At 42.9% G+C, this 144,179-nt stretch overlaps 1 protein-coding gene and 3 long non-coding RNA genes across 12 annotated transcripts; 3 read left to right on the top strand and 1 right to left on the bottom strand.

Moving 5' to 3' along the window:
* Window positions 1-21,498: 21,498 nt before the first annotated feature.
* Window positions 21,499-116,965, bottom strand: LOC117764397 (ephrin type-B receptor 2-like). Of its 9 annotated transcripts, none has more exons than XM_034590112.1 (17): window positions 116,768-116,965; window positions 78,588-78,652; window positions 72,099-72,783; window positions 71,936-71,959; window positions 57,278-57,433; window positions 48,104-48,439; window positions 47,787-47,911; window positions 36,882-37,044; window positions 36,425-36,533; window positions 33,541-33,608; window positions 30,098-30,220; window positions 29,031-29,278; window positions 27,731-27,946; window positions 26,456-26,605; window positions 24,771-24,964; window positions 24,510-24,665; window positions 21,499-22,511 (listed from the first exon to the last, which is right to left on the bottom strand). In XM_034590112.1, the coding sequence occupies exons 1-17, from the start codon at window positions 116,832-116,834 to the stop codon at window positions 22,403-22,405; spliced, it is 2,994 nt and encodes a 997-aa protein (XP_034446003.1). In that variant the 5' UTR covers window positions 116,835-116,965; the 3' UTR covers window positions 21,499-22,402. The 9 variants fall into 9 exon arrangements, with proteins under 9 accessions (XP_034446003.1, XP_034446002.1, XP_034446009.1 ...); XM_034590111.1 differs by having other exon boundaries at window positions 30,098-30,223; XM_034590118.1 differs by lacking the exons at window positions 78,588-78,652; window positions 116,768-116,965 and adding exons at window positions 90,736-90,741; window positions 92,637-92,931 and having other exon boundaries at window positions 30,098-30,223; window positions 72,099-72,325.
* Window positions 24,040-30,769, top strand: LOC117764398. Its single transcript, XR_004614385.1, has 3 exons — window positions 24,040-24,051; window positions 28,252-28,518; window positions 30,759-30,769. It is a non-coding gene; the product is annotated as an uncharacterized LOC117764398 (long non-coding RNA).
* On the top strand, window positions 32,595-55,642 carry LOC117764399. The gene is made up of 3 exons (XR_004614386.1): window positions 32,595-32,695; window positions 40,900-40,904; window positions 55,595-55,642. It is a non-coding gene; the product is annotated as an uncharacterized LOC117764399 (long non-coding RNA).
* A 1,297-nt stretch (window positions 116,966-118,262) lies between the features above and the next one.
* Window positions 118,263-134,365, top strand: LOC117764919. The gene is made up of 3 exons (XR_004614478.1): window positions 118,263-118,472; window positions 126,819-126,821; window positions 134,356-134,365. It is a non-coding gene; the product is annotated as an uncharacterized LOC117764919 (long non-coding RNA).
* The last annotated feature ends 9,814 nt before the right edge of the window (window positions 134,366-144,179 follow it).

Consider the following 144,179-nt stretch of genomic DNA (forward strand, 5'->3'; position numbering starts at 1 on the left):
CTTCCTGGTTCAGTGAAGTTGGCTCTGCTATCAGCGTTATCTTGTCTGCGTGGCCTTGACAGGGCAGACACAGCCTGCATCATGGTTAGCTGTGCTTTCTGGAGTTGTTGATTCTTTTTCTGTGAGTTTTGTCTTTGGTTTCTTTGTGTTGACGTTCAGCATGTTCAGAATGACATCTGACCTCTGTCAAGTGAGCATCCTCAAAACCCGATGCAGGTGTGGCCTGCGTCTGCCCGTAGTGGGGGGAGCAGACCATTCAGGAAGGCCAGATGTGTTTCATAAGCCCCTGGCTCGTTGCCAAGGTTGTCAGGTATGGGGATGCCTCTGTGTTGATTAAACAGGACGGTCAGACATGTGAGGAAATCTCCTACGGTTTTGCCTGGTTGTTGTTTGCACCCCGTTATTTTGGACATGTCAATTTTATTGGGGAAGGCGGTCCTCAGGGCGTTGAGGAGTGTGTTGAGAGCGTTGACGTATGCTGCATTAAACGCATCGTCCCAGTCTGGTGAAGTCAGACGGAGGTCTCCCCCACAGTGCGGACATATCTTTGCAAAGTCAGTGGGGCCTAAAGATGAGGAAGAGGTGGCGTCATCATTCAGTCCTCCCGCTGCCCCGTCTCCATAGACTGGGAGAGTGGTGGGTGGAGTCTGGTCTCTGCACATCATATGGAGGGGGGTTTTGTCGTAGGTGAGGAGGAAGGCAGGCGTCGAGGCGAGGACTGCCACACCCTGTAATGGAGAACACAGAGATCTATATGATTTCTTTTAAACTTTCTCAGTTTCCTTCTTATCAACCTTAGCCATCTGTTTAAATGTTTGTCTTCTGTCCCTACACTCTGCCTCTTTTTCCCACATTTCAAGACACTTTCTTATTATCTTCTGTCTTTCCACATTGCGACCTTGATTTATTTATTTATTTTTTCTCTTTTTTTTTTTGTTGCTTTTTAATTCTTCCTCTTTCTCGAGGAGTTTCTCTCTTAAAAGTTTAATTTTTTTCGACAATGAATGACCTGTTATGAGGAAAAGCAAAGTCTCTGGACCATACTGGAAGAAATGTCACACTTTCCCTTCCGTATCTTGCAACCATAGAGTCCACAATTGGACCCTCTGGGCTTTGAAGTCCCTGATTTCCCTTGTTACCCATCTTTATCAATTAAGTGTATGAAATTGTGCACGTCTACAATTTCCCTTGAACACTCAATTTAAGACGTGGACGTCTCCACGAATCCTTGTTTCTCTTTACGGCAAAAAACAGGAAAAATGCCTTCAACAAGGATGATTGCCACAAAATGGGTCAGATTAACATTAATAATCCACAATAATCCAGAGAGAATGACTAATACACCCGTTCCAAATAAAACCCTTTAAATGTATTATTTCTTATGTTTGATTTTGTATTTGAGAAATCATCTAGACAGTCATGAAAATCAGAATTTCAACATCTCACCAGATATAAGATGACCAAAGAGAGGTCTTTGGATCCCTGTGAAGAAGGTCCGGAACCCCAGTTATTTCGGCCCTCTATTCTCTTCACTGTTGGAGGTAGAGGCAGAAGATTTTTTTCTCCTGGGTGGCCAACCACCGAAGACTTCTTGGGTCCAGACGATCTTTCAAGGGATCCTGTTCGTGACGCCAAGTTTGTGATGGAAATTCATCTTGAGATTTGAAATAATGAAATTCTCAGACTGGAGTTGCCTTTGAGTCTTTATAATAGTAAGCTCTGCAGAGGTTACACAACAAGCACGGGTGCTCAAAATGGAACTGGCCGCAAGTTCACAAAAGCCAGAACTTATACAAAGAGGCGTTTCATAAAACATAATATGAAAAAAGACATGAAAGACATGAGATCATCTGTGTCTGTCCGTCCGCTGTAGCAGTTGGAAGAAAAACATCACCAAATAAGGGCATGCACCCTGTTTATCAAGGTCATAGCAGTGAGACAACGCCAAATAAGGGTTCCATCCTGTCAGGTAGACAGTATCACAGCAGTTAGACACCTGGTCAGTGGGATTTCCAATACCTTAGACACTGGTCAGTGCAATTTTCCACTACACTGTCAACCCCTCCCCCCTCAGTGTTGTTTTACATTGCTGAGGGTTAGCCACCTGCGGAAATGCTCCGCGCTATTTTATAATTTTCCTTGAAAATTAACTGTCTAAATTATATGTTGTAAATACAAGTACGCTGTGCTGCTGTTTTGAGTGTTGATATGTTTTGTAAATGTTGTCGTTTAACTTTCACGTCATACGTTTTACACGATGGCGGCGCGATTTTGTTTAGTAGCGTCGCGGGGATTTCGGCAGCCCTTTGAAGTTAAATTATTTTATTTTGAAGGTTTAAGAACGGAGATGCAGCAGGAGGAGTAAAATGATCACATCAAAGCAATGTGTTTTCTACAGGTATGTGGGCTTTCCTTTTTGAAACCAAATTTTGGATAAGCTGTTTAATAACCCAACCCAAGGCACCTTTCTATTTCATGTCACTTTTGTACTGTGTTTATTACATACTGTTGTTAAAAGTATGAATGAGTGTTGTTTTACATTGCTGAGGGTTTAAGAACGGAGATGCAGCAGGAGGAGTAAAATGATCACAGCAAAGCAATGTGTTTTCTACAGTGAATAAAAAGCTGGAAACCAACCCCCTGAGTCATTCATCCTTGTGGCCAATCCATATCTGTTACACACACATACATTAAAATGCAATTCAATTATATTTGTGTAGCACCAAATTACTACAAACATTATCTCAAGGCACTTCACAAAGTCTTTTAAAGAGAAATACACGTTTACAGGAAAAAAGAATGGCGACATAGAGACAGAAACACACAGAAAGAAACATTGACATCATGTGTTACATCCACACAACCCACTGTAAATGTAGCCATCCAAAAACACCACAAGATAATGGGCCTCATTCACTGACATCAATCAATCAATCTATCAAATTTTATTTGTATAGCCCATATTCACAAATCACAATTTGTCTCATAGGGCTTTAACAAGGTGTGACATCCTCTGCCCTTAACCCTCAACAAGAGTAAGGAAAAAACTACTAAAAAACCCTTTTAACAGGGTAAAAAGAACGTAGAAACCTCAGAGAGAGCCACATGTGAGGGATCCCTCTCCCAGGACGGAGAGAAGTGCAATAGATGCCACATGTAATGGAGAACATTAGAATGATAAGAGTATTTACAGCATTGATTAGAAGAAACAGTTTGTAGCATAATGGACGGTAAATTAATTGATGGATTATTGTCAGTAATGGTCGAGTATCTGAGGAGACATATTGTATATCAAGCAGTCCTGCTGTAATCATAGTCCACGATCAGCAGCCACCATGATCAGGATCCGCCATCACGATCGGATGCCACCATAGTCCACAATCATGATCCACTGCCGCCATCAAGATCCACCATCAGCTGCCACCTCGATCATGGTCCACCACCATTATCAGATGCCACCACGATACAGGATCCGCCATTACTATCACCATTTCTGATTGGCGATCCACCATCATAATCCACGATGTGGATCTGCGAACGATAAGGCATAGGGACCCCAGGGGAAGAAGTCAAATCAGTAACATGTATTGATGAGACATTAATTTCTCTGATATTTCATAAGGAGGGAGAAGAGAAAAGAGGAGCTGGAAAGAGAAGCTCCATGTGTCATGTGTCCCCCGACATTATAGACCTATGTCAGGGACCGAGCAGGAAGATCAGAGAGCCACAGATAGTTTCTTTGAAAAAATTGTATTTAAATTGAGTTTAATGTTGTTTTCATTAACAAAAATGCAAAAAGATAAACTTCACAAATCTTGGGCAAGTAAAAGGTCAATTAACCAAACTAGCCTCCAGTAACAGATGAAGACCAGTTAACAGCACCACAAAAAACTGCCCCTCAACTGACACCGGGGAACATATATCGTGGCTGATCAAGCCACTCAAAACACAAAAGGGGGATAGACTTAGACATACTAACATTGAAAACAAACTACAGCCACAACATAACACCCCGGTATAAGGCCATATAATATTAACTAAGGAAAAATAATAAATATAAATATCAAACAATAGTCAAAGATTAACAACTAAAAATCGAAATAAGGAAACAATGTCCCTCCCCATGATTACAAAAGACATGGTGCAGTCCAATTAGTGCTTAAAGCCATTTAAGGTTGTCTGCTGCTCCTGGGACTCCTTTTGATGAATGGCCATTCATCAAAAGGAGTCCCAGGACGACTCCAGCAGCAACCCCCAGGAACTGATAAGTCAAAGAAAACTTGATTAATTATCACAGAAAAGAAAGATATAAATAAATAAAAGTATGTTGTATGAAACCAAAATCTGTGTCCAGTTATTTAATAAATGAAGTATGTTGTATGAAACCAAAATCTATGTGTCCAGTTATTTATCTGTGATGTGGGTGTGTGTGCAAAGAGAAACAAACTGAGCAAATTAGGAATTAAGAAAGGCTACCACCATGTTACGGAGCTTCAGTGTGTGGTTGCTGGTGCGGCCATCACAACCTATATCAGCATAACTAAGAGAAGGTCTAAGACAAGCCTGGACCAGCTCTAACTATAAGCTTTATCATAAAGGAAGTGTCTGCCTCCCGAACTGAAACTGGGAGATGAGTCCACAGGAGTGGAGCTTGATAGCTGAAAGCTCTGGCTCCTACTCTGCTTTTAGAGACTTTAGGGACGACAAGTAAGCCTGAATTCTGGGAGCGCAGTGCTCTAGTTGGGTGATATGGTACCATGAGCTCTTTACAGGGCCCATATTTTACACCTTTCTGGGATTTAATTTGAGGTATTGGTACCCCTAAGATGATATATCAGTGGTTTAAAGTCGAAAAAACTGCTGCAATGTGTATTTCCATGTCCTCTCTTCTGCCTCTCTCTGGCCCTCCAGACAGAACAGGCTGTTTTCACCTGCCTCATTAATTATTTATGAGCCCCTCCTCTGATTGGCTGACTTTGAGTGACACGCGACCAGGCCTATCACCGGTCTCATTCTGGCGCATTGACGATCTCTCTGGTAAACACAGCTGAAAGTCTGTTTGAAAGTTATGTTTGGATACAGCTATAGAAGACCAGCCACATATTCACAGTCGGTTCAAGTTTTAGCAGGACAGAGTAACTTTGAGGTTACAGTCCCGAGTTTCAATACAGAGTTACAGTACCGAGTTTCAGTACCGAGTAACTGCTGCATGTAGAGCATGCGGTCAGCAGTGTGGAACAGCTATATCCTTGAGGAGTTGCTGTAAGTTGAGAGTCTGTGGGGAAATGAGCCGAGCACACCGACAAGGCACGTCAGAAGAAATAAAGCGTAACCGCTGGTCTTGAATAATATTGTTCTTTGGAGGAATGTACACAGGCACATTTTCTTCCTTGCATCCCTCCACACTGCAGTGTTTCTTCAGTGTTGTTTGTTGGGGTTAGCTTGTGGTAGCTAACAAGCTGCTAATCAGCAACATGTCTGCTTGGTGTCGCGTTCGGTGAGGAGGGGTGGGGGTGGTGGTGGTGGGGGTTAGGAGGCTGGACTGGTACTGGCTGGGTGGGGCTGAGAGAAGAGTGCAATTTCAAGATGACATCATACGGAGAGGTAGTACGAAACGCAACGTTTCAATAACATATTTCTTCGAATGGACTTAGTGAAAAAGTCCTCAGAGTGACTGTTTTCATACTTTGAGGGTACCTACTGACCCTCTTCAAGAAATTACGGATAGTAAAAGTCCAGAAAATGGATTTTGCACAATATGGGCCCTTTAAGGTATGATGGTGCCATATCATTAAGGACCTTGTGTTTAACCGTAAGCCAGTGTAGTGAAGCTAATACAGTAGAAATATGGTCTCTTTTCTTGGTTCTTGAAAGGACACGTGCTGCAGCATTTTGGTCAAGCTGCAGAGTCTAGAACAAATTACTGCTGGAGCCTGATGAGGAATTACAATAATCAAGTCTGGATGAACAAATGTGTGGACAAATTTTTCCGATAGGTATAATTGGGTGTTGTTCGCATAGCAGTGGAAATTTACAGAGGAACTTTGGTGCGCAAAGATGACTCATTAATTTGCACCTGTTGGAAACGACCTGAAAAATAGGATTTAAACCAGTTCAGGGCTGTTCCTTTAATGCCAATTAACTGTTCTAGTCTCTGTAATAAAATTTGATAATCAATAGTGTTGAATGCTGCACTAAGATCTAACAGGACGAGGACAGACACAAACCCTTGATCTGAAGCTATTAGGTCATTAGTGACTTTTACCAGGGCTGTCTCCATACTATGATGAGCTCTAAACCCCCACATGTGCGCAGAAATATTCTTACTCGCCACAAAAAATAAGTGCGTGCGCAAAATCGCCGCCGGATTGATGAGAAGTGCGCACCAGCCAATTTTGTTCTCAATATCATGCGTATGTTTGTGAATCAGAATCATTCTAAATCGACAGGCGCGTGTTCGCTCTCTGTAATTAGCATACTGCCACGCCTCTATTTCTCCTTATAAAGACATGAAGCGAGCGGTGGTGCTGAACAGAGAAGTTGAAGTTCTAAGAGAGAAAAATAATTTCACAGCATAAATTGAAATAATTGTGTCGGAGGTGGAAGCCACAAAAGGAACACTTCTCTGTAGCATGTCCTCTAGAGTGACGATTTAAAAAAAAAAAAATTATGCTGTGTCCTGCACACTGCTGAGCACTAGAGCTGTGAACATTTCTCCATTCTTAGATGCATCGCGACGCAGACGTGGAGTCCGCTGATTAATTATATAACACAGCTGCTTCAGGATCAGGACAGACGCTCATTAAAGGTCCAGTTGTCTTCTGTCTCTGTTGGAGCTTCCTCCTCACTCGCCCTCTGATCTGCGCTCACTTTACACTTTAACAATAAACACCAGCACTGATCAGAAGTTATAAGAACACATACAGGACTGACGTTTACTTTGTGTTTGTTTGATTCGCTGTAGAGTTTATGAGACACATGTTTAAACCTGCTACACAACACAAGACGCGACGCACACAGTCAGGACATCAGGGTTAAAGTTACCGGAACGATCCGGAGTCATGATCCAACATCATAAATAACTAAATACATGTGATCATCAGTTCGTGTTAAGAGGGACAGAGACGAGCAGACACACTCACTCCTGCAGACAGAAGTTCCTCCCGCAGATTACGACGGATGCAGTGTTTTAACTTCTTTGTTGCAGAAGAAGCGACGCCCCGTTTATCCAGGAACATAAATATGAATTCAGCAGGTTTTTATAAAGATCAATTGTAAGTGCTATAATGCTACCTTGTTATTGTTGTACTGTCACTGTTTGTACCCTTTTAAGTGCCCTTGAGTACCTTTTAAAAGCACTATACAAATAAAATGTATTATTATTATTATTAAGTGTGATGATAAATCAGGATTGTAGATCACTCCCAAGTTCCTGACTGTTTCATTGGAAGCAAAGGCATATCGTCAAGCGCAGCTATATTATTAATGTATCTCTAAGGTGTTTAGGGCCAAGTATTAGAACCTCTGTTTTATCTGAGTTTAATAAGAGAAAATTGGGGGTCATCCAGGTTTTTATGTGTTTGAGACATGCTTGGAGTTTAGTTAATTGATCACACTGTTCTGGTTTTATTGACAAGTATAACTGGGTGTCATCCACATAGCAGTGGAAATTTACAGAGTGTGTCCTGATAATGTTTCCTAGTGGAAGCATATATAATGAGAATAAAATTGGGCCGAGCACAGAGCCCTGTGGAACACCATGGTTAACTTTGGTGCGCTCATCATTAATTTGCACAAATTGTAATCGATCTGAAAAATAGGATTAAAACCAGTTTAGGGTGGTTCCTTTAATGCCAATTAACTGTTCTAGTCTCTGTAATAAAAATGTATGGTCAATAGTGTTGAATGCTGCACTAAGATCTAACAGAACGAGGACAGACACAAATCCCTGATCTGAAGCTATCAGCAAATGAAATTGCTACTTAATCAAAGTGACAGAGCAAACTTTCATAATTTGAACCACAGGCCCAAATTCAATAATAACACATGAGAAAATAGTGTTACCTGTAACAACAATGATTGTATTCTGTTTTTCTAAAATTACAAAATATGGTTACATTTTATCTCTCAATGACACGCAGTTACATGATGATAGACTGCTCAAGGTGGAGAATAATTCAGGCCTTAACAAAAAAACCTCCAAGTATTCTATTCAAATCAAAAAGATCAAACTCACAGTACAAGATAAAGGTTTTACCCCTATGTATGAGAGGCCCTATGAGAGATAATTCCTACTTGGTCTCACAAACATATCAGTATACTCTTACACAAACACTACTATACTCTCTTCATGCACCATCATACTCTCTCACACACATTACTATACTCTCTTACATGTACCATAATACTCTCTCACACACACTACTATACTCTCTTGCATGCATTATCATACTTTCTCAGTTTTCTCACACACACTACTGAAGTCTTACACAAATACTATTATACCTTCTGTGAGAGAGTATGATTAAAAAAGGAAGTGAGTTTGACCAAACAGGAAGACAGTTTAAATTCTCATTGCCCGACTTCAAAGCCTGCCCCTGCTCAGACCACTGCTAGCTAAATTGAAGCCACAAGGAGCATTTAAATGAAGCAGCAGCATTTTACTGGGCAACTTAACAGCTTTGTTAGAGCTGCAGGGCGAAAGCCTTGGTTTTTCTATTAATTTACCTTATATTCCAAGGTCAGTCTTTGTTTGTGGAAGTTAATGGTAATGAGGAGGACATTACAATTTTTTTCACTAATACAATGACGTGTGTTCAGAACATCGTAAGGGAAACTGACATTGTGGGACATGACAGCATGATTTTGGAAAGATTATTCTGTGAGTTTAATGGATACACAGTGACAATTTCTTTCTATCGCTCAGTTAGCAAGCAGTTACAAAGGGGTGACAGTCAGAGAGGTTTAGGTGCACTGGAGGCACTGTATTCCTGTTGTGGGCAGAGCTAAATAGAGTTGTCTCATTCCACTTCAGTAACCTCTTCACCATCATTAAAAATGAGGGCTACAGATGAACTCCATGTTTTGTCTGCACTACATCTACTTGCCAAGAGTTCAAAGGGCAGTTGCAAAAATCAGTGAAACCACCATGGATCGTCTACCCAGGGAGGATAAACTACTCTTCAAATATGGCAGAGTGGGGTTCTTAACAATGCTGGAGCTGGTGCCATCCAGGACATTTTTGCAGGACATGATACCTTGGAAATCAATGAAGACACTCATCAACAGTTAGAGACTAAAACAATGTTGTTGTACCAGGAAATTACTTTATTTTAAATGAAGCCATTATGAACAGAATTCGAGAAACAGTAGACCCACTTACTGATGATGGTAACCATGGCATACATTTATTTTTAGGCCTGGTGAATTTTCTGAGTGATCGGCAACGAAGCGCAGATTAAGGGGTTGTCCACGCCAGGAATGATAGCTGAACTATAATTTATAAATGTAGGGTTAGGATTAACCCTAACTAATAAATGTATAGTTTTAAAATTCCTTCAAACTCAAGTGGATGGGGGAGTCCACGCCCCAACTTTAACGACAACTTTCAGAGTAATTTCATGAACGATAGAAACACTGACAGCCAATCAAAATCCATCTAAATTTACAGGGCATTACAGCGGTCTTCTTACCATTTACAGAACGTTATCGCTCATCAGTTTGGATGCTCAACTTAGTTATCACTACAGTTAGACCTTTACTTTTCCAAAACTGTAGATAAATAATTTTGCACACTTAAATGTTCACATTGTCATTCTATATTTTGGTTAATAAATCTAATTCCAAAGGTTAATTGATAAACCCTTTGGATTTTTCATGCTTCAGTCATTGTAATCTTCAATCAAATGGGCAGCTTTATCAAATTATATATCATGATCACACCATTGTGTATCTAAAATTACTGCACTGATGCTGATGTAGTGTGAACCGCCACAGAGCTGTCCTAATCTGTGCTGTCAAACTAAAAGACAGCAAAAAAATTACTATTTAGAAAATGTTGGGATTAAGCCCATTGTCAAACCATGACAACTTTATGCTCCAGTTAAGACAGAAACACTCTGCTTCACATTGTCTTCAACTAGCTTACCGAAAATGGAAGATTAGTTGACGGCCTAATGTACAAAGTGTTTGATTTGAAAATCTTGTGCATGATAAAGTCACTCAATTCCTGACCCTATCGCACCTTTGGTGAAACCAGTTTGTTTCCACATGCCACCAAAAGTTCAAAGCTAAAAAATAACAAACGAGAAAAAATAGAATTACATTTCTAAATCAGTCTGTAGCAATCAAGCCACGAACTATAGCGGGCAACGTCTTAAAATAAACAAGAAAATAACTCACATCCTCAGGAATTTGTTCCTTGAACGCTTCCCTGATCTCTCCAATGACTGTCCTGCAGTCCCATGTTTTTCTCATCTCAAATGCACTCAAAATATAGATACTTTAATGCAACCTTCTTTTGGTCTTGTACTTGCAAACTTTGTCGCATGTGGAATTGAGTAATAATATTACATCCTTATTGGTGGGGCGATTTGGGGATGTAGGCCTAAAAAGAATGCCTTATCAATCGGCTACATTTAGTCATAGGAAACAAATCCACTTCAAATCCATTGTCAAGGAAAGACAATCACACATCATGAGGACAGTTACTCTAAAGAGCCTGGTCTCAATACCAACGCAGTACATTCATACTGTGTTAAAGGACACCTACTATGCTCGTTTTGGGGATTCACAATTTTTATTTGGAGCACTACTTGAAAAGGTTTACAGACCCCAATGTTCAGAAAACATTTTTCTTTATTCTATTCATTTCTGGAGCAGGAGACTCTCACAGCCCCCCCCCCCCCCCCCCCCCCCCCCCCCCGCTCTAGAAAGCCCATTCTGCTCTGATCAGCCAGCAGATTATGAGTTCAGGTACGCTGCAATTATACACAACACTGGCGATTATTTTAAGAATGGGGAACATGTTCTGAATAAGAAAGACTTAATTTAAAGTTATTTGGACACTATTAACACTTGCAGTTTTGTGTTTTGTTACATGTGAATAGAACATATTTATTAAGTGTTGTGAAGGGAGAATGAATATTCTTGTGGTAGTACCACCTTATAAGGCCCATACTGAGCAAAGCATATTAAGATTGTAATTCATGTACAACAACTTCCTTACTTACTTTCAATAAGCAGTAATTAGGAGGTTATTGAGGGAAAACTGTTAGTTAATGGCCTAGTAGTTGTAGAATAAGGTCATGTAGATAAGGCATTAATAAGTGCTTTATAATGACTAATAAAGAGCCAATATGCTACTAATATGCATGCTTATAAGCAACTAGTTAATGGTTAATATGTCTTCCTTAATATAAAGTGTTACCCATAGGACTACTTTTAATATACAATGATCATGCAAGAAACCTCACAAGGGCTGTATATATATTCAAAGTTCACATAAATAACTTCAGGTGATGGGCAGTAGGCTCTGTCTGTCTCTCTCTCTCTCACAAACACACACATTGAGCAAAAATAGATACACACCAGCTAAAAAAATAACCTTCCCATGTCAGACCACTTGTCAAGGATAAAAACAAAAAGTTGATGTATAGTGACATTATAGTAAAAATTCAGTTAAAAACATAGCTACACCTGATGAACCAGGTCTGAATAACCGCCGCATTTCCTCATTGGCCGTATTACAGGGGGTCTCTGTGGATCCAGCATTTCTGACATTGTTGTAATCAATTGTTCAGGAGGTGTGGTGCACCATCTTCCCTCATGGATCTCTTGATTTAGAGGCTGGGCCATGTCAGTGAAACCTAGCTTCATCAAAGATAACCAATCAGGAACTGAGAATTTGTTACTTCCGTTTCAATCCAACTCTCTCACACACACACACTACTATTCTTATTCACATATCATATCATTCTCTCTCACACACACTACTATTTTCATTATGGTACATGTAAGATAGTATGATGGTGCATGTAAGAGAGTATGATGGTGCATGTAAGAGAGTATGGTGGTGTTTGTGAGAGAGTATGAGGGTGCATGTAAGAGAGTATGGTGGTGTTTGTGAGAGAGTATGAGGGTGCATGTAAGAGAGTATGATGGTGTTTGTGAGAGAGTATGATGGTGCATGTAAGAGAGTATGGTGGTGTTTGTGAGAGAGTATGATGGTGCATGTAAGAGAGTATGGTGGTGTTTGTGAGAGAGTATGATGGTGCATGTAAGAGAGTATGATGGTGTTTGTGAGAGAGTATGAGGGTGCATGTAAGAGAGTATGGTGGTGTTTGTGAGAGAGTATGAGGGTGCATGAAAGAGAGTATGATGGTGTTTGTGAGAGAGTATGATGGTGCATGTAAGAGAGTATGGTGGTGTTTGTGAGAGAGTATGAGGGTGCATGTAAGAGAGTATGATGGTGTTTGTGAGAGAGTATGAGGGTGCATGTAAGAGAGTATGATGGTGTTTGTGAGAGAGTATGAGGGTGCATGTAAGAGAGTATGATGGTGTTTGTGAGAGAGTATGAGGGTGCATGTAAGAGAGTATGATGGTGTTTGTGAGAGAGTATGATGGTGCATGAAAGAGAGTATGATGGTACATGTAAGAGAGTATAGTAATGTTTGTGTAAGAGTATACTTGTGTGTGTGAGATTATAATGCTCTGTGTGTGACCAAGTATGAATTATCTCCTGAATTAAAACCCAGATTTTTTTCCTAGAGTTTTTCTTACTCTTGTTGAGGGTAAAGGGCAGGGGTTGTCACAACTTTTCAAGGCTTATGAGACAAATTGTGATTTGCGATTATGGGCTAAACAAATCAACATTTGATTGATTGATTGCACTTTGTTTAAGTCCCCTTTGGTAGCAGTTACATGCAAAAAGGATTGCATTTATTATTATTGTCATTTTGCAGAAGCTTTTATCTAGACCAACTTACAATTATCATCTGAGGGGCTACTAAGGGGCTCAGTATCTTGCCCAAGGACACTTTGGCACGCAGATGGGGAAGACTGAGGATTGAACTGTCGACCTGCTGGTTGGAGGACAACCAGTCGACCCCCTCAGCCGGAGCCATCCAAAACAACCTCTAAAAACACTTTACACCAGCAGTCATATTCACCAATTTGCTAACTGTTATACAGAAATTCTGTATGTTACATACACAGATGCTGTAATTCCGGCAATTTGGTGTTTAGTATCTTGCCCAAGGACATTTCAACATCCATTTAGTGTAAGACCCACTTGACCTCCTGAGCTACCCCTGCCCATTATAGATTCTTTGCTCAGATGTATTCACAACAACAACAAATCCTCAGAGGATTCAGGTGAGGGGGAGTGCAGCAAACAAAGGCAAGATGTAACGTATTAATTCAGCTGTGAAGATCAAGTGTTTTTTTTACAGCACACTGGTGTTGGCTCTTATCACCAAAAGCTCTGTCGACATCTTCCTTGGTTCTACGTCTATTGCTCCACTTTTTCATCCTGAGATGTTTGTTTTGTTTTCTTCTTCATTTTTGCATCTGTCGCATGTTAGAAATGTTATTAACCCCTCCACTCTCTCACGGTGAATCCTGCAGTATATCCTGCAGTAGATTCCCTGCTGTGTTTTCACATCATCAACATTCTGCTGACTTTATACTAGAGGGTCACCTGGTGAAAGCACGCAGAAACTCTGGAGCCTCTCATTCGAACACCTGTGTCCTCAAATACACCTCCTCTGAAGATACTGCGGAGGATCTCCGGAGTTCAGCGCATGTCTGAAAGAGCTTTAGGGACCATAAGCCAATGCCATGCTTGCCCTGTGACTCAGTTCAATCAGATGATAAACTTTATTAAGATCCTGGTAATAAAAAACTAATTCCATTTCACAGTTATTGAGGCCACTGTTTCATTTCAGAGGTCTTGTTTTTGGACTTCATGGCTTGATTTTGTCCTGACATGCAGTGAGAAATGTTGGACCTTATATTTTCAGGTATGTGCTTTTGTTAACTACGCCACAACAAATTGTCACTTGGTGCAGGATTGCTCAAAATGGAATCTGTCGATAAAAGTATAGGAGTGAGATTCCCATCCATTCAAAAGTGGTTGTAAAATGACATCTTCAGCTTCATGGTAAAGGATGGCATCATCTCTACTTCCCTCTTGTGTTCAAAACCTTTATCACAGTCTGAGAACCACAATGTGTGTTAATATGTTAATATGTTTGGGTGTTGAGTGTTTACTTGAAAATCTCAATCTGTGAATATTTAAAGATATATATATATATATATATATATATATTTACATATAATACAATATTTCTCTTGTATTGTGGGGTATTAAAGACTGGTGGTTTTTGAGGGCAGATTTTGTCACTGTGATAGATTTTCAACAGTTCAAAATACAAACATTTTTGCAGGTGTGAGGGTGAGACCATATTCAAAGGTGGCTGTCATCTGACCAACTAGTATTGCATAGGGATGCTATAACTGAAATGATCATATCTCAAGATGGTCTCAAAAATGTTTTAAATTGAAGACTCAGCTTGCTGTGTTTTCATATCTTTCTTTATTTCAAATTTTCCTGCTTTTTTACAAAATAAACCAGCAACAGCATAACAAATAATACAAATTCAAAGGTATGCCATCAAATATACATTTATACAGAAAAACTCAACATATAAAAACAAAAGTCCAAGTGATGGGACTCACAGTGGTAAGGGCTGAGAAGAGAGGTGCATTTGGCTGTGGGTAACCCCCTGTAATCTAACATTGCCCCCCCATGTCCCATGTGCTTTTTGTCTACACAAAGTTAAATTATTTTACAGGTCACCACAGGTCAGACAAAAAGGAAGAGTTTGTAGTAAATATTGCTTTTTTCAATCTAGATTCCCTAATATCTTCAATTAAATTTGGCAATTGGCAAAGACATTTTGCCAGTTTTTGTAGACTTAAGAATAACCTTAACAATAAAAACTGTAAAATAACTGCTCAATAAAATGTTGTTAGCATAGCCCATATTCACAAATCACATTTGCCTCATAGGGCTTAATAATTTGTACAAGGTGGGACATCCTCTGTCCTTATCTCTCGACTAGGATGAGGAATACTACCTCCCCACAAAACAGGAGAAGAAAACGCATAAACATCAGAGAGATTCAGGATGAACAAAAGTGCAATAGGGGGCTGATTTCAATTTGATTGTAGTTTTCTTGTACAAATATTATCTTTTTTTGATATTACAACCCAGTGTGCCATAGTTGGAATTTTTCATATTGCACCAATATTGCCTTGAAGGAATAGTTCAACATTATGAGAAATATGCTTATTTTCTTTCTTTTATTAAGTGCAAAAAACCATTGACCAACCCAGTCACCTACTTAACATTTTGTATCCGCTTTGTGAAATCCACACACAGTTCCAGGCTGAATGATGGAACTATTTCTAGAAGAACAACAGTTACATGCAGTGACTTCCAGAAATAGTTTTGTTAAACTATGGTTAGCAAGTTTGATAATAAAGCTCAGAATACAAACATTTGGGGCCAATGCTGAATTTAAATAAGTTACAAAATTGTACAAGATCATATCAGCAATTTTTCTTGACAAAGACGTTTGAGTATGCAATGTAGCTACTTTTATTTCCTTTTCTTGTTGCCTAAGGGCCAATATATGGGACGACACTGACATTCCTGATATAAGATAATCGCCATCCTGAGACACTGCACAGAAAAACTGGACAGATGGAATTGTTTCAGAGTGTGTAACCCTACTATACTTTTCTGCAAAGGAGGGTAAATGAGATACAACATGTGCATAAGGGAGCTGTAGAGGTTTTGGTGTGTTTTTGAATTTAGGCCGGCCATGTTCCGAACTCCAGCACTGAACTTTACACACATATGAGATTAATATCTGTTCTTGTTTTCTTTGTCACTTTTCTTGGTCACTCTGAGACAGAAAAACAAATTTTCCCATTATGTTGTCAAGAATTTGAAAAATTCCCCACACGTCAGAAATTTAGAAGGGAAATGAGCATCAGAACCAAGTTATCAAGCTCTGTGAGCACTGAGAAGCTGCCACTGTGTAGTTCAAATATGAGCCAGCATTTGGAAACAAATTGAAACACTGAAACATTTACAACAAAATGTGATATTCAGTTTAAACTGTACATAAAGAGGTCATATTCAGGTTAGGTAATCTTCTGTTTGTGAACACAGAGATGTGACAGCCAGTGCTTAAAGCACTGAGTTTGGCTCTTAACTCACATGGTTATTAAATTAAAATGAACAACAATAAGTGGAATGACTGTAACATTGTTATGAGTGAATGTCTCTTTCAGTATCTTCTGTCACTGCTAATAGTTGACAGGTATTTGATCAGGTAATTTCACTTTATATAGCTCTTCACAGCTCTTGCAGTTGTTAGGTGTGAATATTTTTCACAAAAGTGAATATGCAACTTTGTCGTTAAATACTTCATTTCTTTATGTTTCTGCCAGTCAGTTAAGCCCATATTGATGGTAGACATTCACCCAGGCCGAAATAAAGATTACATACAACAACTAGCTACTCTGGAACCACTTTTTCAAGACACCTCATTCTTCAGCTACTCTCACACAATAACAGAATGTTTAATTTAATGGTTGCTTCTAATGTTTTCTGTTTTATTTATTTCTATTAAAAGCAGTGTCCTTTCCACTAAGCCATCATGATTATATGCTCACATGTTGACATTTGCTTTGAAGAACGTAAGAGTGAAAGTACTGAAACCCCTCTGTGATTTTCTCAGAAAGTCTCAATCACAGATCAAATAACAGATGCAGGTATTGCACAGTCTAAATGTGCTGCATGGTCACATGGACAGTACAGTAAGTAGTTATTTTGTGGTTGAAAAACATATAGGACAATTGTTACAATAATGTCACACATACATACATATGTATGTTAAAGTAGTGCAGACTGGTATTGAAAATCTGACTGAACAACATCTATTTAATATCAAAGTTAAAAGCAGGATGTGTAAAAATAATCAGTTGGAAAAGGGATGTGGAAGCACCTTTTTAGGACTGCAGTCATGAAAAATTACACAACAAATCATGTGAGTCCAGGAAGTTTGACCATCCAAATACTACTCAAGATTATACGAGTATGAGAAACTCCAGCTTATGACCTCACTGTGCTCTTGTATGCAACAAGAAAAGGAGTGAGGTAAAAGTGAAAGGCTGAATTAACCCTCCTGTCACTGTTTTCTGCTTTACCTTATTGTATATTAAGCCAGTTTGAGTAACACATGACACAAACAATAATAAAACCTGCATTGTATTTCAAGTGGGAGTTCTGCTTTTGTCTAACTGTCTTAAAAAGTGTGATTCCTGATTTTAAAATAGCATTAAATTTCAAAACAGCTGTCAGCTGGGGGAAATTGACCAACTTGATGGGTGCTATTGGAGGCTATCACAAAATCAGGAGTGCTGTACCCTTTACAAATTGACAACACTTTAACCATTTACAAACAAGAATCAAAGTTCAAAGGTTTTTAGGGCAGAAAGGACTTATGTACAGAACATTAACAGTGAGTGGGTAAACGTGTGCTTTGTGCTGGTGCAGTAGAAGGAAGAGGTTTCATTTGCAAAATGTCCCAATACCAAAAAAGACATCACATGACTGAATAACATTTATAAAAAGCACATTTTTCTTTTATAAAAAGCACATATTTTAAAAACAGCAAAATAGAGCTCTGACAGTTTGGTGTTACTGTGAAGTTTAAAAATCGTGTCCCCATTAGCATCCTCTCCCAAAGTTGTTTGTGAAACTCAGCATCTCAGCTGGATCATTTTAAACCATATAGAGAATATGCACATGGAGAGATAATTAGAGCAGTCGATGGAACCAAACCTCATGATGTTATTATGAACCATAGGGGGATAAACACAGATTTTGAAGGAAATTAAGCCTTTTTGTGATCAGAGGTGCCATGACACAAATTCAAACCCCAACTGAAGCCAGACAGCAGTCTTAAACTTAATCCTCTCCCTTTTCTAAGCAGTTTTACCTTCCCAAACCACAGCACTTAACAGGTTTCAAAATGCTCCTGGCAAACAATAGGATCCTGCCAACTTAAGCATCCGATCAGAAAACACTTGTATTGGTTGTTTTGAAAGGCTGCAACAACTGGTGTAACTTCTTCTTGTGAAAACATAAACATAAAAGGCCTACATACAGCTCCTGTGGTGTCATCCAAGTGTCCGTAAGCCCCGGCATCCAAATTTCGACTTGAAATGGCGTCATTTACACCATTTTTTTAGCATTGAGGCTAAAAACATGTTTTAGTGGAATTTTGGGACATAAGGACACTTGGATGACACCACAGGAGCAGTATGGAGGCATTTTCCGTTTTTTTTTCTGTTGTTTTTTCACGTTTGAAGAATCGATCCCCAGCTACTTCATTTGTATTGGATTTGGCTTCAATGCTGTTTCTCCTGAAAATCCAAAAGTGTTTTGCGGACTCAAACACTTCACCCACCCCTCCATCGGCATAGTGGTGAGTAGACAATGAGTGAATTGTTCATTTGTGGGTGAACTATCCTTTTTATAGGAGCACTATCTAAATTAGCTAAATGCCAAGAGCTATGCTTTATTATTGACTTTATTAAACGTGCATTAGGGTTGGAATCCATTGACGATGGCTGACAGCCATCATGATGTTGAGCCAACATCGTGATGCCCCCTCCCCCGTTTAACACTGACAGAGAGGTGCAGACTTCTGCACACAGACTACAATTACACTGTCTACTATAACGTAGAAAAATACAGTGGAAAGTGGATATAGTGATCACGGATTAAAGTGATCAACTGTTTATATGGGTCAAAAAGCATCAGACAGATCCATTTTCAGCGCTCATTTGGGGTCTTTTCATACATGTTTGGACCATAAAAAAGTAGTTATTACAGTTTTTACCAGCCCTGTCAGTAATTTACTGCTCCTCTCTGTGTCTCTATCATTCTCGCTGCGCACTGACAACCGAATCGAGCCAAACTGAGCGCTCCTTGCCATCTCCTCTGGCTCTCCATACAGTAGATTGTCTAATTTCCAAATTCTGTTGTTTTTACCCAGTCTGTGTTCACACGTGTCCGATCACACCATTTGTGTGTGTGAGTGCATGTGTCGTATGTGTGTGTCAGCGCGCACAAGAGAGTAAGAGAGCGACTAATTTAAGAAAAGTATAGATATTGACATCGCCCAACCCTAACGTGCAGTGAGCGATTCAAAATACAGGTTTTGTTTGGCAGTTTTGTCTCTTATCAGCAAAACCTGATACAAATGCGCACATTAGGTTAGAGCATTAGGTAAGATACAGATAACTGACATGTTTTATCTTTGGTGATAGCATTGATAGTCATTGCAACGTAATTATGTAGAACCTGCAAACCTCCAAACCTCCAAACACTGTAACAACTGAGCCAAGAGGAAACTTTTAACTTTGGGGCACAAGTCGATATTTTCCTAAGATCAGGCAGTATTTAAACCAATAAAGATACTAAATCACTCAAACATAGCTCATAAATCACAGAGTGGTAATGAGACTGTAATAAACACTATTTGGGGGCAGTGTACACCAAAATACACCAATGTATATTGATATGTATGAGGTAACAACTGTATTTATACTGTTATTCTAATTGGTCCTGAAACCTGGAAACGATTTCCAGTTACCATCAAAGCACATCTACAACATTAAGACAGCTTTGATTATAACATAATGTTTTCTTATCCAAACCTTGACTTTAAGATAACTCCTCACAGCTTCACAATAAATATGACAGTGAAATCACAAGACAGTATATGGTCCAATTAACACTAGGGTATGGTCAATATCAGTTGAGGCCCTTTTGTCTTTAGGCTGACAGTAGCTCCTGTTTGTGGTTCTTTCATTTGTCTCAGATGTCTCAGCAGATTCATTCATCCAAAAACTGCAGCTTCTGTTGGCACAGGCATTGGAATATTTGGCGACTTCTTAAAGAGCCCTTTATACAGCAAATCTCTACACTTGCATTATGTACCATAACTAATGAACCCATAATAACCACTGTCTTGGTAACTTTAATGATGCAGTGTGATTGTTTGGTTATTGTTTGTTACTATCTGTGTACAGAAACAAAGCAGAAAACTTTAAAACTGGTTGGACAATGACAATCCATTAACATGCTAGGTAGCTCTGTTACCTTCATCTCCACTGTAGGTCCATGTTAAAAACCTAATATGCTGATTAAATGTTGCAACCACCAATTTGAGCTCATACAAGTGTACTTATAATATAGATACAAAACACACATTTATCAAAAACTGTCAGTAGCATACTCAACTCAAGCACCTACTCTGATGGTGGATGATGACAGTGCAGCCACACAGACGTTTTATGGTTTGTTTCTTTCACATTATAAAAATTAATGAGTGTGTGGGTGAAGTAGTTCCTGTGGATCTATACTATCCACAGGAGTAAGCATATACTTTAGCCAGTAGCAATGACACTACACCATATGCCGAAAGGCAGTGTCCCAGTGTACATTTTATGTCTGCTGTGAATTTTTTATTTCAAAGGTCCCATATTATATAGGTGACATATAATTGGGTGAGAAAGTGAGATTTCCATGTCCTCTGTGATTATAAAGGAACTGTAAGTGATAAAAATAGTGTAAAAATATCAAAACAGTCAATACACAGAGAAACACATACAGTCCATATTCACACACTGTGCCTTAAAACAGGCCATCAGAAGATGTCACCTTTGTTAGCCATGCTCAAGCATCCAACATTTTTTTATTTTTATTGGGCAGGAGAAAGTCTACTATATTTGTATTCATTATTGGACTTTGTGCTCGTTCTCTATTAAGGACTGTTGCTAGGGTTTTGTTTTGTCTTTTCAAAAATCTTTTTAGCTTGTAATACTTTTAGTAGTATTCTTCTTCTGATGATGGATTTTAAATTTCTGGTTTTATCAATTGAATTACAATTGGACTGAAAACCATTTTTTATTATGTCTCAGTTAGTAGACTGCAACCTTGTTTACTCACAGTGAATGGATGATATCCACCTCCTGGAGTCAGAGCTCTGAAATGAGTCAAGGTAAATAATATTTTGCTTCCTTGAAAGTCTTCCGCTTGCTGTCTACAGTTCCTGATCACCCACTTCTCTGGTCTTACACGCTCCCCTGGCTGGCAATGTCACATACACTGGCACTATACCAGCCCACCTGGATGGTCTAGCCACAGAGGAAAGTCATCAGGTCTCCAAGAGTGAGCTGGAGGCAGAGGCAGTAGACTCCACCACTCCTGCAATGCAACACTGGGGACAGTCACGTGTACCCAGGGATTTGCACTGGTACCAGGCTAGAGGCCCTAGTGTATAGCTCTATATCAACTCCAGCTCGAGTGCTTAAGTCTGAATCTGTTTGGCTCATTTCAGAACTTAGTGACCATCTCTATTTGGATTTACTGGTGGGTTTTACAAAGTCACAATAGGCTAAAATGCGTTACCTGTGCTTGGCAACACAAACTGCCCTGCTTTTGAGACGTATGAGAGAGGTGATGTAAACTACATGACATGGATTTTGATACTTAAGACCACAAACTTCAAATAAAACACTGGAAAAGGGTAAAATATGGGACCTTTATGTTTTGACTTTAGGTTAAGGTAAGGTAGATACTCTTTCCCTTAACTTGTTCATTTGTAAATAACTAAATAAGCCGTGGCTCTAACACTGGTTCGTTGCCTCCCAGTCCAAATATAGAAGACCAATATCACTGACAGAGTTAAGAGCCACCAAAATGTGACATTTGTAAATAAATGTGTTCCACTGAAAACGAATGGTGTTACCAGCTTGCATTTTACAATATTCCTTTAGTGGAATTCTAGTGTGTTGTGTTTCACGTTCAATCATTTTCAACAATAAGTCTTATACAAAAGCAAAGTGCAGGGCCAATTTTACAAACTGATTTACCACTGAGTTTGATGTTGGTGGTAGTGAATCCAAGTGTGCTGTGTTACCATTAAACAGAATAAAGATGTCCCATTAAACGGACATGGACAGAGTAGTTTGAAGACTGGGTCTGGATGGCTGTGGTTATGGTGAACAACAACATCAAACCCCCCAAATGACTGAACATCTAACAGCTAAAAGAAAACTACTGAACATCTGTGCTGTGCTGCAGACTGAGGAACCTTCTGTTGAGAGTTTGGAGTGAGCAAGGGTGAAGGTGAGGTTTGATTGAAGCCACAGACTGTGTGCCGGTCATCAGCCCTCCTCAGAGGTTGCAGGAAAATGCAGGGTTAGTGGGTGATGGTTATGTCACAGTAAACAGAGCCTACAGTATGTGGAGTCACACTTCTACAGAAGTGATCTGGTTCATCTGGGCCCTCATGGACTGGATGCTGTTGAGGATCTTTTTCTGGTGCCCAGCTAATGTCACTCCCACTCTGAGGATGTCCCTGAAGAGAAAACATTTGTAAGTTCCACCTCATTATAAAACAGCATAAGACCTCCTTTTTGTGGATGCAGGAATCCAAGTCTAAATGGTAATTTCTGCTTTTTTTATATTATTGTGTTAGCAAAAAGGAAGCAAAGAGCAGCATCTCATGCTTCTAATAGACTACCCTATCACTGTGGCTGTAACTAAACATCCACCCTCCCGGGTGTATGGTTGTGTGTCTGAATGGGTGAATGGCAATAACCTGCCTGTACTGGAAAGTGCTTTGAGTAGTCATCAAGACTAGAAAAGCGCTATATAAATACAGACCATTTACCATCCATCACCTATACTTTTATCTATGCTTATCCTTTCTGGGTGGGAGCTGGAGCCATTCCCAGCTGACTTTGGGTTATAGGCGGGTGTGCCCTGGACAGGTCACCATCGCATTATTATTATTAATAATAATAATAATAATAATAATAATAATAATAATAACTTAGATATCCCATACTGCCATGGACTATAAGTACTATCCTGAGCAATACATAGTGAAGTCTGCACTCTATGCAAACTATTTTGACTTACAGTTGCTGTGTAGTTAGTATTTTCACCTAAAAAGGTGTCAGTATAGAGCACCAAACAAAGATGTCTCTAAACACACCAAAATTATTTTAAAAAATTGGCATATGGTGAATATACATTATTTAAAAACATGTATCTTCCTTCCTATCAATTAATTTGAATTGAGTTATTGTTTGTGGGTAAATGATTAAAATCAAAAAATATTGCAGACGTATTCAATAATTTCACTCAGAAACATATATTATTAAAGATAAAGACACTCTTACTGCTGATTCACTAGGACTTTTCTGTGATGTGTTTCAATGTTCTCTGACTTAAGGACCTGTTCAGACCTGCTATTAACATCCATTCTTAGTGATCCGATCACAGGTGGACAGCTCTAAGTACAGACGTGAACGCACCCAAATGTGTCTTCATTCTGACTTTAGATCACATCACTTCGGCCACATTTGGAGGTGGCCCGGGGCGCATGTGGCAACACTCTTTTAGCATGTGAGCGTGAGTAGATGCAAATGTATCTGCCATAATCTGACCCACTACAGTTTTATAATATACCAAAGTATTTTTACTCTTCTCAATACCCATTTGTTGATTTCGGGCCATCTGGCTACAATGGCCCGAGTGTCGCACCTGAGCGCTTGTGCCACAAAGGACACAGCTCTCACCTCCTGCGCAATATTGGTCAGAGGCATCTTTTCCACTGGTCCCCCATCTGTTTTATTTGCCGAGGTTTTATTATGCAACATAGCAATTTTTTCTTTTGATCTTCTTCTTATGTCCTGCAATCTTCTCTTAATTTCATCAGTTGTTCTTTTTGTTTTACCCACAGCATTTACTTTCTCGCAGATACTCTCCCTTTCTTCGAGTTATAGTAATATTTCTTTGCTGTAACTCAACAACATGTTTGTTTGCCTCTTCCACACCTCCAATTCCATGGCATTACATTCATCTTTGCTCTTGCGGTCACTCTGCTCTCCGTAATGCTCCATGGCGGAAACCAGTAACGCACGCAAAACACTCATTTAAATACTACTGCCTCTACCATGTTTGCACCTGTTATCATTTGTGCAATTATTTATAGTAGATGACTCGCAAAACGCCCACCAACCAAATGTGCAATCTGTTATAATGCAAACGCAATTTAGCACTCTTTATTTGGGATCTTAGTAGATCAGGCCCTTGGTATGCAGATTTGTCTTCATTCACAAAAAGGGTGTACAAGTCAATTTGCACATAGAGAATTGATATTTGAGCACAAATGGTCACAGGAGACACATTTAGGACGCATTGTAAAGAAAGGTGTGAACAGACAAATTTAGAGCTTACCTCTTGTGATCGGACCTCTCAGGATGGATGTTAATACCAGGTCTATATAGGCTCTTTGACCTCTGGCATTTGCATTAGGTAGCTAACTATTCAAACTTATCTAACTTACTCAGTGGTCATTTGAGAGACCAAATCAAAGCTGGTGAATCCTTCGTTGACAAAATTCTCCTTGTACTGGCCCATCTTAATGGCGTCCAGCCACTCATCCACCGTGCTGAAAGACGAGAAGTCTGGAGTGTTGCGATCAAGCAGAGGTAAGTGAACACTGGAAGACAGAAAAATGACAAAACAAGAACATAACAATACCGTGAGAAGGTTGATTTGTGAAAGCCATTCCCAGTGTGAGCGATGAAGGTCCTTACTGCTTTACCTTGATGACAGTGGTGTCATGGCCTTGAGGCTGTTGGGGTTGCGGATCATCTTGTCCAAGGTGCTAACAATCTGGCTGAATTTAGGTCGGTTGTTCCGGTCTTTCTGCCAGCAGTCCAGCATCAACTGATGCAGGGCACTGGGACAATCCATAGGGGGGGGTAACCTGTAGTCCTGCTCTATTGCATTGATAACCTACAACAATTTATGAATACTAATTGTGAGTATCAGAGAATATGACTGGAACATACAAGAACCTGTTTCGGTGCAGACATACACGATAGGAAACATAAGCTTGATGAAATGAAACAAAACCATTATATAAAGCACATAAAGACTACATGCTGTAGTCATTAAAGGGATAGTTCATCCAAAAATGAAAGATAACTCATTATCTACTCACCCCTATGCGAATGGGGGGTGGTTGACGTGTTTAAGTCCACAAAACACTTCTGGAGTATCAGGGGTAAACTTTGTTAGAGCAGAATCCAATACAATTGAAGTAAATGGTGAGTCCTACTTCAGACGTAATAAAACAACAGAAACACCAGAACATGCCTCCATACTGCTTGTGTGGTTTCACCCAAGTGTCCGCAAGCTCCGACATTCATATTCGACTCGAAACGAGGTAATTTATATCCAAGTTTTAAGCATAAATGGCCGCTAATATCTTCCGACGAGGTGCATTCAGGGGTCCTCGGAAATGCTAACGTGCGCTAGCTTAGCCACTTCTGGTGGTCTTTTAGCCTTAAAACACAGTGCAAATGACCTTGTTTCGAGCCGAATATGAAGGTCAGGGCTTGCGGACACCTGGATGACACCACACGAGCAGTATGGATGCATGTTATGTTTATTCTGTTGTTTTATTACGTCTGAAGTTAGGTCACCAATAAGCTACACTGTTTAACCCTGAAACTGCAAAAGTGTTTTGGTGATTCAAACACTTCACCCACCCCCCAATCGGCATAGGGGTCGGTAGATAATTTGTGAATTTTCATTTCTTGGTGAACTATCTCTTTATGCTAGCTAGTCATATCTGCATTCAAGAGCCACTTCGTTTTGTTCACCAAAATGTTACAGCTGTGCTACAATTTACAATGTACAGGGGCAAGAAGACTGTCTCATGAAATAAATACAATAACTTGATAAAAATGTAAATGCGATGGTTGGAGCTGTTTCAGAGTAAACTTTATGATGACAGGACTAGGTTTCCAAATTGCTTGTGTAGTATTTGTTCTCAGCTGGGATCTCTGTACTGGACACAATCAAAAGATTCAGTATTCTCATCCGACACATCTGCACAAAATAGTATTTTACATAATGATGGGCTGTTTTTTCAATAATTAAAGTGACCTAGAATATCTATTATTTAATTTTAATTAATTTAATCTGTTTTCGTTTTCAATTAAGAATCAAACTAGAATTTTCACATATTTATAAGATTTAATTTAATTTTTAATCTAAATTAATTTCAATTTTAATTCAATTTCGATAAATCAATAATTTTACAAAGGAAGTCAATTAATTTATAAATTAAAACAATAAATTCATTTAAATTCCATTAAAATTATTCAATTATTAAAATCATTGGCTTCAACAAAGGAGACAGGCTTATCATCTTTCTATGACAGTTCAGTTATATGTACTAAAATATAAATACTGCTTGTTCTAAAGGGCTTCACTCACATCTTGATTGCTCATGTCCCAGTAGGGCCTTTCTCCATATGACATCACTTCCCACATGACGATACCATAGCTCCAACAATCACTGGAGGAGGTGAACTTTCTGTACTGGATAGCCTCTGGAGCTGTCCACCGAATGGGAATCTTTCCCCCCTGGGATAAGCAAGTGTGGAGGTCAACAGACAGTGTTGTATTTTAACAAAGTCCTTCTATAGAATTTGTCAGATCATTTCAAAATCGCACAGTGCAATCTAACGATGTCTATGAGGAAGTGTCCTTAAAGTATTTGTTTTCATCTGTAGCATGGGCTCAAAATGTTTCGTCATGACACAGAAAGTTGGTTGCTGTTCTAAATCGACAGTTCATGCTCAGACTTCCCCCAAACTCAAATTGCTTGATAAGAGTTCATCACTGAAAAAATGTGTGTGCCAATATATAGTGGGTGTTGTAAAATAGCTCAATAGTACCCCCTATAAGATTTCAACAAAGCATCCCCTGTGGCACGCATTGCCTAGAGTCACAAAAATTGGTAAACTTATGTGTAACAAGCAAACTTACAACAAAGACTCTTGGGGTTATTAGTTAAACCTAACTGGAAGTCAGTCATTTTGAATTAAGTTGTGATGTTTTTGCCACTTCCACACATTGTATTTTAACAAACTCCTCCTACAGCAATTGCTGCTGATGTTAATTACAATGTTACCATATTAACTTTATGCATTAGCCATCAGCTTCAGTTTGGATTCGATGTCGCCTACTCTGGCCACTGGAATGCAATAGACTATAGTCACTGCTGATGCTAACTTCGTGTTTTTTAAACTGAGTCGCCAAAGACCACATTAAATTGGTGCTTCCTTAATCATGGACTTTGACTTAGCACAATGCCCCCTCTGGACAGTCTCATAGCTGCCCTGGGTTCCCGGCTGCTCGGAAGATGCTGAGGCACTGATAGTGGGGGATAAGCTAGTTGGCTATGCGGCAGCTAAAGGGGCCTGGCTAACTACAGCTTAGGTTCCAAGTTGCAGTGCCAAGCTTCCAAATCGCTGCCAATACACTACATTTATATCATGTTCAATTACTATTAAAGCAGGCAGGGGAATAAGTAAACATGCTTTTCATGTGCCTATAGATGGATTAATACCATATTCCACATCCACTGACACAGCTAAATGGACATGACACCTTTCAACTAGTCTGAAAATGAATTTATAAACCTGATGTCATCAATAGATACAGGGTCATCACCAAACCTTATTTTATCTTCTGATGAAGACTTACCAGAGCGCTGGTGTATGTGGGGTCTGAAGTATCATCCTCAAGAAAGCGTGACAAACCAAAATCAGAAACTTTGCACACCAGGTTGCTGTTGACCAGGATGTTCCGGGCTGCTAGATCACGATGGACATAGTTCATGTCACACAGGTACTTCATGCCAGCGGCTATACCACGCAGCATTCCCACCAGCTGGATCACTGTGAACTGCCCGTCATTTTGCTTGAAGAAAAAATGTTTTACTTAGTGTTGAATTGAATAATGCAAATGAATAAACATTACTCACTATTGTATATTGAGTAACAAATGCACTACAAATTAACCACTTGATACTTGTTTGAGATGTGAGCTCCTTGCCTCACCACATGCTCTCTGTAATTCTTATGAAATTATTGTCAATGATTGGTGATGATTTTATTTTCATTGCTGAAATTAACAGTGGGTTATGAAGAATACCAAAATATTCAGCAGTTCAAACTTGTATATTAGGAAATATACTAAGTGTTTACAAGAAACTAGCAGGCCAGTACTGCTAGCTGTGTGTGCATGAGCCCATTGTGTGTCTACGTGCACATGCAGACTGAATTTAGTTGTTGAGACTATAGGCCCTATTTTACACCTGGCACACAGTAGGGCAAAGTGTGACACAAGTATCAGATTGAAACAATTGTCATTTCCCCAACATTTAAACAGCAAATGTGCTTGCGCCCATCTTAAGTGCCAAAGTATGTGTTGGTTAGGCAGGAAAAAAAGTGCTGCTAATAGATGCACTGTATGAATGTGTGTGTGAATGGGTAAATGGCAAACTGTACTGTACACCGCTTTGAGTGGTCATCAAGACTAAAAAAGTGCTATATAAATACAAACCATTTACCATTTAAAATGTCCTGAGGTAACAGGTGCCACCTTGTCCTCATTAACAATGAATGTTTAGAAACTGTGGTGTTTAAGTCAATGTCAATCACAGTTTAGTTTTGGCAGTCCAACCTGCTGATTGCTGGACTCACCCCTCTCCTGGATTCCAAACAACAAAAAGTTCTGCCAGATGACAAGCTGATGAGATTGAACATGATCTCACTGAATAAACTAATGTTAATAGTTTAATTATTCAGCACTTATTGGCACTGCAATATGTAGCAATCGCAGTATAACCCCCATGTCCAATGATCTCCAATGACATTGCCATTAGCAGGGCTTCACACATATACAAAAGAATCTCTCTCTTATGGAAAAAGTGCAATGGATGATTAGATGGCCATCAGTGCCTGTAAGAGAATTTTGTCTTTAATCAGTATGGCTCCTTTACCCTGAGGAAGGAGTCAAGGGATCCATTCTCCATGAACTCAGTAATGATCATCACAGGGCTGCTCTTGGTCACAACCCCCTCTAGATGGATTATGTTGGGATGGTCAAATTGGCCCATGATTGATGCCTCACTTAGAAAGTCCCGCCTCTGGCGTTCAGTGTAGCCCGCCTTTAGTGTCTTAATAGCCACAAGGATCTCTCTCTTCCCAGGCTGACGAAGGTTTCCACTACACACTTCCCCAAACTCTCCTGATAGGAAGACAAGAGGAGTCAGTGTAAAGTTTGTTTAATGATAAAATAAGGCAGCAACAAGTGGGTTTCAGGCTTGAAAGTCACTTCATCTAGTTAAATTCAGTTTAAAGTAAAACATTTACCAGCTTTAAGCTATGTGTACATGGGAAGGGTTCAATTTACAGTTGGGTTTCAATAAAAGTATGGAAATAAGACTTGGAAATATATATATATTTATTAATTGAATGGTCTCTCACTCTCTTCTCTCTCTGTCTCTCGCACGCATGCTGACACACACAACAACACAGACTCAGCTAACGTCTCAGATTCGCTACAGTTTAAACGTTGATTTGTCTGAAATGACATTAACAACACATAATGATAGATACTTTTCTTAAATTAGTAAAATCTATCTTCATAGCTGCGCGCATTCATTCTTTTATTCGCCCCCCACCACCCTGACTCCACTCCGTTCTCTCCCTCTTTCTCTTGCCCTGAAAAGTACACACACACAGTGTGATCGGAACTCAGACAACATATTTAGCTCTGCATCAACACACGTCATGTTTTGCACACAGAGCGGTGAAGTGACATTTAATTACAAGTGGTCCGAACAAAGTTGTGGTTGGTCTTATTGGTCAATATAATCCTGCCCCCAGCCTCTGACGTAAGCAGTTCTTACTTCTAGACCAGCAATGAGTTGGTGCCACTCTAAACCAGTTTTTCTGGCCGAGAACCACTTCTTTGACCGTGGAAACACAGAGAACTGGTTCCAGATTAGGCACTAGCTCCTAATTGGCTGGATTAATTTCCTTTACATGCACTGTTTTCCTTTACCTGCACCAATCACTTGTTCAATCTTCACACAGGAAATGTCAATCTCCTTGGCAAACTCTCTGACTGCTTCATTGGGGTCTTCATATGTGAAGGGGTCAATGTATATCTTCATTCCTGGTGACACTTCAACAGAAAGAACACACAACATCAGTTTACCCCTAGGACCTTCTGGGCATTCAAAGAGGGTCCAAATACATCAGCATTTCAATTGTTATATATATTCAATATTAAATATATTCAAAACTTGGCAACATTTTCTATAAAATTTGCTCCAGAAATGAAAGGTTTACTGTTTACTGAGTTATTTCTGATTTTTTGGACGTTGTCTCTCGACAGAAAAAAGGTCAGAGTGGGCTCACTTACTGTATTGGTTAGGGCCAAGTGGCAACCTAGCATAACGTCACCCATTGGTTTGTGAACTCACGTTTTGAAGCAGAGAGTTTCAAATTTGATCACAACATCTTTACTATTTTGAACCAGGCTGAGGCAGATGTTACCATATTTGGATAAAAGGGAGGAGCTGGGTCTAACCTCTGACCTCCAACTCAAGGAGTATAAACGAGCCCACCTACACCGGCTAGCTTCCATCATCCGAGGTAAAGTTCATGTTTAATAATATGAAAAGCCAGCGGTCACATGTCCACATATTTCAGAGTTGCAGCTGAAGTCTAACATATATTCTAACACTGTGTTCTAACCTCAAAACACGAAGAGACGTCAGAACAGATGTGAGCTGCTACATGAACTGTGATGAATAATGGCTCCTGGACTGTTTGCATCTTTCCTTCATCACCATCATTACAGTCAAACTACACACTGTTTAGTTACTACACACATTTTAAATGTACGAGCAGCTTGTGTTCCTCCAGTCTTTGGACTTTACTCTTATAGTGAACAGACGACTGCATCAAGTGCTGTAAGATTTATATCAAATACTTTTTTATTATTGTTCTTTCTCAATTCTAACATTTCTCCTGTAAATTACACTCACTAAATATTAAGGACTAAAGATTAATCTTCCTACATTGAAGATTATGTTTACCTTGATCCACAACTGTATTTCATTTTTTGTTGGATTATTAATTAATGTAGTTTAATGTGCAATAATCTATGACTCTATTTTACTACTTATGATTCTAAGGAGCACATCTGGTAAAAAGTCACAGCAGCAACATGCACAGTGTTATAATCATACAAAAACCCTTTGATGAACGTGTTGTTGGAGTATGAATTTAATCACAGGCCTTTTATATTTTGGTTTTAATCAAATCAATCATTGATTTATAAGGAAAAGGGTAAATGTGCAAAAACCAGGCAAGTCATCTGTAGTCAATGTAAAATCAGTACAGTTTGATCATAAATATCAGAGTTTAAGTAAATACTTAATCATGTATATCTAATACATATTAGTGTTAACAGCAGTAAACATTTGTTATAGAAGTCACAATTAATCCCGGTGAACTTCAGGTTGTACAGTTCCAGTTGTTTTTACGATTAAGTGCTCTTCATGTCACATTGGTAAACACTTACCTGTGAAGATTGTGACTGCTGAAGTTGATCCATTTACTAATTCTGGATAAATAATTTGTAAGTCATGTTTTAAAAATGTTACTGCCACCTCTAAAAAAAGTAGAAGGTAAGAAACTGAAGCTTAGAATATAGAGAATCAAACACAAAGTTCTGTTGGTCTGTCATCTCAGAAGAAACTGAAGGTGGTTTATCGACATCATCATCACATCTCATTAAAGAATTAAGGATGTTGTTATCCAGTCTCTCTCCTCCACACCCTGAAGAATGGCACCAAATATTCTGCTCCATACATGAGGTCTTCCTTCTGTTGACACCAGTCATCTGATAGTTGGATGAGGTCCAGTTGTTTCACGTCATCATCATCAACTAAACCTTCAGCCCTTCTGCCTCTGGTAGATTCATGGATGATAACAATTTTTTTTAAAAAGCACGTCAGCAGAGAGAGATAGAAAAATAATTTATGAATTAGTTTGTAACAATCAGACTTTATCACATCAGAACTAAATAATCAGATTAAAGTAGAAATTAAGACACTGGCACCAAGAAGTCAAACACACAGCCCAGGATAAATCATAAAACTGAATCTGAAAATCAAATTTAGATAACTTACTGTCTGTTTTTCCTAAACAGTCAGTATAACCTGACAGCTTCACTACATAACTACAAACACACAACTTTTTACCTGATTAAGTTTAGACACAACATGTAAGAAGTTACCTAAACATTATGTTAAACTGAACTATCACCACGTCCTCATGGACTTTTTAAATTTACCTTTTTATCGAGCTTAACTTTAACACCTGGTTAACACAGGTTAGCAGCCCTGAGGTAACTGGTAGGCCCAGCATTGCAAAGCTATCGGCTAACTAGCTAGCTTTGTAAGCATCGTAATTCACATTCACTGGGACCGTAACTAGCATGCTAACAGTTTCCTCTTCTCCAGTCAGAACACCTAGAAACACAGTAACTCTAGAGCATAAAGAACACGTGAAGATAAAGACTGTAAAAGGTTGATAAAACAAAAGTTTACTCACCGAACAAACTGGAGACATCAGCTCCTCTTTGTCTGTTGTTACTGAAGAACAGGCCTTAAACCCTCTCTCTCTCTCTCTCTTTAAGCACTTCCGCATAGGCTTCTTCTTTTAGAACCGGAAGCTACGTTGATCTTTTATATACAGTCTATGGTTAGGATTTCAGTACCGTACAGAAGGTCATTGCAGTGTGAGTTTGTTTAGGAAGTGACAGCTGGATCAACCAATCATTAAATCAATTTTGAAGGCCAGCACTCTTTTCCTTGTAGCGTAACCTAAGCGTAACAGTTACCCTCATAGTAAACTAAACAGTGAAACAAGCATCATGTCCGGTTATGGGAAAGTTGTGGGAATTCATTGCATTACTGCTGGAAGTTAACCAGTTTCTTAGTCCCTGAAAAAGCTTCATGATTTTTCAGGTTTTTAAAGGTCCAGTGTGTAAGATTTAGGTGAAAGGGATCTATTGGCAGAAATTGAATTTAAAATAATCCTAGTGACGTTTTCACTAGATAGGGCCCTTTATATTTAAATACTTTATAAATACATCGGGAGCGGGTCCTCTCTATGGAGGCTGCCATGTTTTTTTTTACAGTAGTCCAAACTGGACAAACTAAACACCTTTTGAGTTTTTATGACAACTGAAGGCTACCACAGGTTCTCTTTCATGTTTGGAAAGGGAGGGTTAGGTGAGGGATATTCAGCTGCAACATGATACCTCACCACTAGATGTCACTAAAGTCTACGCACTGCCTCTTTAAGAAGTAAACCTTTACCATGGCCAGATTACTAATTGGCCGTAACTGTATTCTTAAAAAAAAGTATTATTAAGCATTAGAGTTAAATGGCTGTGACAACATACTTTTGAGAGTAAAAAGTACTTACTGTGTCCACTGTTATAATGCTGGAGTTTGTCTGTATACTCTGATTCTGGTCTGTCTGAACTTCTCCTGCTGTGGACAAACACACAGAGGCTTGCATGACCATGTGATTTGGATGATAAACCAAAGGAAACGTTAATAAAGACCATTAGCACCTACAACCCACAATAGTTTACAACTGATTTTCTCAACACCAAAAGAACACATTGAATATGTTGCCATATGTTTCTGTTACCTTGAAAACTATAGTATATTTCAACATGATCTACTTGTTTAGCCCTGTATTCATCAGTATTTCTATATCATCACATTCCCCCTGTTTAGGCTGTTTTAGCTCTTTGTTTTGTTTTTATAGCACAATTAGTATGTGGTTAAGTTTACTGTTGCTAAGTCTTATCAAACAGTTAGTAGTGAAAATAAATCATCATTAAGTGATGTTTCTTTGACATGGTGTTTTGTAACAATATTATTTCACCTCCAGGGGAATGGCGATGTGACTGCTCTAATACACTTTGATACATTCTGCCTCCAATCCTGCTTAACTGCTGATAAAACTACCCTACAGCAAAACTAAGACATTGCTGATGTAGTGGACTGTAATTCTGATCTCCCAAAACTTCCACCAAAAGGGAAGCATCGTAAAACAACCTGGGAACAAGTCTGGAAGCTAATGCTAATGCCAATGGTAGCAGCACTGGCAACACAACAACCAAAGTTAACCCAAAGCCCACGGACATTGGGCCTCATTTACTAACAATTTACTGCGAATGTTTGACGCATAAATCTGGGATTCATCAATATGTTCGTACCTAAATTTGTTCGTACTCTGCGAACAAATTTAGTGTGTGTGTGTGTGTGTGTGCTCGTTTCTGTCCCTCTTCACATGAACTGATAATCACATGTATTCAGTTATTAATCGATGATGTTAGATCATGTCTCCGGATCGTTCCGTCACTTTAACCTTGATGTCCTGACTGTGCGCGTCACGTTACGTCTCGTGTTGTGTAGCAGGTTTAACATGTGTCTCAAACTCTAAAGTGAATCAAACAAACACAAAGTAAACATCAGCACTGTACGTGTCCTATCAGTCATGGTGTTTAATGTTAAAGAGTAAAGTGAGCTCAGGTCAGAGGAGTGAGGAGGAAGCAGACTCTGACAGAGACACAGACCGGACCTTTAATGTGCTTCTGTCCTGATCCTGAAGCAGCGGTGTTATAATTATTCAGCGAGAGTCCACGTCGGAGTCGCGATGCATCTTAGAGAAATGTCCACAGCTCTAGTGTTCAGCTCTGTGCACGACACAGCGTCTCAGTTATTGCAGCCCAGGCAAAAAATGTTTATTACATCATCACTCTCCGGAGGACACACTACAGAATAGTGTGTATTTTGTGTATTCCACCTCCGACGCCTTCAATTTCTGCTGTTGTGAGATTCTTGTGTTTTTTACCTTTTCGGGCGATCTCTCATAACTTCAACTGTTCAGCACACTGCTCTCTTCTTGACATACGGATGTCCTTATGTCAAGAAGAAATAGAGGCGTGGTGGTATGCTAATTGCAGAGAGTGATACGCGCCTGTCAATTTAGAATGATTCTGATTCACAAACAAAAGCATGGTGTTGAGAACAAAATCGGCTGGGGCGCACGTGTCATGAATCTGGGGTGATTTTGCGCACACACTTATTTTCTGCGGAGAGTAAGAACATTTCTGCGCACATAGTAAATGAGGCCCATTGAGAGGTTCTTGGAAGATAAAAAGCTATGTGAGGCCGACATTGAGTTCACCCCGCTACATTAATCACACCTGCAAATTGTTCATTGTTGTTGATTATTTAAAACAAGCAATTCCTTGCTAGCTGTCGTTTGGTCCTAAGCCAGCTCGGGTTTATCTTTTGTGAAAGAATAAACTCTATTGCACTGAACTTTAATAATCTCCAGTTAATTATTTTTAATACTATTGGGACTCCAGTAATTGTGTAGTTTACGTGTTGGAATAGAAGACTGGATGTAGAATCTGGCCCTGTGCTCCAACAAAACCACCCCATTAATAAGCTGACATCGCAGGAGGCTACATCAAGCACACTGGTACAGCACTCCCAGAATGAGACAGGCCCTAAGACAAATCAAACCAACAAAGCTCCTGGACCTGATGGGGTTACTGGACAGTTCCTGAAATATGTTAGCCTATTATACCCTATTATTATATATAACATAAGACAATTGACAGCATTTTAATAAAGCCTGTTTAACATCTCTCTGGAACAGGCCACTGTCCCATCCTGCCTCAAGTCAGCTACAATCATCTCCATGCGGAAACAGGCAAGTCCTTGAATGACTATCGCCCAATGGCCCTGACACCCATAGTAATGAAGTGCGATGAGAGATCATTCGGTCATACATAAAAAGTTTCATCCCCGCCACCTTGGACCAGCACCACCTGGATCAGCAAGACACATATATACGGATGCTATTTGTTGACTATAGCTCCAAATTCAATACCATCCAACCCAATAAAATTCCTATAACCCTAACTAACCCTGGCATCAAGGTTGATGCCACCATAGGAACTGGCTTCTCCTTTTCACACATGACGACCCCCTTCCCCCCCAACACCACAACCAATATAACTGAATCTGTTGGCTGTATTAACACACAAGGACTGTATCTGTGTTAAGCCCTCTCTCTTAATTAATAATCTGCATCTGACCAATATTCCTCAATGAAATATCTTTCCCAGGCAATTTATCTAATAATTGCACTTCAGCTCTCTAGGTCATTTGTTATTGTGTCTCATGATGCTGTATTTTTGTTCTTTCACTGCCCAAAACATAAAGGAGATTATTAAAAAAACAATATGATCACTTCATGTTGTGCTATATTACAGACTCACCTGTGGCAGACAATGATAAAGACAGAGATGGCAATGATGAAAACCACCCCTGCAGCCGCTGAACCAATTATGAGAGGGAGCTTCTCCTGGATACTGGAGTTATATTCATCTACAGGTCAAAAGACAAAAAATAACGGGAAAAAACAACATTTTACATGCGGATTTCCTCCATGGCATGATTACCAATAATGAGTTTCTCGAAGTGTTTTCTCATTCTTTACTTCCAGGTTTTTTCTCTCCACTGTCACCTCGTGCTTGCTCATGGTTGGAACTGTTGAGTTTCTCTCAATAATATTGTAAGATTTCAACCTGACTATGTAATGTGCCTTCAGATAATAATAATAATAATAATAATAATAATAATAATAATAATAATAATAATAATAATCTACACAAATAAAAATTAATTGATTTGAAATTAATTAAACTGAACTTGAATTATTATTGTCAATCTTACCTTCAGTCATCGTTTGGAAGTGCATTTTGCCACTGAAGCGTCCAAATCCAGCAACAGTCCGAGCTCGAACCTGAAAGATGTAAATAGTTCCAGGCTTCAGGCTTCGTATGAGTGCAGTGTTGGTCTGACTCCTTGTTAGAGATGAGTTCCACTCTGCCTGGTTCTGAAAAACATTCATCACAAATTATAAACCTAAACATAATCAGATGAAATCTGTAAGTAATTGCTGAAAACTATTTAAACTATAAATATAGAGCAGTAATATTGTCTCTATCAAATATGGGAGAAATGTGGAGGAACTGCTTTTGTCATCGGCTCCTTAATCCAAGATGATGCAGCGAACGTTATGTTCAGTATGTTTGTGCGCACTTTTCTGTCTTGTTTTTTGTGTTAACTGTCATGACTATGAACTTATTACTCTTGACTTTGCCTCCTGCATGAGGAGTGGTTTTGGTTTTGGTTTATAGACTCTTGGTTTGTTTTCCCTGTGCCTGTGTTTTCCTTATGTTTTGGATTTGTGTTCTCTGAGTTTTCAGTTTCCTATTTTATTTTATGTCCTATCTCCTGCCCCTGTGTGTTTCACCTGTGTCCAATTACCCCTTCATCCCTGTGTTTATAAGTCTCTGTGCCTCCATTTGTCTTTGTTAGTTCGTTGTCGTTTCTCCTCTATCATCCCTCTGAAGTGAGTGTCTAGTGTCTAGTGGCTGTTAGCCGTTTTGAGTTTATTGAATCTAGTTTTTTCTCTGTAAGAACTTTGCCTTTCATTAAAGTACACTTTTTGTTTTACTACTTTTCTGCTCTGCATTTCTGGGTCCTCCTGTTTCCACTAAACCTGACATTAACACCGTTTTCTGTTGTGATACCCGCAGCTCTTTCACCAGAGAAGAGCTCCTGAACATCAAGGGAACAACTCCAGCGGATTCTTTTCCATAATCTTTGTGTTCATCCATGGAATTATTGGACATTCTGGTTAAAGGTGCCCTCACCATTGCCAACACAGTGAGGGGGAGATTTGCTGGAGCGCTCATGCGTCTCCGCAGACACGGACATCATAGACCTCTCCCAGTAATATTTATCTGCAACATGCATTCACTGAGCAACAAACTGGATGAACTTCAGCTCCTGGTGGCTAGAAACAGAGACCTTTCTTCATCTTCTGTCTTGTGTTTAATGGAGACGTGGCTGTGTGGATCAACACCAGACTCTGCGCTGCAGTTTGAAGGCTTCCAGCTGTTCAGAGCGGACAGCGAGATGGAACTCTCCGGCAATACAAAAGGTGGGGGAATCTGTTTTTATACAAACAGCAGCTGGTGCAACGTAACAGTCATTCAGAAGCACTCTTCTCCTGTTCTGGAATTTTTTTTTTCGTAACTGTAAACCCTTCTACTCCCCCGTGAGCTTGCCTCATTCATTTGGTTGATTTTTACATTACACCGAGTGGAGTGGACATACCGTGACACCTAAGTTAGTATTCTCTGCGATTTTGACAAGGGAAATCTCAGTCACGAACTCCCCAAATGCAAACCGTTTATTGAATGTCCGACCAGAGAGAAGAACACTTTGAATCACCGTTACACGACAGTCAGTGGTGTATATCACGCCAACCCCCAAGCTGCACTGGGACCCTCTGACCACGTTATGGTCCACCTGATTCTCTCAAAATCTGTTGTGAGGACATCTAAGATCTAATCTCTTGGAGATACAAGAGGCCCAGGAGGACCGCTGCCCCCCTGTAATATCCAGGGCAGATGCGTGGAGATCACTTAACCGGATTAACACACACAAGTCACCTGGACCTGATGGCATCCCTGGCCGAGCTCTCAAGGTGTGTGCAGATCAGCTGGTAGATACATTTTCAACCTGTCACTGCTCCAGTCTGTTGTCCCCACATGCTTCAAGGAGAACATCATTGTCCCTGTTCTGAAGAAAAAGAAAACCCTCTGCCTGAACGACTACTGCCCAGTAGCACTCACCTCCACTGACTCAACACCGGTGCCCCCCAGGGCTGCGTGCTCAGTCCTCTCCTGTACTCCCTGTTCATGCATGATTGCGTGGCCACCCACAGCTCCAACACCATAATCAAATTTGCTGATGACACGACCGTTATATGTCGGCAAAACGAAGGAGCTGATCGTGGACTACAGGCAGAGACAAGGTGTAGAACACCCCCCCCCCCCCCCCCCTCTCCATCAATGGGACTACGGTGGAGAGAGTCAGCAATTTCAGGTTCCTCGGGGTTCACATCAGTGATGACCTGACCTGGACCCACCACACAGACTCCATGGCTGGGCTGGGTCCCGTTACAGTTGCGCCTCGAGCCGGCGATGACCATGGAGGAGCGGGAATATCCCGAAGGGTTGCTGGTGACAGAGGCCGGGCCGCAGTGGCTCCGGGCCGAGGTGGAGCATCTCACCCTGGAGCTCCGCGAGACGACCCGCGAGAAGATCCAGGCGGCGGAGTACGGGCTGGCGGTGCTGGAGGAGAAACAGCAGCTGAAGCAGAGGTTCGACGAGCTGGAGACGGAACACGAGACGGTCCGGCAGGAGCGGGACCAGCTGAAGGAGGCCTTTGGACAAGCTTACTCAATCCAAAGGAAGGTGGCAGCAGATGGAGAAAGCATGGAAGAGACTCTGATTCTGGAGTCTGCCAGTAAAGAGGCTGTCTACCAGCAGAAAGTCCTGGAGTTGCAGAATGAACTCCGACAGGCCAAAGCCTCCCTGACCAGTGCACAAGCTGAAAGCGATCGTCTGTCCTCCATTGTCCTGGAGATGAAAGAGAGTTCAGAGCTGGTAGAGCTACAGCGTGGTCAGCAACGTGATGACATCAGAGAGTACAAGGTGTGAGAGGCTCGTCTGCTGCAGGACTACAGCGAGCTGGAAGAGGAGAACATCTCTCTTCAGAAAGAAGTATCTGTGCTTAGACAGAACCAGGTGGAATTCGAAGGTCTAAAGCATGAGCTCCGGCGTCTGGAGGAGGACTCCCAGTGTCTGCACAGCCAGCTGGAGGAAGCCATGCGTCTTAGAGAAATTGCAGAGCGGCAGCTAACAGAGGCCTTAGAGACGATCTAAACCAAGCGCGAGCAGAAGGCCTCCCTGCGCAAGCAGCTCTCCCACTCGATGACCATCGGTGGCTCTGTATACAACAGCTCTTTTAATGTCTCCCTCGACAACCTGAAACTCCACGACGATCCCTCCACCATCAGCGAGCCCGACAACGATGATCTAATCAGAGGCTTCGAGAATGGCTTAATGAAGGCCGGTGAGGGCGACGAAGACAACAGAGCCGCTGTGAACAAGAGAGGAGAGCCCTTCAAGCCGGCTCCCAGCCTGGTAGATGACCTGCTCAGTGAGCTCAACAACTCCGAGATCCAGAAACTGAAACAGCAGCTCAGTCAGGTGGAGCGGGAGAAAATGGCCTTGATAAACTCTCTACAGGAGAACCAGAAGCAGCTGGAACGGGCCTATGGGACTGTGTCCGAGCAAAAGGAAACTGTCAACAAACTGACGGAGAACCTCACCGCCATGAGGAAGCTTCAGGCCAGTAAGGAGCGCCAGTCTGCCTTCGACAGTGAAAAAGACCGGGACAGCCACTACAGAGACTACTACGAGCTGGACATCAACGGGCCTGAGATCCTGCAGTGTAAATACACTGTGTGAACTTTGGCTGTGTCTGAAGCTGGGGGAGCTGAGGCAGGAACTGAAAACGCTTAGAGCAGAATACGAGGAGTGTCGTACTCAGTATGAAGACGAGCGAACGCAGTTGGAGAGTGACGTCCATGACTTGAGGTCAAGTTTAGCGTCCCTTGAGAAGATCAGTCAAGTAGATAAAGCAGAGGTGACTCATCTGGAGAAGGAGCTTAATTTGGTCAGCAAGGCTGCAGGAGAATCACAAGGCGGCCTTAATGTGGCCCAGGATGAGCTAATAGCCTTCAGTGAGGAGCTGGCCAATCTCTACAACCACGTTTGTATGTGCAACAATGAGACCCCTAACCGTGTCATTCTCGACTACTACAAGGAAGGCAAGGTCATGGTGAGACGAGGGAACGAAGGGAAAGAGCACCAGACTTTCGTACTTATCAGCAGGGGCTGGTCACCAAGACTGAGTTTGGAAAGACCGACTCCAGCAGCACCGCAGCTACTACATCTCCGGCCCCAGAGCACCGCCCAGAACCCATGAACATCTACAACCTTGTAGCCATCATTAGCGACCAGATCCTCCACTTGCAGCAGGCAGTGGACCGCACCACAGAGCTGTCGCGCCAGAGACTCGCCAATCTGGAGTTGAGCACAGTGGCGGACAAAGACAAAGAGGCTTGGATGGGAGAGATCCTCAAGCTGAAGTCCCTGCTCAGCACCAAAAGGGAACAGATAGCCACGCTCAGAGCCATTAATGACGCCACAGAACCTACAGGCTGTCCAGTACCCGATCCTTACCTGGCCCTACAGAACCTGAACCCGTCTCACCAGTTTTTCACAGTCATAGACTTAGCCAACGCCTTCTTCTGCCTCCCGCTGGATCCAGACTCACAAGCCATGTTTGCATTTACGTACCAAGGACAACAGTACACTTACTCCAGGATGCCCCAAGGATTCCGAGACAGCCCCGGTATTTTCAATAGGGCTCTCAAACAGGACCTACAAGACATGACCTGGCCAGAGGGCACTATGCTCCTCCAATATGTGGACGACCTGTTACTGGCAGCCCCCAACATCACCACCTGCCTCCAAGCCACGCACGCGTTACTGCGTCAATTGGCGACCTGTGGATACAAGGTCAACAAAGACAAGGTCTAAGTCTGCAGGCGGAACGTCACCTTCTTAGGAAGAATGATCTTGGCCAACAGTGTGATGCTCACCAACTCACAAAGGACCTCCATTCTCAACCATGGACAACCAACAACTGTGCAACAGATGCTGGCCTTTCTAGGCCTCACTGGCTACAGCCGTAACCACGTCCCACGATACGTGGACCTCACACAACCTCTAAGAGACATGGTGGCTGCAGCGGGCAACAGAAACCTCACGGCACCCCTGAAATGGACTGTTGCCGCAGAAGAAGTCTTTACCGCCACCAAACAGGCGCTTGCCCATGCTGCAAGTTCGGCTTCACCTGATTACGATGCAGACTTTCACTTAGATGTTTCCGAAAACAGGAGCGGTGGTGAATGCAGTCCTGTTTCAGAAAAAGGAGGGAACCAGGAATGTGCTGATGTACCACAGTTCCAGGCTGGACTCCATAGAAAGAGGACAAACTGCATGCGCCAGGTACATGGCCGCGCTAACAAAGGCCGTTACAAAGACCAGCCACATTGTTATGTGTCACCCCCTAAAAGTCAACTCGGACCACGGCATCACTGCGTTTCTGAACTCTAAGGCATTTACTTTTTCACCAGCCCGAAAAATCAAAATCTACCAGGCGATCCAACAGCCTCACATCACCTTCGAATCCAAACCCATCAACATGGCTAATGGAATGACATCGGACACACACGCCCCACATAACTGTGATGCCCTCTCCCAAGAAGAGATCAAACTCAGAGAAGATCTCCAATCCGAACCATTAGAACAACCAGATATGACACTGTTCACCGACGGCTGCTGCTACAAAGGAGAACACGGAAACGTGGCCGCCTATGCCGTCGTGGAACAGACACATGAAGGAAAACATACCACTCGAACCTCAGGCAATGGTTGAACCATGGAGCGTCGAAAGATGTAAAAGGCCTATGGAGAGCACACAGCGGACGGTTAGCTGTCCCAGCCAAACTAGCCCAGATACTTCTCAAACAGGCCCATGGACCTACACACATCAGTAAGAAACAGACTCAGAAGAACATGGAAAAGCTCTGGTGGCATCCACACATGGTAGCCCTGGTAGAGAACTTTGTACACGAATGCGATACATGCAATGCACACAACCCTAAAAGACCATACAAATGCCCCATGGGCCGTTTCCCTGTTCCTGATGTGCCATTCAAAGAAATATGCATTGATTTCACAGATATGGGCGCTGACCACCGAGTACAGGGATATAGGTACATGTTAGTAATGGTAGAAAGATACACCAAATGGCTCGAAGCAATACCCTGCCGACGGGAGGACGCTAAAACAGTGATCAAATGGTTAAGAAATGAACTCATACCCAGGTATGGAGTTCCCCGAGTCCTCAGATCAGACAACGGGTCCCACTTCACCAACAAACATCTAGGTACGGTAGAAGCCGCACTAGGGATCATGCATCGATTTGGTTCCGTGTATCACCCCCAGTCGCAAGGATTGGTAGAAAGAGCAAACCAGACATTAAAAAGGAAGATAGCCAAAGCATGTCACAACACCTCACTCACGTGGGTTGAAGCACTGCCCTTGGCGCTCATGTCAATGAGAAGTTCATCCAATGGTGTCACCCATCTATCCCCACATGAGCTTCTCACAGGACGGCCCATGCCAGGGCCTCCTCGAGACCCTGGGTATGGACCCGGGTTGGATGTATGTCAGGAGAAGTGTTTTGTCTGCACAGGTCCAGGCGGCTGCCGGACGTTCTGACGAGACCCCAACGGAGACTCCTGTTCCAGTAAGACCGGGTGATTGGGTTAGGGTCAAAGTTCACAAGAGAAAGTGGCCCGACCCTAGGTGGACAGGACCTTGGGAGGTAACAGAGTGTACCTCACATGCGATCCGAGTAAAATGAAAAAACAGGAGCAATTTGGCACCACCTCACACATTGTGTACCCGCTGACCCACCTTCTCGGTCTTTACGAGAAGTAGCCACTGATTTGGCCGACTCCTCCTCAAAACCTTAAAGTAATACGTTGACCACAAAAGGAGGGTCTATCTGTATGTCTTGTCTTGATTATTTCCAAATATAAGCTTGTATACTCTACTTTAAACTCAGCTACGCACCTCAGCATACACACCATGTATATGTATCAATGGCTACAAGCTGGGCGAAGTTGTTCACACCATGAAATGGTGTGAAAGGAGGGATTTGTGGAGACTGTAATCCATGGCATACAATACACTGTACTTAAACTTGTTTTCATACCTAACCTTTTTAATATTACAGCCTACCTCCCTTAGCTTTATTCAACATCACACATACATGAATGCTCATAAAAAACTGTGACCTACGCCTTAGAAAGAATTCAAGCAGCTACCCCAGGTTCTGAAGGCCAGATAGGAAAGGCGTTGTCTTGTCTGGAAAATGCGCATGCTTACGCACACAGAACATACAGCCGATAAAGCAGGAACACAATGTTCCTTACTCCAATGAACAAAAACACCATATCTGCAAAACTACTGAAGACTCACAAGGCTTCAGCCGGGTCAAGGCTTGTTTGTAAAAAACAAAACCAAACACTGTCAGAATGTGAAGATGAAGGAGGGGCGAAACTGGGAGCGGCTCGTCATCATTCGTGGATTCCAGTGCCAAGAGGCTGGGACCACGCCTGCGCACCAGATAGGGAGAGCCATGTCTAAACCACGGCGACTCCCCCTCGTTATTGACCGAATGAAGTTCTACCTACTATTATAAGTATTGCACCCGCCGTCCGTTCGGCGCGACTCTTGACTACCCCATGCTACTAGATGGCCGAGGCTGTGCATTGAGTGCCCATGGCTATGCTGTACCTTTTCATTGCTTCTAAATAAATACTTGTTGAACCAAACCGAGACCGGTTCTTCTCATACCTTGGGACAAAAGAACACGACACTACCGTCTGGATGAATACACAGAGGCTGTGACTTTATACATCAGTTTCTGTATCCCATCACGTACCAGGGTGAGTTACAAAAATGACAAACCCTGGTTCACAGCCAAACTCAGACAGTCAAGGTTGGTGAAGGAGACGGCATTTAGGACTGGGGAAAGGGACAGGTTTAAAGTGTCCAAGTAAAAGTTTAGCAGGGCGGTGAGAGATGCTAAGGACAGTACTCAGTGAAACTCCAACACTAATTCTCAGCTAAAGACTCTGCTTCCGTCTGGAAAGGACTCCAAATGTCGGTCAGAAAAGTGCAAGTTAAGTCGGGTAGTCTGAAAAGAAAAGAGAGAAAGAAAGGAAACAGAGGGCAGACAACTCTTAAAGGGGACATAGCATGCCCATTTTACCACAAGTTGATATGGTTCCTTGGGGTCTTAATGAAATGTCTGTAACATACTTTGGTCAAAATACCACAAGGATCATTTCAAACAGCACCCTTTTTACCCTGTATAAAACAGCCCTCCACAGAGTGACCTGTTTTGAGTGCCTGTTCCTTTAAATGCTAATGAGCCAGCTCCCCCCTCCCCCCTCTCCCCCCATGATTTTAAACGATATAAATTACATATTTTATATGATATAAATGATCAAATATGCATCCCATACTTTGTATTCCCCTTCTGTTGTCCTGGAGTTTTAATTTTCCCAATCACATAATTAAATGTCCCCCTCTGCCCATCCACTACAAGCACACAAGCAGACAGACACAGAGAGAAAGAGAGGGGTGGGGGTGGGGGGGCTATGAAGACCACCATTTACCCCCGAACCCCGACATTCAACGGGTATAACAACAAGCGGAGAAAGCAGAATCGCGGGCTGACCTTATATATACAGTCTATGGGGCTGACCAGCGCGGAGAAATGCACGTCCCGTGTGAACAGCCAGGCGGCTGCACGCTTGAGAACGGCGCTGCGCTGCCTCGCAGCGGCGCTTCCGTGTCCGGTGTAAACCCGGCGTAACGAGTGGGGGGGCTCTGTGTGTTTGTGCCAGTGTTACAGTAGTGCTGAACACTGCCTCGCAGCCTCCGGTGTAAACCCGGCGTAACGAGTGTGGGGGGTGGGCCAAGGCCATGTAGGGAGACTTCCAGTGCCTTGTTACGACACAAAACCCAGGAAGCTCAATCGAGTCACTCAAGCATGACGTTTCTGACTTAGAGGAACCATAACAAAACGCGCGAGTGTTTTTTTCCCAGAGTTTTTGGGTTGGTAGACATGCCAGATACCCACATTAACGTGTAGAAGCACTAACAAAGTGGAATTTGCATGCTATGTCCCCTTTAACAGATTTCTCTTCACAGAAAGGTGATTACAGGAAACACAAATTCACTGACCAACCTTTCACAATAACGCAACTAAATAAAATAGCTTACTTGCTTTCACACTGGGTGATGATCCACTGCGGAGCTACAGCTGAGTTTATACAGAGGGTTTATATTGAAGATGGACATAAATGTGTGTGTGAGAGAGAGACAGGGTGAGCAAGAGAGAGAGAGACAGGTTGAGCAAGAGAGAGCGAGAGAGAGAGCGAGCACAAGAGAGAAAGAGAGCCTATTGGTCTTCACCTGAAGTTTTTTTTACATTAACCTTTAATATACCTACAGCCTTTCTGAGGTTTCTGATGTGATCACTGTATTTCCTTGTATAAAAGTAGTCCTATGCGCTCAAATAAATACCAGTACTATACGGTACTATACCTTATGAAGCCATGCATTTTCCACTCATGCAAATATTTGACAATAAAAACAAGTGAATGGATTCAGTCAACAGAAACACTGGAGATGAGAGATTACATTCATTCATAAATTCATACTTGATGGAATGAAAGCTGTAAATTAAACATGAAGTTTAAGTTTCTGCAAATTAAAGAGTCTAATGAAGTCTTTGGTTAGTTGTCTTTTGTAATGGAAAATTTTACCATTATACCACACTATATATTATCTGTGCTTATGCATACTATTTCTGCTTGTCTAACTGCCAAGATGACATCAGGGCCACAAATCTTAGACTGTGCTCGTCTCCCCCCAGACCTCGAAGAGGCCTTCAACATGTGTCTGGGTCTTATCTCCTGGGATATTAATATTCACTCAGTTCACCCACTTAGTTCACACACACACACACACACACACACACACACACACACACACACATATGAAATACCTGAATAAATGTTAAATAATGTTATTTTAAGCATGATACTCCAAACAAACCTCATTTAACTATAGTAAAGTAACAGTAGGCAAAAGTCTGAGAAAGGAGAATTGAAATGTGGTGAGATTTCATATTTACTTATACAAAATTTGGTATGTATTGTTCATTAGTGACTATCCCAACAAACACTACAGATTCATTTGTACAGCTGACTCTGTTATTTATAGAAATTTATTTTTAAATATGCATGAGGGACATCATAAATCGAGAGAGGAAGGGGTCCCACAGAGACTGCTTGTGTATAGGGCCCAGAATCTTGTGCTACGCCCCTTCCCACGATGACCAGCCCTCACCCAAGAGCATCACCCATGCCAGCTCAGCAGGGGTCTGTGACTCTCAGCACATGCCCACAACAGTGCCCCCTTCCCCCTCTACCACAGTGTCACCCCTTTCCATCCTGGAGAGGGACGTTAACAAGCTCTTCAGGAGACAGAACCCCCGCAAAGCAGCTGGAGCACTGTGCCGATCAGCTGTCTCCAGTGTTCACAGACATTTTTAACACCTCACTGGAGACATGCCATGTGTCAACCTGCTTCAAATCCTCCACCATCATCCCCATCCCCCAAAAGCGAAGGACCACAGGACTTAATGACTACAGACCTGTCGCCCTGACTTCTGTGGTAATGAAGTCTTTTGAATGCCTTGTTCTGTACGTCTCCAGGACTCTGACGTGTGCAGGTAAGATTGTGGCTGACCCCTTCCAGCCTTGACACAACCGTTTTATCCTGACTGCTGCTGGCCTCATCATAAGGCCTGGGACCCTATCAATGAACTGCACTGATGTCCCTGCCTGTGACACTTTAACTTCCCGTGGCAAATAACGGACTAACTGTACATATTGAACAATTTTTTACATTTAATTTATGTTTCCTATTTTTATATTTATACTTCCTTGTATGTGTAAACCTGCTTGGCAATAAAACCTGATTATGAATACTGTTGTACCTTCTCATAGTACTGCAGTTCATAGTCCAGGATAACTCCATTGGGCTGATCAGGCTGAGACCAGGACAGTGTGATACTATTAGGAGTTCTGCTGACCTGGTGGATAATGGACACTGCTGATGGTGCTGAGGAAAAAGTAGGGCAGTGTTAGAGGCAGTTGAGAAGTACTGATGGGCAGACAAGCTGATGGGCAGTGAAGCTGAAACAGATACTGAAATTGGAACTTAGAGTTTTAGATCTACTTATGATCACTAATCAAATCATTAAGAAGTCAATTAAGTAAAGTTATCCTGTGCAAAATAATGGCTTAGCCTCACCAGCCTGGTTGGTGGTGATGTTGACAAATGTGTACTGTGGTGAATATGGACTCTGGTCAGACACTCCATTGACAGCTTGTATTTCAAAGGTGTACTGGGTATGAGCCAGGAGGTCGCTGATGTGGACACGGGTGTCGGTCAGTCCCAGCTGGCGTGGGACAAACTGTACGTTGTCTCCACAGCGGGTGCAGCCGCCTCGTCCACTGCCACAGCTCTTACATATGATGTTGTAGACCACATCTTCTCGGCCACCAGCCTCCTGTGGTTGGCTCCACTCCAGCCTCAGAGAGGTCTCATTGACTATGGAGATGACGTTTTGTGGAGCTGATGGGACAGCTGGAAGAGAAAGAAAAGCAAAAAAAAAACTTATACTAATGTAATTTACTATAGTAATAGTTAGGTCTCTACTTCCCCTATCTAGAACCACGTGGCAACCAAGCGTGATGTCATCCATTGGTTTGTGAACTTTCGTTTTGAAGCCGAGAGTTTAGAATTTGATCAGTGCCAACTTGACGATTTGTCGCCAGGCTGAGCCGGACTTTACCATATTTGGACAGAAAAGGAAGAGCTGGGTCTGACCTCTGACCTCTCAACTCGAGGACTGTAAACACACCCACCTACACCGGCCACTGACCACAACGAGCTCCGGACTGCGCTGAGAACTAGCTGCTAACACAGTTGGCTTCATCATCTGAGGTAAAGTTCATGTTTAATAATCTGAAAAGCCAGTTATGCACATGTCCACATATTTCAGAGCAGTAATGAGTTGTAGCTGATGTTAGTGTGTGAGCTAACGTTAAATAGTGTTGTGTAAAATATTTTCTAACACTGTTTTTAATCTGCAGAACATGAAGAGAAGTTAGAACAGATGTTAGCTGCTACATGAACTGTGATGGATAATGGCTCCTGGACTGTTTGCATCTTTCCTCCATCACCATCATTACAGTCAAACCACACACTGTTAAACATTTTATATACAAGACCAGCTTGTGATCCTCTGGGCTTTGGACTTTACTCTTATAGTGAACAGACGACTGCATCAAGTGCTATAAGATTTACACTACTTTACTATTGTGCTCTCTCAATTCTAACATTTCTACTCTAAATTATACTTTCTGAATTCTAAGCACTAGAGATTAATCTTCCTACATTGAAGATCATGTTTACCTTGATCCACAACTGTATTCCATTTTTTGTTGGATTATAAATTAATTCATGTAGTTTAATGTGATATAAAGTTGGGTGATGTAAAACTCTACTGTAAAGAGTGGTCATCAAGACTAGAAAAGTGCCATATAAATACAGACCATTTAACGTGTTGTTGGAATTTGAAATTAATCACAGGCCTTTTACATTTTGGTTTTAATCAAATCAATCATTGATAGTTAAGATATGAGTTAATACTTTCCTTATGTGTCTTATGCCAACATTTTATGACAATTAGAACATTAATTCATCAAAATGTCCTGTTTGATTTATTATAAGGAAGAAAAGGGTAAATGTGCAAAAAACAGGCAAGTCATCTGTAGTCAATGGGAAAAGTACTCAGTTCAGTTTAATCATAAATATCAGAGGTTAAGTAAACACTTAAGAGTTTGTATATCTAATACATACTTTTAAAGCGTTAAGCAGTAAATATTTGTTATAGAAGTCACAATTAATCCCGGTGAACTTCAGGTTGTACAGTTCCAGCTGTTTACAATTGAGGACTCTTCATGTCACATTGGTAAACACTTACCTGTGAAGGTTGTGACTGCTGAGGTTGATTCATTTACTAATTGTGGATAAATTATTTGTGTTATGTTTTAAAAATGTTACTACCATCTCTAAAAACAGCAGAAATTAAGTAAAAGGTAAGAAACACAAAGTTCTGTTGGTCTGTCATCTCAGAAGAAACTGAAGGTGGTTTATCGACATCATCATCACATCTCATTAAAGAATTAAGGATGTTGTTATCCAGTCTCTCTCCTCCACACCCTGAAGAATGGCATCAGATATTCTGCTCCATACATGAGGTCTTCCTTCTGTTGACACCAGTCATCTGATAGTTGGATGAGGTCCAGTTGTTTCACGTATTCATCATCAACTAAACCTTCAGTCCTTCTGCCTCTGGTAGATTCATGGATGATTAAAAAAAACATACAAAAGCACGTCGGTAGAGAGAAATAGAATTAATGAATTAGTTGGTAACAATCAGACATTAGCACATCAGAATTGAATAATCAGATTAAAGTAGAAATAAAGACCAAGAACCAAGAAATCAAACAACCACAGCCCAGGAGAAATCATAAAACTTAATGTAACCATAAAAATCTAATGTAGGTAACTTTTCCTACACAGTCTGTATAATCTGACAGCGTCACTACAAAGCTACATAGATTTACACACAAATTTGTACCTTATTAACTTTAGACATACAGCAGGTCATCAGGAAAGTTAATGCTACAGTTTAACCACATGTAAGAAGTTACTTAAACACAAGGCCGTAGTCATGAAGTGAACATTGGGGGGGGACCAAAATCTCGCAACTCATTATTAACACACAAGATGAATTTGTATGTATTTTCTTATTTAAAACAATCTTTAATACTGTATTGTAAGTCTAATGTGTGCTTGGTAATATCAACATTTTATGTATTTTATATAACTTGATATATTATTATTTATATTTTTTTAAATACAATTACATAAGACAGCAAACACATTAAGGCCCGCAATGTTTAATATTTTATTGTATTCTTTTTTTTAACAATGAACAGAAATATATGCATTGCTATAGATCTATGAATACAAGTACAGTTATTAGCTAAAGGTTTAGAAAATTGGTTTTGATTGATCCTACACTAACCTTTTCTTAGAAAGCAACTGCAAACCAGCACAAGTGTCAGGGTTTCATATTTTCCTGTGCGTAGTTTCCACCATGCCCAAGGTGTTTTCAGTTATTTTGTATCTCCTCCTGTTTCATGTTTTCACACTCCGTGTTCTGTTTCGTGTTTTATTTTGTAGTCTCTGTTGCTTGTGTTTTCTTTCTTCACTTCCTGTCTGTGATTGTCTGCACCAGTCCTCATGTGTTACACCTGTGTCGAATTGCCCCTGCCTTCCCTGTGTGTCTGTATTTAAGCCTCGGTTCTTCCCTTTGTCCTTGTCGGATCGTCGTCGTATGTCTCTTGTCGCATGTGTTCTCGTGTCTACCCGCATACCCGTCCTAATCTCCTGTCCTGTCCTCCTGTCCGGATCTCCTGCCCTGCTATCCTTGTACTTCGGTATCCCGTGTCTCCTGAGCCTCTGCACCTCTGCACCCCCCGTGTAAGCTTCCTGTATTTTCTCCCTTTGTGCTCCCAGTTTGTTTGTTAAAGACTCGTTTCCTTTGTATTAAAATTACACATTAAGTTTAAACTCTGCGTCTGGGTCCAACTGCCCCCCACACCCTGACAGAACGATCCGACCAAAGATATGGACCCAGCAGAGTTTAGTTTTTTTCACGAACAAGTTTATTATTTGGATTGTCTGGTGGACAAGCTGGGTTCACCGGGCACCCAGCACCAAGCAGAGACCCTGGAGGAGATCTCTATTGTGGAGGCATGGCTGAGAGACCGCCCTTGGGTGAGCCATTTCGTCCCGTACCTCGTGGAGGTGAGGGACAGACTTCAAGAATTCCTCAACCCTCCAGTCCCATCCTCAAACCCGTACGTGGGAAGCCGCCTGGCTCGGGGAGGACCCCGCAGCCTCCAGAAAGCTTCTGCTGTGGGTGGCAGATGTCGGAGCAGGAACCCCCCTCCTCTCTGGCCTGTTCACAGGCACCACCCTCCAGCCCCATCCACAAACCCGTACGTGGGAAGCCGCCTGGCGTTTGGAGGACCCCGCAGCCTTAGGGAGAAAGTCTCTGCTGGGGGTGGCAGACGTCGGAGAGGGGGCGCCCACAACAGGAACCCCTCACCTCCAGTCCTGGCTGAGCCACAGCTTTCCCCTGTCCTGGCTGAGCCACAGCCTTCCCCTGTCCTGGCTGGGCCGCAGCCGTCCCCCGTCCTGGCTGGGCCGCAGTTCCCTCCTGTTCCGCGCCGGAGGGTCCCGGCTGACGTCACTCCTGTTCCGACGTCGGGGATCCTCGCAGCGTCTCCTTCAGTTCCTGTCCCGCGCCGGAGGGTCCCGGCTGACGTCACTCCTGTTCCGACGTCGGGGGTCCTCGCGGCATATACTCCAGTTCCTGTTACGCGCCGGAGGGTCCCGGCTGACGTCACTGCTGTTCCGACGTCGGGGATCCTCGCAGCGTCTCTTCCAGTTCCTGTCTCGCGCCGGAGGGTTCCGGCTGACGTCACTCCTGTTCCGACGTCGGGGATCCTCGCAGCGTCTCCTTCAGTTCCTGTCCCGCGCCGGAGGGTCCCGGCTGACGTCACTGCTGTTCCGACGTCAGGGATCCTCGCACCGTCTCCTCCAGTCCCTGTCCCGCGCCGGAGAATCCCGGCTGACGTCACTCCTGTTCCGACGTCGGGGATCCTCGCAGCGTCTCTTCCAGTTCCTGTCCCGCGCCGGAGGGTCCCGGCTGACGTCACTCCTGTTCCGACGTCGGGGGTCCTCGCGGCATATACTCCAGTTCCTGTTACGCGCCGGAGGGTCCCGGCTGACGTCACTGCTGTTCCGACGTCGGGGATCCTCGCAGCGTCTCTTCCAGTTCCTGTCCCGCGCAGGAGGGTCCCGGCTGACGTCACTCCTGTTCCGACGTCGGGGGTCCTCGCGGAATATACTCCAGTTCCTGTCCCGCGCCGGAGGGTCCCGACTGACGTCACTCCTGTTCCGACGTCGGGGGTCCTCGCGGAATATACTCCAGTTCCTGTCCCGCGCCGGAGGGTCCCGACTGACGTCACTCCTGTTCCGACGTCGGGGATCCTCGCAGCGTCTCCTTCAGTTCCTGTCCCGCGCCGGAGGGTCCCGGCTGACGTCACTGCTGTTCCGACGTCAGGGATCCTCGCAGCGTCTCCTCCAGTCCCTGTCCCGCGCCGGAGAATCCCGGCTGACGGGGATCCTCGCAGCGTCTCCTTCAGTTCCTGTCCCGCGCCGGAGGGTCCCGACTGACGTCACTTCTGTTCCGACATCAGGGATCCTCGCAGCGTCTCCTCCAGTCCCTGTCCCGCGCCGGAGAATCCCGGCTGACGTCACTCCTGTTCCGACGTCAGGGATCCTCGCAGCGTCTCTTCCAGTTCCTGTCCCGCGCCGGAGAATCCCGACTGACGTCACTCCTGTTCCGACGTCAGGGATCCTCGCAGCGTCTCCTCCAGTCCCTGTCCCGCGCCGGAGAATCCCGGCTGACGTCACTCCTGTTCCGACGTCAGGGATCCTCGCAGCGTCTCTTCCAGTTCCTGTCCAGCGCCGAAGAATCCCGGCTGACGTCACTCCTGTTCCGACGTCGGGGGTCCTCGCAGTGCTTCAAGTTCCTGTTCTGCGTCGGACGGTCCCGGCAGACGCCACTCCTGTTCCGGCTTTGGGGGTCCCGACAGCAACCACGCCAGTCCCAGTTACTGTTCTGCGCTGGACGGTCCAGGCAGACGCCACTCCTGTTCCGGCGTCGGGGGTCCCGGCAGCTGCGACTCTGGTTCCTGCCCCACGTCCAGGGCTGAGGTCTGCGCCCCTTCATGTTTCGGGACAGCTGCAGAAGCGGCGGTCATCTCCTGAGCTCCCGTGCTCCGTCCCTGACCGGCCTCCGGGTCGTCCTCCTGAGCCCCTGTACTCTGTTCCTGATCGGCCAAGGTGCCGTCCTCCTGAGCCCCTGTACTCTGTTCCTGATCGGCCACGGTGCCGTCCTCCTGAGCCCCTGTACTCTGTCCCTGAGCGGCCAAGGTGCCGTCCTCCTGAGCCCCTGTACTCTGTTCCTGATCGGCCAAGGTGCCGTCCTCCTGAGCCCCTGTACTCTGTTCCTGATCGGCCACGGTGCCGTCCTCCTGAGCCCCTGTACTCTGTTCCTGATCGGCCACGGTGCCGTCCTCCTGAGCCCCTGTACTCTGTTCCTGATCGGCCACGGTGCCGTCCCCCTGAGCCCTTCTCTGTTCCTGAGAGGCCATGGTGCCGCCCGCCGGAATCTTTGTTCTCGGTCCCTGATCGGCCACCGCGCCGCCCGCCCGAGACTCTGTTCTCTGCCCCTGACCGGCCTCCGCGCCGCCCGCCCGAGCCCCGGTGCTCTGTCCAGGAATCCCTCCTCCGGATCCCCCCTCCTCCCTCCCGTCTAAGTGCTAGTTTTGGGCCGTCTAGAATTCGGCCCTTGAGGGGGGGTACTGTCAGGGTTTCATATTTTCCTGTGCGTAGTTTCCACCATGCCCAAGGTGTTTTCAGTTATTTTGTATCTCCTCCTGTTTCATGTTTTCACACTCCGTGTTCTGTTTCGTGTTTTATTTTGTAGTCTCTGTTGCTTGTGTTTTCTTTCTTCACTTCCTGTCTGTGATTGTCTGCACCAGTCCTCATGTGTTACACCTGTGTCGAATTGCCCCTGCCTTCCCTGTGTGTCTGTATTTAAGCCTCGGTTCTTCCCTTTGTCCTTGTCGGATCGTCGTCGTATGTCTCTTGTCGCATGTGTTCTCGTGTCTACCCGCATACCCGTCCTAATCTCCTGTCCTGTCCTCCTGTCCGGATCTCCTGCCCTGCTATCCTTGTACTTCGGTATCCCGTGTCTCCTGAGCCTCTGCACCTCTGCACCCCCCGTGTAAGCTTCCTGTATTTTCTCCCTTTGTGCTCCCAGTTTGTTTGTTAAAGACTCGTTTCCTTTGTATTAAAATTACACTTTAAGTTTAAACTCTGCGTCTGGGTCCAACTGCCCCCCACACCCTGACAACAAGCACCAGCCTGGAACTGGAACCTGGTTCGCGTTGGTGGAAAAGAGATATTGGACAAACCACATGCACAACTACATGAAAGAGTACATGAGCTGCACTACACCGTAATTCCTTAATCGCTCCGGCGGTGATTTTTTGCTTGTCGTCATAGCATAACAGTTTTATTACTATTATTCATCGGCCAGTTTACAATTCAGTTTATTGGGGGGGACAATTTGACCATATTTATGCCTAAACATTATGTTAAACTCAAATATCACCACATCCTCATGGACTTTTTAAATGTACCTTTTTATCGAGCTTAATTTAAACAACTGGTTAACACAGGTTAACAGCCCTGCTTTTTAATTAAGCTTAATTTTAACACCTGATTAACACAGGTTAGCAGCCCTGAGGGAACTGGTAGGCCCAGCATTGCAAAGCTATTAGCAAACTAGCTAGCTTGGTTAGCATCGTAAATCACATTCACTACGACAGTAACTAGCATGCTAACAGTTTCCTCTTCTCCGGTCAGAACACATAGAAACACACAGTTATTTTTGTGGAGTGTAGTGAACACATAATGATAAAGACTGTAAAGCATAAAGAAAACAAAAGTTTACTCACCGAACAAACTGGATATCAGCTCCTCTGGGTCTGTTGTTACTCATTCAGTCTATGGTTGTTACTGAAGAACAGGCCTTAAACACGGTGAACTCAAAACTAATAATCGAATAAAAAGCAATAGGGTCCTCGCACAGTGAGTGCTCGGGCCCTAATTAAAACAAACTAACAGTAAAAGTATTTGAGTAAAAACCTTCTCCAGAGACTGACACACATTTAGTTTTTTTTTCTCCTTGGCCTCTCGAGGCATGACACAATGAACAAAAATTTTGTTTTGTAAATGAAGGGAGCTGGCCATCATGAACACCATTGTTGTTAAGGATGGTGCAGCCAGAAGAGAGATGAGGGCAGAATCCACAATAGATAACAAACATTAAAATGTAGCAGTTAGGTAAACATTATATCAAACAATACTACAAATGTGGGAGGACCTTGTCTTTTCCATTTTCTATATTTATTGTGCAATGCCCCTAAAGGCAAGGTAAAATACTGCATGTTTTCAACCTGCACACCTTTTGTGACTGCAAATATTTACTCTTTGTCTCTGTGTGTCAGTAAACCCTGATGAAGGAATAAGCTGATACCCGTTAGTTTATTTTAAAGCTCCAATTTCATTTAAATAAAGGCCTTTTACATTTTTCAAACCACTTTGAGTGCCTGGACCTGGATTCTTCATGCCATTCTTTTTTGGACATAAGTTCTCCTCAAAATAGTTTTTTTAATATGTATTCCCTTCCATGAGCACCAGTGGTTTGAGGGACACCAGTAACGCTCCTGCCACCTCTTTCTTTTATCTTTAGGTATTGTTTGCAACTGAGTGTAAGATGGAAGTAAAGACAGGCAGATGAATCCTAAATCAACATCAACACCAGTTTGTCCTCACCACTGTTCATACTCTTTGGCTAGTGATCGAGTGATTTGTACTTCAGTATAGTACTTGAGTAAATACACCTAGTTACTCTCCACCACTGATTATGTCATTGCTTTATTTGAGCACAGTGTGTGTGCGTGTGTGTGTGTGTGTGTGTGTGCGCGTGTGTGTCTATGTGTTTCTATGTGTGTCAGTGCAGAGAGGGAGAGAGGAAGATGGACAGGGAGAAAAAGCAGAAAAAGAGCAGGAGCAGGAAGAACCCGATGACAAAGTGGACGCAGTCAAGACCCAGAGTTAAAAAGCCAGGACAGACTCTGTTTGACCCATATTTCTAACAGTGGACTCCATAGTGATTTCCTACAACTAAGTCACTAATAGGTATTTTGTAACATAACTAACTGAAGGTCCTCTCCAAAACAGATGTGTTGAAATCTGCTGTTGTTTATTCTGAACAATGAGCAATTGTGCAATTGACCTCACCACCAATTTAATAAGGCGGCTTCTGATGGTAATATTGTATGAAACGACGAATACTTCTACATTCCATGCATTCCATTTATTACTTTCTTAAATAATTTGTGGTGTAAAATTAATCTTTCATACTAATTATTTATCAAATGTATTACCATCACAAATTAAATAATTTTACATAGAAATATATTAAAGTATTAAGTGTAATCAAGTAGATTTTGTGATTTAGCAAAGGTTTAAACACTGTGAGGTACTGCAAGCCACTGTATGCATGTCACATTCTCATTAGGGGCTTAGTACCCTTTGAGATCTGACCCTAGAAATGCTCCTATTAAATTATATGAGTTGCTGTTCACAGCTGGTTCACTGCAAACCATATATGTGATGTCATGACAGTTGGTATATACATACTAGTACAGGGCATCTGCGGAGGGTCAGAGTCAGAGCGGTAGAAGTTGTTGCGGCAGACACAGTTAGTTGCTCCCTCGCTTGTGGTTCGACTGTTAATGGGGCACTGCAGACATTTTTGGTCTCCCTGTGAGGCCTTAAAGAAACCTGATGCACAAGCTGCAAGGGGGATAAACAGCCGATACAGGGAACATAGTGAAAATAGAAAAAAAGAGACAGAAAAAAGATTAGGCTTAGGAACAAATCCAATGGTACACCTAAAAACAGGTTCATGTCAAATCAATCCACAATGGTATTATGACTTCATTTCGCTTTTTGATTACATTGGTTATTGACTGTTTCAATGTGATAACCTTCAGTTTACTAGTAGTCAGATTATAAAATCCTCTCATAACTCTCATATCGCATATGTTTAGTCATGATAGCCCAAATGTCTGAATCTCATAAAGATCAGTGCATTGAAGTGACATGTACTGGGACGCCCTCAGATCCTCAGTTCTGTTGTCCACAGGGTCAAGAAACATGTCGTCATGAATGTGGAGCAGAGGCAAGATTAACAAGACAAGAAAGACAGAACAGGAGAAAGCAGGAAAGCATTATTTTTTTCAACATATCTTGATACCAATTCTATGCCACTGTGACTTTGAATGTAAATGGTAAATGGTCTGTATTTATATAGCGCTTTTCTAGTCTTGATGGCCACTCAAAGCGCTTTACAGTACAGTTTTGCCATTCATCCATTCACACATTCATACAGTGCATCTATGGGCAGCACTTATGTGATGATAAATACAGCACAACAATTACTGTAGAGTTGGATTTACTCCAGCACAATATTAAAACACAGAATGTCATATGGTGCGGTTAAAATGTATTGCAATGGATTGTAGTACTTTAGATCGTAAATAACTTATAACTGAAATGTATATAGGTGTACAAAATCTAAGTCCAAAGTCATACAGGTAACTCTTAATTAACTGCAGGTGTGAATGGTTGTTTGTCTGTATATGTTGGCCCTGTGATACTGGTGACCTGTCCAAGGTGTACCTGGCTTTCACGACCAGGTCAATTAGCACAATAAACATTTATTTTGAAAGAAAAACTGGCCTGGATGGCTGGTTACCGGCCAGACAGCGAGCCAAACAACCAGTGAACTACGGTTCGGAGCCGAGATACTGTCCAAAGGAAGGTGACACTGGGGGCTCATCCGGGATTATTTCAAAAAGAAGCAAAGGAAAAGTTTGGAGCGGAGTAACGGAGGACATGGTGATGTTCAGAGGTAATGCTGATGCCGTGAGCCCATCCACCAGCATGAATCTGTTCCTGGTGGATATTAAAGAGACTGCCCGAGCTAACGTGGCCTTTTTTAACCAGGCGAACAGTGGATACGCCGGACATGGCTACAGCACTAACCCCTTCGTGACTAGCATGGAGCTAACGCCGGCCGCCCACCATTACTGTGCCCACAGACAGTGATTTTATGAGTGTTTTTCAGTGAAATTGTGACTGTTTAATGAACATGGCATCCACCCCAGTGAAAGCTGTGCATAACAGATAATAACCCGACTCGGCCAGCTAACCCTATTCATTTCAACGGACTATAGTCACTGTATGTCAGCACACCCGACCTATGCATCGCGCCATGTCACCTTTCACCCCATGTATATCTAGACATGCAACACAGTATTATGGATTACAAGCTCAACCCAGCTCAGCCGCACACTGTGGAGCAGCACCGCGACGGAGCGTGGAATTTGACCGGTGTGAATATGGCCAGCCTGGCATGAGGAGGGCTCAGTCTGAACCGCGCAGCTGCCCAGCGCATGCAGCGTGCCAGGGTGATTATATTGACACTAGCGATGATGACGATGATCATTATGGAAAGACAGAGAGAATTCCCACATTACCCCGAAGCCAGTTTGATGGGACGGGCTCATGGAAACATTTCCCTTAAAAGTTGTGCAAAGGCAAACCACTGGTCAGAAAAGAATATGGCTGTTCAGGTCAGATTCAACCTGACCAGCGACGCAGGTGCCATCATCAAGCACCCCAGATCGGCTCGATGGAATTATCAGCGGTTTATGAATGAGATTGAGGCTGCCTACGGGACATGCAGCCATCGGCATCGAACTGAGAGACAGGATGAGAGGACCAGGTGAGTCCCTGCATATTCTTACAGATGATATCTACGAGAAAGTTTATATCGTGTATGCTGACCGTAGAGAGTCGGAGCAGGACAGCATCAGCATGAGATCTTCACTAATGCTCTGGCTGACACCGAGTTAGTTCAAAAGCTACTGGAGTAGAAGCATCGCACCCTGGCTACAGCCTACGAGATAGCCCACAGGTGTGAAACAACCAGACGGGCAGCCAGAGCTGTCACACAGCTAAAGGAGCCAGGTCTTCGGAATGCTGCAGAACAGAGACCCAGGGCAGCTATGGTGCATGAGAGCGCCAGTGTTTCAGCTTTTAAAGAGCTAGTGGAAGTGGCTGATCAATCAATCAATCAATCAATCAATCAATACAATTTTATTTGTATAGCCCATATTCACAAATCACAATTTGTCTCATAGGGCTTTAACAAGGTGTGACATCCTCTGCCCTTAACCCTCAACAAGAGTAAGGAAAAACTACTAAAAAACCCTTTTAACAGGGTAAAAAGAACGTAGAAACCTCAGAGAGAGCTACATGTGAGGGATCCCTCTCCCAGGACGGACAGAAGTGCAATAGATGTCACATGTAAAGGAGAACATCAGAAAGATAAGGGTATTTGCAGCGTTGATTAGAATAAACACTTTGTAGCATAACTGAAGGTCAATGAATTGATTAGATTATTGTCGAGGGTTAGTGGTGGTCGAGTAACTGAGGAAAAATATTGTATATCAAGCAGTCTTGTTGTAATCATAGTCTATGGTCAGCAGCCACCACGATCATGATCTACCATCAAGATCGGATGCCACTATAGTCCACAGTCATTGTCCACTGCCGCCATTAGGATCCACCATCAGCTGCCACCTCGATCGTGGTCCACCACCATTATCAGATGCCAACACGATACAGGATCCGCCATTATTATCACAATCAGCCAGCTAGATACAGGATCCGCCATTATTATCACGATCAGCCAGCACGATACAGAATCCGCCATACGGATACACCATTATGATCATGATCTCTGATACGCGATCCACCATCATATTATTAAGGGCCTTGAAGGTGAGGAGGATAATTTTAAATTCTATTCTAGATTTAACCGGAAGCCAGTGTAGTGAAGCTAATACAGGAGAAATGTGGTCTCTTTTCTTGGTTCTTGTCAGGACACGTGCTGCAGCAATTTGGACAAGCTGCAGAGTCTTTAACGACTTACTGCTGGAGCCTGATAATAAGGAATTACAATAATCAAGTCTGGAAGTAACAAAGGCGTGGACTAGTTTTTCTGCATCTTTTTGAGAAAGGACATGTCTGATTTTTTAGATGTTACGCAAGTGAAAAAAGGCGGTCCTAGAACAAAGTGAGAACAAAAGGACAAATCGGGATCGAAGATCACTCCCAAGTTCCTGACTGTTTCATTGGAAGCAAGGGCAATGATGTCCAGAGCAGCTATATCATTAGATAATGTATCTCTAAGGTGTTTAGGGCCAAGTTTTAGAACCTCTGTTTTATCTGAGTTTAATAAGAGAAAATTGGGGGTCATCCAGGTTTTTATGTCCTTGAGACATGCTTGGTGTTTAGTTAATTGATAACACTGTTCTGGTTTTATTGACAAGTATAACTGGGTGTCATCCGCATAGCAGTGGAATTTACAGTGTGTCCTGATAATGTTTTCTAGTGGAAGCATATATAATGAGAATAAAATTGGGCCGAGCACAGAGCCCTGTGGAACACCGCGGTTAACTTTGGTGCGCACAGATGACTCATCATTCATTTGCACAAATTGGAATCGATCTGAAAGATATGATTTAAACCAGTTTAGGGCGGTTCCTTTAATGCTTATTAACTGTTGTAGTCTCTGTAATAAAATTTGATGGTCAATAGTGTTGAATGCTGCACTAAGATCTAACAGAACGAGGACAGACACAAATCCCTGATCTGAAGCTATTAGAAGGTCATTAGTGACTTTTGCCAAGGCTGTCTCCGTGCTGTGATTGGCTCTAAACCCCGACTAAAAGTCTTCATATACATTACTTTCCTGGAGAAACTCACACAGCTGATTGGCTACAACTTTTTCAAGGATTTTAGACAGGAAGGGGAGGTTGGTTTACAACAGTGATTCTCAACTGGTGGGTCCCACTTTTGGGTCGCGGACCCTTTTTCAGTGGGTCGCGGGCCTTTGCCTGGGCAAAAAAAAATTATAAGAAAAAAATCCTGTGCTTTTATTTTGAAGGGGATTGTTTACGCAGTGGAGTGCCGTCTATTCACACTCCTTAATAGTGCAGTGTTGGTTGTCATAGATCAGTGAGTCAGTATTCTCAGCTAAAGCTACATAATTTGAGTCTTTTTGAAACTACTTCTCAGTAGTTGGACTTTTTTATTTCATGTTAGTGCATGAAAGCACTGTTGTGTCTGTTAAAAAAGGCTGAAGTTACTGAATTGTTATGTATGTTGTATTACCTTGTGTCCTTAAGATGCACTTTTTGATTTTTAAATAAAATGCAGCTAATTGAGTGTAAAAGGGAATATTTCCCTCTCTAGCATCGCCACCTGCTGGTCGTTTTGGTTTGTCATTAAACTTGTTTTTTTGTGTTGGCATACTGTGATATTCTGTACTATCTCAGGTTCAAACTGCACCATCTTTTCATTAAATAAATTTGAGAAGTTGAAAATTTTCCCTCGATTTGGGTCGCGGCTTGTCATTGAGGGGTGATGGTGGGTCCCGAAGCCAGACCATTTGAGAACCGCTGGTTTAGAACATGAGATTATTTTGGTCAGCTGATCAAAGGTGATCAGAGAGAAGCTGTCTAAATAATTGGTAAGATTCTCAGCTGTTTCTGAGATTTCTATTCTTGATAGGGTATTAGTGCCGACTGAGGGCAGGATATGGTTAATTTTATTTCGAATAGTTAGAATTTTATCATTAAAGAAGGTCATAAAGATATTGCTATTTAGGGATCGAGGAATACTGGGTTCGGTGGAGGCGTGACTCTCTGTCAGCCTGGCTACAGTGCTGAAGAGAAACCTGGGGTTTTTATTTTCTTCTATTAATTTGGAGTAGTAGGCAGCTCTTGCTTTGTGGAGGGCCTTCTTATATGCTTTAACACTATTTTTCCAGGCTAGGTGATTTTCAACACGGTTGCTGGAGCGCCACTTCCTTTCTAGTTTTCTTGATGCTTGTTTTAATTCATGTGTCTTGGAATTATACCATGGAGCTAATTTACAATGTTTTACACGTTTCTTTTTTAGAGGCGCTATTGAGTCTAATGTTAATCGTAATGACTTTACAGAGCTATCGACAAGATGGTCAATCTCAGTGGAGCTAGGGTTTTTAAAGAATTCTTTGGTTATATCGACGGATAATACGGGTTTAAATGTAATTGGAATTATTTCCTTAAATTTAGCTACAGCACTATCAGGTAGACATCTAGAAAAGGAGTTTTTTATTAGTGGTATATATTCTGATAATGAAAAATCAAAGGTTATTAAATTATGGTCTGATAGAATCAGATTACGTGGAAGTACTATTAGATGTTCAATTTTGACACCGTATGATAATACAAGGTCAAGTGTGTGGTTACAACAATGAGTAGGTAGGTGTACACACTGACTGAAATCAATTGAGTCTAGTACTGAAATAAATGCTACACTAAGGCTATCATTATTATCAACATGAATATTAAAGTCACCGACAATAATAATTTTATCGGTCTTTAGGACTAGGTTTGATAAAAACTCAGGGAATTCCTTCAAAATTTCAGAATAAGCCCCAGGAGCACGGTAAACTACAGCAAATAGGATTGGCTGTTGGTGTTTCTTTGATTGGTGTGGAAGACTAAGAACAAGACTTTCAAATGAGTTGTAGCTTAGTTTAGGTTTAGGATTAATTCATAGACTGGAGTTAAAAATAGCAGCAACTCCACCTCCTCGGCCAAATTCTCGGGGGACGTGTGAATTTACATGACTGGGGGGAGTAGATTCATTTAGACTGACATATTCATCGGGATGCAGCCAGGTCTCAGTGAGGGACAATAAATCTATTTTTTGATCTGAGACTAGTTCATTTACTAAAATAGCCTTTGATGATAGTGATCTTATGTTTAAAAGTCCACATTTAAAAGTCTTTGTTTGTTGAGTTGTTGCAGAGGTTGTGTTAATTTTTATTAGTTTTTTGTGTAGAATTCTCCCTCTGTTATTGTTTGATTTAAATAATTTAATGGGACGGTGGAAAGACACAGTCTCTATGGAGTTGTGGTTGTGTGACTGATCCACAGGGGGCGCAGAGAAGTGTTTAGCACTGCAGCTCCTGGTCCCAACTCTGGGTTGTCATTTTATAGAGAGTAATATTCCTAGATAAGAGAGATGCCCCATCCCAAGTGGGATAAACGCCGTCTCTCCTAACAAGACCATGTTTCCTCCAAAAAGTTTGCCAATTATCTACAAAGCCCACACCATTTACAGGACACCACCTCGATAGCCAGCGGTTAAAAGACAACATGCGGCTAAACATGTCATCACCTGTCGTGTTAGGAAGAGGTCCAGAGAAAACTACAGTGTCTGACATCGTTTTTGCAAAAGCACACACCAACTCAACATTAACTTTAGTGACCTCCAACATTTGTTACATGTACCTCTACTGTTAAAGGAGGCAGAGGAGTAAGTGAACATTAGACACTCGAAGCAGGAGAGAGCAGTGGAGCAAGAGGGAGGGAGAGAAGCTAATATATTAGCCTGTTAACCTACGAGGGTGAGCTCAAACAGAAAAATCCGGTGACACGCAGATGGTAAGAGACACAGAGTCGCTAAATCACCAAAGAGTAGGGGTTGGTATGTGTGGATGTTTAACTATAGACCGGCAATTTAGCCGTAGTAATATAGAGAAATATCGGTGTTAGCAGAGGAGCTAGTTCAGAGAGAGTGGCCACCAGCGGCAGGAAAACAGGAAGTAATGCAATCCGCTTACCGTAGTACGTAAGACTCAGGTACAGTCTTCAAATATGGATATATGGACTTGAACTGTGTGCTCTGCTAGACTCTGGCGCTCAGAGGAATGTACTGCCCCTTCGTCATTTCAACGCCATCCCTTATGAATCCAGACCTCAAATCCAGCCATCCATCCTGCAAGTGCTGCAGGGCATCGGCCCTGATTTGTCTGACAGTGCGGGGGGATGTCAACCTGAGGGCAGAGTTACAAACGTGAACTTTATTATGGCAGACAACTAATAACACAGAGGTTATCCTGGGGCACCCTATCCCCCCGCAGGCACATGCCCACTTGGACTATGATCACAGAGAAATCAACCTCTTCTGTGAGAACATACCTCGCTTTAAGCCCAGCCCACAGCCTGAGGTGCACATTGTCAGAGTAGCCCGCACCACAATGTTGGAGTCTGGGTGTGAGTACGTAGTGCCTGGCACCACCTGCCTCCGCAATACTGCCGATGGAGATATGATGTTGATCCCAACCAAAGGTTTCATTGAGAGGCACCATGTCCTGGTGGCCCGTGTCGTTGTTCAGACCCAGCAACCCACTAACAATCCGCATCAGATACTATAATCCTGGCCCTACGCCTGTCACCCTGAAGAGAGGGGCTGTCGCAGGGGTTCTACAGCCAGCAGAAGTGTTGGGGAGCTGGATCTCCAACCGACTAAGGCCCAAGCGGCACCTGAGCCCAATGACCCCCTTCTACTTCTGTACCAAGCCACCTACAGGACCTGTATGCTGAGAGATGTGCTCACCTGTCTGAGGAGGACCGAGTCAGTTTAGCCTGCGTGTGACAAACCTATGGCGATGTCTTCTCTACTGGACCTACAGACCATGGCCGCACTAGCCTAGTACAGCATGATATACTGACCACCTCAGGGCCACCTGTGAAACAACCACAATGCAGGATGGCCGCGGACAAACAGATTGCATCAGATGAACAAGTGCAACAGATCCTAGAGACCAGAGTAGCCCGACACAGCAACAGCAGCTGGGCTGCACCAATTGTAATGGTAAAGAAAAAGGACCAAAGCCCAAGACTATGTGTGGATTATTGACCCCTCAATGAAAGGACTATAAAGGATGCTTATCCCCGACCACGTATCCAGGACACTCTGGACACGCTTTCCACCGCCAAATACTTCAGTCCACTGGACTTAACATCAGGCTACTGGCAGGTAGAGATGACACCAAGAGCCTGCAAAGCCGCAGCTTTCTGCACCCGCCATGGATTATTTGAATGGAATGTGACACCTTTTAGGTTGTGCCACGCCAGCCACATTTCAAAGGCTAATGTAGCGAGTGTTGGCTGGCCTGCAGTGGGAAACGTGCCTAGTGTATCTTGAAGACATCATCGTCCTGGGGAGGGATGGCACAGAAATGCTAGAGCGTCTCAGGCAAGTGTTCACCAGGCTACTTGTAGCTAATCTCAAGATGAAACCATCAAAGTGCTGCCTGTTCAGGGAAAAGGTGGCCTATCTGGGGCACATCGTCTCTACCCAGGGTGTCGCCACTGACCCCAAGAAGGTAAAAAAGGAGGCAGGTTTGCCGATCCCTCGTAACGTCTCAGAGGTACGTTAGTTTGTTGGCCTAGCTTCATACTACAGAAGATTTGTAGAAAACTTTGCTACAGTAGCTAAGCTGCTCCACAAACTCAAGTATGCACGTTTTAACTGGACAGAGATGAACTGAAACAACATCTGACAACAGCCCCTGTCCTAGGCTAGACAGCAATGAGATGCTTCTCGACACCGACTCAAGTGACTGGGGGATCGGAGAGGTCCTCTCCCAAGTCCAGGGGGGCGAGGAGAGGGTGTTAGCCTATGTGAGCAGAAGGCTGTCAGCGACAGAACAAAACTATTACACCACCAGACAAGAACTCATGGCAGCCATAGAGTTCACCTCTCACTTTAGACAGTATCTGCTAGGCAGAGCATTCGCTTGAGAAGCTGGCAGAGTATGACTTCCAGGTGGTCCATCGTCCAGGGAGACACCACCAAAATGCGGACTCACTCTCCAGGAGGCCCTGCAGGGAGTCCTGCCCATGCACCTTGCCAGAGCCTGGGCAAAACAGTGACCAGCACCAGCAAAAAGGGGTCATCACAGGCATCACAGCTGAAGTTGCCATGGTGATTTCGACAGAGCAACCTCTAGTGGGGGTAGAGGACAACTCCAGTGAGAACAGCCTAGACTATTGTAACTCCCTCCTGGCAGGTCTACCTGCTAGCACCATCCGACCTCTGCAACTCATCCAGAATGCAGCAGCTCGACTGGTCTTTAACCAACCTAAATTCACTCACACTACTCCGCTCCTCCGCTTCCTTCACTGGTTACCGGTGGCTGTTTGCTGTCCTGGCTCCTAAATGGTGGAATGAGCTCCCTAATGACATCCGGACAGCAGAAAGTCTATATATCTTCTGCCGCAAACTAAAAACACATCTCTTCCGACTATACCTTGAATAAAATTTTAAACTAACAATTTAGTAGCACTTAAATGGCACTTACTTATAGATCTTTGTAGTTTGGCTTTCTTAAAGAAATTGTACTTTCTTGATTCTTGTTGTTCTGGGTTTGTACCCTCATGGTTGAATGCACATATTGTAAGTCGCTTTGGATAAAAACGTCAGCTAAATGAAATGTAATGTAATGAAGAAGTGGATGGATGAAGGGAGAGGCCGCCATATGCAGACATAGCACACTGCAGCCCCACCACCAAAGCCTTCTGGGCAAAGTGGAAAATACTTTACCAGAAAGATGGATGCCTACTGAGGAAATTTTATTGCACTGAAGGAAGAAGGTTTTACCCTCAGATCGTACTGCCTCAAATGTATCGCAACTCAGTGATGGAACAGATGCACGACGGTCCAGTGGGTGGACTCTTTGGAGTAGAAAGAACTCTCACAGGCCTTAAGACCAGGTATTACTGGTACAACATGATGGATATCACCCTCTGGTGTCGCACTTGCCCCAGCTGTGCCGCAAAGACTCGCCCGAAGAAAACACCTCAAGCAGCCATTGGAACAGTGCGGGTTGGTGCTCCCATGGAGAGGATTGCAGTTGATCTGATGGGACCTTTAAATGAAACAGAGAGACATAACCGCTACATAATGGTAGTTCAGGACAATTTCAGTAAATGGGTAGAAGCCTATCCATTTCCAGATGAACAGGGGTTTAGAAGAGTGGGTTTGTAAGGGGCACTAACTTTGAGTCAGCTGTCTTCCTAGGGATGTGTAAACTGCTGGGAATTGAAAAGACACAAACCACACCCTTTCGCCCTCAGTCAGATGGACAAGTGGAGTGCTTTAATGCCATCTTACAGAAAATCCTGGCTACCACTGCTGAGAGATGTCACTGGGAGTGGGATCTGACGATTCCATATGCACAAACATAGCTCCACAGGACTGACACCAAACATGATGCTCTTTGGAAGAGAAATCACTGAGTCAGTTGACATGGTTGCTAGTTTGCCACCTGACAGTGACAATGTAAACACCCCACCACAGTATGTCATGCAACTCAGAGAATGGCTAGAGTCGTCTTACCAGCTGGCTGTCTAACACAAAGTCGGAAATGCCGTCTGGCACCTGATTAAAGGCAACAAAAGGATTAAAAACAAGGTACATAAGTTTCTACCCTCCTATGAGGGCCCCTACCTCATTGTGGGCCTGCTGGACGGCTTGGTCTACAGGATTAAAAAGAGCTCAAGAACCAAGGCCAAAGTAGTCCATCACAACCAGCTCAAGCCCTATTACTCCAGGGCCCCGCTGGACAACAGCTGGTTTTTCAACGACAGTGACACTTGGGCATCTGTAGAGGTGGCGCCCCCTCAGCCAGATCTCAACTCATCTGACACAATCATCGGGCCCCTCAACCTGTGCGACACCCCCTCAGACACCGACTACCTGCTGTGGACGACCTCCAGGGCACCAATTCTTCGTCACCTGCTACGCCGGACAGCAGTCACAGTTGAATCAGGCTGGAACTCAGCATCCAGTTAGGGGAGCAGCCAGTAGCCCCCCTCTGTCCACTACATCTCTCCGGAGGCCCCAGTGGCCACCGGATAGGTTTGGTGACTGGATTAGTCACTGAACTGTGCAAAAGCTTTAACCTGAGTCAAGGTGTAGTCGGATCGCTGCCCTACTCAGAGAGAAAAAAAAAGGGGGGGGGAAAAAGAGTAAAAAAATATGTTCTGTGAAAGTTGCCTCTTGAAGTTTAAAAAAAAATGTATGGGCCTATTTTGGGTTAATTACTTGTTGGTAATAAGTAATCTGAATATTGTTCTATTGTTTTGAAGTTGATGTAGGATAGGTCACTGTGGAAATTAGAGTATGAGAGTAAATAAAAGGAGAGAAGGTGAAATTGTTTATTGTTGTTTGACAACAGTATTGTTTCAGTCACATTTCCAAGAGTAAGGTCACACAAGCGTTTAAGTTAACTGGTTTGATTAATAGTGTCACTCTTTTCAATATGTGTGTCATGAACACCCTTGTTGCTTTCAGAAAGGAACTATGAAGTATGCTTAATGGACATTTTATGGACATTGCCTCCTGCCTTAAAGGCCCCATATTTTACACCTTTCTGGGATTTAATTTGAGGTATTGGCACCCCTAAGATGATATATCAGTGTTTTAAAGTTGAAAAAACTGCTGCTAGCTCAGCAACAAGTCTGCTTGGTGTAGCATTCGGTGTGGAGGGGTGGTGGTGGAGTTGATGGGGAGCGGGGGTGGTGGGTTCGGAGGCTGGACTGGTAGCGGCTGGGTGGAGCTGAGTTACGAGTCCGATCCCGAATGACGAAGTTGTTACCGAAGTTTCGATAACATATTTCTTAGAATGGACTGAGTGAAAGAGTCCGCGGACTGACTGTTTTCATACTTTGAGGGTCCCTACTGACCCCCTCAAGTAATTACGGATAGTAAAAGCCCAGAAAATGTATTTTACACAATATGGGCCCTTTAAGCTGTTTCCACTGGAGGAAGTGGAAGGACTTCAAGGACTGTGGGAAATTAGGCTTTTTGTTATTGGGAATGTTTTTGTACCGTTAATGTCTCATGCTCTTACTTTATAATGTATACATGCTGGAGTGATGTTAAAGGTTTAATCATCATCCAGAGTGGGGGTAGTGTTACAGGCTTAGCCTGCCCCTTTAAGGACAGAAGCCAGTGTTACGTCATACACCTAGGCGTTGTGGGAAACGTGTTGAACGAGTGAGTTTCCTCTGTGGTCCACAGCTGCTCAATGATCAGAAGGTTGGTTTGGAGTTTCTGGGTCCTCCTCCACTCTCCTGCTGACCTGCGCTCACTTTAACTAATAAACACCAACAATCGTCACAAGTTATCATGACCTGATCAGTACATGAAGTTTACTTCGCTCCAGAGTTTATGAGGCTGCATTTAAACATAATGAAAAATGAGTTGACAACATTTTGTGTGCGCTCAGTACAACACGAGATGTGATGCTCAAAGTCAGGACTAATTCATGATCCGACACCATCGATTAATAACGAAAAACATGATCGTAAGTTTGTCATTCAAATCATCCCAATAAAAAACGAAACAAAGTGGTGTATAGGGGAGATTTGCACTGATATTATTTAGTTTGAGCTGAAATTGGATTATTTGGAAAATAGTTATATGTGCTGCCATGACTCATGATATGGATCCGCAAAATGCTCGCATATTGCGTCATGCATACTTTAATACTGTTGGCACTTTGAGCACACTAGCGTTGTACTAGATTGCACAATTGATCTAGTGCACTAGCACTTTGTGTGTAAGGCATATTGGACGTTTATGTGTTGTTCCTGGTATGGTACGTTGGAAAAAGGGGCAGTATAAATATTTTTCACCTAGAGCTGCAGAAGTGCACGCGCCGGTCCTGCAAATGGCTACAGATCAATCAACATTAAATGCATGCAACTTCCTGCGGTTAAATCAAGACAAAACTGAAATCCTATTGAAGCAAAGGCTGAGAAAGAAAAACAGCCTGATCCCTTGAAATCATTTGCACTAAATACCAAAGAACAGGTCAAAAACCTTGTTGTTATAATTGACTCCAACCAAACCCATTAGAAACATTACTAAAGCATATTTTTTATGATTTAAGGAATGTCTCCAATGTCAGACCATTTCTCTCCCAGGCAGACACAGAAAAAAAGTGTCTCAGAAGGCTACTGGTCCATTAGAATGCAGCAGCAAGTGTTCTCTCCACTGGTTGCCTGTATGTCACATAATTCAATTTAAATTGTTTTACTAGTCTTTAACTAACTGGCTCTTTTTCTGGATCTTACCTGGCAGAAATGCCTAAAAATATCACTTAAACCATTTGATGATTCCTTTTTCCAGAACTAAAATACACAGTGAGGCAGCCTTTGCTAATTACCAAAACTGAGTAACATTAGGGGCTCTACATCTGTTGACTGTTTCAAAAGAAACCTTTAGACATATCTTTTAACAATACACTACCAAAAGAATTGTGCTATACAAAAACAGTTTATTATGATTATTATTATTATTATCTTCCCCAGACAATGAATCCTACTGATCGCCAGATTTTTAATCAGTGACTACATAGGTCCAGACTGATACATGAGACCTTTGGCTCATGGCTTTACTAGATTAAAGTTAAGGGAATCAGTGAAGTCATTTTTATCATATGGTGGGGACCTAAAAAGTTTGTATTAACTGCAACTTTTCAAATATTTGCTTGAGATATTTTAGTCTGGAACCAAGTAAAGCAAATTCCAAAGTGAAACAATCACACAAAATATTGATTTGCCCTACGATTCACAGTGTGGACAAACACTTTGCGGTTTGCAAATACAAAACATGCATATAAAACAAACACATAACAAATATATTATTAATTAATTAATTAGATATTAAATGCTTCAGAAACAAATATAACATGTCTTAATGAACAAAATAATTGAAAAGCACCAGAGTGAAGAAGATAACCCTGCCCACAGTGTATATACCTGAAAAGGCAGCACTAATCTTTTTTATATTGTCCTACTGATCACTAACTGATGAACTAGTGATGTGATACTATTTTTTGATAAGCAATGGTATCTCAACAACAACTTAAAAAACAAGAACAGTCCATTAAAGCAACCATTGGGGCATGTGAGAATTGTGAGTTAGGTGCACAACACCTCACTGATATCTGGCTCTACTGGGGGCAGGGCTGCAGGTGCTTGTGAGGTGCTTATGCTGGCTCAGCAGTCTGAGACATGTAACTCTGCTCATTACTCTAAATCAATACTGCTCTGCCCTAAATGTTTTGCAAGATTCAAGTTGCAACCATGACAAATACCCCACATTTATTACTTTGCCTTGTCATCACATTCTCTGTCAAAGGACTGGTAATCTTTTGACCGTTTATAGTGGTCCATCTTTCATACTGCTGCTCAGACGTTAATCAAGCATGCTAAGCGCTAGCACATTCTGTTGCACATCCTTGCAGACATATATGGCAGTTCTTTGCATACAAATTCTGTTCGAATTTCGAATTTCGGTTTACAAACTTACTTGTAAGACATGTTGTTTTTGTTCCTGAAGCATGGTACATAACAAATATATTGCCTTTTTGTATGATATGGATGTGTTGCATTTACTAAACAAATGAATTAGAAGAAATCAAGAAAACTAAACATAAGAGTCATATATAAGTACAACACTGGCAGGCTCCTACCTCTGCAGACTGTCCCATTGTCCACCGCTTCATACCCGGTTTTGCACACGCAGCGCCCAATGGGTACCATCCACTCCCCATCCCCATTACAGTACAGCTTAATGGGTACATCCACCTCCTCCCCATTGGGAATGCACACCCCTCTGGCTGCTACCAGTGAGGTGCTCTCTGCTCCAGACAGGGTCTCGGTAAAGATAGCACCATTAAGGATCACTTGGGGACATTTCCTGTAGAAGACCCGAACAGCGATGAGTGACATGCAGGCACCATAATCCTGGAAAGCAAGGTAGAAGCCATTGCGTGAAACAGGTCCAAAACTCCGGACTTCACTGTTTATCTTCATGATGCGACCACCAAGATCTACTTGAGAGAAACTTTCATCAGCTGCTATAGTGTCCACTTTCACCCAGGGGTTCTCCATCCAGGGTGGGGATGATTTAGTAGCTGTGTCCGAGTCAGACTCATAGTAGTATAGGTTGAAGGTTTCCTTGCAGGAGCCTGGAACATTGGGTATAGAACTGCAGTCACGAACTGAGAACTTCATCTGGACATGGATGCGCTGAGCACCACGACGGAGGGTGTATTTGGTGCGTACCCAGTTGTTCTGGCTGCTATCGAAGACATTGCAAACCTGGTAAGTTCGGATGGTGTTCATGTTTTCATCATAGCCGCTAACTTCTTCCCACTAAAAGAGAGCAGGAAAAAAAACTACAGTGACACAATATATATTCTGACATTAAATCGTTAAAAACTAAACAGGAAGATTATCAGTTTCTCCAAAAACTACCAATGTGATCACTATGTACTATAGTTAAAGTCAAACTCAGCAGCAGCTGAACATCTTGCTTTGGTGACCTTCAGACATTTATCTTCCTATCTTACAGAGGGGGGAGTGAATTATGCTTTTGCTGACTATTAAGTTCCAGTTCAAATTTTGGTAAAGATTGTTTAAAAACTGTGGTAATGATTAAAAATCAACGTTGATTTATGTTAGGGGACAGAGTGTGGGTTTGTTAGCCCGACTATATAAGGGTGTTCTCAGACAGGACACACAGCAAAGTTTACATGGGGAACAGCTAAATAAAAAGACACAAATAGGGGCTTCATATATTCTCTGTTAATTGCTGCAATAAGCATACAGTTCTAGACAGACATACCTGACCTCACTGTGCATCAGGTGCTCTTTACAGTTTACTGTGTAGGTGTTCACTGGACTGTCATCTTTCATCTTTGCTTCTCAATTATTGTTTGTATGACCCAAAATATGTCTATAAGACCTAGAAATATGTTGTTTTAAGTGTAACCAGTGCTGCATTTTTTTGTGATGAAGAAAGTGTCTTTGGATGCCAGTGGATATCTGAAGTTTCGACAATATAAATTATTATATACAGTATGCAGTACATATACATAACCTAACATATTTCCAAAGGTACACAGCACAAATGAACATATGCTGACCATAAGCAGCTGACTGACAGCACAGTGACAGCCAGTAAGGGAAAAGCAGAGTTTTTCTTCACAACACCCAAATATCTGAATTATCAAACATTTAAAGGGGACATAGCATGCAAATTCCACTTTGTTAGTGCTTCTACAGGTTAATGTGTGTATCTGGCATGTCTACCAACCCAAAAACTCTGGGAAAAAACACTCGCGCGTTTTGTTATAGTTCCTCTAAGTCAGAAACGTCATGCTTGAGCGACTCGATTGAGCTTCCTGGGTTTTGTGTCGTAACAAGGAACTGGAAGTCTCCCTACATGGTCTTGGCCCCCCTTATATATACAGTCTATGGGGCTGACCAGCGCAGAGAAATGCTCGTCCCGTGTGAACAGCCAGGCGGCTGCGCGCTTGAGAACGGCGCTGCGCTGCCTCGCAGCGGTCTTCCACACTGCCAGCTGTGTGGAAGACTTCCGCAGTGTTCAGCTCTACTGTACGCCGGGTTACAGTAGTTACGCCGGGTTTACACCGGACACAGAAGCGCCGCTGCGAGGCAGCGCAGCGCCGTTCTCCAGCACGCGGCCGCCTGGCTGTTCACACGGGACGAGCATTTCTCCGCCGGTCAGCCCCATAGACTGTATATATAAGGTCAGCCCGCGATTCTGCTTTCTCCGCTTGTTGTTGTACCTGTTGAATGTCGGGGTTCGGGGGTAAATGATGGTCTTCATAGCTCCCCCCCCACCTCTCTTTCTCTCTCTGTCTGTCTGCTTGTGTGCTTGTAGTGGATGGGCAGAGGGGGACATTTAATTATGTGATTGGGAAAATTAAAACTCCAGGACAACAGAAGGGGAATACAAAGTATGGGATGCATATTTGATAATTTATATCATATAAAATATGTAATTTATATCGTTTAAAATCATGGGGGGAGAGGGGGGAGGGGGGAGCTGGCTCATTAGCATTTAAAGGAACAGGCACTCAAAACAGGTCACTCTGTGGAGGGCTGTTTTATACAGGGTAAAAAGGGTGCTGTTTTATATGATCCTTGTGGTATTTTGACCAAAGTATGTTACAGACATTTCATTAAGACCCCAAGGAACCATATCAACTTGTGGTAAAATGGGCATGCTATGTCCCCTTTAAATGTTCAGCAGTGGAAAGTGACTCATATAAACTTTGTTTTTGTCAGACTTTGGATTTAACTATTTTAAATAGAGTGAAACAATCTTTCCTTGTTACACCTGTTCTGTGCTGTGATTATTATTATGGAGACATGTAATGCGTCTTTATACACAGTTTAATTTTTGAACAAAAAACAGTGACTGTGATGGGATGACATGACAGTGACATCAGAGACAGTTGCTAACAAATAAGCCCCATTGGACCAGATAAAAAACATAGTTACTATTATTTAATAACATCTCAGTAGACAGGAGACATTGTATGGCACAAATACCTCTTTAACTACTGATATGTTAAGTACATGAAGATGAGAATGCTTCTGTACAGTTCTACTGAATGCAAGACTGGAGTATTTTTTACATGATTTTGTTGGTACTTCTGCTTGAATAAAAATCTGACAACTTCTTCCTCTACTGCAATTTATTTTGTAGTATTCCTTATTTTAATTATATTATATTCATCTCTCTCTATTAGCACATAACCCTGAGACAATAAGATCCCTATAAAATGGAAATCAGAGCATCTGTACGAGCTGCTCCTTTCACATTCACATACTGATGAACATTAGGCCTCATTCATCTATATCTTCTGAAGCTTTTTCTTAAATTTGTTCTCAGAATTGTTCACACCTGTGTTCCTATATTGCCATCACAAATGGCACATGGCATGTCTCATCACACTCTGTTTGCTTTTTGTCTAATGTTGTTTCGATGTTTGTCTAATGTGTCGAGTCTGGAAGAAATGTCTTCGAGTTATGTGTGACGATGAGTGGCCTGAAAACAATGCTTCTAAATCTGTGGGTTATTGGACTCTGTGGACCATGTGTGTCAGTGTAACTTCCAACAGCACACCTAAGAGGTCACTTCAACAATTGTGGCGAGGAGTTAGTTCTCCGCTAGCACAGCAGGGAGGCTCTGCTGGAGCTCCAATTACATCAAGGTACCTGTATAGTTCTTTGCTGGATAACATCCCTCAGGAGCTGATCAGAACTTACAGGAGAAAAAAATGAGGCGGTAGAGGGGGAATTCAGGCTTAAAACATGGTGTAAATGAGGAGGTAAAGGAGCAGTATGGAGGCATTTTATGGGTTTTTTTCTGTTGTTTTTTTACGTTTAAAGAAGAAGTCTTCAGTTACTTCAATTGTACTGGATTTGGCTTCAACGCTGTTTTGTGGATTCCAACACTTCACCCACCCATCCATCGGCATAATGGTGAGTAGATAATGAGTGAATTTTCATTTTTGGGTAAACTGTCCCTGTAAAACCTTTTTATTTGCCTGGAAAGTTTGTGGTATAAGTGCATCGCAACGGCAGAGTGTCACTGGCGGTGAGCACCATAGCCAACTGTGTGCATGAGCTGCAACTCCGCTACTCTGACACACTAACAATAGTGCTCAGGGATTTACACCACTGTCACCTGGAGACTTGTAAGGAACAACTGAACTGTTTTGATTAGACAAATTGGGAAATCTTTTATGAGGGTTCATTGGATGAAATGATTTACATTCATTTTTGTGTACAGCTTATTGTAGCCACAAAGATTAAAATATATCCTAATAATAAATCATATGTGACTAAGGATATAGAAATTGTATAAATACTAGGATTAAAAAATTTAAAATGTTGAGCTTTTAAAGAGACTGAAAAAAATCTGACTGAGGCAAACACACGATTTGCACACAGACAACTTTTGGAAGATGCCTTGAAGCCTATAACCCCAAAAAGGTGTGGGATACCATGAAAATAATGAAATTTCATCTACAACTAAACCCATTTAGATTTTTCAAGCCTCTGCAGACATGCACAGGATTTTCTAAGGGGGATTTTCTAACCCCCGACCAATAGCTCTTACCTCAGTGATTATGAAATCTCTCGAAATAATTCTGCTCCAATATCTTGTCAGTACAACAAAAGATAAACTTAAATAAACCCAACACCTATGCAAGAGCCCTTTCTCTAGATTTCCTTCTGCTTTTTTGTATATATTATAATGTATAATATTTTGGTATCAAAGATGGTTCAGCAGGGATTGAATCCCTATTTGATGCTTTAGTATGCCTCTTTCCTCATGAACAGAGTCCAAATTGTTAAGGTGAATAAAATCCTTTCATCTTCCATCAAGACCAATGTTGGAGCCCAGGGTTGTGTGAGTTCAGCTTTTTACACTGATGACTGCTGAACAGGTACTGTTCAAAAGTAGGGCTGCGCAATATTAGGAAAACATGCGATATGCAATAATGTTGAATATTGCGATGATGATATGACTTGCAATAAATACACAAATGCTTTAGTATACGGTTTTAAAGTATTTCTGCTTTGGTTTCACTGCTAACATAGACCCCATACAGTAAGTGGTCTATGCAAGTGTCTGAAGCATTATTTCCATTCCAACAACATGGTTTTATTGAAAAAATTCCACCTGGCTACAGATGCAGGGACCACGAACAACTCCACAGCCTGAGGGAGAGGGGGCACAGCCCGGCCACAGCGCCACCAAGTCTGGGGCAGACACCACTAAGTCCACTTACAGTGTTAATTTGGAGTCTTTTCAAACATGTTTGCTCTGTAAGTAATTTACTGCTCCTGTCTGTCTATCATCACTGTGCCAACTGTATGAAGCCAAACCGAGAGCGCACTGCCATCTCCTCTAGATCTCCATACATTGACTAAGTTTACCAATTCCGCAGTTTTTTTTGTTCGATATCACTGTTTGTGAGTGTGTGTGCGTGCATGCGTGGGAGGAAAAGAGTGAGTGGGGCGGCTGATGAATTTGCCCGGTGCTCTGAAGATTAGTATTAAGAAAAGTATCTTTCATTATGTGATTATCAGTATTGATATTATGGCATAATTTCAAACAAAATGGCATTTAAACTGTTGCGAGTAAGAGATGTCAGCTGAGTCTGAGAGAGAGAGAGAGAGAGCGCAGCGGAGTCAGTGTGTGTGCGCGTCGTTACCTTTCCCTCAGGTTGTGGGACTATCGCAAATAATCTACCCGATTATTTTTATAATCAACCAATCATAGTGAAGAATTTCACCTTGGACAAACATCACTAGAAGTTTCCACAGAATTTAGTGGGAAGGAGGCTGAGGCGGCACAAGATTTGACGGAGCTTCCTCGCAATTTTGTTCAAATCTGCTCAAAGATTGTAGGCCAACCTCGGTAGAAAATCTTCAAATCATCCTACCATAGGAACAGTGAATATAGATTGTTACCATCCACGATTTAATAAAGTGAGACTGCACCTGTCAATCCTAAAATTAAATATGGAACTTAATCCCAGATCAAGTGTACATTAAAGGGCCTTGAGCGTCATCTTCTTCAAGAATATCTGAACTAAATCAAGAGACAGAAGCACACCGGACTTAAACGCAAACAAAAAAGCTGCATATTTAGTAGTGTCTGCAGTGGATAGAAAACAACAGAAAAAATTATACTTGGGATGCAGTAACACGTTCAGTGGAAGTTATATTGAGAGAAAGTCGGACAATGACGTAAAAAGACATATTCAAACTCAGTAGAGAGGGTAAAGTGAGGGGAGGTATCTGATCTTGACCAGCACATCATTGGAAACACAGCACTGCAGGTAAACCCTTAGCTGAGCATTTGTTGATACCTAATCCGGACAAAATTCTTAAAATAATATTCGGGTTTGGGTTGGTCAGGTTGGCTGGTCTGATTTTTTACACTGCACAACATGTGTCGGGAATCTGGAAAAACAAGCCCTAATCATCTGTTCTCCTCTTTAACATGTCCATGTGTTTGAAATCTCTGAGAAGCAAAAATTCAAAATCCTTGAGAAAATCCTAAATTACAGATCAAGTATGCATAAGAGTGCTCTTCAGTGTGCATAGATTCTGATTGTTCCACTCACCCCCTGTGATGGATAGATGGTCCAACCCAGTTCTGCCGTTGCTGTTGTTGAATCCATTAGTATTTCTACAAAGGAAAAAAATGAAAAGGTTAGAGTTTTTATCTATTTAACTGGCAAATGTACAGGCTCAAATTAGGGTGAAGAGTTTCTTAAAATTGTGATATTTAAAATCAGCAAGAAATTCAAGTTAGTTTGTTTTAGGGAAAAGGGAGACTGTGTGAATAAAGTCTGTGAAAAAATGAAAAAAGTTGTGGTGTTACATAAATACTCACAGAAAGACAAACTGACTGTCCTTTGATTTTCTTGACAACCAATTATTCAATCGTCCTCAAACTTGTTCATGATGTTAACTTTTTTTTTTATCGTCCACACCCGACACTCATTAACTGACAATTAGCTGTTTACCCACCTAACCTTTTTTAAGTAAAAAATGGATGATGGAAAAGCGACCCTCAGACAGGCAATTAGGGGGGCAAAGGCGCGCTGAAACCGCCTACGATTGCCACAGCCGTGGAAGTATTCACACTTCTTTGCTGGAATGCGATACCGATGAACTCATTGCAAATGTTACAGTTCCCCTGAGTGAACTGTAACGTTTGCAAATATCATGAAGAGTAACTATCATAAACGTGACCTTTTTACCCCAAAGCATGACTAATGTTAACTTAATCTAGTCTCAGTGTTTTCATTGAAACTGTTAGCAGTGGTATTAAAAAGGCAGTGTGTACGAATTCTAAGGCTCTCTAAGGCTCTCTGCAAAAAACGGGATATAATACTCATATCTACAGTGCATCCGGAAAGTATTCACAGCGCTTCACCTTTTCCACATTTTGTTATGTTACAGCCTTATTCCAAAATGGATTCAATTCATTTTTTCCTCAAAATTCTACACACAGTACCCCATAATGACAAAGTGAAAAAAGTTTGTTTAAAATTTGTGCAAATTTATTAAAATTAAAGAACGGAAATATAACATGTACATAAGTATTCACAGCCTTTGCTCAATACTTTGTTGAAGCTCCTTTGGCAGCAATTACAGCCTCAAGTCTTTTTGAGTATGATGCTACAAGCTTCGCACACCTATTTTGGGGCAGTTTCTCCCATTCTTCTTAGCAGGACCTCTCAAGCTCCATCAGGTTGGATGGGGAGCGTCAGTGCACAGCCATTTTCAGATCTCTCCAGAGATGTTCAATCGGGTTCAAGTCTGGGCTCTGGCTGGGCCACTCAAGGACATTCACAGAGTTGTCCCGAAGCCACTCCTTTTTATCTTGGCTGTGTGCTTAGGGTCATTGTCCTGTTGGAAGAGCAGGTTTTCATCAAGGATGTCTCTGTACATTGCTGCATTCATCTTTCCCTCGATCCTGACTAGTCTCCCAGTTCCTGCCGCTGAAAAACATCCCCACAGCATGATGCTGCCACCACCATGCTTCACTGTAGGGATGGTATTGGCCAGGTGATGAGCGGTGCCTGGTTTCCTCCAGACATGACGCTTGGCATTCAGGCCAAAGAGTTCAATCTTTGTTTCATCAGACCAGAGAATTTTGTTTCTCATGGTCTGAGAGTCCTTCAGGTGCCTTTTGGCAAGCTCCAGGCGGGCTGTCATGTGCCTTTTACTGAGGAGTGGCTTCCGTCTGGCCACTCTACCATACAGGCCTGATTGGTGGAGTGCTGTAGAGATGGTTGTCCTTCTGGAAGGTTCTCCTCTCTTCACAGTGCAACGCTGGAGCTCTGTCAGAGTGACCATCGGGTTCTTGGTCACCTCCCTGACTAAGGCCCTTCTCCCCCAATCGCTCAGTTTGGCCGGGCGGCCAGCTCTAGGAAGAGTCCTGGTGGTTCCAAACTTCTTCCATTTACGGATGATAGAGGCCACTGTGCTCATTGGGACCTTCAATGCTGCAGACATTTTTCTGTACCCTTCCCCAGATCGGTGCCTCGATACAATCCTGTCTCTGAGGTCTACAGACAATTCCTTGGACTTCATGGCTTGGTTTGTGCTCTGACAGGCACTGTCAACTGTGGGACCTTATATAGACGGTGTGTGACTTTCCAACTCATGTCCAATCAACTGAATTTACCACAGGTGGAGTCCAATCACGTTGTAGAAACATCTCAAGGATGATCCATGGATACAGGATGCACCTGAGCTCAATTTTGAGTGTCATGGCAAAGGCTGTGAATACTTATATACATGTGATTTTTTCATTTTTTATTTTAAAAAAATTTAATAACGTTTTTCACTTTGTCATTATGGGATATTATGTGTAGAATTTTGAGGAAAAAAATGAATTTGATCCATTTGGGAATAAGGCTGAAACATAACAAAATGTAGATAAAGTGAAGCGCTGTGAATACTTTCCGGATGCATTGTAAGTTATCTAACAGTGTAGTGAGCCTAAAATAATAGTGTTATATTTCGATATAATGAGCCTTATAATTTGGTTAATATCTCTGTGGCAGTAGACCATGCCAAGGGGCTCTCACCACAGCAGCCAGAGATGAACCATTCAGGTTTTAACATTTTATTATCTCAAACACACTTCAAGAAACATAAATAAACTTCAACTTAAAGCGACTAGCTTTACAGCTCCGTGCCTCCGTGTGTGTGAGTTCCTCCGGCCTCTCTCCGCCGACGAGGGACACGGGACAGGGGCTGCAGAATGCAATCTTTAAGAACTGACAGCATGCAGTCCAAAAGTTTGTTTTGCACTGTCTTTGATGTGCCTTTAAATACGGTAGCTGTCTTGAGATGCTCCTCCAACGCAGTGTCCAATGAAGCCACAAACTCTACCAGACCCCTGCAAACGCCCGGTTGTCAGAGGAATCTGTCTCATTGTGGCTGCGCAAAGCCAGTTCAAATGCGCCGCAGAATTTGACATAGTCAACTTATCCACCTCTTCATTGTGTTTTCTCACTCCAATCCTTTGATCTTCATCCAGATGTGCAGCGATGTTAGTTGTGCCTAACATGGCTAGCTCCATTGTATTTTCCATGTGTGCCCTCGTAGACTCATGTTTCTTTATTTTTATGTTGCATATCTCTTACTCCAGTAACAGTCCATGCTGTATCTGTTCCAGCAGTTAATTAAAAAACACACTCTCCACAAGGGAGGGCGGTGCCCTAGCGCCCTCTATTGGCCAGTCGCCACTGTTTGTTTTCATAGCTTGTATCTGCAAGTGATTACTTAGATGCACAGTCACTGTTCAAAGTTGTTATATAAACTATATAAGATATTGAATGGTTGAAAACTGTGATTTCAGCTTCAGAACACTATATAGAAAGAATGCCTGAAAAAAACCCTATGAATACACCTAAGAGCTGAGATCTGAATCGCAGAATCAAAAGTGGAATGGGACACCTCGAAGGAATAGCTTTTGTCCAGATGACCTTCACCTCTGTCCCAATCCTCATTACACATGATCCTCAACTCCAATTTGTGGTTGAGGTGGACGCCTCTAATGTGGGGGCTGTTCTGTCACAATGCTTCAACAACAAGTTGCACCCCTGTCTTCTTCTCTCACTGTCTGTCTCCCACAGAGATAAACCATTCTTGGTTTGGACACACCACCAGGCAATCAAGATGGGCACTTTTCTTCTAACAATTCAACATCTACTCTCTCCTACCGTCCAGGTTCCAGAAATGTTAAGCCAGATGCTTTGTCACTTCAGTTTGTCAAGGAGCGGGAACCCTCCAGACCTGACAACATCCTTCCCAGCCAGCTTCTTGTCGCTACTGCATGGTTTGCTGTTGAGCAAGAGGTACTGGAGGCCCTCCATCAACATCCATCCCCAGGTAACGAACCTAGGGGGAAGCTGTTTGTCCCTGTGTCTGTCCACTTTCAGGTTCTCCAGTGGGCTCATGCGTCCAGACTCACCCGGGGGGTCAATGAACCTTGGCAAGTCTTCGCTAGAGATTTTGGTGGCCCAACATGCAGTAGAAGGTGCTGGAATATGTATCCTGGTCACACATTTGACTTCATCACCAGTCTCCCGGACTCTGAGGGTAACACAGTGGTTCTTACTGTTGTAGATAGTTTCTCAAAGTCTGTGCATTAAATTCCACTGCCTAAACTGCCCACTGACACTACTCAGTTTAGATAATATAAAGGTGAAATTTTAACATCACAGTTTTAACTTCAATGTTTTAATTTAACTATTTTAACTTCACAGTTTTAACTCCACTGGTTTAACTTTACTGTTTTAATTTAACTATTTTAACTTCACGGTTTTAACCTTACTAGGAGTAGTACTGTGTCTTGGTGTGTGAGAGAACTGCCTTGTATGAACGCACATGGTCTCTGTAGGCCTCCAGGTGGACAGTGAGGCCAGATCTTTTGTAGAGCCACTCCAGCTGATGGCCGGAGGCCTTCATGGCACAAAGTTCAGTGGTGAACCAGGGGGCTGGGCAGGTGAAGGAGACAGACAGTTTGAGGGGGCAGTGAGTCGAGACTGAGGGATATAGAGCAGTGTTGTATGGGTGACCAGGCCATCAACCATGGTGCTGGGGGGGTCTGAGGCCAGGTGTGTAGCCAGTAGGTTTGCCAGGGCTGGTGCACTCATTGTCTTGGTGTTCCTAAAATTGATGGGGGGTTAGGTAAGAGGGCGGTGTGGAGGTCAAGGCACTGCAGTTCGGAGAGGGTTGTGCCAGTGTGTGACGTTTGGCATGGGTGGGACCTTGAATATGTTGTGTGATGTTGAAGCAGTCCAGTAGGAATTTAGTGGTAAGTGTGCAGCTGGTGGAGTCAACATGAATATTGAAATCACTGACCTGGGGTCTCATTTATAAAACAGTGCGTAGGATTCATACTAAAAGTGTACGTACGCACAAAAGCTGGAAATGGCGTACGCCAAAGAAAATTCTGATTTATAAAACGGTGCGCACGCACACCTGAACGCAATGTTGGCTTTATAAATCACAGTCCACCTGGAAACGTTCGTACGTGGATCTACTTCCAAATCCGCCCTCCACACGCCCACTTTCAACCATAAATGGTCAATGCAAAGCACGGCATGAATATTAAATGATCCTGCTGACCAATGGGTTTCCACCGAGAGTCCTGACGGAGTCACGGCATCAAGCGATGAGAAGAGGAAGCAAAACTTTCTGAAACTGACATTGAGGTGTTTGTTAGTGAGGTGGAGGTGAAGAGTGATTTTATGGGACAGCAGTTTTGTCACTAATAAAGAAAATACACTGATACTCTGCTGCTGCTGTGGATAATACAGTGTGTGAGAGTGAAGACGATAGAAAGAACCGAGCCTGAAATAAAAAAAGATCCAATTCAAAGGTGGAGGCAAAAAAAACACACTGTCAGAATGTGAGGGAACTTGTTGTATCTCATGTTCATAATTTAATCATCCAAAACTGCAGGATTATTAAATTCAGAGACAGCTGTGATGTCCCCTCTCTATAGAATTTAACAGAATTATTATTATATGCTCGTGTTTGTACTGGGATGGTTCGGTTCCATCGGTCGATCTGTGTGTTACTGGACTCAGTTCAGCACAAAGATCACAGATCAATAGAATCTATATCAGCTGATCAGACACCGCTGAACCCTCGTTTTCTCCTCATCCTTCCATTCGCGTGCATCCATCACGCAGAATCATGCACCAGTGTCACGGCAGTATTTATTTATTTAGAGCATCGAACCGATTCCCTCACATCAGTGGATCCTCACCTCCACTCTGCAATATTATTTGGAAAGTTTCTTCATTTCTTGTAAGTGATCTCCAGTGTGCTCTGTGCGCTCTGTGCGTCTGATGGCACAGTCATGTTCACTGCAGTGATTTGATGATACACGCACAGTGTTAGAAGATATTATTAAAAACTGTTAATGACTCGGCTCTGTAACTCCGCTGTTTAATGGAATCTGAACGTAATTTGCTGTGAGTTGTTTTATATATTTTTAAATTAAAAGGTTTGTGTGGAACAGATATGTCGCGCGAGCACAACTAAAGCTGTTGGTTTTAATGTAAATGATGAAGTGGATCAATAATCTGCTTCAGTTCACCACCTCAGGTCTGCATCGCCACTTTCCCGTCTCCAAAACGTTCGTATGCATGGGTCAGAGTTTGCGTGGAAATACGCAAATTTTCCCGTCAAGTTTGTTTTTATAAATCCCAACGTTTGCGTGAGAAGTGGCGTACGCACGTTTCAGGCCCCGTTTTGTGCGTACGCAACGGTTATAAATGAGACCCCAGGAGTGTAGATGGAGACATGGAGCAGACCGAGGTGAGTAGCTCTGACAGCTCAGACATAAAGGCGGAGGAGGCTTTGTGGGGGTGGTAGATAAGGACAACCTGGACCTGTGCGGGTCGAGTTAGGGTGACACATTCAAACAAGGTGGTATTGGGTACAGGAAGCTCTTTAACCAGTAAGACGGCTCTATGTATTATGGCCAGACCACCACCCCAGCCCATAGAGTGGGGCTGTTGAATTTAAAAGTAACCTTGGGGTGTGGCTTGGTTTAGTGTGAGAAAGTCCAGTTGGTTTTGCCAAGTTTCAGTTAGACAGAGAAAATCTATTTTCCTGGTGATGTCATGGATGAGTTGCGCTTGGTAGTTTAGGGAGCATGCATTCTGTAACATAAAAGTTGCGGTGTTGATGGTAGATGCTGAGGTAGAGGGGGGAGGGAATGATGCTGTCGACACAGACGAGTGGTCTCAGATTTCTGGAATGCACGTGTGGTTTGTTGTGATGACGTCGTCAGACACCACCGGGGAGATCGTATGGTCATTGTAAACAAACTTGAATCGGGCTGTCCTGTGCACATCGCGAGGACAGTGCAGGAGTCCTGGGGATTTAATGTTCGCGAGGAAGTGAAGAGTGAAGTGGTAGTCAACTCTTCTAAAATAAGTTACTGCTGTAGTATACCTTAGGTCAGGGGTGTCCAAACAACGGCCCGCGGGCCAACTGCGGCCCACCATCCATTTTTAATTGGCCCGTATCAAAGTCTAAAAATATGGCCCACTGTGGCCCACTGTAGTGCACTTCTTAGTTTAAACACTAGGTGGCGGTATTGTCTTGAACAAGGCAGCGTCTCCACAAAGCAAGCAATCGAAGAAAAAATTTGCTCAGGGTCACCACAAATGCCAGAACTGAAGAGACGCAAGATTGCAAGCGAGTGCAGAAAATTTCAGACTCGTGGAAAAATGAATATTTTTTCATAGAAACCAAGGGGAAGTGTGTTTGTTTGATTTGCAATGAGAGTGTTGCCGTGATGAAAGCATTCCGTGCGAAGCTCCGTCTCTTCGAGTCACAACTGCGCAACTTCAATGTAGCGCACTTCCCCGCGCTGACCGAAATCAAATGCGCATTTCCAAATGCCAAGCTCTCTGCAAAAATGGGAGAATATGTGTCTGTGATCACATCTCTCATGACAGAATTCAGTCAGCGCTTCCAAGATTTTTCTGTCATTGAGGAAATCCCACTGTTTGCGGCTCCGTTTTCAATGGATGCAGAAGAAGTGGAGGAGAGTCTGCAATTAGAACTGATCGAAGTTCAGTGTGATGATTCTCTGAAGAATCAGCATCAGCTTCTCTCCCTACCTGACTTCTACTGGAGCTTGGAAAAGGCCAAGTTTCCTCTGATGAGACGCCACGCAAAACGAATGATGAGTCTGTTCGGCTCAACATACATCTGTGAGCAGACATTCTCTCTGTTAACGCTGAACAAAAGCAGACTGAGAACCAGAACGACCGACAGCCATCTCCGTGACGTCCTTCGCATCTCAACCACCAAACTTACTCCTGACCTGCCAGCTATCCTTCAGACCAAAGCGCAGCATCACTGCTCCCACTGAGCGCAACATTCTTCCCATTACAGGTGAGTTAAAAATATACACACAGTTTTCATTTGTTAATAAGCCCAATGACTTAATAAATTCAGTCAATTAAAGTTGATGACAATTTTTTAACAAACGTTAGTTGATGTGTTAACAAGCCCAATAATTTATTTGTGTAATAAGCTTGAAATATCCACATCCCCTATTTCTCTTCTTGTCTCTCCCTTCATACAGGACAATGAAGGGGGATCAGCACCCTAAGAACCAATCTGAGGCTGTCACTGAGAGAATGACCTGCCAACCTTTTTGTAAAAAATAAAATGAAAATCTACTAATGGAGAGCTATGATGGAGGCTTTTTTTCTTCAAACATGTTCAATTATCAAATGTAATTTACCTGCATTTGATTGATTTTGCCAATATTAGTGCATGAGAAGTGAGGCAGTATACCGTAATTTCCAGACTATAAGCCGCTACTTTTTTTCACACGCTGTGAGACTGCGGCTTTTACAACGGTGCGGCTTATTGATGGATTTTCATAGTGTTGCAGGCATGGCCTGCCCCTTTAAGAAAGCTGTTGTGTGTGTGACATAGTGCACCTGAGAATTGTGGGTAAGGCGCCACATGTTGTACGATTGCTAGTCATATCAGACCAATGAAATTGCCGAACAGGTCACAGTGGACCAATGAAACTGTTTCGGCAAACTAAACCTAATTCTTCAGATCATCCATTTTGCGCTTCATGCACGCACCCTCATCATGGAAAAGACACGAAGATCTGCACATGATGCGGGTTTCAAGTTAAAAGCGATCCGTCTGGCTGTCGAAGAAGGAAATACAGCTGCTGCACGTAAACTCAACGTCAATGAATCGATGGTGAGACGCTGGAGACGGCAGCATGAAGAACTGACTCGTTGGCGATAGTGACTAATTACTAATGACTTTTGCTGGTAGGTTCACGTTAGTACTGTTAAAAGCACTGTTCTGAAAAAAAGCATTTGCGTATGTTGCGTAGTTGTGTTGTTGTGGATGTTACCGGCATTTATTTAATTTAAATGATTTTATTTAATTAATGACTTTTGCTGGTAGGTTCCTATATTTTCGCCGATAAAATGTGTAACGAAGGAATTACATAACCTCAGGCTGTTTAATTCCGATACTGAAGCAGACAACTTTAGTACTGTTAAAAGCACTGTTCTGAAAAAATAATTTGCGTATGTTGTGTTGTTGTTGTGGATGTTACCGGCATGTATTTAATTAAAAGTTTAAAAAAAACTTTCCTGTAACATCTTTCCACGTTAATATCTCATGTTTCAACGGGGACACCTGCGGCTTATAGACAAGTGCGGCTTATTTATGTACAATTTCTTTTTTCTTTAAAAAATTAGCAGGTGCGGCCTATATACAGGTGCGCTCTATAGTCCGGAAAGTACGGTACCTCACGTCTAGTGAGTGGCCCAGTCCTTCGTATATTTTTCTGTATGTGGCCCTCGGGAAAAAAAGTTTGGACACCCCTGCCTTAGGTCAAGATAGTCCTTCAGTAACAAACTAATCCTGTCCAACAGGGATTGTTTCCTAAAATTGACCATGTGTTAATATGTGCTTTGTTTACACTGAAACTGCTTTTAAGAATGAGCCCATGTACAGTCATTTAGATGTTATGTATAAGGTTATACAACAAGAAAATATTCTTAATCATACAGAGTTTAGCTTTCTGTGTCAGGCTGGAATGTAGGCATCCACTGTTGAATCCAAATGGCCCATTTTTCCGGCTGCTCGCTTCCTGTTAGTATCAGCAGCGATTAATGAGGAACTGGAAGGGAGCGACGAGCCAGGTGTCAGAGCCGCTGCTAAACAGGAATAAAGAGGTCATGAGCACTGACCAGCAACCAATTCCTACAGATTTAGCCAAGAAGGAAGCAGGGGGGACAGAGAACACTCAATATCTGAATACATATCTGTGCTGAAGTAACTTGTGATGTTTTACACTTTCAATCAGCCATTTACAAGGAATTTGTCACAAATTATTGTGTTTTGACTCAAGTAAGTAAGTTTGTAAAAGTGTTTCCTGTTTCCACTGCAAACTGAAATTGTTCTAGTGTCGACTCACTTAGTAATGGATGTAGAACTTGCAGATACGATACCAAAGGTTTGGTATTTGTACCACAACACTACTTCTTTCGACAACTAACATCTTAGAAATAAAAACATCTTTCCTATAAATTAAGCTAAAGTTCTCAAATGTTACATTAAATATGTAAATAGCAGTCATAAGATACACAGTGCATGCATCAACATAATTGTCTAGCATGAAAGTATATTAATTTTAATTTAAAGTTACAGTAATCAATATTTCAATATCGACAATAATTGATCAATAATTATCTATGATGGGTATGAGTCACTCATATTGAAAAGCTCACAGACAGTTATTACTAACTGAGCAGTTCATTTCACTTCTACTGTGCTTTTTGTTGTCTTCTAGCTCAACTTCACTGTTGTGGTTCAGTCTCTGCACTTTCACGAACTGTTTCCTCCAAAAATCTCTGATAAACCCACTGTCCAGCATCAACAACATAGTCAGCCGCTGGTGAACATAGTGCAGCAATTAGCAGCTTAGGAGTCAGATATTTTTCTCAGGAGTTGTAAAAACCAAAACCAGAGCTGAAGAAAAGGGATATACGGCTGTGTCAGTGAGCAAAATGATAAATAGTCTGCTTGTCTTAATGTGCTAAATATAGTAAGCACTGTATGAATGTGTGTGTACGAATGAATAAGATCATTAAGCACTATGAGTGGTCATGAAGTCTAGAGAAGTGCTTTATAAATAGAGTCCATTTGCCATTTTGGGGCTGAGGGGGTAGAGCGGTCGTCCTCGCGGTCGTCCTCCAACCAGAAGGTCGGAGGTTCGATCCCACTCTTCCCCATCTGCATGCCGAAGTCTCCTTGCGCAAGATGCTGAACCCTGAATTGCCCCTCATAGAAAAAACTGTACTGTAAAGCGTTTTGAGTGGTCATCAAGACTAGAAAAGTGCTATATAAATACAAAACATTTACCAATATTTGATTTCAAATGAATGCTAATGTTGCTACATGGATAAAAAGTCAACACATGTATATATACCTTTCTTAAGCAATCTATTCATACTCCATACTACAATAATTGCATAATTTTAAAAATACTCTTTGATTGAAATGTTAAACTCTGCCCAGTACTATTTTTGCACATAAGTTATCCATTTGCTAATTTCTATCTAACAGACTTGAAATGAAGTAGGATTTGGAACCAGCTACCTTTATGCAGATTAATTCTACCAAGAAGACATCCATCATGATGTGAGAGACCAGGGAGAAGGAGCTTAAAAGACTAAATCAAAATATTGGTTAATAAGGAAGAGCAGTGCATTTGAAATGGAGGCAGGCTGCCGTTGGCTGGTGCTGCTGATGGGAGGGAAATTGGGACAGTGTGGGCTGACAGGGTGGGGGTGGGGGCATCAGTATATGGTGCCCTCCTTTCGTGACTAGACATTCGTGATGACAGCTCCTCAGTCTCTGCTGTCAGAACACAACTGACTAAACACAATATGCTGCTGAATATCAACACTTAAGATATGTGAACCAAACTGGAATTCAGATCTTCAACCCTCAGTCATTGACATAATAAATGAACAATCATTATTTTGGGACATGATTTATATTTCAGTAAAAACTGGTGTTGGCAGCTTCCTCTAATGTAGAGCTCACTCTGTCTCTTTGTGGCGCCATCCCCTTCCCACTGGCTCCATCTGTCCCTGCATTCCTGCAGTATATATAGAGAGAGAGTTCTTGTTGTGCACGATTCAATGAAAAGTAGGGCAAGGAGGAGGAGAGAGTGGGCCAACTAAGTCCAGCACACATAATCCGTATAGGCTGCCCCACGCTCTGTTTGCCACACTGGATTAATCCCGAAGGGATAAATCAGCGGAATTCACTTTGTTTTATGTCACAGCTCAGCCTGCCATGCTGCCTTATGCACCAACTTTTATACTTGAACACATCGTCCTGAAATATTCTGATTATCTTCTCCTAATTGGTCATCAGACATTATTATTACTATGTAAACCTAAATGTAACCTGATTTGTAATGTTAACATGAGGATGTTGTAATACATTTAGGATATGATTCAGTCCCGGCAATGTAGAGATCATATTTTCATACAGTCTACCATCACATAGTTTATCTCTTGTTCTCTAATACATGACTGGAATACTGTGCCATCAAGCCAAAGTGGATGTGGAGGTGGGCAGGATTTGGGCACTCAGCTGGAGGAATTATCTCATTTTACATCAAAGTACGACAACATTTTTATTTTAGGGGATTTTAACAATACTCGTCTGCTGCCCTGCTCAGAGTTTTGTCACTGATTTATGGAAATTTTGCAGTCTTTTAAGCTCATACAGGCAATTTAAGAAGCCACACACTCAAATAATCTATTTTCCTGTAGTCATGGTCCTGGACTGCTGAAAAACACAGTCAGTGCAGAGACTGAGCACATGCCACATGGACTAAATCATCTGATCTCCTGCGGAAATAAAATATGCTTCAATAGATTTATGCTCTTATAAAGTTAGTTCGTTCAGTGAATTCACAGTCTCAGTGTCTTGCTGGGAAAAATGCATTTAACTTATTGTGCCCTTTACCTTTGGACAAAGGTAATGTCGGTCATGGTGTAAGTACAGGTTGATTAATATATTTTTCTTCAAATTTAATTTATCTTATTTTACAAATGATGTTGTACTGGGGAAAAATAACTGCAATGCATTAAGTGAAAGGGTTGATGCTCTGAGAATAAAATCTGCTTCTTAATACTTAACAAAAATGATTCTTATTACTGTATATTATGACATACTGTATATACTGGACAGTAAATACAACATTTAGAAAGAAACATCACTGTGTGGTGCTGGTTCTCTGCTCCAGCAGATTGAATAGAAAATGAAACACTGGGCCTCATGCTACAGTCACTTGCATGCCTTCATCTAAATATCTTAACATATGTCACAGAAACCAAATGAAACAAAAATAACTGTAGTAGTGTAGTAATGTAAAAATAATATTCTTTTCACCTAATCAGTGTAATACACATTTGATGTTTTCCTTTACTGGGATGGACAGTAAAAAGGTAGACCAGAGGAAAAAGCTCCAGGGGCAACAAGCGGTGAGCAGGATTAGTGTTACTATAAGAACAGCCTGAGAGGATTTCATGTTTAAAAAAAAACTAGATGCCATCTCAACACCTGAACTGAAATTGACACAATTAAAACATTGAGCTACTTCAGTTAAATATCATTGGCTACAGTGGACACAGTCTGGCCATTGATGTGACACTGCTTTGGCTCTCTGTCACGGTGAAGCAACCACAGGCCAGCAAAGAACTAGGTCACGGGCTGTTTTGATGCTCGATGTTTTCTGTCACTGCTCCCAGAGGCAAAAGAGCACTGTGCCGCTCCTGACACTGAATATTGATTGGCTTAGATAACTGACTTCCACTGAGAAATGTCAGCAAACGCCACAGACGCCAGGCTTCCTTCTTTCCAAGAACAAAAGGTGTCACCTTAGGAATGAGGAGAAGTGGGAGGTTTAAGTTAAAATCGTACTTTTAAGGTCAAGCTGAAATTTGAATTCTTACTTTCTTTGTAGGGAAATGTCAATTATAATAATAATCAGGCAGAGAGAGCACGGGTCAACCACTAACCAGAATGCTGACTGATGCTGATGGTTCAGTCCCTGACTCTTGTCCACATGTCAATGTGTCCTCGGGCAAGACACCCTAATGTGAGAAAAAAGCACTGCACGTGGAGGTGCTGTATGAATGCGAAATCTTTGACTGCTCAGTAAGACTAGAAAAGCAATATGTGAATGCAGTCCACTTAACAAACTCTACACATTTTCAGCCACTAGGGCCTTAATTATATTGGTCCCTTTCAATGTTCATATTGCTAGTGTGATCTTTTGTTAGACCCTGTACACACCTGGTATTTAACATGTGGTTTTTGAGAAAATCACAAGTGGACGGCTCTAAGTACGGATGTGATCGCACTCAGATCGGATAGGAATCCGATCATCAGTGTTGTGCATGAACGAGTTCAAAAGAACGCGTTCATTGAACACGTTCATTTTTATGAGAACGATGAACTGAACGCAACTTAATGACAAATAATGAATTTGAACGGTGAACACGTTCATATTATCTGAGGTCTAGCTAAAACGTTACGGAATGTTTTCCTTCTCCTGAGGAGAGACGCTGTCTAAATCGAACGCTTGCACCATGTCGTTGCTCAGTGCCCGTAAAATTTCCGCGATGTAGCCTAACCTAAACCAACTAACTCGACTTCGCACTACGTTACCCATGATTCATCGCACACACATGTAGTCCAAACAAGCAACGTATTCCAACAGCTCTCGGTCTCATATAAAAATGGCAAGTGAAAGCAGAGACGCAGACTCAGCGACTACATCCGATGCACCTTATTATTATTTGCGGGATTTTTACACAATGTCTGATAAAGATTCCGACAGTAAAAATCTCACCTTTCTGTGCAAATTGTGTCGTCCTGCGCTGAAAAAGCAAGTCCGGACGTCAGCCTCATCCGCATCTAATTTAAAACGGCATGTGGAGCTGAAGCATCCAGCTAGCCTAAAAAGTTATCTCCAAGTAATTGAAAGTCAAAAAAAGACCAACACCCCCTGCCAACAGCCCCAAATGACCCAAACCACATTGTCTGCAGCCTTCAAGGGTATGATTTCCCAGCAACAGGTAGACAAACTCGTGCAGGGTATGAATAAATAAACAGGCAAAATTAGCAATAATTAAAAAAAATAAAAAAAAACATTTCTTTTAGGAATTGATACATATGAAGTACAGTTTAAGGCAAGGGGTAGTGATGGATAAAGTTTTCTTTAAAAAACAAGTTAAGTCTTTCATTCTCACTTTCCACCTTAAAACTATGAAATGAACTGAACTAAGAACTAGTTCAGAAGTTAAATGGTGAACTATGAACGTGAACTATTCATGTTTACTTGTATGAACTGAACTTTGAACTAGTTCATGAGAGGTGTGAACTTGCACAACACTGCCGATCATGGCAGACCACATTCTGAGGTGTTCTGGGACACATTTGCCCACATTCTATTAGCAGTGTGAACACAAATGTGGTCCTGACCACATTGAAGGACCATCTTCTAAACAGATGTCCTCTGTGTAAGCACAAATATGTACACATGTCAAACACGGGGTCAAAACATCTTTGTCAATTTGCTCTGCCTTGAACGCGTCGTCTGTGTTATTTCGATTTCTTCTTCTCCATGCTGCTCCCAGCCATGCATTGCATCTTTGCAAGCCGATATGACATATTCGTTTTTTTGCATATATGGCAGGGAACTGGATTATATAGTTCAGTTTTGACTGATGTGGATGTATTTTAAAGGTCCTTTTGGAGGCTGTACTATGTTACGCTTTTGCTTGCAATTTTCTACTGATATTTTTGTTTTACTGTCGTGGGAAAGTACAATCAGTAGCTTCTGGATACTGGCAAATCAATTGGACAATACTTTTGTGGATATAGAAGATTATTGCCACATTTAGACTTTTGTTATTAGCTCCTCTGTGCGGTGTGAGGGTTGCCTCTCAACAGCACAAGCCTGCACTGCAGTGACTGGAGCAGCAATATGCCCCCTTTCCTTCAGATGACTACCACAAACTTCTACAGAAGATCAGAGCTGAAGACCTTTTTCTATGTAAAGCACTTTGAATTGCCTTGTTGTTAAAATGTGCTGTACACATAAACTTGCCTTACCTTAAAAATCTATAAAAACGGACTATTTCAATTGCATTTTTTACATTGTTTTCATTATTAGGGCCCGAGCCCCTCCGGTGGGAGGCCCTATTGAAACTGTAAGGATTTTTAGGGCCCGAGCACCTCCGGTGGGAGGCCCTATTGTATTTCGAAGGATTTGTATTTCCCTTTTGGGGCTTTTTCAGGGCCTAGACATGCTCAAATTCTCACCAAAGTTTGCAGGAAATTCAAAACCCTAAAAAGTATTTGTAATATGGCTCAACAGCGCCATCTAAGGAAGAGCCCCTCGGTTAGCTTAGACCAATCTTCACAAAAATCGGTACACAGATGTATCATGACCAGACAAACAAAAAAGTCTCAAGGAGCATTATGAAAAATGCAACAGGAAGCCCACCATTTTGGATTTAGTGGCCATTTTCCACATTTTCCACATTTTTACTTTGACGAACTTGTCCCAGGGCTTTCATCAGATCAACTTCATATTGAGATGAATGTTGTCTCAACAAGGTGGAGATATAAACTACCTCGGATTTGGGGGTTTCGTCACACGTGTGACCGTGGCGTGGCGTCAAAGTTTGATTACACGCCATCAAAACACGAGCTTGTGTATCCCGGACATACATGGTCCAATCGAAATCCAATCCAAACTAGACATGTAAGACAAGAGTCCCGGCCTGATGACATCTACACAGAAATCATGACTTAAAATCACAGCGCCCCCTGGTGGCAACAGGAAATGTCTTGTTTTTTGCATGTCTTACACTTGGATGTATTCCTCGTCATCCACTGACCGCAACCATGTCAAACTATGTCAAAAGGGTCTCAAGACATTGCTAATGAAGGCATAAGATTACTGTGAGTTTTCGTCAAACGGCATATTAGTGGCGTGGCGTTAAAGTTCATCAACTCAACGTGGAATACGAAATTGCTGTAACTTCAGTGTTCATGGTTCAATCTCCCTCAAACTACATTTGTGTAACAACAGCCCCCCCCCCCCCCCCCGCAGACATTCATATGTTTTAAAGAATGGGAGTGGCAAAATAACTGAATAGCGCCCCCTAAAGTGCAGCCCCTGCGCCACGATTGGCCGACATGTACAAAAATCGGTGGGGACATGTCATTTCATAACAAACAAAAAAGTCTCTTGGATAGATATACTAGACCAGTCATTCCCAAAGTGTGGGCCGTGGGCCGTGAAGCCACTGCAGGTGGGCTGTGAGAGGTCATCAGAAAATGCATAAATAAAAAAGTTTCAGATTTGTAAGTAAGCAATAAATTACCACAAAACATTTATGGTTGATTAAAAAAAAATGTATCATCACAGTTAATGAAACAAAGCCATGAGATTTAAATTCCACGTTGTTCTTATTTTACCTGACATATAGCAGGTGTCATTGTATTTGCTGACCGACACTTGAACGCATCATTAGCGGGGGAATCATAGGTGAGGGAGAACTTTGTTGTGAGCTGGGTCGAGCAGAGGAAAGCTGCTAATGACGAAGGGGAATCAGAAAATCTAACTGAATCATTCAAAACTAAAAAGAGGACTCGCAGAAAGGACTTAAGTGAGTAGCTGTCGCTGGCCCAGAGGACAACCCCCAAGCCTGTGTGTGCGCCGTGCGCTGAGATGCTAGCTAACAAGACCCTGGGGCCATGTAAAGTGCGCTGCCATTTAGAAACTAAACATGGACAATATTTATCCAAGCTTCGAGAATCTTTTTAAAAACAGAGAGTATCGGAGCCAGCTACATTGTGTCACTTGTAACTCACCCGATGAGAGGGGTGATTCACATCGGGTGAGTTACAAGTGACACAATGTCACACTTTAAAAAATTTTCAGTTCTCAAATTGGGCCGCGGCATTCTTAAGTTTGGGAATGGCTGTGCTAGACCAAACAGGAAGCCCGCCATTTTGGCTTTAGTGGCCATTTTGACCATTTTAGAAATTTTTACTTTGACGAACTTGTCTTAGGGCGTTCATCAGATCAACTTCAACTTCTGTGAATGTCATCTCAACAAGATGGAGATATAAACTACCTCGGTATATTCGATTTCATCACACGGTGTGACCGTGGCATGGCGTGAAATTTTGATGATTCGCCAAAAAAGAGGGATTATTACCCCGGCACCACGATTGGCCGACATGTACAAAAATCGGTAGGGCCATGTGTCTTTTCATAACAAACAAAAAAGTCTCTTGGATAGATATGGTAGACAAAACAGGAAGCCCGCCATTTTGGCTTTAGTGGCCATTTTGACCATTTTAGACATTTTTACTTTGACTAATTTATCCCAGGGCTTTCATCAGATCAACTTCATATTGAGATGAGTGTCATCTCAACAAGATGGACATATAAACTACCTCGGTATATACGATTTCATCACACGGTGTGACCGTGGCGTGGCGTGAAATTTCGATGATTCGCCAAAAAAGAGGGATTTATTATAACTCCTCTGTGCATTGTTCCATCAGCCTCAAACCTCATTCACACATTCACAGTCCCGCCCTGAATAGATCCACGTGTCAATATTGACTCATCGTCAAAGCCCCCCCTGCTGGCGACAGGAAGTGACATGTTTTATACTTTGATGCACTGCTCCTGGCTGCTTTACAATATACAGCTCAAAAGAGCTCAGTCAAGTCATAGGACCATGGTGAGAATTGTGACATTTCCTCAAACCGTGAAAACATTGAGGTGCGGCGAAGGTTCATCCTTCGCCAAAGGAGAGGATGTTGTCATAACTCCACTGTGCATTGTCCTATCACCACCAAAATTCTTTCACATGATCAGAGTCCAGGCCTGAACAGCTCTATGTGTCAATATTTCCTCAGTGTCATAGTGCCACCTACTGATTCGCCATGAAACTTTGTAAATCCACTCTGAATTATCCAACCGGCCCCCAAATACTGACCTATGATCAAACTCCTGACCTGAACAGCTCGATATATTAATATTCATTCAGGGTCATCGCGCCACCTACTGATCAGTATGAAAATTAAGTTGTGGTGACACCACTGCACATTGTCCAATTGACACAAAATTGCTCACGCTACATGAGAGCCCCTACTTGAACAGATCTATTAGTCTGTATGTAATAATAGTGATGGCGCCACCTACTGGCAACAGGAAGTAAGCTTTGTTTTACAACTATCATTCCATTTACATAAAATGTTCACCATGTTATCTGCAATTAAAAGCGTGGACCGTAATGCGCAATTAGCAGGCAAGGATCGATGTCGCGTGACGTACGCAGGAAGTGAAGCGTTTATCCTTGCCGCAGTGCGCAAAACGCATGCAACGCGGAGCCATGTGCCCGCTCACCGATCGCTCTCTCCACCAACCGCAACAGGTCCCGAGTTGCGTGTGCTCGGGCCCGTTCAGTGCTACAACGTTGCCCTAGTAATGAAATTGTGTTTCAGTTTAGTTCAGTTTTGTTGCAGTGATCACAAGTACAATGACTATTGGATGAGTTGAGGTGGTATTAACAAGACCTCAACTCACAATCACAGATGTAATACTAACATGGCATAAGTCAACTGATATCAATAGTGGAGCCCAACCTGGTGCAAAAATAACACGTCAGATTTCACTGGGTTGGTGAAATGGGTTGGTCAATTCCTATTGACTCCCATTTTAAATTTAGGTTTAGATAATATAGAGGATTGAAATTATGCATAATTATCACTTAATGGACATGTGACGTCACCGTTAGCTGATCACTCTAGCTTCTAGCCTGTGGTATGCTCGACTTCACCGGAGCTAACAGGCTAATCCCTATCCCTAACACGACCAGAGTCTGTGGGGAAGTTTTCAGGCACATATCGGATGAATAATATGGTTTGTTGTCCGGCTGGTTGTCCCGTTTCTGTGGTAAGTAAAATACAGTGTTTTATTTATGTGTTAGTAGTGATTAGCAGGTATCGGTGTCTCTGTACCTGGCTTGTTAGCTTAGCTCCGCTAGCCTACAGGCAAGATACCAGCAGTAATGGCGATGCTAACGGGACCGTACAGGAGTTATTAAACTGACACAACACCGACATGAACCAGTCCACGCAGCAGAGAGAAGCGTTAGAGTTTATGAGGATGAATCTTTTAAACTGAAGGCGACTGTGTGTGTTTGGAGAATAAGCTCCACCACGTTAGATATCTATGGTTATGTAAAGTTGTTTTTCTCGCCAACCTATTTGACTTGACTACGTTATTGTTAGTAACTTCAGTATTAGTGTCATATTAGATTATTGTTCCAGAAATAACGTTAGTGCAGCTGCTGCAGTGTGAAACTGGTTGAGCTGGAGTTTGTTATTGCAGCTGTATGGTAAAATAACATTGAATTTAAATAGTTTAATAATATTACCACAAACCTAGATTATCATACTGCAGAAACAGATTTACTGTGATCGACTGAAATGTGAATATTAAAAGTTACATCTGCATTTTAAGAGCAGCTGTTTAAAGTAGCATTACGTCTCCTAAAGCTCTTTATTCAGAGTATTGGTGTTGATGTGTTGTAACGTGTTAGTGAAAACTAAACCTGTCGGCTACATTCAGTTTTTACATCGTTAATCTTAGGCAGACTTAAATGAATCTTTCATTCGGGGGTATAAATAAGTGAACATGAAGAATAATGTATTTGTTTGTCACATATAAATAAATAATAGGAAGTGTAACTTTACTAGAATAGACAGTCATATAGATAACCTGAGGCTGATGTCCACCACCCATTTCCTAAGCTGAAGTGAAGTGATTATGATCTGATGAACTTTGAAGTGATAAACTTTTATTTAAGTCTGTGAAGGAGTTAACCTGGCACATGTATGACTTTATATATCTGTGTATTTGTGTAAAGTTTTCTTTTAGGTGACTCAGACAGCCTGCACCCATGGATGTCCAACATGAGGAGAACTGGACTCCAACCAGACTGAACACTGAGATTCATCACTACACCACTGACTCCAGGTACAGACCTGCTCTTATAACTTACAAACAATCAAAGCAAAGTATAGCACATAATACATAATGCATTAAATTATATATGCAACATTTTTAATGTGGAAGAACTCCATACTGCACATTCATTGTCTTGGTAGTACACTGTTTAATCCAAAACCATATTCAAATACATAGTTGAATATCCCCAGAATATTAGGACACAAACTCTGTTTATAAGTAACACTTCCTCTGCAATAATGCCATACTTTTATGTTTCCTGTCATTTTATTAGGGACGGACGAGCCTGAAGGACACAGCTGTGCTGACCGTGGTTTGTCTCGTATGGCAAAGAAGACAAATTTTAAACTGGGTTTTTATCTAAAGTGTATCAAGTCGAAAAGTGCTGCTAATAGATGCACTGTATGAATGTGTGTGTGAATGGGTGAATGGCAAACTGTACTGTAAAGCACTTTCAGTGGTCATCAAGACCAGAAAAGCCCTATATAAATACAGACCAAACCAAAGTAAAAGATGAACATTGTTGTGATAACAGTGTTAATTTTATTTTTTACCAACCATTATGAATAAAGAAATTGACTCGATATTATCCATGACACTTAGCAATGACTGCCAACTGTAAGCATGTGTTTGTGTCTTATCTCCTGGGATGTTACTATTCACTCAGTTCACATACAGTAGTTCTCACAACACATAGTTGACACACACACACACACACACACACACACACACACACACACACACACACACACACACACACACACACACACACATCTCTTCATTGCATCTGCATAAAAAGCATACTGCAACTGTTTCTTTGTCATTCCCTCTGCAGAATGCTCTTCGCATGCTGTATGATTGTCTGACCTTCCTTGCAAGGAATAAAGTATACTTAAAAGACTATGATTCTCTAGCCTCTTTATTTCAGAAGTCTCACCAGGTCAAATTTCCATCACAAACTTGTTGTCAGAAGTGGGATCCCTTGTGTGACTTGTCTGGAGCCACGAACGGAAGGTGACTGATCATCCTGAGAGAAAAAGTATTTCAGCCTCTACCTCAGTGAAACACAGAGACGAGAGGGCTGACCGTCGGGTCCCCAAACAGTCACCACTGGGATCTCCACACAAACGGACCGTCGTTGTCCTTATGGTGAGACTCTGAAATAATTCAGAAATAATGAATATTTTTAACCCGATTTAGTGAACAAATTGAATCAAACAATTGGGTCCTTTGATTCCTATCTGATGTAAGGCTGCTGATTGCCGGCATCATACCAGGGCAGGGCGATTACTAAGGTCCGGGACCTTGGAATCGTGACTGCTGGTTGATGGCTTTTTTCAGCATTGTAGCGTTAAACAATCTGAATTCGTGGTGACGATCGCGTCTTAAAGGGTAATACGTGTACATGTGTCAAAAGTCCGGGACTGTTTGACAGAATAAGGTCTGGGACCTTATTATAATTAATATAATTTTTCCTAAAATGGTTTTAGAGTTATGACAGTATATCACCCAACAAAATTTGCTATCGAGACAGGTCAACCATAATATTTTTTATAGTGCACCAAGTTAGAGGTTTCCTTGCACTGTTTTTGTGCAAGGACCATTTTAGCCAGGAACTAGGAGGAGTCAGGCACCGGCAAGATGGCGCCGGGTGAAATGCCAACTGAGAGCCTCATTTTCACTCTTCAGAAAACAATGGGTGACGTCACGGACACTATGTCCATCTTTATATACAGTCTATGCTTTCCCCTCAGGTCATGTTGTATGATCCTCAGTTCTTCTCTGTCCCCAGACCTGAAGGCTTTCTTCTTCTTGTTGAGAAGAACTTTCAGCTCAGAGGTGATCCAGGGCTTGTTGTTGGGATAGCAGTGTGCAGTCCGGGCCGGCAAGGTGGTTTGTTCACAGAATTTAATGTATTCTGTGATGCAGTCCGACATGCTGTTGATGTCCTCCCCATGTGGCTCACAAAGCACATCCCAGCCAGTGGACTCGAAGCAGTCATGTAGTGCCTCAGTGGCGTCCTGAGTCCACATCCTCACAGTCCTTGTGGATGCAGTCTGCCACTGGACAGGAGGGACATACTTGGGTATGCAACCAGAGCATTTGCATACAGAAGTTCCAGTGTTTTACTGTCTCTTGTGGGGCAGTTAAGGTAAAGTTTTGTCCAGTGTGACATGATTAAAGTCTCCAGTGATGGCTATAAAAGCATTGGGATGTTGCGTTTGAAGCCTTGCAACAGTGGAGTGAGTTGTGACGCTAGCTACAGTCGCATCAGCTGATGGAGGAATGTAAACAGCGAAAGGGATGGCGGACTTAAAGTCCATCTGCAAATAATATGGGCGCATTCTCACTGCTAGCAGTTCAATGTCCAGGCTACAGAGACGCTCCTTCTGATTAATATGTCTGGGATTACATCATCTTTCACTCACATACAATGCAATCCCTCCTCCCTTCTTCTTACTACTCTGTATAACATCCCTGTCCGCCCGAACAGTAGTGAAGCCGGGTAACTCCATGCTGTGGTCCGGGAAATCCTCATGCAGCCATGTCTCCGTGAAAAACAACAAGCTGCACTCACCGTATTCCAACTGGAGCTGCTGTAACAGGCTACAACCTAGCATGGCGCCTCACACGACCATAAATCTAGCTACACTGAAAAATAAACTATAAAGGTGGTGTCTCTGCAATAGAAATATCTTCACTTTGGTCAGTAAATGTCAGGGTTTTGAACTTATCAATGTTTAGTTTCATATGTTTCCAAAGTGTTTTCTGTTTATTAGTACATCCCTGTGTTTCATGTTTTCTCACTCCGGGTTCTGTTTCCTGTCTTATTTTGTAGTCTGGGTTCTGGTGTCTCATATCTAGTTTTACTTCCTGTCTGTGATTGTCTGCACCAGTCCTCATGTGTTACACCTGTGTCAAATTGCCCCTGCCTTCCCTGTGTGTCTGTATTTAAGCCTCGGTTCTTCCCTTTGTCCTTGTCGGATCGTCGTCGTATGTCTCTTGTCGTATGTGTTCTCGTATCTACCCGTCCTAATCTCCTGTCCTGTCCTCCTGTCCGGATCTCCTGCCCTGCTCTCCCTGTATTTCTGTATCCCGTGTCTCCTGAGCCTCTGCACCTCTGCACCCCCCGTGTAAGCTTCCTGTATTTTCTCCCTTTGTGCTCCCAGTTTTGTTCGTTAAAGACTCTGTCCCTTGTATTAAAATTACACTTTAAGTTTAAACTCTGCGTCTGGGTCCAACTGCCACAGCAACTCTGACAGAACGATCCGACCAAAGATATGGACCCAGCAGAGATGGATTTTTTTTACGAAAACATTTTGTATTATGATTTCTTGGTGGACAAGCTGTATTCAGCGGGCATCCGGTACCAAGCAGAGACTCGGGAAGAGATCTCTGTTTTTGAGGCATGGCTGAAGGACCAACCTTTGGTGAGCCATTTCGTCCCACAGCTTGTGGCGATACGGCACAGACTAAAGGAGTTCCTCAACCCTCCAGCCCCATTCTCAAACCCATACGCGGGAAGCCGCCTGGCTCTTGGAGGACCCCGCAGCCTCCAGAAAGTTTCCGCTGTGGGTGGCAGACGTCGGAGCAAAAACCACTCACCTCTACAGCCTGCTCTCAGCCACCAGCCTCCAGCCCCATCCTCAAACCCGTACGCAGGAAGCCACCTGGCTCTTGGGGGACCCCGCAGCCTCCAAAAAGTTTCTGCTGTGGGTGGAAGACGTTGGAGAGAGGGCGTCCACAGCAGGAACCCCTCTCCTCTGCAGCCTGCTCACAGGCACCAGCCACCTCCAGTCCTGGCTGGGCCGCAGCCTTCCCCCGTCCTGGCTGGGTCGCAGTTCCCTCCTGTCCAGTGCCGGAGGGCAGACGCCACTGCTGTTCCGACGTCGGGGGTCCTTGCGGCATATACTCCAGTCCCTGTCCCGCGCCGGAGAATCCCGGCTGACGTCACTCCTGTTCTGACGTCGGGGGTCCTCGCAGCGTATACTCCAGTTCCTGTTCCGCGCCGGAGGGTCCCGGCTGACGTCACAGCTGTTCCGACATCGGGGATCCTCGCAGCGTCTCCTCCAGTCCCTGTCCCGCGCCGGAGAATCCCGGCTGACCTCACTCCTGTTCCGACGTCGGGGATCATCGCAGTGTCTCCTCCAGTCCCTGTCCCGCGCCGGAGAATCCCGGCTGGCGTCACTCCTGTTCCGGCGTCGGGGGTCCCGACACGGACCACTCCCATTCCTGTGCTGCGCCGGAAGGTCCCGGCTGATGCCACTCCTGTTCCGGCGTCGGGGGCCCCAGCATTCATCATTTCAACCCCAGCATTCATCATTTCAACCCCGGTACTCATCACTCCCATTCCTGTCCTGCGACGGAGGGTCACTCCAGTTCCGGCATCGGGGGTCCTCGCTGCGCCAGTTCCTGTTCTGTGCCGGACGGTCCCGGGAGACGCCACTCCTGTTCCGGCGTCGGGGGTCCCGGCAGCTGCGACTCTGGTTCCTGCCCCACGTCCAGGGCTGAGGTCTGCGCCCCTTCATGTTTCGGGACAGCTGCAGAAGCGGCGGTCATCTCCTGAGCTCCCGTGCTCCGTCCCTGACCGGCCTCCGGGCCGTCCGCCTGAGGCTCCGTGCTTCGCCTCTGACCGGCCTCCGGGTCGTCCACCTGAGCCCTTGTTCTCGGTTCCTGGGCGGCCACGGTGCCGTCCGCCCGAGTCTTTGTTCCCTGTCCCTGATCGGCCTCCGGGCCGTACGCCCGAGCCCCCGTGCCTTGTCCCTGATCGGCCACCACGCCGCCCGCCCGAGACTCTGTACTCTGTTCCTGATCGGCCACGGTGCCGTCCTCCTGAGCCCCTGTACTCTGTCCCTGATCGGCCATGGTGCCGTCCTCCCGAGCCTCTGTACTCTGTCCCTGATCGGCCACCGCGCCGCCCGCCCGAGACTCTGTCGTTATAATATTGTAATAAATTTAATGAAAATAAACACAAATTATTCAGCCTCTTATATTTCTCCTGGAGGCTAATGAGTGTTTCCTTTCAGCACCATGGACTGTATCTAATCACAAGTCGGCAGTGAAGGATATAATTATCACGCAAGCACAACAGTAGAGAATGAGACAGACTATGAATAGCATTAATACCACAGCCTGGTACAAGACATTGCAATTATGTGAAACTCCACCTGAGAAGAAGCAAAGTTGCATGTTAATCTGCTGGTTGAGCACTTGAGGAACAATTGTGCTCCACTGCTGCAAAAATGCTCTTCCAGGTAAAAACAGTAAGTGGAAGCAGAGCACAGCAGGTGGACAGGTATTAAAACTCTTTCATTACTCTGTCAGTGATGCACCTATACTCAGGACTGAAGGAGGATGTTTATGTTTTTAATGGGACAATGCAAATTTAATACACGTACCTGAGTCCAACATGTCAATGTACCATATTTAGCTTTAGATTTATTCAGGCTAGTTTTCATCTGTAGTCCCTGGCAGGTTGATGGTAAAATCATGCAAATAACAAATGTACAGAGGTATAAAAACACAGAAGTTCGTGCACAGACACAAACAAAGGCAGATAGCTCAAGGAAAACCCAGAAATACTAGAAGACCAGTAAAAACAATATAAACCCAGACAGCATACGGATGTGGGCCACTAGAGGCAATGATGCAGCTCTTCTAGCCTTCTCTGTGGCCCAGACAAAATGGATGAGAGCCTAAAGTGGTCCACTTATATAACAGCAAATGAGGCCCAAATATCCCAAAACAAATGTGTGCCATTTTTGGCAAACATGCAGTGCTCTAGGTAGGATTGTGATGGTATGGATTTTTTTCTCACTGCAGTGAGATATTATTGCGGTTTGGCGGTTTACCAAATATACCATCAAATTCCGTGCTGCCTCCACCTCCTGACAAAAATCGATTTCAGTAGAAAAAGGATTGATTACTATAACTGAATTTCGTAGCTTCTGTATGACAGTCGCATAATTTGTGGGGAAGGTAACAGCGCATACAAACACACACAAACTGATTCTGCTGCTCACTTTTCTCCCTCTCCCTCTTTCTCTCTCTCTCTCTCTCTCTCACCCACATTGACTCAGTTGACATCTCTGACCAGCTACCTTTCAAACGTCGATTTATTTGAAATGACGCCACAATATCAACACTGATCATCACATAATGATCAATACTTTTCTTCAATTAGTTACATTTTTCTTCTTAGCTGCGCTCACTCCACTCGCTCACTTTCTCTCTCACTGACAAGCACTCACAAACACACCGACACATGTACTCACATACACAAACACTGTCATCTGACACGTGTAAACTCATACTGGGTAACAACAACAGAGATGGCTGGGCACGATTGGTTTGGCTCGATTTGGTTGGCATTGCTGAATGATGAGAGCCAGAAAAAACTGTAAAGAAAAACCTTTTTACTGTCCAAACATGTATGAAAAGACCCAAAATTAACACTGTAAGCAGACTTAGTGGAGCTGTGCATTGCTCCCTGGGTGTCTCGCGTGGGCAGTGGAGCTGTCTGGAATCCCTGTGCCCAGGGTCCCTGTGTCCATGTGCTCTGCCTCTGCAGGGTCTGACGGCTCAGTAACAATCCGGCCTAATTTTCGGCCTGGAAAAACTGTAACTTTCACGAGCAAAAACAAAACAAAAATGCTGTGATGACGGTAATAAACTCATAGGCATCACATCACCGTGGTATTGCGGTAATTCGGTAATCGTCAGGCATCGCTCAATGGCCCAAATAGCACAAAAGAAAATTGGGCCACCTTTGGCACCTCTGGTTTACATTCAGTATTGCTATGGCTTACTAGTGGCCCAGATCTGGCAAACAGGAGCGGACCACTCAAATACCATCATCCCATGCGGTATGTTGGCCAGATGACCATTTTCGGTGTGGTCCAAATCTGGGCCAAAACAATTTTACTATGAGGGAAGACATGCGTATCGAGCAAATTAACAACGGGAAACTGAAGTTTACACACAACAATTAGTGAGATTAGATAGAGAAAAAGAAAGCATAAATAAAAACTAATAATCAGTACAACATATGTCATGTTTCAGTGTCAGATCACCACTGTTTTATAGAATTGAAGAGGTTATTGTTGTGTTCCTTTGTCCTTTGGGTAAATGTGTTCCAGGTTTGTGCTGCTCAATAAGAAAAGGCTGACTGTGCTAAGGTACTTTTTCTAAATGGTATTTTACAGTCCCCTCAGGCAGTATCTCTGGTAGATGTGTTTTGATTTGGTTTAATGTACTCATTCACTCACTTTAAGATTTTATACACAAGTAAAATATTAGTTTGAGCATGTCTTCCTCCTAAAAACATTTATATATAATTTTAACAGTGATGATAAGCATTTGATTTTGTATCCAATATTTTCAAAGCCTGCTTATAAAGTCCTTGTAGTGGTTGTAATGTGTGTAATGTGTGAAAGAATCATGGCATTCTTACACATTTTTGAAGCCAGGGTTGTTATGTATCCAAAACTAACAAAATTGTATTTGTTGTGAATCTATTATTATGCCTAAATATTTATACTCACTAATCACCTTTTTCCTGTCACTATGACATCAGGTTCAGTCTCTTTATTGGCAGACTTAGAGAAAAAAAAACTACATACATATTTACTAAGATTGAGTTGTGAACATGAGTTTGTTAGCCAATTAGAGATATTGATCATTGTAGCAGATAGTTCTTCTGCTACTTACATGAACACAACCAAATGTTTTCTGAATGGGTCTCGAGATCCGATCACTCAAACCACACTCAGAGGTAGCCTGGAACACATGGTCACAGCATTTAGCTGTGTGCACATAAATGCGCCCTGGACAACATGTACAGTAAAGGACCACCATACATTGACTTGTTTGTGGCCACCACCATAATATCAAAACTCATTGATCTTCTCAGCCCCTCTTGACTCTCTCTCTAACACACAAACACACGCAAAAACATTATAATCGAACACACCTGTAGACTGCACTATAACTAATTATTGTAAAAATACAGGAAATTTGCTACAGTAAAATACCGTTCTTCGTAAATACAGTTGAATACTGTAAATGTTGATGCCTTTGCGGAAAAAAATATTAACAGCAAGCTACTGTACAATTTCACGGTATAATACAGTAATTTTTCTTTTTTAGTTAAATCAGATTTGACTTTCATTTTGTTGCTTGAGACCTCCCATAACTCATTTAGCACACAGTCAATGCAAAGAAATCAAAATATTGGCACAAAATATTGTAGTTCAGTGATTTTAATCAAGATTGAAGGAAGTATAATAACAAGATTAAGAATTGAAGAAGACAACATAATATGGTCTTTTCAAATACAAATGACAAATGACGAGATCAGATCACGAGTGGTCACAGGAGAATGCATTTTTATTCCAGGTGTGAACAGGCAAAGGTAGCGCTGTCCACTTGTGATCAGATCTCTCAGGACTGATGCTAATACCTGTATGACGAAGCAAGGTTACTGGCTGATCAGAGTAAGTTCAGGGGTAACTTAGTGACTTAGTAACTTTGTGGTTAACCGGTACTACGAAAGGAGGTTAGGTTTAACCCAAAGTATGATACTGTGACAACTAATGCTGCAGTTCAACCAGACTCCGAGCAGTTTTTGTTCGTGGTTAACTCGATGATACACTATATAAGCACCAATCCCACTGCACACTATCCAGTAAAATATGCACATATGGAGGAGCCAGCGACATCGGAGCAAGGATTGTGAGTGGCTCGATTCGTAGGAGAAGCTGTTTAGAGATCGTCGGCATCCACTGATCTCCCCCAATCATGTTTTATATGGAACATATAGATATGAAACATGTAGATTTAGTCATGTTCTATATGAAAAATATAGATTCTCATCTGAGTGAATTCAGAGTCTGACAACTTCTCACAACAGATGTCTATACTAAACGGAGTAATTTCCTCTGTCAAGCTGTGCGTCTCGCTATTTTCTCACCGGGCACTTAATGTGTTTCATCGGTGATGCTGAACATGTGATCAATATCAGATCAATATCATCACGATCAATAGTACTGTATCTGTGCCCTTCACAGGTGGTACTTAGTCTCTAAACTGCTGGATGCATGTATCCGATTTTAAGTGTCCTGAAGATAGATAGAGGCCTTTCATGCAAAATCACAGGTCATCTGCAGTAAAAAAAATACTTGGTCTATATTTTAATATGGGTATTTTCAGGTCTACATACAGAACATATTCTTCCTGATGATGGATCCTAATGGCGGCAGTGGACAATGACTGTGGACTATAGTGGCATCCGATCTTGATGGTGGATCATGATCATGGTGGCTGCTGACCATAGACTATGATTACAACAAGACTGCTTGATATATAATATGTCTCCTCAGATACTCGGCCATTACTGACAATAATCCATCAATTCATTGACCTTCAGTTATGCTTCAAAATGTTTACCCTTATCAATGCTGCTAAAACCTTTATCTTTCTGATGTTCTCCTTTACACTTGACATCTATTGCACTTCTGTCCGTCCTGGGAGAGGGATCCCTCACATGTGGCTCACTCTGAGGTTTCTACGTTCTTTTTACCCTGTTAAAAGGGTTTTTTAGTAGTTTTTCCTTACTCTTGTTGAGGGTTAAGGGCAGAGGATGTCACACCCTGTTAAAGCCCTATGAGACAAATTGTGATTTGTGAATATGGGCTATACAAATAAAATTTGATTGATTGATTGATTGATATATGATTGAAGGCCCTATAAGAACATAAGGGGTATTATATGATCATCATATCATTAAACAGCATCATTGTTCAGGTATTTGATTATATTTTATTTTACTTTATTTTGTCCTTAAGCATTCTATTCTTTTTAATATTCATTACAGAAATGACACAAGATGTTTTGTTAAGAACTTAATAGTTTCCCCCAGAACAGTACATATGACAGTTATCTGAACAACATAAAATTATTGTAAATTCAAAATAGACCTATCTGTCAGCCTTACTATCATTTCAATCAGGAGAGACTTCGATTCAACGGTTTAACAAACATTTATTCACATGCACACAGAGAAAGTGATGTGAATGTTTTAAGTCTTTTGGTGTTTTAGATGCCTATGTGATGTTGTTAGAGCCAATTCTGTGTTTATTATGACATATATTCTCACAAGATTGGTAATTAATTGATATGATTTTGATTTCTAAATTCATTAATAGTTTATTGTGATTAATCAGATGCTGATCAGCTGTGATAGAAGGAAGGAGGTTGGGACTGAGGCTCGTTTTTTGAGGCTCATTTCCTCAGCATAGCTGGAGGAAATGTTTGTAGAACGGGGCATTGGTATACAGTCTTTGACCTCACACTGGAATTACACATGTTCGTTAATTTTGCTTTAAACGACAATAGATTTACGGAAAAGGCAACAGAATCGACTGCAGCGTTGTGATTTTGACTTTGTCTTAATGTGTGAGTCAAGAAGCTGAGCCCTGTTAGGGTGGCACAGAATAAAAATCAAATAACAGGCCACCAAAGATGTCATCAGGATTTGAAAGGGTTGGAGCATAATGTAGGATAAAAATCCCCCCCATGGTCTAGACACTGGTGGTGATGAGATTGGGGTTGAGGTGTGTTATGTGCATCACTGAATGATGGCTGACTGCTGAAGAGAGGAGAAGGGATTTAAATTTTGACAGCAGCCACATGATTGGCTGGAAGAGACTTAGGCAGAATCTGTTTGGATATCTGGAAACGATTAATTAATAAGCTTAGAGGGTGAGAGAATTGAGATTGATTAAATGGGGGTAAAGTCTTCCTGACTAAACTTACGCTGAGCTTCATTTCAATCAGGAGAGACTTTGATTCAACGGTTTAACAAACATTTATTTAAACGTGCACAGAGAACCCCTATGTGATGTCATCAGGATTGTGCGCCCGTCTTTTCCGCTTCGACTCCTCCACACTGTGCCCGCGGCTTTGCTCTCCAACGCAGTCAAGGAAAGAAGTGTGGTGTTCCCCTCAGCCACTTTCTGATTTAAACCGGCAGCAAACAGTCAAATGGTTGACCTACTCAAAAACAGCAGCCGGCAGTTTCATGTATGCGGTTGCAGGACTTTCTGAGACGCTTCGATCATGAGGCTGTGATTGGACAAGCCCTCTAACATGATGACGTAGACGACTGACGTGGCATCTTCAGGAATGGACATATTCATGTCCTGAGTATGATCTTTTCAGAGTGAAACTGCACATATGATATGACCTTTTCACTGTTACTTTTGAAGCAGCGGTTATAGTTGTTTTGAGAAGTTTTTAAATTGTACTTTACATTTATATAGGTTTAAGTATATGACTGAGGACCAGTTTATCCTTTCTGGTGTTTTTAATTTGAGCATTTAATGGAATACTGGGAAAGTTTAATAACAACAATAATTGAAGTCCAAATTATGAGGCAATTTCAGCAGTCAACAGTTTAGTATGCCATAGACATGTGAATATGTTGCTGAGCTTGCCAGTATTTTGGGAGGACAAATGTTTGGGACGTTGTCACGCGATATGCTTTATGTGAAGCCTTCTCTTAGAAAACTGTACAGTGGTGCCACTCTCTATTCCAACATATTATCTTGGATGAGCTTGACAGACATGCAATGTTGACAATGTATCATCAGATGTACCCTGAAAATTGTATCACTAATTACACTCATTATAGCATACCTACTTACTATAAGGCAAATCTATTCAAGCTACAATTTATGATTCTATAATTATACTAAGCCCGATGTACTTATACCAGAGATTCTTAAAATGCAGTTAGTACCTTTTAGAAAAAGGTGTAACCTCTGCACCACTGGTGAGTGAAATGATCCTGATTTGCATTTGTAAAGCTCACAGCATTTTCATTTACATGTGAAAGCCTCCCCTAGACCTAAGAGCAGTGCTGTTTACTGACAAATTCCACTTTTCATGCAGTGTATGGTATGATATGGTTATAATTAATGGATATATTCATGTATCTTTAAAATGTATCTGAAATTAAATAAATAAAATTCCAAATCTGAAAAGTTTAATAGAAAACAACTGTTACACCGGCATGACATACAAAATATAAATGAAATAGCATTTCTGTAGCAACATAAATAGAACCAAAATAAATTTTCAAAATCGAAAGGAAAACAAAATGGTGTCTGAACATCAACTAAATCAAATATGAGACTCATCACACCAAATGCACACAACGGCGAGGTGTTCGGAAGCCTGGAGTGCATGTTACTTATCAAGTTGTCAATAAATTTGATGCACAGCTTCTCCAGATTAAATGTGGCCCTTGAGATTTGATGCTCACACCTGTACATGTTGCCCTGGATGTCGCTGGCTAATGCTGTCAGGTTGAGAGATATCATTTCCTTGATCTTTTCCAGATCCTTGATGGCAAGGTCGAGCTTCACTTTTACCAAAGCTACATCCACGTTTTCTGTTTGCAGGAACTGTGATAAGACTGTAAAAGGGGCCATAGCATTCATCATCAGAGCAGTGATGCCGATGAACTTCACTATGTCAATCTTTTTCTTGAGGCCGTTTGCCTTTGGGTCATTGCTGACATCCTGCGACACTTCAGTAAAATATGTCAGCAGGCTGTCAATTGTCCTGTGCACAGTCTGAAGATCATTGTAGTAGGATATCCATCAAATGGATTGCAGCTTCTTTTAGCTCCAGTTTTTGTGTTTCTTTTATATTGCCTGCTCGTTTGGGACTAGCCCGGAAGTAATAGAACAGATCAGTCAGTATCTGCTGCTGTTGTTGCTGATCTGCTCTTGCCTTGCTTGAGATGTGCACAAGGCCAGGCAGTGGGAAACATAGTGCGGATTCACCATATGGGGTTTGGACTGGCGCAGTATGCCTGTGCAGCCTATGTTTCTTCCCGTCATGACTGCAGTTCCATCTGATCCCATGCTCATCACTTTGGTTAATGGGACCTCGAGCTCTGACATCACTTCCTGGATGTATTTTGCAATACCTGCACCTGTTGTATCCAAGCACTCTTTATTTGCAACAAAATGAGTGCTAGGTTGAAATTGAGTATCAGTTATTTGGATGCATACAAAAAGGCGTTTGTGGTTAGTGATCTGTAGACTCATCTGTGAACACAGTCACAAATGGAGATTCATTCACTTTCTTTTTTACAGCTGTGTGCACAGTGTCTGCCATACTGGACAGCAGTTCTATGGCTGTGTATTGTAAACTGTATGAAACAGCTTTTTGCTGCAGAGGTATGAGATCTGGGACACCAACCACTGTCAGAAAGTTGTGTGATGACTCAGACTTGGACAGGGGGACCCCCTCCTGGGCCATCCAGTGAGTGGTTCTTAACAGCACCAGCGCTGCTTTGTCCTGCTGACGTTCCACCTTCACCTGACTTCGTCCTAATTCTAATTCTCTCTTATAGTTGCAATAGTCTGCTGGCCAGCAATAGGTTTAATGTTTTTCTTCGTGGCATTTTGACGTGCTGCTTACTCAAGAAGAAACAGGATCTTTTCTTTATTTCATTACAGCATGTCCCCTAGACTTCAAAACATTGTCGACATGAGTAAACATAGCATCAAGCAGTGGAAACGTGAGTTTATTTACTACTATGAAGTTTGTATCCTGAATTGTTGACTGGCTAGTTGTTGTGGTAGTGGCTAAACTGTCATGGCGAATACTGTGCCCACAGGATCTCGTCTGCGCTGACTAGATGCGCAGAGGGTTCAAACAGCACTTGCCTGGTTTCTTTTGCTGGTTACTGTGACTTTTAACACAAGTTTGTTGTTCACAATGTATCGTTCGTCATGGGAAAAATGAGGTGGATAGTGAGTTTACTGCATCCTCTCAGATATTAATGCATCAGGGACGCAGGACGATCAATGATAGTTACATTACTGTTTGTGTAAAGCTTGAAAGAATGGAAGCGTAAATCATCAGGAAATATTTATATGATGGAGGTGTATGTGTGAAAACAAATGTGCGAGTGAGAGCCTCTGGAATTTCTGCAGACTTTTTCTGTCTGCCCCCTAGTATAAAATCCACAGAAACTGCAGAGGAGCCGATGTGAAAACACAGCACGAGATCCTATGCAGGATTCACCGCAAGCCTTGTTGGAAATGCGATCGCAATATAGTCGTTTGTGGTTTTAGCAGCCAGTTGTCTCCCCACAGAATCTTTTAGTGGTTCTGAGTACCAGACCAGTACTGACTTACTGTCACCCCTGTTACTATTAAAAGCTAGTCTTGAATAGGAATATAAAAACGTATTCATATATTATATTTTTTTACATTGCATTGTTTTCGTGTCAGTAACAAAGCACTGTGGTTTTGAACATACTCTATGCTCAGATGTTTTACTCTCTCTTGTGCAGCATAGTGACTCCTCTTGTTTCTAATGGTGCACATTTACTACAGCGGCTCCACCAATTGTTTTTCGCTATGACGCAGCTCTGCACCGCTAGCCTGACATTTAATAAAAAAAAAAAAATTTCAAATTTTATCTTTTTCTAAGTATTGAGGCAGGGACTATTGTAACACTATCATAGAGAAAACAATTGCAATAAGGATGCCACGGTGGAGTAATTTTTTCAGCAGTGTTACCAATTAAACCAGATATTTTACAAGAAAAGACTGCGCTTTGTGCAGTCTTTTCTTGACTGCAGCCTCACCACAAGCTGCCAACTCCTCTCTCCCCCCTTTCACTACTGACTGCTTTATAACCTCACCTGCCTGGAACCTACCACCTGCGCTGGTGAGCTAAACAGAAAGACAAATATAAACCCCACTCAAGACAAAACCAAGTTTGGACTCTGGGTTACTGCTGACCTCACAATTCAATCTATCTGCACAAATACTGAAGATAAATGCAATAGGTTGACTAAAATGTAATCTATTGCAGCACACTTCACCCATTGTCTGTGACTTTGACTCTACCGAGCCCCTCCTTTCTCAGAGACCTGATCGTACAAACCTGTTGTCACTCTCTCTGATTGACCTGCTGATCTGACCCCACATACCTGGAAAAACAACAATCAAACAGAGCAACATCGCAAACATAACAAAATAAACTGTCAACATATACTTGCTGTAAAATAATACAACACACAACTCAAAAAAGATTATCTACACAATCTATTCGATAATCAAAATTCAATTCATAATCAAATGACCAAATGTTTAATGTAGGGAGAAAGGGCCTAGTGAAAAAGGGGGAGAAATCACCCTTTTCACATGGTGATAAGTCTTGTTACTTTGTGATGTGACTCTACTGCAGCTGTACAAAGCCAAAACTTTCCCTTTATAACTGAAGACTGAGTTGATATCAAGCATTTTACAAATTTGAGAGTTTATATTTGATGAATGTGCACACTACCACAGGTGGGGCTGGTGGACAAGTTATGTCATTGATATGTGCCTGAACATGCCTGCTGATGTTTCTTACATGTCTACATTTTGTAAATCTATTTACATTCAGTTTCCTAAAAAAACAGTCGTATAAGTACTCCAGCAACTTAGTCTCAACAGCAGCAGCTGAGATATCACAACTTTTTAAGCAGCAATAATACAGCATACATTTTCAATAGTAAAATAGAAACCATATGACATCATCAATGTTAATGTTGTCAGACTTTAGAAAGCTACTCCAGAGCCACAGACGACTGAATTATACCAACCTCTTCTTCTTCTGTCCTCCACCTTAAATGACAATATAGGTCACTTGTCTCTACACTTGAATATGACCCCTTGGACTGTATCAGCAGCAGGTGAGCTGGACCTTTGTCATCATGGTAACAACTTCTCGACCTGTCGAAGCATACCAGCAGGAGGCATAGAGGACTTTTGTTGTCATGTTAATAAGTCCATCGATTGGGTTAAAATATGTACTTCCATTAGCTTTGAGGATCTTTGTTGTAATTGTTACAATAGTAAACAGAATACTGGTAGTTTAAGACAGGAAGCAGACAATGTCCTCCTCTGTAAAGGTCTTGTCTCATGTTGACCCATCCACCCTGACCTCCTCCTAACGTGGTGGACTTTGTCGCTCTTGATATTCTTTACATCCCATGCCATCCATCTCTCATAGTTACTTCAACCACTAGAGGTCGTCTAACAATGAAACAAAACTGGGTCATAATAAGCGACTGCACAGACAACCCACAGGCTCGCAGGACAGTGTCCATTACACAGCTGTTTTCACAGACTGTCACAGAGTGTTACAGTACTAAACATCATCAGAATACTGATCTTCACGGTCAAAAAAATCCTCAAGTTTCTTTCTGGTAATGCTTTTGTTTGAATTCAGTTTCATACTAATGTTCAAAAGCAACCCAATGCATATACCACAAGAAGAGGTTCTTTACTCGTGTGCCCACTTAATGGAATATTATTCTGGGAGTGCACTGATATAGTGAAATAGAGTCTTCTTTCCCAGTAGTTACAGCAACTCAGTCAGAAAAGCCTGGTTTACACATGCAGGGACTCTCAGGCTGCCTGTGTAAAAATATCTTGGTGTTAAGAAATTGTTTGAGAAAAAAGAGGATCCATTAATAGATAGTAGGCACAATTAAAACTGATGTTTATCCATTCTGGAGACACTGCATTGCAGCACAATCCATTCTAGCAAGTGAGTTTTCTCCTCGTATTTAACAGATATAGATATGTTGTGTCAGATGTGCATTGTAGTAATTGTATCAGCTACACTTGTAGGATCCAAGGGCGGTTGATCGTTTCTGATGTGTTATCTGTACCATCACCTCCAGAGCAGGTTAGAGGTGCCATGTCACTTACCATGGCAATTTACCCTGAGAGGGCTACAAACTTCGTAATACAGAAAACACCAGAGTTAAACCTCAGATTACTAACCACAAATCCTGCTTCATAGAAAAGGCCTAGTAATACTGACTACACTTAGAGGTAGAGGAAATATTTTGGGATTAAAATAAACATGAACAAAATGTTATGTTGGCTCACTGTAAAAAACAAGACTTTTAAAGTACTATGACTAATATACTAGATAGTTACAACAGCTATGATACATGGATAAAACAGCCCTTGCAATTATTTAAGATAATTCACATAATAAAACTAATGATGCAAATATAATTAAGATTATGAAACATCTATAAGTGATCTGGCCTCTACTCTCTGTGTGTCTGGTTCTAAATTCAAACCAGACTCATTCATCAAACGTATATGTTCTTTTCTATATTTTGAATAATTTATTGATACCAAACTATTTCAAACAAATTTGGCCTATTTAATACAATATAAAATAGTGCTGTAAAATGTATTAATATATTAATAACAATGATGCTAGTGTTATTTAATAGACCATAATATTGTCTAGATTGGTGACAACGCGTGTGTACTGATATTTCCTGCAGCTTTTACTTATGTCAGATAAGCAGAAGACACAAAGAGGACGAGGTGAGCTGAGCCTGGTGACATGTCTGCAGCTTTAACACAGCGCCATTCAAACACCAGGCCGATACGACTGTTTCCACCACCGTGTCGTCTCATCTTTTTTAATGACTGATGGAGCTCTACTGTGCCTCTCTGCGTCCACACACTCAACCATTCACAGTCAGACAGGAGCTGAACGCCGGCTTACCTTCCACAGCCCATACCGTTGGCAGCATCCACAGAAAATATAAGATATCCATAATCATCCCAGGCATCTGACGGTTAAATGCGTCCACCAGCGGGCCATCGGCCGCAGAGCATCATCCTGATCAACAGTAGCAGCAGAGGGAGATAGAGGCTGAGGAGCCGCAGCTCAGGCAAGCCAGGCTGGACGAAACCAAGAAGAGGGGGGCGACGAAACAACACCAAGAACACGTCACACCGCTGCTTCCACTGCTTCAGCCTTTCACTGAGCGTTTAGTCAGAACTTATCCAGCTGTTTTGTTTTGTTAATGAGCTGCTGGATAAAACACATCAGCATAACTATTGTTAATTTCCATATTTAAACAGCGACTTACTGTCCACTCTAATTCAACCACTACATTATGAAGGGAGATATTGTATTTTGACCACGTTATTTTAGAGCCATTGCTTTTCAGAGTGACATTTTACTTAAAACACATACATTTATACACAATAAATTCTGATTGTTTGTTCATTGGTTTGTTGTTAACTGGCAACAATAATAACAAATATTGTATTGATGACTGTAATATAAAACTTTAAAATAAAATTCAAAAAAAGAAGGTGCATTGCAGTGGATGTAAATGTGGTATGCCCCAAAATACCAAAATATTTGATTTAATTACTTTAATAGTAATTTTTGCGATTGAACCCACGTGATAGTCACGTGGGTTTATGTTTCATATGCATTATGGAGAGATCAGTAAATGACAGCAGCACTCAGGTGGAACGTTTGGCACGGGAGCAGTTGCACCCCGTACTGTCTCTTTGGGGGTAACTTCCGCCCACATGTCAGTCTGGATGATGAACTGAATGCTCCGTGTCTTCATTGCTGCTGCATTCATGCTGTATTTTACAGGTTAGTAGTGGGTGAGAGTCACCTACATTAACTCCTAAAGCTTAGCTTGATCACCACGAGTGTCATTGAGACATATTGATGTTGTTTTGATTATTTTGTTAGACTGTTAAAAACTTTGAAACTCCGCTGGACAGTGAGGCGGGAGACACGCGCCACTAGGTGGGCGGTGACCACATTCGCCTGTATAGGTGTTTATTTTACCTGCGCATAGTCTTGCAGGCAGGTCGCTATAGTATAGTGTTTACTTTACACAGTGTGTATTTCAGCGCCGACACACACACACGCTGTAATAAAGTCATGGATTGTTATTGTGCCTTATAAAGACCAGTTATAAGCTAATGTTCAATAGGTTTATATTGAAAATGTTTGTATTTCTTCCTGAGTGAAAACTGTGTTGTGATTAAGTGTGCATGTCCAGAATTCATTTCTGATGTCACTACAGTTAAGTATCACTGTAACCTGCACTATGTGATTATAGTAGCCCTGTTCACTTATATATGAGTGATAATGTGTATTAAGATGTTTGAAGTAAAGAGACATAAGATGTACACCAGAAGTGTGAGTAACACTGAGAACACATTCCATTACAAAGGAGAGGATAATTGAATGTATGTTTTATGCACTTTAAAATGCAGCTATCAACTGAAACACTGACACTCAGAGAAATGCTTGTATTTGAAATTGTGTTGAATTTGAATAAGATGCAGTCTGGATGATGAACTGAATGCTCCGTGTCTTTATTGCTGCTGCATTCATGCTGTATTTTACAGACATACTTTGTTGCTGTGGTACCAATCCTGGGACCTGTAACGTAAACATCTGTAAACATTGTGAATGTTTCAGGTTAACACAGTTTGTCCATTGACTAAATCATAGCAGGCTGTGTACTGTTTTTTTGTTATTGATGAAACCTGTATAATTAAACAAATCATCAGTGTTTTGTTTAATTGCAGCGTCGCCCGTTCACAGCTTCCTTTTGTCCTGACGTACATAGACTTATCTCCTGTATGTGTTCTTCCATGCAGTTGTAACAAAGTGCGGTGGTTAGTTTTTAATCGGTGGAGACAGAAGTTACGCTTTTGGGGAAATCTCTGCAAACAAGAAATAAATATATTATTCTACGTTATAGTAGACACTGAAATTATAGTCTGTGCGTGGCAGACTGAAGCCATCAGTGTCTAATAGGAGGGGGGTGGGCATCACAATGTTGGCTCACCTCACACGCACACAAACACAAGTTTCTTTGTTTTGTTTGAACCTTGCCTTAATTATAAAACACTTTTTGTTTTACCACTTAATTTGCTTCTGCATCTTTGGGTCCTCCCGAACCCCATAAACCCTAACCCGGACAATAACTGAGTGAGAATATCGTGTGATGCGTGTTTGTTAGTGCAGCAAACCAAACAAAGGATCCAGGTTCAGGCTGGTGCAGCAGGCCCTGCTGAGAGAGAGAGACACTCCCAGAAGAGCAGACTTATATGCATTCTGGGAAGGCCCACCCCGATGGGCAGGTAGGTGGCTGTAGCTCCACCCACCAGCACAGAGCAAGGCACACCAGCAGGCAGAATGAGAGGGTCGTCACACCCCCTCCCTTAAGATGGGGGTCCTCCTTTGGATCCCCAAAAGTTGGCAAATACTAACAACTACCTGTTCAATAACTAAACCAACATATAATACTACAGATTTTAATTAAACACAATTAGGCATATTACTGTTAACCTGTGAATGTCTGTACCCCCTGCAGGCAATCTCACCCCTGAGCATTGTGACTCCCCCCCCCCTGCAACTTTGGTACCTTAAGAAGCAATTTAAGAGAGAAGAAAACCAGAACAGACAGAAGGAGACCCTGCAGGGACCAAAAACACAAGTTAACTTACAATGATAGCTCGGGACATGGCATCGGCCACCGTATTTTCAGTTCCTTTTACATGTCGTATATATCTAAATGAAATGGCTGTAGGAAAAGACACCAACGCATAAGCCTTTGATTTGGGTTTTGGAGTGAGTGGAGAAAGGTTAAGGGATTATGATCCGTGTACACCACTAAAGGTCTTACTCCACCCCCCACATAAACCTCAAAGTGTTTCAATGCCCAGATGAGTGCCATTGCCTCCTTTTCAATAATTGAGTAGTTTAACTGGTGTGAATTGAACTTTTTAGAAAAGAAACTCACCGGGCAGCCAACGCCGCTTTCATTAGCCTGCATCAATACCGCACCAGCTCCCACCTTACTAGCATCAGTATACAGCGAGAACGGCTGGTCCATCTGCGGGGCTGCAAGGACAGGGGCAGAACACAACAACGTCTTGGCAGACTCGAAAGCTTCCTGACAAGCGAGAGACCACTCAAACTTAACCTTTGGGCTAAGAAGAGAAGTGAGTGGGGCAACCACTGTGGAAAAATCTTTACAAAACCCACGATAGTACCCCAACATACCCAAGAAACGAGAGAGTTCTTTCTTGGTTGTCGGAACAGGAAACTGATCAACTGCCCATACTTTTGCTCTTAGTGGGCGCACCTGCCCTTGGCCAACTACCTTTCCCAGGTACGTTACTGTTGCCTTAGCAAACTCACATTTTGCCAGATTAATGGTCAGACGAGCCCAGGTCAGACGGTCAAACAGTGCCCGAATGCGCTGAAGATGATTCTCCCATGTGTCACTGTAAATCACCACGTCATCCAAATACACAGCGCAGCCCACCAATCCTGACACCACCTTGTTCATTAGGCGCTGGAAGGTGGCTGGGGCATTACGTAACCCAAACGGCATAACTGTATAGGAATACAAACCACTGGATGTAATGAAGGTGGCAATCTCCCTAGCTCTGGAAGTTAAAGGAACTTGCCAGTAGCCTTTAAGTAGGTCAAACTTACTGACAAACTTCGCAGAGCCCACCTGGTCCACACAGTCCTCCATACGTGGGAGTGGAAATGAGTCTGGCTTAGTCACCTGATTCACCTTTCGGAGATCCGTACATGGTCTAAACGTACCATCTGGCTTCTTTACAAGTAAGCATGGGGAAGACCAACTAGATGCACATGGCTCAGCAATGTTATTTTCCAGCATATATTTGACCTCTGCTTCTAAATGCTCTCTTTTATCTGGAGACATATGATAAAAGCGTTGTCTGACTGGCTGGGCCTCTCCCACGTCAATATCATGCTCAAGAAGATGAGTACAAGAAGGTGCATCTGCAAACAGGCAGGGATAACCCTTAATAATATTCACCAACTCTGTTCGCTTTGGTACAGGTAAATGATTCAATATTGCATCAAGATTGGAAAGTGACTCCGAGTTTTTAAGACGCCCTTTCAACATGCCATCATCTGGTGTATAACACTCATCCTCCAATTCTCCTGTCGGATCAAGAGGTGGAGCTGAAGGACCCACTGGAACTGCTGCAGCAACAGATGAAAACGACGACCCAGGACCTGGCACAGGGGAGCGAGCAAAGTAGGGTTTTAACAAATTAATGTGACACAACTGCACAGCCTTTTTCCGGTCAGGGGTCGAGATTAAATAATTAAGGTCCGACACTTTTCGGATCACGGTATAAGGGCCAGAGAACTTAGCCTGGAAAGGAGAGCCAACTAAAGGCAGAAGTGCCAGAACTTGATCCCCAGTACAAAATTCCCGGCATTCCGCACGCCGATCATACAGACTCTTCATTTTATTTTGAACTGCCTGTAAGTTCTCTCTCGCCATTTTATTAGCCTGATAAAGCCGCAGTTTGAAACCATTTACATGATCTATTACGTTTTTGGGGGCCTCCTTGGCTTGCCAGTCACTGTGCAGGGAGGCTAAAGGGCCTCGCACTGTGTGACCAAAGACCAGGTCATTGGGACTAAAACCCAAGCTCTCTTGGGACACCTCCCTGGCAGCTAACATCAGCCAAGGTAATCCCTCCTCCCAGTCACGGTCCAACTCAGTGCAATAAGCACGGAGTAGGGACTTCAACGTTTGATGAAACCTTTCTAGAGCTCCCTGGCTCTGGGCATGGTATGCGCTGGACTGAGAATGTTCGACTTTTAACTGGTTCAGCACTTCTGCAAACAACTTTGAAGTGAAGTTAGACCCTTGATCGGATTGAATAATTTTCGGGATACCAAAAATAGACATAAACTGTGTCAGAGCTTTCAAAATAGACTTGGTGGTAATGTTTCTGAGGGGATAGGCAGCCGGATAGCGTGTAGCCTGACACATCACTGTGAACAAAAAGTTACTACCAACTTTGGATCGTGGCAAGGGACCAACGCAGTCAATGATCAGATGCTCAAATGGTTGTTCAGCAACTGGAATGGGATACAGAGGGACAGGCTTAATTGTCTGATTTGGTTTTCCAGTCAATTGACATACAGTGGGGCAAAAAAGTATTTAGTCAGCCACCAATTGTGCAAGTTCTCCCATTTAAAAAGATGAGAGATGCCTGTAATTTTCATCATAGGTACACTTCAACTATGAGAGACAGAATGGGGGGAAAGAATCCAGGAAATCACATTGTAGGATTTTTAATGAATTAATTGGTAAATTCCTCGGTAAAATAAGTATTTGGTCACCTACAAACAAGCAAGATTTGTGGCTCTCACAGACCTGTAACTTCTTCAAGAGGCTCCTCTGTCCTCCACTCATTACCTGTATTAATGGCACCTGTTTGAACTCGTTATCAGTATAAAAGACACCTGTCCACAACCTCAAACAGTCACAATCCAAACTCCACTATGGCCAAGACCAAAGAGCTGTCAAAGGACACCAGAAACAAAATTGTAGACCTGCACCAGGCTGGGAAGACTGAATCTGCAATAGGTAAGCAGCTTGGTGTGAAGAAATCAACTGTGGGAGCAATTATTAGAAAATGGAAGACATACAAGACCACTGATAATCTCCCTCGATCTGGGGCTCCACGCAAGATCTCACCCCGTGGGGTCAAAATGATCACAAGAACGGTGAACAAAAATCCCAGAACCACACGGGGGGACCTAGTGAATGACCTGCAGAGAGCTGGGACCAAAGTAACAAAGGCTACCATCAGTAACACACTACGCCGCCAGGGACTCAAATCCTGCAGTGCCAGACGTGTCCCCCTGCTTAAGCCAGTACATGTACAGGCCCGTCTGAAGTTTGCTAGAGAGCATTTGGATGATCCAGAAGAGGATTGGGAGAATGTCATATGGTCAGATGAAACCAAAATAGAACTTTTTTGGTAAAAACTCAACTCGTCGTGTTTGGAGGAGAAAGAATGCAGAGTTGCATCCAAAGAACACCATACCTACTGTGAAGCATGGGGGTGGAAACATCATGCTTTGGGGCTGTTTTTCTGCAAGGGGACCAGGACGACTGATCCGTGTAAAGGAAAGAATGAATGGGGCCATGTATCGTGAGATTTTGAGTGAAAACCTCCTTCCATCAGCAAGGGCATTGAAGATGAAACGTGGCTGGGTCTTTCAGCATGACAATGATCCCAAACACACCGCCCGGGCAACGAAGGAGTGGCTTCGTAAGAAGCATTTCAAGGTCCTGGAGTGGCCTAGCCAGTCTCCAGATCTCAACCCCATAGAAAATCTGTGGAGGGAGTTGAAAGTCCGTGTTGCCCAGCGACAGCCCCAAAACATCACTGCTCTAGAGGAGATCTGCATGGAGGAATGGGCCAAAATACCAGCAACAGTGTGTGAAAAGCTTGTGAAGACTTACAGAAAACGTTTGACCTCTGTCATTGCCAACAAAGGGTATATAGCAAAGTATTGAGATGAACTTTTGTTATTGACCAAATACTTATTTTCCACCATAATTTGCAAATAAATTCTTTAAAAATCCTACAATGTGATTTCCTGGATTTTTTTTTCTCATTTGGTCTCTCGTAGTTGAGGTATACCTATGATGAAAATTACAGGCCTCTCTCATCTTTTTGCCCCACTGTACATGGCAAGTTTTTATGAAAGCCGAAATGTCTCTTTTCAAAAGAGGCCAGTAAAAATGTCTCCTAACTCTATCATAGGTTTTTCTTACCCCTAAATGACCTGCAACGCCATCATGAGCAGTCTGAAGTACAGTGAGTCTTACACTAGAGGGTAGAACAATTTGTAAAGTTTCCTCCCCCATAAAACATTCCCCCTGGGGAACCCATTTTCTCACCAACAGGCCGTCTTGGAGAAAATAACCATGGGCTGCACTCTCCACCTCATCATCAGGAAGAAGCTGGTTGTACAGAGCATGAAGTGTTGGGTCATCTTTTTGCTCTTTCACAAGGTCACTGCAAGACACAGGCAAGGGGAAAGCAGGCACAAAAGATACGGACTCTCTTTTCTTATCAGAATGTTCAAAACAGGAATCCCCACTGGCACGGCTCGTAGCGCGTGTCACTGCACAGGTGGGAAGTACCACCGAAGGGGTTTTGAGGGACTCAGAATTTCCTACCTGGGAGGATATAGTGTCCACTGGCTCATCAGGCCACACTCGACTGCCAGCCAGGTCATTTCCTAAGATGACCTGCACTCCCCCCATAGGCAAAGAAGGACGCACTCCCATGATCACATCACCTTGCACCAGATTTGACACTAGTGTCAGTTTATGCTGAGGAGCAGAGAAGACCGTCAAACCCATCCCTCTGACCTCAACACTGGAACCAATGTTGGTCTCAGGAGAGAATGGCAACACAGATTCCACAATAAATGAGTCCAGAGCCCCTGAATCTCTTAATATCTTGACAGGTATTTTCCTCTCACTCCCGACCAGTGAGACATAACCATTAGACACAAATGCAGCATAACCAGGATCAACGTCTTCATTAGCTGAGGAACTTGTCTGTTCTTGAGCCCAAACCGGAACCTCAATTTCTGACTTTAACGAAGGCGGTTTAGTGTGTGCCTGCACGGCGGCAATGACACGGCTCCTTTCTTCGGCACGAAGAGACACAGCAGCCGCAGATGGTTTTCCCAGAAAATAAACAGGCTTTGATATTTTCCTCAGCATTAGACACTCATTTCGCCAGTGACCCTTTCCATGACAGTAATTACAGACGCGATTTGGGTCCAGCTTTCCCCGTAAACCATGCTCTGCTTTACCTGAAAACCTTTCTGTCCCTTCTGACCAAAACTTACCGGAGTTAGCTCTAACAATGCTCCCTCGGGAGCCAGAATCTCCACGACCACGGTTGTCACCAAACAAACCTTTATGGGTCAGGACAAACTCATCTGCCAATCTAGCAGCATCTGTAACTCTGCTTACTTGCTTTTCCTGAATGTAGGTAACAACACGGTCAGGCAAAGTATTTTTGAACTGTTCCAGCAAGATTAGTTCTTGAAGATCCTCCATAGTATTAACCTGAGAAGCAGCACACCAGCGATTAAAGTGAGTGGATAACTCGCAAGCAAACTCAGTGTGAGACTGCTTCTCTTTTCTGAGTAATCTGAATCGCTGCCGATAAGCTTCCGGTACCAATTCATATGTCCTAAGTACCGCAGCTTTAACCAACTGGTAGCTACCACTATCAGTAACACTCAAGGCTGAGAAAGCCTCCTGGGCCTTGCCAGTGAGCACACATTGAAGCAATAGGGTACGCTCCGCGTCCGACCAATTTCGTGCCTCTGCTAAACGTTCAAACAACACAAAGAAAATGTCAGGGTCCCTTTCATTAAACTTAGGAACTAACCGTAAGTTGACAGCAACATCAAATGACGGAATATGAGGAATAAACGAATCTGACTCTCCAAACTTCTGTGGCTTAGCCTGAAGCTTTCCTTCACTTATAAGCTCCAACTTATATCGCTCCAACTCTAACTGTTGTCTTGCCTGAACATGGGCTAGTTCAGCCTCCCGAAGATGGGCATCTTGTCTTAACCTTTCTAATGCCAGGGTATTTTGATGTTCCTGTTGCTGTTGTAGCAAGATAAGCTCTTTTTGTTGCTCAAATGTAAACCCAAGTCCAGTCAAAACAGGAGCCATTTTGGACATCATAACTGGCCCAGTTACCCTGGGGGAGGCTACATCTGAAACACTATCCATTTCTTCCGGTGCTTTTAAACTCCCCACTAAGACAGGCAGAACCTCTTTCTCCACTAATTTGTGCTTCAATGTGGCCAACAATTCATCTTTATTTAACTTTTTTGGAAGTTCAACATCGTAATGCTCAGCTACTTTCACGAGCTGATCTTTTTTGAAAGAGTTTAGCAACTCATCGCTTGGAGTATGAACAAAGTCGTCAATGGAAGCCATTTCACCAGTTCCCCTGCCACCTAGAGGCACTTATCAAACAAGCAATTACTACAAACTAATACAAAGTGTTCCACTACTAACTAACAGGGTGACAGGCTGCTTTAAATAAGGAACCCCATCCCTCTGACTAGCTGCCTAACCAGTTCTAGCTGAGTAACTCATCCCTAGACTTCATGCAGGTTAGTGGCAGGATAGATTAAGCACAAAGCCCAGTAACCCGGTTAACCTTCAGCACGCTGAAAATCACCTAGTCAGTCATGGTAGTGCCCCCGAGCAACTGCTCTAACCACTTACTGCACAAAAACAACAAACTAAAACAAAAAAAGGATCAATGAGAGACAACTAGTGCCCCTCATTGCTTATGCCTAACAGGAAATAAGGGTTCCAAATAACTTAGCAGCCCTTACCTCTGCCAGCAGTTTCAGGAAACTACAATTTAACCAAACATCTGTGTAGAAAAACTCCCTTTAACAAAAGTTACATTTACCACTTTACAATACTAATCCTTTCTGATCCCGGACGAGCCCCCATTTGTTACCACCTGACTCAAGGCTGGCAACAAAAAGGGAGATCACACACAGATCGACCAGTCAAAAGTAGTTTATTCAACTGAACTCAAACATCATATTTCCTAACTTGTGAGGTGTGTAAGTATGAAGGGCATCAGTGGTGTCAGAAGTGTGTGGATGAGTGAGAATATCGTGTGATGCGTGTTTGTTAGTGCAGCAAACCAAACAAAGGATCCAGGTTCAGGCTGGTGCAGCAGGCCCTGCTGAGAGAGAGAGACACTCCCAGAAGAGCAGACTTATATGCATTCTGGGAAGGCCCACCCCGATGGGCAGGTAGGTGGCTGTAGCTCCACCCACCAGCACAGAGCAAGGCACACCGGCAGGCAGAATGAGAGGGTCGTCACACCTTTCAATCTCATTTGTAAATGCTTTGTCATAGATAGTCTTCACTTTAGATGAGGTCATACAAAATACTTAACTAACAACTGATAACTTCCTGAATTAATCAACTACAGTATAAGTATTTACAAAAGATCTATTAATGAACTCACTAACCATTGGTGCATGTCTAACTCATTACATGTATAAATGCATGTACAAATGTAGAAATAAATAGTTTGTTAACCATCTACTTACACTTTCTAAAGGATCTTATTAACGATTTACAACTTCTAAATAACTGGTTTGTAATTGATATATCTAATTTAGAAAAGGTTAGTAAATCATTTACAAAGTATGAAAATAAGATTAAATGCATTTTATTATTTATCAAGAATAAAACATTTACTACTTTGTTTATGAATTATTTACTCATGTCTACTAATGTAGAAACAATGCTTTATAAATGTTGAATTCACTAGTTACTAATACTTAACTAATGCTTCATAGTGTATAGTTATTATAAAGTGTTACCAAAGTATTTTACATTAACTCAAAGTATAAATACTATTCAAAACATAATAGCTTTCTTCTTTGTCAAGGGGTGCTCTCGAAATCACCTTGGCAGCTCTCTGCCTCCCCCTGGAAGCTCTCAACGGTCAATGGAAACCAAAAACATCAACCCATTGATGGCTGGATTCAAAACCACACAGAAAATCTAAGTAAAAAATAGAAATCCCAGGTGATCCATCTTGCAACTTATAATGTGACTTAGTAGTGTGTATGGCCTGTATGCACTCCAGACAATGTCTGGGCATGCTCCCGATGAGTCGGCTGATGGTGTCCTGGGGGATCTCCTCCCAGGCATCAGTAAGCTCCTGGACAGTCTGTGGCAGTACTTGGTGGTTATGGATACACCGATACATAATGTCCCATAAGTGCTCAATTGGATTTAGGTCGGGGGAACGTGAGCGCCAGTCAATCGCATCAATGCCTCCGTCATCTAGAAACTGCCTACAGACTCTGACCACATGAGGCTGGGCATTTTCCTGCACCAGGAGGAACCCAGGGCCCACTGCACCAGCGTAAAGCCTGACAATCGCTTGCTAGAGGTGATCACACCACAGAAAACGTAACCAGCCTCTCATCACCTGGGGTTCGTCTGCCATGATCTTTAATTGGTAAAGTTACTGGTAGTTACTGGCTCTGTGCACGTAACGAAGAGCAATTTGACTGGAGAAGACTGGGGGGAAAGGGCTGTGATAATCCCTTTTCCCCAAACGATAGCCATGCTAAAACACCCAGAATGCACTGGGCATTTTGTTTACGTTGAATGGCATGTCTCCTGCATGGCATTGAATTTTTTGTGTTTCGCCATAACACAGGATGTTGTAATAACTTCAAAATACATGCTCAGATCTGTCCCAAACTTCACATGATTAATGTCAATGTCAATGCCAACTTTATTTATATAGCACATTTAAAACAACTTAGTTGACCAAAGTGCTTTACAGGTGTAATGGTACAACAAAAGGACAGTAAAACGTAATACATCATAGAGCAAGTAATACAAATAAAATAAAATAATAATAATTTAAAAAAAAAACAAGATATACGATAAGACAAATAAAATCAGCTGCGATAAAACGTACTCAACTCGAGGAGAAAGCCTGGGAGAACAGATGTGTTTTTAGTAGTGATTTAAAGTGTGTTAAAGACGGGGCAGATCTAATGTGAAGTGGTAGGTTGTTCCACAGGTTTGGGGCGGCTACTGCGAAGGCGTGATCACCTCTGGTTACTAGCCTTGTCTTATTTTTGTCAAGGAGCAGTTGAGTGGCTGATCTCAGTTCCCTAACTGGAGTGTGCGTACAGAGAAGTTCGGAAGAGTAAGACTGTGCCAGTCCGTTAAGAGATTTAAAAGTTAAAAGAACGATTTAAAAAATGATCCTGTGACAAACAGGAAGCCAGTGTAGGAGGCGCAACATGAATATGATATGGTCTCTCTTTTTTTCCTAGTCAGCAGGCGAGCAGCAGCATTTTGGACTAGCTGCAGGCGTTTAATGGAGGATTGGTCGAAGCCTACATACAGGGAATTGCAATAATCAAGACAGGAGTTTATGAACGCATGGATAACTCTCTCTAGGTCTTTTTGTGGGAGGTAGGCCTTTACCTTGGCTATTTGTCTTAGTTGAAAAAAGTTACCTCTGACTACTGAGGAAACTTGCTTTTCAAAATTAAAAGCCCTGTCAAAAAGAACACCAAGACTCTTTACAGTGGAGTGAGTATTAGGAGCCAAAGGCACAAGATTGTCCACAACTAGCATTTCTGATTGTCCAAATATGATAACCTCAGTCTCATTGTTGTTTAATTTGAGGAAGTTTGAATCCATCCATGATTTTATGTAATTTAAGCATTCAAGCAGGGGCTGCAGTGATGTCTTAGTTTTATGGTTCAGGGGCAAGTATGTTTGAATGTCATCTGCAAAGCAGTGAAAGGAGGCATTATATATTTTTTAAATGATGCTAGGGGCAGCATATATAGGGAGAAAAGGACAGGGCCTAGAATGGATCCTTGAGGTACCCCACATGTAAGTGGGGCCTTCCCAGAGGAGTAGTCACCCAGGTGGACAGAGAAACTCCTATATGTTAAGTAAGACTCAAACCACCTGAGTGCTGTACCTACAAAGTTTTCCAGGCGTGATATTAGGATTGCGTGATCGACCGTGTCGAAAGCGGCCGTCAGGTCTAGGAGCACTAGGACAGCAGAATCTCCTGAATCAACAGTTAAAATCAAATCGTTAAAAACTCTCAGCTGTTTCGGTACTATGATGCGGTTTAAAACCTGATTGGAACTTTTCATATACATTACTGTTGATAAGAAATGTTTGCAACTAGGTGAGAACTACCTTCTCTAGGATTTTGGACAGGAAAGGCAGCTTAGAAATGGGCCTGAAATTAGAGAGAACAGAGGGATCAAGGTTTTCTTTCTTTAACAAGGGCTGTACAACAGCATGTTTAAAGGCAGCTGGGGCGCTACCAGAGAGAAGACAGGTGTTTATCAATGACAGAATACATGGGCCAACAGTGTCGAAGACTTCCTTAAAGGGGACATATCATGAAAATTCCACTTTGTTAGTGCTTCTACACGTTAATTTGGGTATCTGGCATGTCTACCAACCCAAAAACTCTGGAAAAAAAAACACTTGCGCGTTTTGTTATGGTTCCTCTAAGTCAGAAACGTCATGCTTGAGTGACTGGAATGAGCTTCCTGTGTATTGTGTCGTCACAATACACTGGAAGTCTCCCTACATGGCCTTGGCCCACCCCCCGCCCCCCCCCCCCCCCCCCCCCACACTCGTTACGCCGGGTTTACACCGGACGCGGAAGCGCCGTGCAGCGCCATTCTCAAGCATGCAGCCGCCTGGCTGTTCACACGGCACACGCATTTCTCCGCGCTGGTCAGCCCGCGATTCTGCTTTCTCCGCTTGATGTTGCACCCGTTGAATGTCGGGGTTCGGGGGTAAATGATGGTCTTCATAGCCCCCCCCCCCCCTCTCTCTTTCTCTCTCTGTCTATCTGCTTGTGTGCTTGTAGTGGATGGGCAGAGGGGGACATTTAATTATGTGATTGGGAAAATTAAAACTCCAGGACAACAGAAGGGGAATACAAAGTATGGGATGCATATTTGATAATTTATATCATAAAATATGTAATTTATATCGTTTAAAATCATGGGGGGAGAGGGGGGAGCTGGCTCACTAGCATTTAAAGGAACAGGCACTCAAAACAGGTCACTCTGTGGAGGGCTGTTTTAGACAGGGTAAAAAGGGTGCTGTTTTAAATGATCCTTGTGGTATTTTGACCAAAGTATGTTACAGACATTTCATTAAGACCCCAAGGAACCATATCAACTTGTGGTAAAATGGGCATACAATGTCCCCTTTAAGAAGACTGGCGGGGATGCTATCGGAAGGGCAATTTGTGGGTCGCAGATGGTGAACCACCTCGGATAGGAAGGATATTGATATGGGCTCGAATTGACCAAAGACAGCTTGGCGCATGGGAGGGATAGGGGGTTGATGGTCAGTGGACATAGTTAAAGAAGATCTAAGAACAGAAATTATTTCAACAAAAAATTTAAGAAAGGAATCACAGAGGACAGGTGTAGGTAGAATAGGAGTAGGACTACAGGGGTTTATGATATTATTAAAAATATTAAAAAGAACCTGAGGCCTGTGATAGTTATTGGAGACCAGGTTAGATATAAACTTAGTTTTTGCAGATTTTACCGCTTTCTGGTAGTCAGATAGACAGCTCTGTAGGATTTCATATGATACTCTGAGTTTGTCCTTTTTCCACCTTCTCTCTGCTTGCCGACATGCACGTCTGAGGGCGCGGGTAGAGTCGTTTAGCCATAGCTCTGAAAGTGCTTTAGTGCGTTTCATCCTCAAAGGAGCTACAGAGTCCAAAGTGCTTGTGCAGGTTGAGTTAAAAAGAGAGATAAGCTCATCAGCACTGAGAACATCACTTCCATCCAAGCTATAGAGCACAGAGTCTTTAAAAATGGCAGAGAAATGCAACGGAGTTTGACTATTAATTATACGGCGGCAGCGTGCAGGAGGAGATGGCTTGACTATAGAGCCAGGGACAGTAATCGTAAATAAAACCGGCAGATGATCTGATATACAAGTATCACAGATTTCATTGACCTGAACGTGTAGGCCATAAGACAACACAAGGTCTAATGTGTGCCCCTTTTCATGTGTGGGTCCAGACACTGACTGGGTGAGATTAAAGGAATTTATAAGATTTAAGAAGTCTTTAGCCATAGGTTTAGTTTCACAGGATATATGTACATTAAAATCCCCACAAATGAATGGTCATAATCCATCGAAATACCCGCTATGAATTCAGCAAACTCTTGCATAAATTCCTTGTTGAATTTCGGGGGAAGGTACACTACAGCACACAGCACGGGGGAGGAGGCATTTAACTCAAAGAGCTGAAGCTCGAAACTAGAATAGGTGACAGTTACCGACTCTTGACACTGAAAGATGGATTTAAATACAGTGGCTACCCCTCCACCTTTACCAGTGGTCCGGGGAGAGCTGAAAAAAGTACAGTCAGGAGGGAGAAGCTCATAAAAAGCTGTGGACTCACCAATATGAAGCCAGGTCTCGGTCAGGAGCATAAAGTCCAGATCACAGGATATGAAAAAGTCATTTCGTACAAAAGTTTTGTTGGTTATAGACCTAGCATTAATCAGCACCATGTGGAGAGTTAGGTCCATACTGTCCAGCTTTGAGGTGCGGCCAAATAGACAAATGTCAGCTTGGACTGCTGGCGGCTGGTGTCGTTTGATCCGACGTGGACTATTTGTAATGTACTGAGATGTGTTGGACTCAAATGCTCGACTCGGAGACAGATGATAAAGAATAACTTTTACTGAATGGTTTCGGTACACGGAGTGGCAGTCCAGTAACAAACACAATATTCCAATAAGTGTCGGGCAGCAGCAGAAGTCGAAGGAGATCCAGTCCAGGTTCGGTACACAGGTGACAATTGTTGAACAGGCAGAGGTACCGACAGGGAAGAAGCAAAAGCGGAGTCGATTACACAGGCCGGGGTCGGAATCACTAGAAACTTAATTATCATAGAAATCGCTGGGACGCTTGAGACACGGGGAAACAAAGACGAACTGGCAATGCGACACAGGAACACACAGACTAAATACACGAGGTGATGAGGAACAGGTGCAAACAATCGGGGAGGAGCAGACAATCAACAAGGTAGAGCACATGTAACAGAGTTAGAAATGTACTTTATTTATTTTTATTTAGAATTTGTATTTGTGAATTTTATTAGTTATTTTACTTTATTAACGATTACCTGCGGAAGTGACCTTGCTGTGCGTCACCTTTTGTGTTCCTCCGAAAGCTGATACTTCCTGTCAACCCCTCCCCCCCCTCAGTGTTGTTTTACATTGCTGAGGGTTTAAGAACGGAGATGCAGCAGGAGGTGTAAAATAACCACAGCAAAGCAATGTGTTTTTACAGGTGAATAAAAAGCTGGAAACCAACCCCCTGAGTCATTCATCCTTGTGGCCAATCCAAATCCGTTACACTGGTGCCGTGACCTTTTTGGATCTACAGATCAGCTTGATGCTCATCGCCGCGGATGCTGTGCTGCCGTCCTGATCTACGTTTCAAGATTACAGTGTGGTCAGATCTAGAAAAGACTATTGTTTAGGGCATGTGATTTAAATTTTTTTTTTTTTCTCTCCTCCAGTGAGTTGACAACTGTTTTTGTTGTTAAATAATTTGTGTACTTTTTATTTACCTACTTTTATGCTCTATTTTGGTTCTGGTTTAATATACACAACGCAAGTACATTTAATGGTTGAAAGCAGCCGCTGAAATAACAATGGATGAATTCGCTAGTCCTCGTCTGCCAAAAGGTAGGGGTGTGTGGCTCAGTGACATTGCTGGCAGTAGGAATGTGGGTCATTCAAAGTTCTTAACTGATAGTTGTGCTGATACAGGGTTAGGTCAGAGCCCAGGTTGCACTCCCGTTAGTGGGTTAATGAGGGAGGGACCCCAGACTTCCACTCCTAACAGTAATGTTGATGCAATGCAAAATCTCACAGACATGGTGGGGCAGTTAGGCGCTCAGATTGGTGAGTCCATTGTTGCAAAGTTAATGTCAGCTGGTGTTGTTAACTTGAATAGTGACGGCCAGACAACTACTAACACCCAGAACACACACAGTGACGTTACCAGACATGACCTCCCACGTGTGACAGTCCATGTTAAGTCGGATAAAGGACTACAGACATTCAGAGGTGACGGCACTGACAAATACTCGGTCGACGACTGGATTGACTTGACTAAAACTCACCTCAGAAAGCAAGAGATTCCTGTTTGTGACCAAGCAGAAGAAATAATGTGCCATTTGATGGGCAAGGCAAGAGATGTTGTGAAGATTGCTTTGCGTAGTGATCCTACAATTCATGGTGAACAAAAACCTGAAATAATGTACGATGTTCTTCTCCAATATTTCAGTGATGCTCCCTCGTGTCTCCCTCTCGCAGATTTTTACTCCACTCTGCCCAAACACAGGGAAAACCCAGTCGACTACTGGATAAGGCTCAACAAGGCAGCAGACCTAGCACTTGAGGGCCTGCGCAGACAAGGGAAGCGGACAGAGAACATGAATGATGAAGTGGCTCTCATGTTCGTCAAACACTGCCCTGACCCAGAGTTATCCTTTGCCCTGAAATGTAAGCCAATCCATGAGTGGACCCCGCGTGATGTTCAGCTGAGGATTGATGATCATCAAAGAGAACTAAGAGCTAGTGCTAGAGCCACTGGGGCTGTGCAGCTAAAAAGCCATTTAACCACTGTTGATTCTGAGCAGCCCAGCCCATCACCGGCAAGTCTGGCAGTAGCTGAGCAGTGCCACACTCTGGGTTCCCCTCCTTTCCCTCTCCAAGCCCAGCGTCATGTGTGTCATGTTCCTTGTCCCTCTCCAGCGTCTCCCCAAGTTATATGTGAATCCCACCATGCTTCAGGTCATGCCTCTGTACCAGCTGTGGCACAGAATCTCCAACAGTCAGAGGAGAGACTTCTCATTCAAATGGCCAACATGTTTCAGGAGATGATGGACAAGATGCAGCAGCGGAGTAATTCTCATCAGTTTCAAGGTGGGAGGTTCCAGCGTACTTCTCGTGACCGGCGCTCCAGAGAGGCGGCTTGTAAAGTCTGTAATGACATCAGCCACACAACCATTTCACACTGCATGTCAGAGAGACTGTGTTTTGCCTGCTTCGCCCCTGGCCACAATAAACTGAATTGCCCTGCCAACAAATCCTCTGAATTCCAGGCTGAGGAAAACTAGTTGACCTGTATTCTGAGGGAGGCAGTACAGGTCGCACCACAGACTCCCAAACAGTTGACGTGTCTGATGCTGAGACAGTTTACACGTCTGTGAAAGGCTCATGTAATGACTCTGAAGTTGTTGTGTTTCAGAATATTCACAGAGTGGGCCGTAGTGACAGTCTTTTCTACACGCCTGTGACGATGGGTGGGACAGTGACAATGGGTGGCATGTTGGACAGCGGTTCAATGGCATGCAGTATCAGTGAATCAGCCGAGATGAAGCTGAGGGAGGCCGGAGTGATAACTGACCACAATCAGATTGATGCGAATGTAGTCCTTGTTGGATGTGGGGGACTTCGTGTTAAGCCCAAGTGTGCCTTCGATGTGGAGATGGAAGTGTATGGCTGCAAAATGTTGGTTCCCACACTTGTTGTCCCAGGACAGCATGATGAGCTGATACTAGGGACCAATGTCATAAAACATATTCTGCACCAGTCTAAACACTGTGAGTCTTACTGGAGTACGGTGTCCAGCCCCTGCTCAACAAGAGACCCAGAGACTGAACATTTCCTGTCTATGCTCTCTGGTCTGAATCCCTGGAAAGGTGAAAATATTCCTGACAAGGTCGGTACAGTCAGGTGTAACTCAGCTACCTGCCTTGAGCCTGGGCGTGAATATCTTCTCTGGGGAAAACTACCAAAGAACACTGCTGTTTCCCTAGGCAGCACCGTCATAACAGAACTTACATCATCCCGCTCAGCTCCTAGAGGTGTTTTGGTCGCAAAGATGGTAACTCAGCTGTGGGGAGACAGGTGGGTCCCACTAAAGCTCATCAATACATCTGACAAGCCTGTACGGCTGAGGCGCAATGCAAAGTTGGCTGATGTCTACCCCTGTGTAGCGCTTGAAGACATGGATGTTGCTGAACCTTCGGGTGTTCCCCTTGTCAGCTATACCCAATCAGCTATGCCACCCACTGCTGATGTGAAAAGTTCTGTAAAAGACAAGCTCAGGTCATTTGGTCTCAGTACTGTTGACATTGAGTCATGCGAAGTGTCAGTGGACTGTAAGAAGAGGATGGCTGACCTTGTTTTGCAGTACGAGGATGTCTTTTCGCGTCACAGTCTTGATTGTGGGGAGGCGAAGGGTTTTGTACACCGCATACACCTGTCAGACAGCAGACCTTTCAGGCTCCCCTACAGAAGGGTACCCCCTGGCCAGTACCAGAAGCTGCGCCAAGTACTGAGCGAGATGGAGGAAAAGGAAATCATCAGGAAATCAACCAGTGAATATGCATCGCCACTGGTGCTTGTGTGGAAGAAAAACGGAGATCTCCGCATCTGCACAGACTTTCGCTGGTTAAATAAAAGAACCCTGAAGGACGCTCACCCCTTGCCCCATCAGGGTGATTGTTTGGCAGCCCTGGGAGGCAACTGCCTTTTCAGTACTATGGACTTGACCTCCGGGTTTTATAACATGCCACTTCACGAGGACGACAGGAAGTACTCCGCCTTTACCACTCCCATGGGCCTGTATGAGTATAACCGCCTGCCGCAAGGCCTCTGCAACAGCCCTGGAAGCTTTATGCGCATGATGACCAGCATTTTTGGGGACCAAAACTATCTGAGTCTGCTGTGCTACTTAGATGATTTGTTGGTGTTTGCACCTGATGAAGAAACTGCATTGCGGCGCCTGGAAATGGTGTTTGGGAGGTTGCGTGACCACAACTTGAAGTTGGCCCCCAAAAAGTGCTTCTTCCTCAGGAGGTCTGTGAAGTTTCTTGGGCACATAATAGATGCAAATGGTGTTTCAACAGACTCCAGTAAGGTTGAGAACATCACAAACATGATTAGCACTGACCTCATGGAGCCTGATGGTGTGACCCCGTCCCTGAAGCGGCTGAGATCCTTTTTGGGGATGGTTAATTACTATCAACACTTTGTGCCCAGATACTCTGCCATTGCCAAGCCGCTCTTTGATTTGTTGAAGGGTGTGAAAAGAAAAGAAAAAGGCAAACGACATAAAAACACGTTGTCAAGCAGGAGGTTGTGTGCATCGGATTGGACGCAGGAACAGGATCAGGCTTTTGAAAGCCTGAAAGCTTCACTAGTTCACAGTGTCGTCCTAGCTCATCCTGACTTTACGCGTCCCTTCATGCTGTCAACTGATGCATCCTTGGATGGCATAGGTGCAGTTCTGTCTCAAATGCAGGAGGGTGAGGCACGAGCCAGACCTATTGCTTTCGCCAGCAAGTCGCTATCTCAGTCCCAGAAGAACTACCCAGCCCACCGTTTGGAGTTTCTGGCTTTGAAATGGTCAGTCTGCGACAAGTTCAGTCACTGGCTAAAGGGCCACAAATTCACAGTCTGGACGGACAACAACCCTTTGACTCACATCTTGACAAAGCCAAAGCTCGACTGTTGTGAACAACGCTGGGTAGCCAAGTTGGCGAGTTACGACTTTGACATCAAGTATGTACCAGGTCGGCAGAACATTGTAGCTGACGCCCTAAGCCGTGTGCCGTTTGTCAAAGAGAGTGTTGGCCACAGGCTGCTCGCTGAATCCTATGCAGGTCTTCTCACAGAGGTCAAAGATATGTCAAGTGCCTCTGTCCAGAATGCCTTCCTGTCTTCAAGTGGTCACAAGAAACCCTCTTCACTAAGTGTCATTGCACAGTCCACGTATAGTTTGCAGTCTGTGGCGATGGAGGATGTATCTGCTGTACTGCAGTCGCACATTGAGTGGGATGCTGGCCCGAGGGCCCGTGCTGTTGAAGTGTTGCAGTATCTACCTCAATTGGTTCCACCTGGACAGGACGCCTTGCCTGCTTACACTGAGAAGGACCTTCGTGATAAGCAAGTGGAGGATAGAACCCTCTCTCGTGTTCTGTTCTATGTTGAGAGACGTCGGAGGCCTTCTAGAAGAGAAAGATTCAAAGAGTCTGTTTCTGTCACAAGATACTTGAAGCACTGGGATAGGCTCACTGTGAGCAGTGGAGTGCTGTACAGGGTTTCAAGGGACCAGAAAACCAAGGCAAAACGTTTCCAATATGTTGTCCCTGACTCACTCAAGACTGAGGTTCTGCAAGGAGTTCACGACAGAGCCGGACATCAAGCTCAGTTCAGGACCCTCAACTTGACAAGACAGAGGTTTTTCTGGCCTAACCACGACAGGGATGTAAGAGACTATGTTCGTCATTGTCAGCGATGCATTGTCAGCAAGACAGTTGAACCTGAGGGTAGGGCCCCCCTGCATAGTATAACATCGACCAGGCCACTGGAGCTGGTCTGTATTGACTTTTGGTCGGCCGAAGACTCCAGAAATAAGTCTGTTGATGTTTTGGTGATAACTGACCATTTCACGAGGATGGCTCAGGCGTTCGCGTGTAAAGACCAGACAGCTAAGCAGGTGGCAAGGGTGCTCTGGGACAAGTATTTCTGTGTCTTTGGATTCCCGGAAAGGATCCATAGTGACCAAGGGGCGAACTTTGAAAGTCAGCTGATAAGTGAGCTCCTCAGGGTCTCAGGTGTCAGGAAATCACACACTACCCCTTACCATCCAATGGGAAACGGGAGTGTGGAACGATTCAATCGGACCTTGGGTGGCATGATCCGTGCTTTGCCCCCTGAAGAGAAGGCTGACTGGCCACGACGGTTGCAGACTCTTACATTCATGTACAACTCAACGGCCCATGAGACGACAGGCTACCCCCCCTTTTATCTCATGTTTGGCAGGGTTCCTCGCCTACCGGTCGACGTCCTCTTCCGTACAGTCTTACATGACTCTGATGTGACAAGCTATGATAAGTATGTGGCGCGTCTCGCCGTTGATCTGAAAGAAGCAATGGTGATTGCCCAGGGTCATGCTGCAAAAGAGCAAAAAAGGCATGCTCGGCTTTACAACGAGAGGGTGAAAGGATCCAAGATTGACATCGGTGACAGAGTGCTCTTGGCCAATAGGAAGGAAAGAGGTAAAATGAAGCTCGCTGACCGGTGGGACTCAACCATCTACACCGTGATAGATGTGAACACAGAGACGCACACATACAGGATCTGCGACACAATCACTGGACGTGAGAAGGTGGTTCACAGGAACCTGCTGATGCCAGTAAGTTTCCTCCCTGTGAGGGACTCATTTGTGCTGTCTGATCTTGTCTCGTCCCCACCTGTTACAGATCCCTCAGCCTCAGGAACTAGTCACGTGGGAGAAGCAGGAGAGACCTTGTTCGAAAGAGAGAGTGAGACTTTTTGCACAGTTGGTAAAAACGTTGGTGCTGAAAGTGACAGGAACTCACCTGTAACTGTGGAAGAGAGACAGGGCCCCTTGACTGATCCGGAGCCTGTGGACTCCGGGAAGCGAACCATGGAATGGCTCACGCAGTTGTCTGTGCTAACTCCATCAGAGGCGGACGTTTCTGAAATAACAAGTTTGACTTCTGACCCCAGGGTGCTTCAGTTTCGCCTGAGGATCAAATGACAAATCAGTCTGTGACTTGTGTTTCTAGCCCTTTGACTGCTGTGGACGCTTCAGTACGAGTGAGAAACCAAGATTGTGCTCTCGACTACATGACACAGCCAGACAATACATCAGACACTCTACACACTGTTGTTCAGACCTCTCCAACACACTGTGGTCATTCTAATGCGCAGACACAGGTCAGGTCAAGATTTGGTCGCCTAGTCAAACCTGTAAACAGGTTCCTACAAACCATGTGCAGGCAGGATTTTGTTCAGGACAAGTTCAATGTTAAGGCTGTATACAAATCTATGTTCCAGGCTTTTGCTGACTAGAGCTTTAATCAGCTAGCCTAGGCCTTAATAGGTCTAAATGTTTTGTTTTGGTTTAATGTTCAGTTGTTTTAACTTTTATCTATGCCACGAGCTTGCACTAGACAATGTGTTAGGGTCTTGTGGGGTGTACAAGGCACCCTGTTGCCAGTTGATGGGTTGAGGGATAAGCGCTACCCTCATTCCACTTCATCCTTATGGGATACATTCAATGTTGGCTTTCTTGAAGATGTCCCTCTGTAATTTGTCAACTTGTAGTGTTTTGTTGGATATGTACTGTGTAGTTGGTGCTTCACTTTGATAAAATTCAGTGGGGGTGGGTGTAACAGAGTTAGAAATGTACTTTATTTATTTTTATTTAGAATTTGTATTTGTGAATTTTATTAGTTATTTTACTTTATTAACGATTACCTGCGGAAGTGACCTTGCTGTGCGTCACCTTTTGTGTTCCTCCGAAAGCTTATACTTCCTGTCAACCCCTCCCCCCCCCTCAGTGTTGTTTTACATTGCTGAGGGTTTAAGAACGGAGATGCAGCAGGAGGTGTAAATAACCACAGCAAAGCAATGTGTTTTTACAGGTGAATAAAAAGCTGGAAACCAACCCCCTGAGTCATTCATCCTTGTGGCCAATCCAAATCCGTTACACACACACAAGGCAGGGAGTGAGGAGTGTGAAACGAGAGGAGAGATGAGTAAACAATCACAACACAGAACAGAAGAATAAACGATAAATATCAGGCCAACTTAACTAGTAAGCAGGACTGGACGTAACAGTACCCCCCCCCCCCCCCCCCCCCCCCCCCCCCCCCCCCACCCACCCACCCCCCTAGGGACGGCACCGGACGTCCCAGGCTGGTCAGGATGAAGGCGGTTAAAGTCTTGAATGAGGGCCGGGTCAACAATGTTCTTCGTTCTCCTCAGGACCGTACCCCTCCCAGTCTACCAAGTATTGGCGACCACGACCGCGGTGGCGAACTGCCAAGAGGCGTTTGACCGTGTACACCGGACCTCCATCGACGATCCTGGGAGGAGGAGGGGGCTTGGTGGGAGGGACCAATGGGCTCTCCAATGCAGGCTTGATCCGGGACACGTGGAAGGTGGAATGCACCCTCATTGACCTGGGAAGCTTAAGTCGCACTGCAGCGGGGTTGATGATCCTGGAGATGGGGAACGGACCAATAAACCGGGGGGCCAACTTGCGGGACTCCACACGTAGGGGAATGTCACGGGTGGACAGCCAAACTCTATTGCCAGGTTGGTACGTGGGTGCAGGAGTCCGTCGTCGGTCCGCCATCTTTCTTGCACGGACTGAGCTTCTTAGGAGGACTTCACGGATCCCACTCCAGACCCGACGGCACTGATGGATGAACCTCTGGACAGAGGGGACGTTGACTTCCTTCTCTAGGTCGGGGAACAGTGGTGGTTGGTAGCCATAGGCACACTGAAATGGAGAAAGGCCGGTAGATGAACTGGGTAAAGTATTGTGTGCATACTCTACCCAGATGAGATGATTACTCCAGGTAGCCGGGTTTTGGGAGACAAGGCATCGCAGTCCGGTCTCCAGTTCCTGGTTCATCCGCTCCGCCTGGCCGTTGGACTGGGGATGGTATCCGGAGGAGAGACTGACTGTGGTGCCGAGGAGGGAACAGAACGCCTTCCAGAACTGGGAAACAAACTGTGGACCCCGGTCTGACACCACATCCTTCGGGAACCCATGGATGCGAAAAACATGCAACAGGACAGCCTCCGCAGTTCCTTTGGCAGAAGGCAGCTTGGGCATGGGAATGAAATGAACCATCTTAGAGAATCAATCAACAACTGTTAAAATAGTGGTGTTACCTTTCGAGGGAGGCAACCCGGTAACAAAGTCCAGAGAGATGTCAGACCAGGGGCGATGGGGCACAGGAAGTGGCTGCAGAAGACCAGAGGGTGGACGTCGCGAGCTCTTGTTCTGAGCACACACGGCACAGGCAGTCACATATTCCCTGACCTCTCCCTCCATGGATGGCCACCAGAAGCGTTGTCTGACCACAAAGAGAGTCCGCCGTATCCCAGGGTGACAAGAAACCCGGGAGGTATGAGCCCAATGGATGACCTGGGAACGAAGTGGAACAGACACAAACAACCGGTTCGAGGGACAGCCGTCCGGCACCTGACAATTAATATTTGCCTGTCTGACCTTTTGTTCAATTCCCCAGGTAACGGCCCCTACCACACAGGATGGAGGCAAGATATTAGAGGGGAACCTCGGGGCAGAACCAGGGTCAAACAGACAAGACAGTGCATCTGCTTTAGCATTCTTGGAACCAGGGCGATATGACAAGGAGAAATTAAATCGATTAAAAAAACAAAGCCCACCTGGCCTGTCTGGAATTGAGTCGTTTGGCGGACCGGATGTACTCAAGGTTTTTGTGATCAGTCCAAACCAAGAACGGCTGCTCTGCTCCCTCCAACCAATGACGCCATTCCTCCAGGGCCACTTTAATAGCCGGCAACTCCCTATTCCCCACATCGTAATTTCGTTCAGCGGGAGAGAGTTTCCGAGAGAGAAAGGCGCAGGGATGGAGTTTCTTGTCCACTTGTGATCTTTGAGAGAGGATCGCCCCAACTCCTACGTCAGAGGCATCAACCTCAACCATGAACTGAAGACTAGGGTCCGGGAGTGTGAGGACCGGGGCAGTAGTAAATGTCTCCTTCAATCTTTGAAAAGCTCTCTCAGCCGGTAGTGACCACTGAAACTTCATGTTGGAGGTCAGGTTATGCAATGGGGAAGCAATAGTGCTGAAGTTTCTAATGAAACGTCTGTAAAAATTAGCAAAACCCAGAAAGCGTTGGAGATGTTTGCGAGAAGTAGGAGTAGACCACTCAGTCACAGCGCTAACCTTTGCCGGATCCATCTGGATGTTGTCTTGAGAGACGAGGAACCCTCTCTGCCCTGCCAGAGAGATATGATATTACGTAAGCCACTTTGGAGCGTTCTGTCTGGAAAGATGGTGCATTTAATTCAAAGTGGAGACCACACTGGACCAGAAAGGCCCGACAGTCTCCAGAATCCCCAGAAAATCTCTCGGGACAGGAGAGACGTGGTGGGATAGCAGGCGGAGCAATAGTGGGAAGTGAAACTGGAGCTGTGGCTGAAGCTGGAGCTGACTCTAGAACAGCACTCGGAGCGGTGAAGGTGTCAAGACGATCCATGAGCTGTTGGAACCGATTAGTCAGAAAACTAACCTGACCGTGAACATTCTCCTGGCGTTCCGACATCCCTTGCATCTCGAGGCGAACCGCGTTAAATTGTTCCTCCGTCTGATGAAGTCGTCTGCCTTGTGCCTGCAGGGCAGCGCGCACGCAATCGGAGTCGGCTGAATCCATCTTTATGGCCAGTTCGTACTGTAATGTACTGAGATGTGTTGGACTCAAATGCTCGACTCGGAGACAGAGATGATAAAGAATAACTTTTACTGAATGGTTTCGGTACACGGAGTGGCAGTCCAGTAACAAACACAATATTCCAATAAGTGTCGGGCAGCAGCAGAAGTTGAAGGAGATCCAGTCCAGGTTCGCTACACAGGTGACAATTGTTGAACAGGCAGAGGTACCGACAGGGAAGAAGCAAAAGCGGAGTCGATTACACAGGCCGGGGTCGGAATCACTAGAAACTTAATTATCATAGAAATCGCTGGGACGCTTGAGACACGAACTGGCAACGCGACACAGGAACACACAGACTAAATACACGAGGTGATGAGGAACAGGTGCAAACAATCGGGGAGGAGCAGACAATCAACAAGGTGGAGCACACACAAGGCAGGGAGTGAGGAGTCTGAAACGAGAGGAGAGATGAGTAAACAATCACAACACAGAACAGAAGAATAAACGATAAATATCAGGCCAACTTAACTAGTAAGCAGGACTGGACATAACACTATTATTCTTTTAATAGTCGTTGGGAGTGAGGTAATGAGTCCGAGAAGTTTGCCGATGATGTCTGGCGTTGTCGCTCCAGGAAAGCAGTGTGTGACTGCATTAATGAAGCAGTTATTTCTCATGATGGAGTCTCTGATTATCAGGGTAGTTGGAGGGATTAGCGGATAATACATGCCAATATTCAGTCATAGCGCCACCTACTGGCAATATATATAATACTCCTCATGTCACAATCATAATTCCATTTACATGAAATTGTTATGGTCTGGTGTACATGTTAAACACAGCAATAAATTGCTTGTTTGGTATAATATTGTTCCGATGCGGGAAGCGGTGACGGCGACAGATGCGTAGAGGGTGAGGATGATGCTGGAGGCGTTACTGAGTTTCTCTGCCTGTTTGGGTCTTTTTCTCCTGTTATTGATTAGTTACTAAGTTGATTGTAATTTCATTTATAAAAAATTTTAGTGAATAGATTATTATTGTTTGTTTGTTGTTTTGGCATTTAAGTCCACTCTGAAGTCAATAGATTATTTTCCCTTTGTGTTGCAAGCAATTGTAAGAATAAATATTAAAAAATATAAAATTTTAAATATTGTTCTGTGGTATTATTCTGTGGCTTGGGGGAAGATGTGCATATCATTTTGTGATTCGGCCACCCCTAGACGGGACATAACAATAGCCTATAGCACACATTGAACACACACTCAAACGTGGAAAACATGTTTCCTGATTTTTGTCGTCTTGTCCTATTTATTATTTTTTACTTTACCTGGATTGAGGGAGAGAGAGAGGGAGAGGGTGACAGAGTGAGAGGCGGGATGAGGGAGAGATA

This window comes from Hippoglossus hippoglossus, chromosome 7, assembly GCF_009819705.1.
Source record: "Hippoglossus hippoglossus isolate fHipHip1 chromosome 7, fHipHip1.pri, whole genome shotgun sequence".
Classification (NCBI taxonomy): Eukaryota; Metazoa; Chordata; class Actinopteri; order Pleuronectiformes; family Pleuronectidae; genus Hippoglossus; species Hippoglossus hippoglossus.

What these genes read in the sequence shown, in the direction of transcription:
- LOC117764397 (XM_034590111.1), bottom strand. Translation starts at nt 116,834, where the DNA reads ATGCCTGGGATGATTATGGATATCTTATATTTTCTGTGGATGCTGCCA. An exon ending in CATCACCACCAACCAGGCTG is followed by an intron (nt 47,912 to 48,103) that starts GTGAGGCTAAGC and finishes CTTTTTCCTCAG; the next exon opens with CACCATCAGCAGTGTCCATT. An exon ending in GTCTCTCAAATGACCACTGA is followed by an intron (nt 22,512 to 24,509) that starts GTAAGTTAGATA and finishes TTTTCTCTTCAG; the next exon opens with GGACATCCTCAGAGTGGGAG.